At 43.8% G+C, this 117,066-nt stretch overlaps 3 long non-coding RNA genes and 1 other non-coding gene across 8 annotated transcripts in view; 2 read left to right on the forward strand and 2 right to left on the reverse strand.

Moving 5' to 3' along the window:
* The window catches only part of LOC128313190 (uncharacterized), a 38,504-nt gene extending 13,116 nt beyond the window's left edge, over positions 1–25,388 (forward strand). The window contains exons 2-7 of one of the 3 annotated variants that reach the window (XR_008293506.1): positions 16,116–16,254; positions 18,471–19,136; positions 19,676–20,241; positions 22,851–23,004; positions 24,483–24,589; positions 25,210–25,388. This is a non-coding gene — a long non-coding RNA (uncharacterized LOC128313190). Of the gene's footprint in view, positions 1–16,115; positions 16,255–18,470; positions 19,137–19,675; positions 20,242–22,850; positions 23,005–24,482; positions 24,590–25,209 lie in introns of those variants that run through there. The other 2 variants (XR_008293505.1, XR_008293507.1) reach the window with 2 other exon arrangements.
* LOC128313191 (uncharacterized) lies at positions 18,990–23,874 on the reverse strand. Of its 2 annotated transcripts, none has more exons than XR_008293508.1 (3): positions 21,661–22,628; positions 20,026–20,188; positions 18,990–19,124 (listed from the first exon to the last, which is right to left on the reverse strand). It is a non-coding gene; the product is annotated as an uncharacterized LOC128313191 (long non-coding RNA). The 2 variants fall into 2 exon arrangements; XR_008293509.1 differs by lacking the exon at positions 18,990–19,124 and adding an exon at positions 23,051–23,874 and having other exon boundaries at positions 20,051–20,188; positions 21,661–21,820.
* Positions 25,389–36,966: 11,578 nt separating the features above from the next.
* On the reverse strand, positions 36,967–88,061 carry LOC106985909 (uncharacterized). 2 transcript variants are annotated; one of them, XR_008293545.1, is made up of 3 exons: positions 85,320–86,570; positions 45,121–45,363; positions 36,967–37,712 (listed from the first exon to the last, which is right to left on the reverse strand). It is a non-coding gene; the product is annotated as an uncharacterized LOC106985909 (long non-coding RNA). The 2 variants fall into 2 exon arrangements; XR_008293546.1 differs by lacking the exon at positions 36,967–37,712 and adding an exon at positions 87,168–88,061 and having other exon boundaries at positions 44,229–45,363; positions 85,320–85,499.
* On the forward strand, positions 57,798–57,904 carry LOC113604449 (U6 spliceosomal RNA). The gene has a single exon (XR_003426391.1). It is a non-coding gene; the product is annotated as a U6 spliceosomal RNA (small nuclear RNA).
* Positions 88,062–117,066: the final 29,005 nt, after the last annotated feature.

Below are 117,066 nucleotides of genomic sequence, written 5' to 3' on the forward strand. Positions count from 1 at the left end.
GTTACGGTTAGGGTTACGTTTAGGGTTAGTGTTAGGTCCCAGGAGGCTCCAGGCACTGACCCCACAGCAGAGCCTTTGTCTCCCCAAAGGGCTGAGTGGAGGACACAAGGGAGGGTGCTGGTCAGGATTAGTCTTTGGGTTTCAAGGCCAGATGAATGTATGGGCCATCCTTCGGGTAGGCCTCAGGAATCCTCTTGTGCAGATGCAGTCGCGCTTTGGAAATGACATGGTGATGTTACACGCTCCATACCGAGTATTTCTGCACTGATTCTCGAACCCGTCTGCATGGTATTGTCAGACTTTGGAATTGGGACCCCATGGGAAGAGAGGCTTAGCTAGGTTTAGGATTCGGTCCAGGGAAGTTGCCAGGGCTGAAGCGACACCAGTGTTGTTAATTCCATGGAAGGTGAAGTGAGGGAAAATGTGTGGCTGTGAGTCCGCTGTAGAGTTAGTGTGCTAGATAGGGTTAGGTGTAGGGTGAGGGTTATGGTTTGGGTCATGGATAGGGTTTGGGTTAGGTCCCAGGAGACTCCAGGCACTGAACCCACAGTAGATCAGTTGTCTCCCTGAAGGGCTGAGCGCACTACACAAAGGAGGGTGCCGGTCAGCATTAGGCTTTGGGTTCCAAGGCCAGAAAAATGTATTGGCCACCCTACACGTAGGCCTCAGGAATCCTCTCATGCAGCTGCAGTCGCGCTTTGCAAATGACATGGTGAATTTCCATGTTCCATGCCGAGTATTTCTGCACTGATTGTCGATCTCATGTGTGTGCTGTTGTCAGACTTGAAATTTATTCCACATGGGGAGAGAGCCTTAGCTAGGGTTAGGGTTCGGTCCTGGGAAGTCACCAGGGCTGAAGCGACTCCAGTTTCATGATCTTCCTAGAGGGCTGATTGAGGGCCCATGCGAAGTTTCAGGTGAAGTACAGGGTTAGGGTTAGAGATAGGGTTAAGTGTAGATTGAGGGATATGGTTTGGGTTACGGTTTCGGTTAGGGTTAGGTCCCAGGAGGCTCCAAGCACTGATTCCACAACAGTGCCGTTGTCTCCCTGAGGGGCCGAGTGGTGTCCCCAGGGAGGGTGTCAGTCAGGATAAGTCTTTGGGTTCCAATTCCAGACAAATGTATGGGAGACACTTCGGATAGGCCTCAGGAATCCTCTCGTGCAGCTGCAGTCGCGCTTTGGAAATGACGTGGTGATGTTCTACATTCCGTGTAGAGTATTTCTACACTGATCTCGAAACCGTGTGTGTGCTGTTGTCAGTCTTTGGAATTGGTTCCCCACGGGGTTAGCGCCTTAACCAGGGTTAGGGTTAGGTCCAGGGAAGTCGGCAGGGCCGAAGCGACTCCAGGTTCGTGATCTCCCTCGCGGGCTGAATTGAGGGCCCAGCGATGATGCGGGTCAAGTGTAGGGTTAGAGTTCAAGATAGGATTAGGTTTCGGTTGAGGGTTCTGGTTAGGATTACGTTTAGGGTTAGGGTTAGAATTAGGTCCCAGGAGGCTCCAGGCACTGAAAGCACAGCAGTGCAGTTGTCTCCCCCTGGGCTGAGTGTACAAGGGAGGGTGCTAGTCAGGATTAGTCTTTTGGTTCCAAGGCCTGACAACTCTATGGGTCACTGGTGTAGTAGGCCTCAGGAATCCTATCAAGCAGCTGCAGCCAGGCCTTCGAAAGCACATGGGGACCTTCCAGGTTCTATCCCGAGTGATCCTGCACTGCTTCTGGAGCCCAGGCATGTGGTGTTGTCAGACTTTGGTATTGGGTCCACATGGGGAGAGAGCCTTAGCTAGGGTTAAGGTTCTGTCCCTGGACGTCGCCAGGTCCGAAGCGACTCCAGTCTCGTGATGTCCCTCCAGGGATGAAGTGAGAGCCCATGCGACGGTGATGGTCAAGTGGAGGGTTAGTGTTTGAGATAGGATTAGGTTTCGGTTGAGGGTTCTGGTTAGGCTTAGGTTTAGGGTAGTGTTAGGACCCAGGATGCTCCAGGCGCTGAACCCACAGCAGTGCAGTTGTCTTCCCGAAGGAATAAGGTGAGGGCACATGGTAGGGTGCTGGTCAGGATTAGTCTTGGGCTTCCAAGACCACACAACTCTTTGGGCCACTGGTCAGTGAGGCCTCTGGAATCCTCTCGGGATGCCGCAGCCGGGTCTTTGAAAGGACATGGTGTTGTTCCAGGTTCTATGCCGAGTGATCCTGCACCGCTTCTGGACCCCAGGTGCGTGGTGTTGTCACACTTGGTTTTGGGTCCCCATGGGGAGAGAGCCTTAGCTAGGGTTAGCTAGGGTTAGGGTTCGGTCCAGGGACATCGCCAGGGCTGAAGCGACTCCAGTCTCATGATCTCCCTCGAGGGCTGAAGTGAGGGCCCATGCGACGGTGCGGGTCAAGTGTAGGGTTAGGGTTACAGATAGGGTTAGGTGTAGGGTGAGGGTTATGTTTAAGGTTATGTTTAGGGTTAGGGTTAGGTCCCAGGAGTCTCTAGACACCCCACAGCAGAGCAATTGTCTCCCCGAAGGTCTGAGTGGAGTACACAAGGGAAGGTGCCAGTCAGGATTAGTTTTTGGGTTCCAAGGCCAGACAAATATATGGGCCACCCTTCGGTTAGGCCTAAGAAGTCCTCTAGTGCAGCTGCCATAGCTCTTTGGAAATGACGTTGTGATGTTACACGTTCCATGGCGAGTATTTCTGCACCGATTCTTGAACCCGTGTGTGTGCTGTTGTCAGACTTTGGAATTGGGTCCCCATGGGAAGAAAGCCTTACCTAGGGTTAGGGTTTGGTCCAGGGACATTGCCAGGGCCAAAGTGACACCAGTGTTGTGAATCCATGGAGGGTGACGTGAGGGCACATTCTTGGTTCTGGGTCTGTTTTAGAGTTAGTGTGATAGATAGGGTCAGGTGTAGGGTGAGGGTTAGGGTTAGGGTTAGGGTCAGGGTTATGTCCCAGGAGGCTCCAGGTACTGACCCCACAGCAGAGGAGTTGTCTCCCCGAAGGTTTCAGTGGAGTACACAAAGGTGGGTGCCGGTCAGGATTAGTCTTTGGGTTCCATGGCCAGTCAAATGTATGGGCCACCCTTCTGGTGGGGCTCAGGAATCCTCTCGTACAGCTGTCTCCCCGAAGTTGGCTCCCCAAAGGGCTGAGTGGAGTACACAAGGGAGGTTTCCAGTAAGGATTTGTCTTTGGGTACAAAGTCCAGACAAGTGTATGGAATGCTCTTCGTGTAGTACTCATAAATCCTCTGTTGTAGCTGCAGTCGTGCTTTGGATATGACATGGTGATGTTCCATGTTATGTTGAGTATTTCTGCACCGATTCTGGAACCCATGTACGTGCTGTTGTCAGACTTTGGAATTGGGTCTCCATGGGGAGAGAGCCTTAGCTAGGGTTAGGGTTCGGTACAGGGACGTCGCCAGGGCCGAAGCGATACCATTCTCGTGAATTCCATGGAGGGCTGAAATGTGGGCATATGGGCGGGTGTGGGTCTGGTTTAGAGTTAGTGTGAGAGTTCGTGTTAGGTTTAGGTGTAGCGTTAGGGTTACGTTTCTGTTTATGGTTGAGATTAGTTCCCAGGAGGTTCTAGACCCTGAACCTACAGCAGTGCAGTTGTCTCCCCGAAGGGCTGACTGGAGTGCAGAAGGAAGGGTACCAGTCAGCATTAGTCTTTGCATTCCACGGCCCCACACCTATATCCACACTCTTCGGTAGGCCTCAGGAATCCTCCTGTGCATCTGAAGCCCTGCTTTGGAAATGACATGGTGATGTTCCACGCTTCACACACAATTATCCTGCACCGCTTCTCAACCGATTGTGCCTGCTCTTGTCAGACTGTGGAAATTCGGTCTCCATATGCAGAAAGCCTTAGCTACAGTTAGGGTTTTGGCCAGGGAAATCTCCAGGGCTGAAGTGACACCAGTCCTGTGATCTCCCTGTATCGATGATATGAGGGCACATGCATGGTGCGAGTCAGGTGTAGGGTGAGTGTTAAAGATGAGGTGAGGTTTAGGTTCACGTGTATACTGTGGGTCACTGTTAAGATTAGGGCTTGGTCACAGGAGGCTCCTGGCACTATACCCCCAGTAGGGCCATTGTCACCCCACAAGGCTGAGTAGAGGGGTCTAAGGAGGGTCCCAGTCAGGCTGAGTTTTGGGTGCCAGTGCCACTCCTCGGTTAGACCTCAAGAAGTCCCCTGTGGAGCTCCTTCTGGTCTTTGGAAATGACATGGTGATGTTCCAGGTTCCATGCCACAGTAATCCTCCTCCGCTTCTGGGCCCCATGTCCGTCATGTCCTCAGACTTAGGAATTGGGTCCCCATTAGGAGAAAGCTTTTGCCAAGGTTAAGGTTCGTTCCATGGATGTTGCCAGGGCCAAAGCGACACCAGTGCCGTGATCACCCTGAGGGCTGAATGAGGGTCCATGCACGGGTGCAGGTCATGTGTAGGGTTAGGTTTAGAGTTGGGGTGAGGTTTAGTTTGAGCGGTATGTGAGTGTCACAGTTAAGGTTAGGGTTAGGTCCCAGGAAGCTCCAAGCACTGAACCTCCGCAGTGTAGTGGTCTCCCCAGAGGATTGTGTGTGGGCCTCATCAGAACGGGCTGTTCAGGCTTAGTCTTTGTGTTCCAGGACCAGCCTCATGTGTGTGCCATCTTCAGTTGGGCCTCATCAGCCCCCTTGTGCTGCTCCATGCGGGCATTGGAAACGTCATGATGATGTTCGATGTTCCATGTCGAGTAATTCTGTACCGCTTTGCGCCATTTGTTTGTGGTGTTCTCAGAGATAGGAATTGGGTCCCCATCTAGAAAGATCCTTAACTAGGGTTAATGTTCTGACCAGGGACTTCACCAGTGTGGATGTGACACCATTCCTGTGTGTCGTGTGCGTTGGGTTAGGGTTTGGGATTGGGTTTGGTGTTAGGGGTTAGGGTTACGGTTAGGGTTGGTGTTAGGGGTTAGAGTTAGGTTTATGCATTAGGGTTATGTTTAGGGTTATGGTTAGTGTTTAGTGTTATGGTTAAGGGTTAGGGTTTGGAGTTAGAGTTCGGTTTAGGCATTAGGTTTGGGCTTGGGTTAGACTTAGGTTTAGGGTTATGGTTTGGGTTTGAGAGTTAGGATAATGGTTAGATGGTGGGGTAGGGTAAGTTGATAGCATTAGTGTTAGGGTTGCGTTAGGTTTAGGGATAAGGTGAGGTCTAGGTCTAGGACTTGGGTTCGGGTTATGGGTGTGGAGAATCGATTAGCGGTTAGCGTTAGGGTTAGTGTTAGAGTTTTATGGTTAGGGTTAGGGTTAGTTTTAGGTGTTATAATTTTAGGGTTAGCGGGTAAAGTTAGAGCATTAGGGTTAGGGTTTTAGGGTTAGAGTTATAGGGTTAGGGTTAGAGGTTTAGGCTCAAGGTTAGGGTTAGTTCAGGGTTTGTTTACTTTCTCAGTTCGGTAGGGTTAGGTTTGGGTTTAGGCGTAGGGGTAGGGACAGGTTTTAGGTTTAGGGTTATGGTTAGGGTTAGCTGTTATGTTTAGGTGTTGGGATTTGGGTTAGTGTTAGGGTTAGGTCTAGGATAAGAAGTAAGTTATGTTTGCACTCCCACTTGGAGCCGGGAGTTGTTTATGCGTGGACACCGCCCTGCAGCTGGAAGGGAGTGTGTTCATTTTTTTTTTTTTTTTTTTTTTTTGCCCCTGTCTCTCTGCCCTGGAGGTTGTTTTTGTCTTGCCCCATTCTTGCTTGGCTCTGGACTGTTTCACACCATCATCCTGCCTCTCTTGGTATGATAGGATTTCACGTACTGCCTCATCCGTTTTTGATGCATCGGGTGCATAGTTTTAATCTCTATATCATTTATTTCTTTTTTGATTTTAATTATTTTCTTCATTCTGTCCTTTGTGAGTTTTGTTTGTTGTCCTTTGTCTGGTTTTTATTTTATAAAGTTATGGTGTTTCCTTCACTGTGTGTTTTTGTTTCTTTTTTTCCTGAGGCAGACTTGGATTGTTATAAACTTCCCTGTTAGAAGCAGTTTTCCTGCTTTACAGAATTTTGGATTGCTGTGTTTTCATTTTCATTTGTTTCCATGTTTTTTTGGATTTTCTCTTTGATTTGTTGGTTGAGCCATTGATTGTGTAGTAGCATGTTATTTAACTTCCATGATTTTGTGCCTTTTCCAGATGTTTTTTCTTGTTGTAGACTTCTAGTTTCATAGCATTGTGGTCTGAAAAGACACATGGTATGGTGTCAATCGGTTTGATTTTGTTTTGGCTTGTGTTATGACCTAATATTTTATCGAGTGTGGGGAATGTTCTATGTGCACGTGAAAAGAATGTGTATTGTGCTGTTTTAGGATGGAATGTCTAAAATATATCGGTTAAGTCCATCTGGTCTACTCTATCATTCAAAGTCTCTATTTCCTTGTTGATTTTCTGATGGAAATATCTCTCCATTGATGTCATTGGGGTGTTAAAGTGCCCTACTATTATTAGATGACTGTCAATTTTTTAGTTTTGGACTGCTTTGTGTATTTGGATGCTCTCAGGTTGAGCGCATATATGTTTACAATTGTTCTATCTTTTTGTTGGATTGTATCTTTTATTATTATAGTGTCCTTCTTTGTCTCTTGTTACAGTTTTATTTTTAAATCTATTTTGTCTGCTAAAGGTATTGCTACTGCAGATTTCTTTTGAAACCTTAGTTCTATAATTAGTCTCTTGTAGGTAGAAGATAGATGGGTCCTATATATTTACTCATTCTATCACCCAGTGCCTTTTATTATGAAGAGAGAGAGCACAGGCATGGGAGGGTGGGGTGGGGCGAATGAGGGAAGAGAGAGAGAGAGAGAGGGAGAGAGAGAATGACAATGAGAATGAATCCTCACCAAGTTCCATGCTCAGTGCAGAGCCCAGTTGGGGCTCAATCCCATGATCCTGCTATCATAGCCTGAACCGAAATCAAGAGTCGAAATCTCAAGCGATTGAGCCATCCAGTTGCTCCTATCTGTCACCCAGTGCCTTTGATTTGAGCATTTATTCTGTTTCTATTCAAAGTAATTGATAGACATGTACTTGTCCTATTATTACTTGATATTGGTTATTTCTGATTTTTTCTGATCCTTTGTTCTCTTTCTCTTTTTTTGATTTGCTGGGTTTCTTCACAATTTCACAGTTGAATTTTTTTGTCTTTATACTCTGCATATGTATTAGTAGTGTTTGATTTGTGGGTATTATTAGGTTTGTACCTAACCACTTCTGCATATAGGAGTCTATATTAAGTTGATAGTTGTTTAAGTTTGAACCAGTTGTTTACTCCTCTCTCCCCATGTTGTAGCTATGTAGTGTTCCTATTTCGAAACCTTTCATATTGTGAATACCTTGACTGATGTTTTACAGATATACTCATTTTTATTGCTTTTGCGTTTCACACTTTAATATTGTCACTTTAGGTGTTTCTTTTCCACTTAAAGAGTCCACTTTAACATTTCTTGCAGGGGTGGTTTGTTGATTGTGAACTCGCTTAGTATTTATTTGGGAACCTCTTGATCTCTCCTTCCATCTGAATGATAGTTTGCTGGATAGACTCTCTTTGGCTGCAGATGTTTTCCATTCGGCACCTTTACCAAACCGTGCTGCTTACTTACGGTTTCAAAGTTTCTTCTGAAATACATCCAGTGTTAACTTTATGGGGTTTCCCTTGTAGGTAACTGTCAACTTTTGTTTTCTTGCTGTGAAAATTTTTCTTTATCATGACATTTTGGGTTTTAATTACTATACGACTTGGTGTGGATCTGCTTCTGTTGAATATAATGGGGATTCTTTGTGCCTCCTGCTCTGGATCTGTTTCCTTTCCCGCATTAGGGAAGTTTTCATTTATTGTGTCTTCAAATAAATTTTCAGATTCTATTTCTCAGAGATCTGAGAATGAGAAATAGGACAGAAAAGACCTATTGAAGGTTCTCTGATGAGTCACTGGATTTGCATGCGTGGAGGATAGATTTGAGACTCAAATGAACAACCTACCTTTAACTTCTAAGAACTAGAAGAAAAAAACAATCTATGCCCAATGTTCTCAAAAGGGAGAAATTAATCCATATGAGAGTGGAAACCAATGAAACAGACCATGAAATCAATAGAAAATATGAAGAAGACCAACAGTGGGTTTTCAGAAGAGTGAAACAAAATTGTCAGGACTATACATAGACTATGCTAAGACATAAAGAGGACCAAATTCAAAAGAATTATGCATAAAAGAGAAGATATTATGCCTTTTACCAAAGAAACATAAAGCAGACAAAGTGGCGACTATGGCCGAATTAGATGACATAAAACTACCTACCTAGAAGAAATGGATAGGTTCTTAGAAACACACAACCTACCAGGACTGAATTGAGGGCCCATGCGACAGTTCGGGTCAAGTGTAGGATTTGGGTTAATGTTAGGGTTAGGTGTAGGGTGAGGGTTATGGTTAGGGTTATGTTACGGCTAGGGTTAGGTCCCAAGAGTCTCTAGGCACTGACCCCACCACAGAGCAGTTGTCTCCCTGATGGGCTGAGTGGAGTACACAAAGGAAGGTGCCAGTCAGGATTAGTCTTTGAGTTCCAATGCCAAACAAATATTGGGCAAGCTTCATATAGGCCTCAGGAATCCTCTCATTCAGCTGCAGTTCCGCTTTGAAAGTGACATAGTGATGTTCCACGTTCCATGTCGAGTATTTCTGCACCGATACTCAAACCCATGTGCATGCCTTGTCAGACTTTGGAATTGGGTCCCCATAGGGACAGAGCCTCAGTTAGTGTTAGGTTTCGGTCCAGGGGCCTCACCATGGCAGAAGCCATAGCAGTGTTGTGAATTCCATGGGGGGCTGAAGTGAGGATACGTGCGTGGCTATGGGTCTGGTGTAGCTTATTGAGGTTGATAGGGTTAGGTGTAGGGTAAGGATTATGTTTAGGATTAGGGTTAGTTTTAGGTCCCAGAAGACTCCAGACACTGATCCCACAGCAGAGCTGGTGTGTCCTGAGGGGCTGAGTGGAGTACACAAGGGAGGGTGCCGGTCAGGATTAGCCTTTGACTAACAAGGCCAGAGAAATGTATGTGTCACCCTTCGTGTAGGACTCAGGAAGCTTCTCGTGCAGCTGCATTCGTGCTTTGGAAATGACATGGTGATGTTCCATGCCAAGTATTTCTGCACTGATTCTCGAGCCCGTGTGCATACTGTTGTCAGACTTTGGAATTGGGTCTCCGAGCCTTAGCTAGCTTTGGGGTTTGGTTTAGGGAAGTCGCCAGTCCCGAAGCAACTCCAGTTTCGTGATCTCCCTCGAGGGCTGAATTGAGGGCACATGCAAGGGTGTCGTTCAATATAGGGTAGGGTTAGATATAGGGGTAGGTGTAGGGTGAGGGTAATTGTTAGGGGTATGGTTAGGGTTACAGTTTGGAAATAACATGATGATGATATATATTCCATGCCAAGTATTTCTACACCTGTTTTCGAAACCTTGTGTGTGCTATTGTCAGATTTTGGACTTGTTTCCCCATGGGAGAGACACTTAGATAGGTTTAGGGTTTGGTCCAGGAATGTCACCAGGGCCGAAGCAACTCCAGAACTCCAGTGTTGTGAATTCCATGGAGCTCTGAAGTCAGGGCACATGCGCAGTTGTGGGTCTGGTGTAGACTTAATGAGATAGATAGGGTTCAGTTAGGTTAGGGTTACTGTTAGGTTTAGGTTTAGGTCCCACGAGACTCCAGACACTGACCCCAAACAGAGCAGGTGTCAACCTGAAGAGCTGAGTGTAGTACACAAGGGAGGGTGCCCGTCAGTCTTCTTGTTTGGGTTCCAAGACCAAACAAATGTATGGGCCACCCTTTGGGTAGGCCTCAGGATTCCTCCCCTGCAGCTGCAGTCGCGCTTTGGAAGTGACATGGTGATGTTCCAAGTTCCATGCCACTATTTCTGGACCAATTTTTAAACCAGTGTGAGAGCTGTTGTCAGACATTGGAACTGGGTCCCAATGCATACAGAGCCATAGCTAGGGTTAGAGTTTGTTCCAGAGGTGTGGCCATGGCCGAAGAGACTCCAGTCTCGTGATCTCGCTGGAGGGCTGAATGGAGTGCCCATGCGAGTGTGCGGGTCAAGTGTAGTGTTTGGGTTAGAGATAGGGTTAGGTGTAGGTTGAAGTTTACGATTAGGGTTACGATTAGGTTTAGGGTTAGGTCCTAACCCAGCAAGCTCCAGGCACTGAACGCACAGCAGAACAATTGTCTCCCCGAAGGGCTGAGTGTAGGACACAAGGGAGGGTGCCTGTCAGGATTAGTCTTTGGGTTCCAAGGCCAGGCAAACGTATGGGCCACCCTTCGGGTAGGCCTCAGGAATCCTCTTGTGCAACTGCAGTCGTGCTTTTGAAATGACATGGTTATGTTCCACGTTCCATGCTGAGTATTTTTGCACCGATTCTCGAACCCTTCTGGGTGCTGTTGTCAGATTTTAGAATTGGGTCCCCATGGGGAGAAAGCCTTAGCTAGGGTTAGGCTTCAGTCCAAGGAAGTCGACAGGGCTGAAGCGACTCCAGTCTCATGATCCCCCTTGAGGGCTGTGTTGAGGGCCCTAGAGAAGGTGGGGTCAAGTATAGGGTTCAATTAGAGATAGGGTTAGATGTAAGTTGAGGGTTATGTTTAGGGTTACGGTTAGGGTTAGTTTTAGGTCCCAGGAGGCTCCAGGCATTGAACCTACAACAGTGCAGTTGTCTCCCCGAAGGGCTGAGTGGAGTACATAAGGGAGCATGCCGGTCAGTATCAGTTCATAGGATCCAAGGCCAGAAAGATGTTTGGGCCACGCTTGGAATAGTCCTCAGGAATCCTGTCGTGCAGCTGCAATCACATTTTGCAAAAGACATGGTGATGTTCCATGTTCCATGCCGAGTATTGTTGCACCGATTCTCGAACCCATGTCCGTGCTGTTGCCAGTCTTTGGAATTGGGTCCCTTTGGGGATAGACACTAGCTAGGGTAAGAGTTTGGTACAGGGAAGTTGCTAAGGCCAAAGCGACACCAATGTTGTTAATTCCATGGAGGGCTGAAGTGAGGGCTCATGTGCGGCTGTGGATCTGGTTTACTTTTCATGTGCTAGATAGGGTTAAGTGTAGGGTAAGGGTTATGGTTAGGGTTTGTTTACGGTTAGTGTTAGGTCCCAGGAGGCTCTCCATCCATGTAGTTTCAAATGGCAAGATTTTATTCTTTTTGATGGCGAAGTAATATTCCATGGTGTGTGTATGTATGTATGTGTATACAAACATGCACACACACACATATACATACTGTGTGTGTGTATGTGTGTGTGTGTATGTGTGTGTGTGTGTGTGTATACACACACACACACACACACACACCACATCTTTATCCATTCATCCATCAATGGACATTTTGGCTTTTTCAATACTTTAGCTATTGTTGATAGTACTGCTATAAACTTTGGGGTTCACATGTCCCTTCGAAGTAGCATATCTGTATCCCTTGCATAAATACCTACTAGTGCACCTGCTGGGTTGTAGAACAGTCTTCTTTTTCATTTTTTAAGGAACCTACATACTGTTTTCCAGAGTGGCTGCACCAGCAGTGCAAGCCAGTGCACCAGCAGTGCAAGCCAGTGCACCAGCAGTACAAGAGTTCCTCTTTCTCCATTTCCTCGCCAACATCTGTTGTTGCTTGCGTTGTTAATGTTAGCCATTCTCACAGGGGTGAGGGGTGTTTCATTGTGGTTTTCATTTGTATTTTCCTGATGATGAGTGATTTTGAGCATTTTTTCATGTGTCGGTTGGCCATCTGGATGTCTTCCTTGGAGGAGTGTTTGCTCGTGTCTTTGCCCATTTCTTCACTGGATTACTTGTTTTTTGGGTGTTGAGTTTGGTATGTTCTTTATAGATTTGAATACTAATCCTTTATCTCATATGTCGTTTGCAAATATCTTCTCCCATTCTGTTGGTTGCCTTTTAGTTTTGCTGATTGTTTCCTTCTCTGTGCAGAAGCTTTTTATTTTGATGAGGTCCTAATAGTTCAGTTTTGCTTTTGTTTCCCTTGCCTCTGGATATGTGTTGAGTAAGATGTGGACGCCAACATTAAGAGGTTTTTGCCTGCTTTCCCCTTGAGGATTTTGATGGCTGCCTATCTTACATTTAGGTCTTTCATCCATTTTGAGTGTCTTGTTGTGTGAGAAAGTGGTTCAGGCTCATTCTTCTGCATATCACTGTCCAGTTTTCCCAGCACACTTGCTGAGGAGACTCTTTATTCCATTGGATCTTCTTTCTTTTGGTCAAAGATTAGTTGGCCATACATCTGTGGGTCCAATTCTGTGTTCCTATTCTCTTCCATTGATCTGAGTGTCTGTTCTTGTGCCAGTACCGTACTGTCTTGATGATTACAGCTTTGTAATACAGCTGGAAGACCAGGATTGTGATACCTCCTGCTTAGGTTTTCTTTTTCAAGATTGCTTTGGCTATTCGGGGTCTTTTCTGGTTCCATACAAATTGAAGGATTGTTTGTTGTAACTCTGTGGAGAATGCTGGTGTTATTTCGATAGGCATTGCGTTGAATATGTAGATTGTTTTGGGTACTATTGACATTTTAACAATATTTGTTCTCCCTATCCAGGCGCATGGAATGTTTTTCGGTTTTGTGTGTTTGTCATCACAATTTCTTTCACAATCTTTCTATAGATTTCAGTGTATAGATTTTTCACCTCTTTGGTTAGATTTATTCCTAGGTATTTTATGGGTTTTGGTGCAACTGTAAATGGGATCAATTCTGTGATTTCTCTTTCTGTTGCTTCTTTGTGTACAAGAATGCAACTAGTTTCTGTGCATTAATTTTATACCCTGCCACTTTGCTGAATTCATGGATCATTTAACAGTTTTTTGGTGGAATCCTTTTATCAAGAAAGGATGCTGTATTTTTTCAAATGCTTTCTCTGCATCTATTGAGTGCATCGTGGTTCTTGTCCCTTCTTTTATTGATGTGATGAATCAAATTGATTATTTTGTGGATATCGATCCAGCCTTGCATTCCAGGTTAAATCCCACTTGGACGTGGTGAATAAAGTTTAAATGTATCGTTGGATCTGGTTGGCTAATATCTTGTGGAAGATTTTTGCATCCATGTTCATCATGAAAATTGGTCTATACTTCTACTTTTTAGTAGGATCTTTGTCTAGTTTTAAAATCCAGGTAATGCCAACTCATAGGAAGAGTTTGGATGTTTTCTTTCCATTTCTATTTTTGGGACAGCTTCAAGAGAATAGGTATTAACTCTTTCTTAAATGTTTGGTAGAATTCCCCTGGAGAGCCATCTGGCCCTGGGCTCTTTTTTGGGGGGAGATTTTTTATTACTAATTCAATTCTTTACTGGTTATGGGTCTGTTCAAATCTTTTATTTCTTCCTCTTTCAGTTTTCATAGTTTGTATATTTCTAGGAATTTGTCCATTTCTTCCAGATTGTCCATTTTATTGGTATATAATTGCTGATAATATTCTCTTATTCTTTTTTGTATTTCTGCTGTGTTGGCTGTGATCTCTCCTCTTTCATTCTTGATTTTATTTATTTGGGTCCTTTCCTTATTCTTTTTGATCCAACTGGCTGGTGGTTTATCAATTTTATTAATTATTTCAAAGAACTAGCTTCTGGTTACATTGATCTCTTCTGTTTGGGGGGGGGTTGTTGTTTGTTTTTGTTTTTGTTTTCAGTTTTGAAAGCATTGAGTTTTGCTGTAGTCTTTATCATTTCTTGTCTTCTGCTGGATTTGGTTTTTATTTGATGATCTTTTTTTCCATTACTTTAAGGTATAAGCTTAGGTGTGTATCTGAGACTTTTCTTCCCTCTTTAGGAAGGCCTGGATTGCTAAACTTCCTCTTATGACTACCTTTGCTGCATCCCAGAGGTTTTGGACTGTGGTGTTATCAGTTTTATTGGCTTCCGTGTACTTTTTAATTTTCCCTTTAACTTCTTGGTTCACCCATTCATTCTTTTTTTTTTAATTTTCGTTTTTATTATTTACAATTTACATCCAAATTAGTTACCGTATAGTGCAACAGTTATTTCATGAGTAGATTCCTTAGTGCCCCTTACCCATTTAGACCATCCCCCCCACAACCCCTCCAGTAACCCACTGTTTGTTCTCCATATTTATGTGTGCCCTTCTTTTGTACACCTCCCTGTTTTTATTTTTGTTTCCCTTCCATTATATGTTCATCTGTTTTGTGTCTCAAAGACCTCCTATGAGTGAAGTCATATGATATTTGTCTTTCTCTGACTACTAATTTCACTTAGCATAATACCCTCTAGTTCCACCCATGTATTTGCAAATGGCAAGATTTCATTCTTTTTGATTGCTGAGTAATACTCCATCACACACAGACACAGACACACACACACACACACCACATCTTCTTTATCCATTCATCCATCAATGGACATTTGGGCTTTTTCCATACTTTGGCTATTGGTGATAATGGTGCTATAATCATGGGGGTGCATGTGTCCCTTCGAAACAGCACACCTGTATCCCTTAGATAAATGCCTAGTATTGCAATTGCTGTGTCATAGGATAGTTCTCTTTTTAGCTTTTTAAGGAGCCTCCGTACTGTTTTCCAGAGTGGTTGCAGCAGCTTGCATTCCACTATTCATTGTTCAGTAGGATGTTCTTTAGTCTACAAGTACTTGTTATCTTTCCAGATTTTTTCTTGTGGTTGATTTCGAGTTTCATAGCATTGGGGTCTGAAACTGTGCACGGTATGATCTTTATCTTTTTGTACTTGTTGAGTACAAGTAAACATAAAATTATTTTTGTTTATTTATTTTAGAGAGAGAGAGACAGGGGCAGAGAGAGAGGGAGACACAGAATCCGAAGCAGGCCTCAGGCTCTGAGCTGTCAGCACAGAGTCCGACACAGGGCTCAAACTCACAAACCATGAGATGACCACCTGAGCTGAAGTCAGATGCTTAACTGAATGAGCCTCCCAGGAACCCACTTTAATGAAATTTTAAATGACACCGTTCAAAGTGCACTTGCTACCTTGCAAACTCAGAGAGAGAGAAAGAAATGTGAAGAATCAGGAAGTGGTTAAGAGTTGGCTGCTGAGTTTTACCATAATTTGGCTTTGGAGGGTTTTTGTTCATTGGGTGAAGTGAGCACAACATATTTGCCTGCCATTTACCACAGTAGACAGTGGGCCTCCGGGAGCCAAAACTCTTTCTGACCAATGAGCTGGAATTTTACTAGGACCGCCAAGATGAGATTTGCTATTTCAAGGACTAGGAGTTATCTTTTATTTTCACAACTCGGTAATTATCACATCATTCAACTCTGCCCTCCAAGATATGTAGAAAATACCCAAATATAGTTGAGAGAGAAAGGGTGATAGCCAAAGTGTACAATCCTTTCCCTTTAAAAAATATGTTTAAATTATGCTTTATGATTTTTTTTAATTTTAGTGAGGGGGCATGCAAGTGGGGGAGAGGGAAAGAGAGAGAATCTTAAGCAGGATTCACACTCAGTGTGGAGCCCAACTCAGGTCTGGATCACATGATCCTACAATCATGACCTGACCCAAAATCAAGAATCTGATGCTCAACTAACTGAGCCACCCAGGTGCTCAATAGTCTCTTTCTCTCTGAATGCTGAATAGTAAATTTCCAATGTGAACGGGGGATAAACAGGCATGCATGCATACATACATACATACATACATACATACATATGTATACCACTAAGAAAGCCATGAGTTGTTAGACAGGAACTATTTTCCATCATCTTTGTCTTCTAGTTATATTCATGCCTCAAGGTGTTTGTTGATTGCAATGCACAATCTTGCTGTGTGAGGTACAAATTGTAGTGTGATCAGTTTTCCGTGAAAGTCTTTCCTCATATCTGTCTTAACCACAAGATGCAAATGTTGAATTCGAGGATGTAGAGCTAAGAGCCTTGAGGTCCAATAACTGTCAACTAGGAGGTATATTTTCTGTTGGGGAGAAATCCCCATATGATGGCAATGACTTTGCATTGGTAAGGGAAAGAATACTTTCATGCCTTCATGGTTCTTGTGCTTTTTGTGTCTCACCAAAATCAAGACTCAGGTCATGTGCACGTTTATCAAGAAAACACCTCTTTTTTTTTCCAGAAAATAAAAACGCCCTGGAAGACAAGTGTAATGCATTGAGTTCTGTGAAAGCCACAAAGGAAGCAAAAGTCAAACAGCTGAAGGAGAAAGCACATAACCTGGAAGAATTCTATGAACAAAGAAAAGTGCCTACAAAAAAGTAAGATGGGGGCCCTTGGGTGGCTCATTCAGTTGAACGTCCAAATTCGGCTCAGGTCATGATCTCATGGTCCATGAGTTCAAGCCCCATGTCGGGCTCTGTGTTGACAGTTCAGAGCCTGGAGCTTGCTTTGGATTCTATATCTTCCTCTGGCCCTACCCAACTCGCACTCTGTCTCTATCAAAAAATGAATAAACGTTAAAAAAAATTTAGAAAAGTAAGATGTTCATGTGAGAACTGTCATAAGGACCGGATTATATGGGAGAACATGGCAGCCAGTAGAGATAATTGTATTTCTTTTAGAACTGGGTCCAGAGTATTTTTGCCCAATGCATTCAGTAGAATTGGACCTACCCTTCCTACCTTGCTTTCTGTAACGTAGCCTGCATTTTCTTTCTCCTAAGTGCTTGCCACACATTGTGTCATGTTTTGGGGGCAGAAGAGGGAAGGAACCATCATTAATAACTTTAATACCTGGATCAACCTACACTGTCCTATAGGTTTCAATCGCATCACAGTGTTCTGTCACCCAGCAATTAGGTCATTTTTGTTCAGGACCAGACATGGGTCAAAAATGTGTGGGGAAAAAAATGAATTCTCTTGCTGCAGAAACAATGGAAGTTGCTTTCTGGAAAGTGGGTAGGGGTACCAGCAGTACTGGATCCCTGCATCCATTCTGCCAGTGAGATTGCTCACTGCAGGCCCAATCCCTAAGAAAGTCAAGTTGTTTCCTGTCCCCTGATTTTTTAAGTGTAACTCTTCTGAGTCTTGGCCAAAGCCCGCAGCTTCACTAGGGCTCATCTTTGCTGGCCGCCCCTGAACTACACTTGTTTACTTCTAAGTCTGTGCCCATAAAGTTGTTCAGCTTCTTTGCCATTCAAATGTATGCCTCCCACATCAATGATGAGTCCTAGGGAGTTTGGGTCCAACTGCCAGGCTGGCTTTGTCCTGGGCTTCCTTCTCCGTCTTGGTCTTGTGTGTCTTTGTGGGGTTGTCAGATACTTGGTGCATTCAGTCACATGTTTCCTCCTTTGTACAGTATTTCCTTTTGTTCTCAGGAGGAGATGGGGGACTTTAGAGTCCCTCACTCATGTTAGAAAGTGAAGTCTTCTCTTCCCTGGAGACTCACCTTTATGTTCGTCCTTCCCACAGCTGGGGTTAGGGCTTGCTCTGTCTCACTGGCATCTTGTTTTTGTTAACTCGTAAGCTTTCTGTGAGTGGGTACAGCACCCTGACCACCTCTCTATCTTCAACACCTTACAACAGAGCCACTACATTACAACCACTCCAGCAAGCATTTGCTGAAGGACTGCCTGAGAGGCCAGAAGGAAATGCATGTGCCTTTCTCTGTCTAGTGCTTTTGTGTCATTTTCTAAGAGATTTTCAATTTTGCATGTGATTCTTGAGTACATCAAGTGTTAAGTTGAAACCATCTCAATCAACACCACAAAGAAAATAGTCTGAGGGCAACACAGCAACCCAGCCTTGCCAAGCATTGCCTTTTGCTGCCTTCACTATCAATGGAATGAGTCTTGTTAAAGTAGATTTGGCTCCATGAAGTTGAGAGTTTTCCACCTGAAATCTCTTTCCTGGAAGTAAACCCAGACTGTGTGACAGTTCATATCAGGTTGTACATCAGGAGATGATGTTGTTTTAAGATTGGCCTTTTGAAGGTGGAAGCAGTCCTGAACTCTAGCGATGTCTGGGAGTGAGCTGCAATGTTAGTGAAACCATATTCTGGAAGGTCGTCTTTCAGGTGATTGCCTGTGTCACGGTACAACTTTTGGACTGAGAATCAGGGCTCCCCATGGAGGTGTAAGACTAGTGATGATCCCCTGATTCATCCTAATGGGTACAGTTGGTCAGATACGGTTTTTCACTCACTGATGAAATGAGTCTTCGCCATATCAAACAAAAGACCAACTCTGGGAAGGGACAAAGTACAATGTTATTTGATGACTTTATGATAAAGGAGAGGAAACAGGAGAACTAGAAAGACAGTTCCAATAGTAGAGACGTGGCAGCAGACAGAAGTTAAATTTTCTTGAACTTAAATGAGGTGTTCACTTGATTTCTCTGATTGGGTTGTCAGTCTGTGCATTTATGGGAGAAGTGGGGGAAGGGATATTTGCATAGGACTTCAAGAGTGCTGGGAGGTAAAAAGGGAGAACTTCTGGACCTTGTTCCTGACTGTGTATGTATCTTTCCCATCTTAGGAAGCTGAAAATGACACTGTGAACTGGCGGCAAAGAAGAATAAGCTGGCAGCTGCAGATAAAATTTGAAAATAGCTACATAAGGGGAGCCTGGGTGGCTCAGTCGTTTAAGCGTCCAACTTCAGCTCAGGTCATAATTTCACAGTCCGGGAGTTCGAGCCCTGTGTCAGGCTCTGTGCTGACAGGTCAGAGCCTGGAGCCTGTTTCAGGTTCTTCTGTTACATCTCTCTCTGTCCCTCCCCTGCTCATGCATGTGCTCACTCTCTCTCTGTCTCAAAAATAAATAAACATTAGGAAAAAAAAGAAAATAGCTACAGAAGAAATAAACAAGTAAAAGTGAGTTCAGCTAGTAATTACCAGCAGCTCGTGAAACTGCTGTTCATTTTTTGGTTTTTAATCTTTTTGTAATGTTTACAGTCAACATATGCATAGAGTATTAACAGATAAAAAAGGTAAGTTTAGAAAGAATAAAACAATTAATTTCTAAACATTTGCAGATCTCAAGTAGTGGCCAGACTGTGTGGAAACTTTGTCCATGCTAACATTCCTCGGGGGTGGTGTCAATTGTCATAATCTGTAGGAAAGCAGTGTGTCGTACAATGAATCATACCCATCAATGTGGTAGTGCCATTTCATGGCCCTCGTCTTTGCAACCCTGGGAAACATGGTGAGGATATAAGTTATAGAAGAATAGATCTTTATGATAAAAGACATTTGTTACATGATGAGTTAGAGAAAGATTGAAAATGGGAAGGAATTCTATGAACTCTGAACCCTACAGGCATGGGATAATGAGTAAGGAAAGGATGTAACAATAGCTTTGATCCTACTGTACATTGATAATCATGTGCAAAGTGTTTCATGTGTAAGAATAAATTGTATCAGGGGACAGATATGAGGTTGTTGGGAACGTGGGCAGCTTATTTTAAAAAAAAATTTTAACATTTATTTTTGAGACAGAGAGAGACAGAGCATGAACAGGGGAGGGGCGGAGAGAGAGGGAGACACAGAATCGGAAGCAGGCTCCAGGCTCTGAGCCATCAGCCCAGAGCCCGACGCGGGGCTCGAACTCGCGGACCGCGAGATTGTGACCTGAGCTGAAGTCGGATGCTTAACCAACTGAGCCACCCAGGCGCCCCTGGGCAGCTTGTTTAAAATCATACCCAATATTGGGCCTTATCTGACAAGAGCAATTGTAACTCACAGGCAACAAATGGAACAAACACGGGAACAGCTGCAGCAGGCAGAGCTCACCTTTAGATACCAGGTAACCTGAGTTCTGCCTGACATACTGAACCCTTAGCACCTCACGCGGGTGAGTGTAGTGGCCCTTGGAATCCCTAACCATGGGCTTTTCATTGTTGGCTTTTTCAGCTTGCAATTCATGAGAAGAATGCTCAGGACAACGAGGTAAGTGTTTTCTTGTTTCTTCCTCTTTCTTTGGTGCACAGTCTGGCACCACCTTCTGACTGAAAGTGGATGTGTTTTTTCTCCCCCAGATCAAGACTCAGATTTGGGACAGGGAGATGGTGGAGCAGGGCAGGGAGGTCGCTTACTTGAAATACAGGTGTGGTCATTTGACTTGCGTTTTTATGGGTGTTTCCAGGGATGACGCCTGCACTGTTTGTTGTCTAGTAGACGACGTGGTGTTGCAACTCTTATAGAAGTCCATTATTTTTCTGTATCCAAGACTGGAAGGGATGGAAGCAAAGAGGCTGCCTGAGGGATACACGAGGCAGAAACCAATCACTGCAAGAACCCTCCAAGGAGAGGTAAGGAGCACGTTGTGATGTGCCGCAGTCTAATTTCTGCTGTGCAGCCTATTCCTGTGTGTGATCATCGTGTGGTCTGGAAAGAATCACATGCACTAAGGACGGCAGGTGGTCTGAAGGGGTAACAGAAGGGCATTCTCCTCTGGTGCCGCAGACAGCGAGGCACTTGCCCCTGTGACTGGTGGAGCTCATGCCCCTCCTCTGATGGTGACCCTCCCACCTCCTCTAGCATCCCCCTGTCTGAAGAGCCTGGAAACCTTCTTCCCACCCGGACACAATGTGAAGACTTTAGTTTATTTGAGGAGAAGGTCATTTATTCACTAGTTTTAACAGTCTTTCTTTTTGTTTTGGGAACTGTAGCCATACATCCCTCAATTCAAGTTCCATAAAGCTTAGCTTAGTCCTCTGATGGTATCAGTGCAACTCTGCAGCTTCACTGCTAACTTCTCGCAGTTTTCCTTTTCTCAATAGTGTCAAATTAGTCTTTCCTTATATACTAACTGCTCTCATGTGTAAGGCAGCTTGTAGATAAGCTGGGAGATTGAACAATTTGCCTGAAGCCTGAAGAAATGCACCCTTCTTGAGGACTCATTGAGGATATACACCAAACCAGTATTCTCAATGTTATTCTTTTTTGTTAAGTTTATTTATTTTGAGAGACGCATAGACAGAATGCCAAGCAGGCGTCACACTGTCAGTGAGGAACCCAACGCTGGGCTTGAATTCACAAGCTGTGAGATCGTGACCTGAGCCAAAATTAAGAGTCGGATGCTGAATCCAAGCATCCTCAGATTAATTCTTGATCTGTAATGGAATCGTGATTTCCCATGATGTATACTGAGAAAACTGTTTTACTGGTGAATTCTAAATTGCTAGTTGTGCCTGACCTGTCCACAGTTATGTGACTAATTATGAAACAACATGACCTAGGGCACCGTGAGGTCTTTATCAAGGTGAGGGGACGGTTCTCCCCCTTATCCTAGGGGGTCACCTGAGGCATTTGGGATACCCTCTGCCTCTGGTCAGGAACCTGACTGTAGGGAAAAGTTTAAGATATTTGAGGAATGAGTTGAGGGATTGTTTTCATTCCGCACAGTCCTCTCAAAGCAGAATAAACCTCTGTCCCTTCTAGGGTCTTTAGTAGATGGAGAAACTGCTGAAACCTCTGTGGGATACAGCGGCTCTGACTGTACCAAGAATGCACACAAGGACAAGGTAAATGCCAGGGCCATTCTCAGTTGTCACTCTTTTGGCAAACCCTCATGTTTATGTACAGTATGGTCTCCGGCCTTGTCTTGTTTTGCATGTTGTGTGATATGTCTGTTTGTTCTTTCTTTTCCAAATGCAGGCTTCTCCATTTTTAGTCTGTCAGCTTCCTGTGGTAAGTTTAGAAGCCAAAAGCGCTTAGAGACTGAGTACCTTAAGGTTTTTCTGTGAGTTTCAGGAAATAATGAGAGGAGGATGACTGCACACTCCAAACAGAGGTCTCCCGGCCTGGGTGATCCCTTCCAGACCTCACCTCTGTGGGAACAGTGTGGCTGCTGTGTCTTCCTTTCTTGATTCTGGCTAGGAGATGAACCTGTTAGAAACGACATCATGACTCCAACTTTCTATTATGTGCCCTGTGCCATTTAGAGTGGTCCTAGAGAAAGCCAACGTCATCACTCATCACCTTTCTGTCTTTGTTGGTAAATGACTTGTCTGGAATCCTCCAGCTATACCTTAGGTAAAAACAATTTGAACACTGTGTCCTTCAGTTGTGTTTCTATGAGCAGTTTCTGGTTGTGTCCCCAGTCACTGTTAGAGCTGATAGAGTCTCATGACACATACCAGTTTTATACCAAAACACTTGCATGAAATCTGTTATGGGAATTTCTCCCTCTTTTTTTCCATTGCACATAATGACTCTGTGCCCTGTAGTATGCTTAAAGTCAGAATTCCCTATGAATTAAGATGAACACATCTGAGCTTTGTAGACATTCACCACAAGTAACTCGTTCTTCACAGAAGACTCTCATTCCCCTGCAAGATTCCAGGCATCCTCCACTCCCCAGAGGTCTCCGAGGCCTTTGACAACACTTCAAGAGGGAAGACTCCTTTCTCAGGGAGAGGAGCAGAGGAGGCACAGTGAGGGTCTGGCTGCAGAATGTTTTGCCAGGAGTGGCTGTGATTCCAGGAGCAGAATATGAGCCGTGTATTCCCACTCATTTTTTTGTGTTCTTAATATACCAAAAGCAGAGCATCTGGAGTTGCTGTAGAGAAGGGATGCAGGGTGAACCTGGACATCGATGGCTGCCTGTCAGGAGAATGCTACTTCATTAATCTGTAATTACTTCTGTTAACCCTCTAGGACAGGACCCTTGCCATTTCACTTCCGCAGACCTGGGCAGTGGTGTGTGGTGGCAGTAAGTTAACCTCTTGCCTCTACTACCCCAAGCTGTAGGTGGTATCCAGTGGCAGGGACAGAGTTTTCAGGTACTGATGCTACTCTCTTGGATCCTGGTGGTAGAGAAGGTGGCAGGTGCTGACATATTCTCTGGGTTACAGCTGCTTTTGGTATTTGTTCTCTTGTCTGGCATATGGATGTAGCTGTCACTTCTGTTCTGCAGGGCAGTCTGGATCCTGGGGACCTCCTCCGTTAACTGGACGATTCTGCATGCCCTACCCTGGAGACGCCCCACCCCCAAGGACTATTAGGCACGTCCACCTCGTGAACCTTAGTGGCCCTGAGGCCACCCGGAACCCCTCCACCTGCAACACTTGGTAAGATGATCTGAGCACTAGGAGTTGACTTGTAAAACACACTCACCTTATTTTGTTGCTGTTAGGTCTTGGGCCAAGGTGCAGAGGCGGTACCACAGACCATTGTGATGCAAGAGGAATGTGTCCGCTGCCATTACCATATTCCTCAAGTTTCTCAGGATCTCGTCTTCGTCCTTTCCCCCACCATGGGTTGGTACAGGCGTCTCTTGTGGAAAAGGAATGGGGCTGTATGCCGAAAATCAGACATAGCACTTCAGCAGAAACGCCCTGTACACAGTCCACTTGCTGGGATCTGTGAGGCATGAGGCACAATGTAACGTATGTCCATCTAGTTGTGCCCCCAGCCATCCATAGTTGTTCGATGAGTGATGAATACATCTGAATCAGGGCTTTTAGGAGTCTTCATCAAGTTATAAGGGATGGTTCTTCAAGTTCTTTTGGGTATCACCGGAGGCATGTGGGACACCCTGTGCATGTCATTTGGGATCTCATTGGGGCAAAGAGTTTAAGTTGTCGGAAGTATAAGGGGAGGGTCTTTTGTTTTTGATCTCCAAACAGTCTACTCAAATCAGAATAAACCTCCATCCCTTCTAGGGCTTTTTGCAGGTCCAGAAGTAGGTGTCACAACCAAGAGTGACATCGACACTGGCTCTGCCAAAACTGCCAAGAAGCACAAAGTAAATGCTCTGGCCATTTTCAGTTCTAAGTCTTTACGGACAGCCACATCTTTCTGTACAGGACACTCTCCTGCCATTATCTCTGGTTTGTGTGTCTTATGGTATGTCTGCTGTTTTTGTTTTTTTTTTTCTTCCCAAATGCAAAACCTTTACCGCCGAGTATACAGGCTTCCCTGTTTCCCAGCTGGCATCTGTTTGTGGTAACTTGAGCAGCTAAGCGTGCCTAAAGGTGGGGACCATAGGGCTTTTCTAATGTGTTCCTGGAATAAATCAAGGAGGATGACACCACACTCCACTTGGAAGTCTCCTACCTTGCCTCCTTCTTTGTGGATCTCCTCAATGTGGAATCATTGCTCTTGCTGTTTCTTCCTCTCCTGTTTCCTTCTATTGAGGGTTTTAACGTGCTCAGAAAAATCTGTGGGTATCCTTACAATTTGAAAATGCGAACTGCCTTCACTCCAACTTATATTTTTGTATGTGTCCTTTAGAATGGTCTTAGACAAAGTAAATTTCATACCCATCAGCATTTTGGTATACATGCTGTTCAGAATCCCTTCAGGTGTGCCCTGGGCAGAAACACTCTGAACTATAAGAGGTGGCATATTTGTGATAGAAAACATGCACTGAAACTTAAGTTGTGAAGAGAAAAAATCCAAAATTACCTGTGTGGCAAGTCCCCACGGTGTCCTTCACTTGTGTTCACATGAGCACGTTCTCTCGTGCCCTGTGTCACAGGTACAGCTAAAACATGGAAACTTACACCAGACATCAAAGTGCATTTGTGTTAATTTTGTCTTTTAGAATTTCAGCTCACTTTTCCAGAGGACACAATTACCCTCCAAAGTGTACTGCACTTAAGCTGAGAAGTACCTCCGAAGTAAAATAAATTAGCCGAACCCAACTAACATGTATAGGCTACCTGTTTCTCTAAGAGCATGCTTTCCCAGGTCCTCTGCAGGCCCTCAGGATTCCCATCTCCCCATATGTCTCTGTGCCCATGGATAGCACTTCCAGAGAGGAGGAGACCCCATTGCCGGGATAGTAGTTTGGACACAGGCAGGGGCTTAGAGGCAGAACTTTGAGCCACGAGGGCTATGATTCCATGTGTGGACACTGGCTTTGTCATTCCTTCTCATTCTGTAGTTCTTCACAGACACAATAAACAGCCTCTGTGGTGGAGGGGATGAAGGGTGGAGTGTGATCCTGGACATAGTTGCCTTCCTATCTGGAATATGCTACTTTGTTTACTATTCAGCCTATAAATCTTCTAGGAAAAGGGCCCTTGCTGTTTCTACGTTTCCAGACACGTGGGGACACTAGTTTATCCCAATCACGTCCATTCCTCACCTCAAAGCTGTAAGTGGAACCTAAAGTATGGGTAGAGATTTTGGCGCTGATGCTGCCCTCTTGGAACCTGGTGGTGGGGAAGCTAGTAGGATATGAGCACTGCTTCTTTGGGTTTCTGCTTTTTGCTGGTGTTGGTGCTCTGTTCGGTCCTATGAACATACCTCTCATTTCTTTTCCTCAGGCTATTTTGTATGCAAGAGTCCTGGTCCTTTCCCAGGATTGCCTTGCAGGCTGTACCCCGTGGACCACCCTTCACCACCAGTCATGGGTTATAGGCCACATCCCCCTCTTCCACCTACTCTATTTGTTAAGATCACCTGAACTGGATGAGTGGCTGGTAAAGTATATTCATCTTCTTCATGATCTAGACCTAGATCTCACCTTATCCCTAAACCTAACTCAAACCCTAACACTAACGCTAACACCTAACCCTAACCCTACTATCTAACCATAACCCTAATCTCAAACCCAAACCATAACCCTAAACCTAAGCCTAATCCAAGTCCAAAGCTAACACCTAAGCCTAACTCTAACTCAAAACCCTAACCCCTAACCATAATCCTAAACACTAACCCTAACCCTAAACCCAGCCCTAAAGCATAAACCTAATTCTAGTCCCTAACACTAACACCTAACACCAACCCTAACCATAACCCTGACACCTAACACCAAACCCAATCCCAAACCCTAAGCCAACACACACGGCACACAGGAATGGTGTCACCTCGGCACTGGTGAAGTCCCTGGACAGAACATAAACCCTAGTTAAGGATCTCCCTGGATGGGGACCCAATTCCTATCTCTGAGAACACCACAAACAAATGGCGCAAAGCGGTGCAGACTTACTTGGCATGGAACATCAAACATCATCATGACATTTCCAATGCCCGCATGATGCTGAACAAGGGGGTTGATGAGGCCCAACTGAAGATGGCACACACAGCTGGCCCTGGCTCACAAACCCTAAGCCTGAACAGCCCACTCCAATGAGGCCTACACTCAATCCTTTGGGAAGATCACTACCCTGCAAGAGTTTCAGTGCTTGGAGCTTCCTGGGACCTAACCCTAACCTTAACTGTGACACTCACATACCATTCAAACTAAACCTCACCCCAACTCAAACCTAACCCTACACATGACCCGCACCTGCGCATGGGTCCTCATTCAGCCTTCCAGGGTGATCATGGCAATGGTGTTGCTTCGGCCCTGGCAACGTCCCTGGACCAAAACTTAACCTTGGCTAAAGCTTTCTCCTAATGGGGACCCAATTCCTAAGTCTGAGGACATGACGGACATGGGCCCTGAAGCAGAGAAGGATTACTCAGCATGGAACCTGGAATATCACAATTTCATTTCCAAAGACCAGAAGGAGCTCCACAGGGGACTTCTTGAGGTCTAACCAAGGAGTGACCCTGGCACCCAAAACTCAGCCTGACTCGGACCCTCCTTAGACGCCTCTATTCAGCCCTGCGGGGGGACAACTGCCCTACTGGAGGTATAGTGCCACGATCCTCCTGTGCCCAAGCCCTAATCTTAACGGTGACCCACAGTATATATGTGAACCTAAACCTCATCTTTAACACTCACCCTAAACCTGACTCGCAGCATGCATGTCCCCACACACCATCGATACAGGGAGATCACAGGACTGGTGTCACTTCAGCCCTGGAGATTTCCCTGGCACAAAACCCAAACAGAGCTAAGGCTATCTCCACATGGGGACCAAATACCACAGTATGACAAGAGCACACACACTGGGTTCAGAAGCGGTGCAAGATAATTCTGTGTGAAACATGGAACATCACCATGTCATTTCCAAAGCATGGCTTCTGATGCACAGGAGGAATCTTGAGGCCTACATCCTGAGTGCAGATATATGTGTCTGGCCTTGGAACGCAAAGACTAATGCTGATCGGGACCCTTCTGCACACCAGTCAGCCCTTGGGGGAGACAACTGCACTACTGTACATTAAGGGCTTGGAAATGCTTGGGAACTAACCTTACCCCTAAACAGAACTGTAAACTTAACCCTAAACCTAAACCTAATACGAACTCTCACACTAACTCTACACCAGACAGACAACCGCCCAAGTGCCCACATTTCAGCCCTCCATGGAACTTATGTGAATGGTGTCACTTTGGCCCTGGTGATGTACCTGGATTGACACAAACCCTAACTGAGGCTCTCTCCACATAGGGACCTAATACCAAAGTCTGACAACACTATGCGCCTGGGGTCCAGAAGCAGTGCAGGATGACTCGGCATAGAACCAGGAACCTCAGCATATCCTTTGACACAACAAGCAACATGTGCCGAGATGATTCCTGAGGCCTATCCGACCAGGGGCCCATAGAGTTGTGTGGCCTTGAAAGCCAAAGACTAGTCCTGACTGAGACCCTTCCGTCTGCAATCGAATCACCATTTGGGAGACAACTACCATACTGTGGGTTCAGCATCTGGAGCCGCATAGGACTTAACCCAAACACTAACCCTACAGAACCCTAACCAGGACCCTAAACCAAATATAACCCTATATCGAACACTAACCCTACATTTGGGCCCCCCCCCCCGTGACATGGGCCCAGAAATCAGCCCTCAAGGGAGATCACAAGACTGGAGTCGCTTCGGCCCTGGAAACATCCTTGGACCGAATCCTAACCCTAGCTAAGGCTCTCTGCCCATGGGGACCCAATACCAAAGTCTGACAATACCACGTGCCTGGGGTCCACAAGCAGTACAGAATAACTCGGCATGGAACCTGCAAACACAACATGTCCTTTGCCAGGGCCGGCTACAGCTGCCGGAGAGAATTCCTGAGGCCTCGCCAACCAGGGACCCATAGAGTTGTGTGTCCATGGAAGCCAGAGAATGATCCTGACTGGCACCCTCCCTTGTGCCCTCAACTCAGTCATTCAGGCACACAACTGCACTGCTGTGGGATAAGCACCTGGAGACTCCTGGGACCTAACCCTAACCATACCCCTAACCGGAACACTCCACTAAAACCTAAGCCGGCCTCAAACCCTAACCCTACACTTTAGCTGCAACTTCACATGGGCCCTCACTTCAGTCCTCGAGGGAGATCATGAGACTGGACTTGCTTCGGTCCTGGCGATGTCCCTGGACTGAACCCTAACCTTAGCTAACGCTCTCTCCCCATGGGGACTCAATACCAAAGACTGACAACACCACATGCCTGTGGTCCAGAAGTGGTGCAGTGTCACTCAGAATGGGACCTGGAAACTCACCATATCATTTCCAGGCCAGGCTGTAGTTGCCCGAGAAAATTCTATAGGCCACACCAAGCAGGGGACCATAGAGTAATCTGGCCTTGGAAGCCAAAGACAGACCCTGACCGGCTCCCTAAATTGTGGCCACAACTCAGCCTTCGGGGAGACCACTGCACTGCTGTAGATTCAGCGCCTGGAGCCTCCTGGGACATAACCCTAACCCTACCCCGAAACAGAACCCTCCAATGTAACCTAAGCCGGCCTTGAACCATAACCCTACAATTGAGCCGCACCGCCCCATGGGTCCTCATTTCAGCCCTCGAGGGAGATCACGAGACTGGACTCATCGGCCGTGGAGACATCCCTGGATTGAACACTAACGCTAGCTAAGGCTCTCTCACCATGGGGAACCAATACCAAACTCTGTCAACACCAAGCGCCTGGGGTCCAGAGGCGGTGCAGGCTCACTCGGCATGGAACCTGGAAGCTCAACATGATGTTTCACAGCCCCGGCTGAAGTTGCCCAAGAGGATTCCTAAGGCATCCCTGACCAAGGGCCCATAGAGTTGTGTTGCCTTGGAAGCCAAAGACTGACCATGAGCGGCATCCTCCCTTGTGCCCTCAAATCAGCCCTTCGGGGAGACCACTGCCATGCTGTGGGTTTGGCGCCTGGAGCCTCCTGGGACCTAACCCTAACTTTAACCCTACCCCAAACCAGGACCCTCCACCGAAACCTAAGCTGCCTCGAACCCTAACCCTCCACTTCAGACATACATCACATGGGCCCTAATTTCAGCCCTCGAGGGAGATCAAGAGACTGGAGTCGCTTCGGCCCTGGCAACATCCCTGGACCGAATCCTAACCCTAGCTAAGTCTGTTCCCATGGGGTCCCAATACCAAAGTCTGACAACATCACGTGCCTGGGGTCCAGATGCAGTGCTGTGTCACTCGGCATGGAACCTGGAAGCTCACCATGTCGTTTCCCAGGACCAGCTGCAGCTGCCCAAGAGGATACCTGAGGCCTCACCGACCAGGGGCCCATCGACTTGTGTGGCCTTGGCAGCCGAAGACTGATCCTGACCCGCACCCTCCCTTCTGCTCTCAACTCAGCATTTGGGGGAGACCACGGCACGGCAGTGGGTTCAGCGTCTGGAACCTCCTGTGACCAAAACTATCCCAAACCCAACACTAACCACAACCTTCCCCCGAAACCTAAGCTGGCCTCGAACCCTAGCCCAACACTTATGCTGCACTGTCACATGGGCCCTCACTTCAGCCCTCATGGGGGATCTCAAGACTGGAATCGCTTCGGCCCTGGCGACGTCCCTGGACCGAACCCTAACCCTAGCTAAGGCTCCCTCCCATCGGGACCCAATATCAAATTCTGACAACATCACGCACCTGGGGTCCAGAAGCGGTGCAGTCTCACTCAGCCTGGAGCCTGGAATCATACCTTGTCATTACCCTGGCCCGGCTACAACTGTCCGAGAGGATTCCTGAGGTATACCCGAACGAGGGCTGTTAGTGTTGTTTCGCCTTGGAAGCTATAGACTTATCCTGACCGGCACCATCCCTTGTGCCCTCAACCTAGCCCCTCAGTGAGACAACTGCACTGCTATGGTTTCAGCGCCTGTTGCCTCCTGGGACCTAATCATAACACTAACCTTTCCCCAAACAAGAACCCTCCAACAAAAACTAACCCTATCTCAACGCCTAACCCTACACTTGAGCCGCACCATCGCATGGGCCCTCACTTCAGACTTTAAGGGATATATCGAGACTGGAGTCGCTTTGGCCCTGGCGACATCCCTGCACCGACACCTAACCCTAGCTAAGGCTCTCTCCCCATGGGTACCCAATACCAAAGTCTGACAGTACCAAGAGCCTGTGGTCCATAATTGGTGCAGGGTCACTCGGCATGGAACCTGGAAGTTCACCATGTCATTTCCCAGGCCTGGCTGCAGCTGCCCCAGAGAATTCCTGAAGCCTACCCAACCTGTGGCCCATAGAATTGTGTGGCCTTTGAATCCAAATTCTTATACTGACCGGCACCCTCCTTTGTGCCCTCCACTCATCCCTTCGGGGATACAACTGCACTGCTTTGGCTTCAGTGCTTGGAGGCTCCTGGGGCCTTAACCTAACCGTAAATCTAACCACAAAGGTCAATGGAAGCCTAAACCTTTCAAAAACATAATCCTACACTTGAACCACACGGTCGCTTGTGGGCCCTCACTTCAATTCTTGACTGGTATCACGAGTCTGGATTCACTTTCCCCCTGGTGACATCTGTGGACTGAACTTCAAACATAGCTAAGACTCTTTCCCCATGGGGATCCAATACCAGAATCTGACAACACCACACGCCTGGGCTCAGAAGAGATGAAGGATCACTTGGACTGGATCCTGGTACATTAGCATGTCATTTCCAAGGCCGGGCTGCATCTGCCCGAGAGGTTTCCTGATGCCTACCCGACTAGTGGCCCATACAGTTGACTGTTCTTGGAAACCAAAGACTACTATTGACCAGCACCCTTCATTTTGCCTTCAACTCAGGACTTTGGGGAGACAATTGCACTGCTGTGGTATTAGCCCCTTGAGCCTCCTGGGAAACAAACCTAACCCTAACTCTAAGCTTATTCCTCAACCGAACCCTACCGTATAAACGAAGGTCATGAGACTCGAGTTGCTTCAGCCTTGGCAAAGTGCCTGGATCGAACCCTAACCAATGTTAAGGCTCTCTCCCAATCGGGACCCAATTCCAATGTCTGACAACAGCACGTACATGGGTTCGAGTATCAGTACAAAAATACTAGGCATGGAATGTGGAACATCACCATGTCATTTCCAAAGTGCACCTGCAGCTGCATGAGAGGATACCTGAGGTCTCCCTGAAGGGCTAACCTTATTTAGTCTGGTCTTGGAACCCAAGCCTAATCCTAACTGGCACACTCCCTGTGTACTCCACTCAGCCCTTCGGGCAGACAATTGCTCTCCTGGGGGGTCAGTGCCTGGAGCCTCCTCAGACAAACCCTAACCCTAACCTTAACCCTTACCGTAACCCTCAACCTACACCTAACCCTATCTGTCACAGTAACTCTACAGCAGACCCGCATCCGCACATGTGCCCTCACTTCAGCCCTCCATGTATTTCAGGACACTGGTGTCACTTTAGCCCTGGTGATGTCCCTGGATGAAATCTAACCCTAGCTATGGCTGTCTCCCAATGGGGACCCAATTTCAAAGTCTGACAACAGAACGCACACAGGTTCATAAATTCGTGCAGAAATACTCGGCATGGAATCTGAAACATCACCATGCCATTTCCAAAGCACGACTGCATCTACAAGAGAGTATTTCTGAGGCCTACTCAAAAGGCGTCCCTTAGAGTTGGCTGGTCTTGGTACCCAGAGACTAATCCTGACTGGACCCTCCATTGTGTACTCCACTCAGCCTTTCTTGGAAGCAAGTGCACTGTTGGGGTTTCAGTGCCTGCAGCCTCCTGGGACCTAACCCCAAACCTAGCCTTTACCCTAACCATAACCATCAACCTACCCCTAACCCTATCTTATTAAAAGGAACATCAGAATCATAGCGTCCGAGATGATAGAGAGAAAAGGGGTAGAAGTGTTAATTTAGCAAATCATAGGAGATAATTTTTCTTACCTGGGAAAAGGCACAGACATTAAAATCCAGGAAGCACAGAAGACTCTCATTAGATTCAACAAAAACCCACCAGTAAAAGGAATACTATATTCAAAGTCAGAAAATACTCAGGCAAGGAAAGAATCATGAAAGCAGCAATGGAAAAAAGTCCTTAACAAACAATGGAAGACAGATCAGGTTTGCAGCACACCTATCCATAGAGACTTGGCAGGGCAGAAAAGAGTGGCAAGATATACTCAATGTGCTGAATCAGAAAACTATGCAGCTAAGAATTCCTTATCCAGCAAGTCTGTCATTCAAAATAGGACAGATTAAAAGTTTCCCAGACAAACAAAACTTAAAGGAGTTCGTGACCACTAAACAAGACCTCAAGGAATTTTCAGGGGACTCTCTGAGGAAGAAAAGATGTAAAAAGGTAAAACACACACACACACACACACACACACACACACACACACACACAAAACACACAAAAAAAAAACACCAAAAGGACCAAACAGTGGATAGCACAAAAAACACCACCACAAAATCCAACTCTACAAGACACATAATGACAATAATCTCATATCTTTGAGTACTAGCTCTAAACGTCAATGGAATAAATGCTCCAATCAAAAGACACAGGGTAACAGAGTGGGGAAAAAAAGAAGATCCATCTATATGCTGTTTACAAGATACCCACATGAGACCTAAAGACACCTTCAGATTGAAAGTAAGGGGATGGAGAACCATCTATCATGCTAATGGTCGCCAAAGAAAGCCAGAGTAACCGTACTCATATGAGACAATGTAGACTTTTAAAAAAAGACTGTAACAAGAGATGAAGAAGGATGTTGCATCATAATTGAGGGGGCCTATCCACCAACAAGACTTAACAATTGTAAACATTTATGCTCCCAATGTGAGAGCACTCAAAAATATAAATCAATTAATCACAAATATAAAGAAGATCATTGATAATAAAACCATAATAGTATGGGACTTCAACACCCCATTATAACAACAGAAAGATCATTTAAACAGAAAATCAACAAACAATGGATTTGAGTGAGACAATGGACCACATGGACTTAACAGATATATTCAGAACATTTCATCCTAAAGCAGCAGAATATACATTCTTCTCCAGGGCACATGGAACGTCTGCAGAATAGATATCATACGGGAAACAAATCATCCCTCAAGAAGTACAAAAAGTTCGAGATCATTCCGTGATCTCCATATTATCAGACCACAATGCTATGAAACTCAAAATCAACCATAAGAAAAAATTTGGAAAGAAAACAAATACTTGGAGACTAAAGGACATACTACTAAAGAATGAATGGTGGAATGCAAGCTGGTGCAGCCACTCTGTAAAACAGTATGGAGGTTCCTCAAAAAACTAAAAACAGAACTACTCTATGACCCAACAATTGCACTGCTAGGCATTTATCCAAGGGATACAGGTGTGCTGATTCGAAGGGACACATGCACCACCCCCATGATCATAGCAGCACTATCAATAATATCCAAAGTATGGAAAGAGCCTAAATGTCCATCAATGGATAAATGGATAAAGAAGAGGTACATATATACAAAGGTGTGTTACCTGGCAATCAAAAAGACTGAAATCTTGCCATTTGCAACTATGTGGATTGAACTGCAGTATATTATGTTAAGTGAAATTAGTAGTCAGAGAAAGACAAAAATCATATGACTTCACTCACATGAGGACTTTAAGAGACAAAACATATGAACATAAGGGAAGGGAAACAAAAATAAAATAAAAACAGTGAGGGGTCAAAACAGAATTGACTCATAACTATGTAGAACAGACAGCGTGTTACTGGATGGGATGTGGGAGGGGGTTGGGCTCAATGGGTAAGGGGCATTAAGGAATCTACTCATGAAATCATTGTTGCACTATATGCTAACTAATTTGGACGTAAACCTTAAAAAATAAAAGATAAAATTCAAAGAACAGGGAATGAACGGGTGAACCAAGAAGTTAAAGAGAAAATTTAAAAGTACACGGAAGCCAACGAAACGGATAACACCACACACCAAAACCTCTGGGATCCAGCAAAGGTAGTCATAAGAGAAAGTTTATAGCAATCCAGGCCTTCCCAAAGAGGTAAGAAGGTCTCAGATACACAACCTAACCTTATATCTTGAAGAGCTGGAAAAAGAACAACAAATAAAACCAAAACCAGCAGAAGGCAAGAAATGATAAAGATTACAGCAAAAATCAATGCTATTGAAACTGAAAACTAAAACAAAAACACACACAGGAAAAACAACAACATATAACCCCACAAAAAACAAACAAACAGTAGAACAGATCAATGAAACCAGAAGCTGTTTCTTTGAAATAATTACTAACAGTGATAAACCACAGCCATGTGGATCAAAAAGAAAAAGGAAAGGACCCAAATAAAAAAAATCAAGAATGAAAGAGGAGAGATCACAACCAACACAGCAGAAATACAAACAATGATAAGAGAATATTATCAGCAAATATATGCCAATAAAATCGGCAATCTGGAAGAAACGGACAAATTTCTAGAAATATATTAACTACCAAAACAGAAACAGGAAGAAATAGAAAACTTGAACAGACACATAACCAGCAAAGACATTGAATTACTAATAAAACATATGCCGAAAAACAAGAGCCCAGGTCCAGATGGCTTTCCAGGAAAATTCTACCAAACATTTAAGGAAGAGTTAACACCTATGCTCTTGAAGCTGTCCCCAAAAAAGAAATGGAAGGAAAACTTCCAAACATTTTCTCTGAACCCAGCATTACCTTGATTCCAAAACCAGAAAAAGACCCACTAGAAAGGAGAAGTATACACAAATTTTCATGATGAACATGGACGCAAACATCTTCCACAAGATATGAACCAACCAGATCCAACAATACATTTAAACGTTACTCACCACGACCAAGTGGGATTTATACCTGGAATGCAAAGCTGGTTCAATATCCACAAAACAATCAATGTGACTTATCACATTGATAAAAGAAAGGACAAGAACCACATGATCCTCTCAATAGATGCAGAGAAAGCATTTGAAAAAATCCAGCATCCTTTCTTGATAAATACCCTCAAGAAAGTAGGGATAGAAGGATCATACCTCGAGATCATAAAAAGGCAAATGTGAAAGACCCGACACTAAGAGCATCCTCAATGGAGCAAAACTGAGAGCTTTTCTCCTAAGGTCAGGAACAAGACAAGGATGTCCACTCTCACCACTGATATTCAACATAATATGGGAAGTCTTAGCCTCAGCCATCAGACAACACAAAAAAATAAAAGGCATCCAAATCGTCCAGGAGGAGCTCAATCTTTCACTCTTCGTAGATGGCATGAAACTCTATGTGGAAATCTTAAAATAGTGCACCAAAAAAACTGCTAGAAATAATACATGAATTCAGCAAAGTGGCAGGATATAAAATCAATGCACAGAAATAAGTTGCATTCCCATGCACCAACAATGAAGCAACAGAAAGAGAAATCAAGGAATCGATCCCATTTAAAATTGCACCAAAAAATATAAAATACCTAGGAATAAGTCTAACCAAAGAGGTGAAAAATCTATACACTGAAAACTATAGAAAGCTTATGAAAGAAATTGCAGATGGCAAACACACAGAAAAGAAAAATATTGCATGCTCCTGGATAGGAAGAACAAATATTGTTAAAATGTCAATAGTATCCAGAGCAATATATATATTCAACACAATACCTATCAAAATAACACCAGCATTCTTCACAGACCTACAACAAAGAATTCTACAATTTGTATGGAACCAGAAAAGATCCTGAATAACCAAAGCAATCTTGAAAAAGAAAACCAAAGTAGGAGGCATCACAATCCTGGACTTCAAGCTGTATTACAAAGCAGTAATCACCAAGACAGTATGCTCTTGGCACAAGAACAGACACTCAGATGAGTGGAAGAGAATACAAACACAGAAATGTACCCAGAGATGTATGGCCAACTAATCTTTGACAAGGAAGGAAAGAATATCCAATGGAATAAATACAGTCTCCTCAGCAAGAGTGCTGGGAAAACTGGACAGCGACATACAGAAGAATGAGTCTGGACCACTTTCTCACACTCCAAATGGATGAAAGACACTCAAAATGGATGAAAGACCTAAATGTAACATAGGAAGCCATCAAAACCCTCGAGGAGAAAGCTGGCAGAAACCTCTTGGATGTTTGCTTCCACAACTTCTTAGTCAACAAGTCTCTGGAGGCAAGGGAAACAAAAGCAAAAATGAACTATGAGGACCTCATTAAAAGAAAACGATTCTGAACAGAGAAGGAAACAATCAGCATAACTAAAAGGCAACCAAAAGAAAGGGAGAAAATATTTGCAAACGACATATGAGATAAAGGATTAGTATTCAAAATCTATAAAGAACATATCGAACTCAACACCCAAAAAACAAGTAATCCAGTGAAGAAATGGGCAAAGACATGAGAAAACACTTCTCCAAGGATGACATCCAGATGGCCAAATGAGACATGAAAAAATGCTCAACATCAATCATCATCAGGGAAATACAAATCAAAACCACAATGAGATAACACCTCACCCCTGTGAGAATGGCTAACATTAACAACTCAGGCAACAACAGATGTTGGCGGGGAAGCGGTGAAAGAAGAACTCTTGTGCTGCTGGCGGGAATGCAAAATGGTGAAGCCACTCTGGAAAACAGTAGGTACGTTCCTCACAAAATGAAAAAGAGGTCTACCCTAACCCAGCAGTTGCACAACTAGGTATTTATCCAAGAGATACAGATATGCTATTTCGAAGGGACAAGTGAACCCCAAAGTTTATAGCAGCACTATCAACAACAGCTAAAGTATGGAAGAAGCCCAAACGTCCATTGATGGATGAATGGATAAAAGATGTGGTAAATATATGTATGTATATATACATAAACAATGGAGTATTAGCAACCCAAAAGAATAATTGTACAACTCACATGAATGCAAATATACTTTTTAAAAACAAAGCTCATTCTGAAATAGACAATCTATGCAGAAAAATCCTAAGTTCTATTTCCAACAACCAGCTGCACCCAAAGAAAGAACGATACTCTCTTAAGTATAAATAACTGACTTTCAAAGTCTACGATGGTTTTGAGCAATACAGCTCAGTCTTGTTACCAAGAACACATGGTAAACTCTTACAACAAAGGCAATGACCTTTTCTTCTATATTGTAGGAAAAAATAACATCTATTATCTTGACATTATGAATTCATTATATAATTCAGACCTGTTACAAAGGAAAGAAACTCTCTCAGTATTCCTGCTGGCTAAATTTTGCAAAGGGACGAATACATTTATATAATCATTAAGGATAACAGAAATTGCAGCAGTAAAAAAATAAAAGGATGTGAGATTGAAATTCAACCTGTGGGTATAATTACTCAGATACTAAACTTAATCCCATTTCCTGGAATGTGAGAGACGCTTTACACGTACCATTGCTTATATTATACCAGGCTGAAGTATCGCTTTTCCCCGTTCATCTTGGGGACAGTGTGGTAGATGAAAGAAAGTGGGCTTTGGAGCCCATGAGAACAAAGTTATCCAAAGGATAGCACTTACTAGTACTGTGATCTCAGAAACATGACCTACTCTCTCTTGAGCTTCAGATTGTGGATTTTCAAAACAAGCATAATCATACTTACCTCACCTGGAGGTTATGATGCCCATGCTAAGGATGTAACTCCAGTGCCAGCCAGGAACTTGGAGTATAGAGGTAGAGGAAAGATGCAAGCCTATACAGATAAATAAACAGAGTTATAACTTGGGCTAAGGGCAAACTGGGATTAGCACTGTGTGAGCAAATAATGGGGAAAAGGGCATAGAGAAAAAAAAACATGTAGGTAGTGACTAGGTACAACAGACAGAAACCTATTATGGAATGCATTTGCCCCCTAAGTCCATACATTAAAGTCCTAACTACCCATGGGACTGTACTTGGATGCCAGATCTTTAAAGGTAAAGTGGAGGTCGAATGAGCTCAATTTCGGGGAGGGACCCTAATCTGATAACTGGTGTCGTAAAGGAAGAGAGTAGGCACATACACACACAGAAGTCAGACCACGTGAAGACGTGGGAAGGATGTCGTCCACCAGTCATGGAGACAGGACACCCACCCTGGCCACACCTTGATCTAAAGTGTGAGAAAGTTGGGGGCGCCTGGGTCGCTCAGTCGGTTAAGCGCCGACTTTGGCCCAGGTCATGATATCGCAGTTCATGAGTTCAAGCCCCACGTCGGGCTCTGTGATGACAGCTCAGAGCCTAAAGCCTGTTTCAGATTCTGTGCCTCCCTCTCTCTCTCTGACCCTCCCCCATTAATGCTCTGTCTCTGTCTCAAAAATAAATAAACCTTAAAAAAATAAAGTGTGAGAAAATAAATAAATCAATTCTGTTCCTTAAGCCACCCAGTCTGTGGTACTTTGTGATGGTGGACCCAGCAAAGGAATGTGAAATCCCAATATTTACTTGCTCAGCAAATGGTGTTTGAGTCTTTGAAGTAGTTAGACACTGTTCTAGGGCCCTAAGGAAACAGCCCTAAACAAGCTAGTTTGGTCTTTGAACCCCATGGAGCAGACATTCTGGCAGGGACTGCAGTAGGAGACATCCAGCAAGCAAGAAAGAAAAACAGATGATGCCAAGGGCCGAGAAGAAAAAGAATGGTGGGAAGGGATATCAAGTGTTCAGGTCGGAGAAGGAGCAGTTTTCGGTTTTAGATAGAGAGCTAGCAGAGACTCCACTGAGCAGGGCATGTCAGAGCAAAGTTATGACGGAAATGATGGAGTATGTCTTGTTGGTCTGTGGGAGAACATTCCGGACAGAGAGAGGAAAAGTGAGTGCAAAGACCTGAAGCAGGAATATGTGCCTGACATGCTCAGGGAGCAGGGAGGGAGCAGGTGTGGCGCAGCCTAGTAAACAAGGGGAGGGGAATAGGAGAGGCCTTCAGGGAGGAAGCAGAGTCTGGGGAGGGTAGCACCTGTGTGGTATACGTTGGAGTCAGCAGTCTGGAGACTTGAAGAGCTGGGGGCAGGGCATAAGGACTTGGAGGCCTAGCTGCTGGTAGATAGAAGCCTGAGGCTGGCTGCCATCGCACCAGAGTAAGGGTGGACTGAAAGCAGATGGGGGGTGTGTGTGGGAAGAAGATGAGGACCAACCAACACAGACACTGGTGAGCAGCGGCCCAGATGGTGGGAGGAGGAAGGAAGGAATTTTTAAAGAAAGGGAGTAATCAAGTGAGTCTGTAAAATGGTACCACGTCGTCCACATACAGGGGGTTGAGACTTCACTGTGAGCTTTAGCAATATATGTCATTCATTAAAGAGATGAGAACCAAGGACGAGTGGGAGAGGAAGCCCATACAGACTCAGCTGACAGAGACAAGGGAAGGTCTGCAGGCACTGGCACGTGCAATGCTAGGCATAGGAAGACCAAACAGGTGATGCTGTATGGGAAGTGATTGCTCCCCGTGGGCTGGGAGAAATAGCTGCAGGTGCACAGGATTGCCAAGTCCTGAGAAAACCCACAGTGCAGGAGAGAGGGAAGCGGTATGGGAAGCGTGTTAGCAAGAGATGGATTTCTCCCTTAGGAATACGACCCAACTGTGTCAACGGGACACCAGCCAGGACCATGGGAATAGATGTAGCAATGTGGGCAGCTGTGAGGTTGTTGGGAATGTGTGTGATTGGGAAACATGATAAAGATGCCCTACGTTCTCTCTGCCTGTAGAATGGGATCATGGCCAGCATTTCAATACTGATGCACACGAGAAACAGAGCATTGAGCCCTCCATAGGGACTCCCAAGTTGTCCTCTTACAGCAGACATTTCCATCTCATTCCTGCACCCATCACCTCTGTGATGCCTGGCAATCCCTGATCTGCTAACCATTTTTATGATTTTGTTGCACCGAGAATATTATACAAATCGAATCAAAAAGCATGTGATCTTTTTAGGATTCGCTTTTCCACTCTGGGCATAATTCTCCAGAGATTCAGTCCTGCTACAGTGTCTGTAAGCAGTGCGTGCCCTGGCACTGCTCACAGGTGAGCGCCCACCACACGGGGATAGCATAGTTTGGCTGTCTGCCTATGGAAGGACACATTGTACTAGGTTGGGCAATGGCCCTCAAAGAAAGCAAGTCCTAATAGCTGGAATCTAACTCCCATCAATGGGATCTAGTTAAGGATCTTGAGGCCTGGGTTGCCTGAGTGAGCCCTAGATGGAATGACGAACATCCTTAGAGAGGCAAAGGGAGACTTGACAAAAGAGGAGGCACTGTGTCCATGGAGACAGACTGGGGTGATGTGGTCACAAGCCAAAGGAGGTTGGTGGCCACCGGCAACTACTAGACGGAAGGGGTACACTGTCCCCTGGAGCCCTGGAGTCTCCACCGGGAGTACAGCCCTGCTGACACCTTAGTCTGAGTAAAGGGATTTCGGGTTCCTGGCCTCCAGAACTCTGAGAGAACATAATTTTGTTCTCATAAGCCATTAAGTTTGTGGTAAAAGATCAGGTGTGTGCACAACAGGCCCCCATTCCCATCTCCCTTGGACTTTGGAGTCTTCCTTCCCTGAGAAAGTCAGGGAAGTTCTGGCATTTCAACCTAGTTGACTGCAAGCAGCCATTGAGTCATTATTATGACCATTCCCAGTTCTCCAGGCAACACATTAAATTACATTTCCTGCAGGAAGAACCATGTATCCATGTCTGGCCTATCTTACGTCACCCTCTTTGGTGTAATACTCTTTGAACCCACTCCCATACTCATCCCCCATCTACTACCAGTGCGAAGTGGTAATATCCTGCAACTCCCCTGCATGGACACCTGATCATGCGTGGACCTGATCCCACACCTCCGTTTGGAGTATAATAGAATCCCGCTATTTTCCAGGAAGTAAACACAGATGATAGGCGTGGAGCCTGAAGATCACTGTTCTCGGTCATGACAGTATTGTCTTAGGTGAAACCAGTGAAACCTTTTCTCTAGGGGCCCTGGGGTGGGATAGGACTATTTTCCTCAGACAGGGGGAGTTGCTTCTCTTGGCAACAAACACAAGATACTCACCTCATGAAGTCATATGTTTTCTGGTGTTTTTCCCTTGCTTTCAACCTCTCCTATTTCCTGCGTATACCCCAGACACCCAAAACTGACTCTGGACAGGCTCTGTAACTGCCCCCCATGGCCACAGTGACAACTCCACCAGTGATCCTCCAGCGTGCTGTCCTCCATCACTCCACACCAACACTAGTGGTAATGTGAGCAAATGTGAAATCACCTCTTACCACCAATGTCTAGCATCCACTTCTGCCATCAAGGAAGCTACTTGTATGTCTTCTCCTGGAAGAGCAGTCCAGTCCCAGAGTCCCAGTTCCAAGCGGTTTCCTGTGGCCACTCATGGTATAGATTACCACTGGTCCAGGACTGCGACAGAGGCAGACAGCACACCCAAAAGCAGTGAGTGAAGAACAGTGCAAAGGTAAGGGAACCTCCAGGAAATGGTGGAGAGGCCAAAGCAGCCATGCTAAGCAAAGACAAGATGTTTCCACCAAGAAGAAACTGCAACGAAAAGTGGTTCCTGATCCTGAATATTTATCCGGAGAGGAGAGTCTTGTGGGGAGGTGTAATGCAGAGGAGCACAACTACAGAAGCTCCCCGTTATCCATGGGGATATGTCCGGAGACCCCAGGTGGGTCCTGGAAACCATGACAGTACAAACACTATAGTGGCCATGAAGGGGTGCTGGCGCCACACCCCTACATAGACCATGAAGGGGCACAGGTGGCTTGCCCCTACATAGCCCAGGAAGGGACATAGGCATGACATATCTACATGGCCAATGAAGGGGCACAGAAGGGCTGCAAGGGTCAGACCCCTGTATTGCCGGTGTAGGGGTATCAAGGCTGTCCTTGAAGGTCAAAATATATGATTCACACACTGTAGGCGGCTGTTAGAGATATGGCCATGAGCATTCGTAGTAGAGCTCAGGCACTGGTATATGATCTTAAGATCTGAGTATCAAAAGTAGACAACCAACTCCTAAGTTAACACTGGGTGTATTTCACAATAGAAACAATAATGCTAGTATGTGCAACAAGAAATATTTGTACTTGCCTAAGCTCTATCAGAGCGGATAACCATGGATAGTTAACCATAAGATAAAAATAACCTAACTGTAAAGTCAATATCAAACCAATTGTTGATGCAACACAGATAGGCAATCAAGGAAAGATGAAAAGAAATAAAAGGAACTCAGTGAACACAAACCCACCTGTTTACCAGTAAAATCACCTCTAGCATTTCTAGTTTTAGAGGCCCTGCCTGCCCAGAGACATTAGTGAAATGGCCATGGTATCCTGACCATGCAAAGGTAGCATAATCACTTGTTCCCTAAATAGTGACTCATATGAATGGCCACATGAGGGTTTTACTGTCTTCCAATCGGTGAAATGGACCTTCCTGTGAAGAGGTGGGAATAGGGCAAGAAGACAAGTTGACCGATGGAGCTGCTTTCAAATGTTTTTACCTTCATTTTTTTTGAGAGATAGATAAAGAGAGGGAGAGAGAGATAAAGAACACACGTGGGGAAGGGGCAGACAGAGTGAGACACAGTATTTGAAGCAGGCTCCATGGTCAGAGGTGAAGCCAGGTTTCAAACCCACAAACCATGAGACCATGACCTGAACCAAAGTGGGACACTTAATCCACTGAATGGCTGAGGCAGTGCAAAATATGTGTGACCTAAAAGGAACATCAACGCTACATCGCCGATGAAGGGATGCAGAAGGGACACATGCATGATCCCCTCCCGTGCTGAGGTGGGGGAGAGCACATGAGTGACACCCCTCCATTCCAGAGACAATGGCGCAATGGTGACCACCCACCCTTGATGTGGGACGGTGCATGTTTCAACTCCCTCCTGTCCAAAGGCGGGGGGGGGGGGCGCTAATGCTTGAAAACCTTCCATACCCAGAGTGGAGGAAGTATGACCTAAGACATACCCTCCCGTTATGTCAGTGCCAACCCTAACCCTTACCATAAGAGATGCATGTTTCTTCAACTGTGAAAGTGAAAGAACCATTCGCGAATCATCACATATAATAGTGACATCACTAGTCTCTCCCTGAAGGATGGCACTGTGCATGCATGACCATCTCATACACCAACCAGGGGCAAGGCAGAATCCTGAACCACATCTGGCGTCAAGTGGGGTGCGGCGTATGTTTGAATGCCCTCCATCGCTGAGGAGGGTTCTGTGCATGTGCGAACACCCTTCACGCCGACGTGAGTTGGGCCAAGCGTGAACGCTCTCCCTTGCTGAGGGAGGGTTGTGTGCCTGCACAAATGGTCTACCTCACAGAGAGGGGGTTGTGGGCATGCCTGAACCCCCTTCGGACAGGAAGGGGGGGCTTTGCATATGCGTGAACACCATTCTGGCGAGGGGAGTGGGGAGCATATGTCAACAGCCTCCCTGGCGGCATAGTTGCATGGCACATGCACGAAAGCACCCCTCCCTCATAGAGAGGGGCTGGTTCCTATGCGTGAACACCCTGCCATGTCAAGGGGGCGTGGTGCATATGAGAACCTTCTCCCCATGGAGAGCGCTGGGCGCATGCGCGAACACCATTCCACAATGAGAGGGTTTGTGCACATGTGTGAACACCCTTCTGTCCCTAGGTGTGGCAGTGCCCGTGCGTGAATAGCCTCCTGCAATATGGGGGTGAGGCGCATATGCCAAACCCTGCTGTGCCAAAGTGGGGATGGGCACATGGGTGAACACGCTCCCATGCCAAAGGGGGACAGGCTAATGCCTGGAAATCCATGCGCAGGGGGAGGAAGTTTGATGAAACCCTTACCCTATCACTGATGGTAATGTTAACCCTAAACATAACCTTAAGAGATACGTGTTTCTTCAGCTGTGAGTGTGAAAAGAACCATTCATAAAACATTACATTCAATAGTGACATCAGTACTTCCTCCCTGATGGGTGGCGCTGTGCATGGGTGACTGACTCACATGCTGACAGGGGGCCAGGCGGAAGCCTGAAGCACCTCCTGTGCTAAGTGGGGCAGGGCGCATGCGCCAACGACTTCCCTGGCTGAGGTGGTGGTTCTGCGAATGTCTGAACACCCTTCCTTGCTCAAGGGAGGGGGGCGCATGTGCAAATGCCTCCCTCATTAAGGGGGGCTGTGTGCATGCGTGAACACCAGCCAGTGGGGCGGGGGGGAGCTGTGCGCATGCCTATATAGCCTACTGCTTCTTCAGCTCTGACAGTGATGAAAGCTATTCAGGAAATGTTAGACTTAGTAGTGGCATCACTACTCCCTTGCCGATGGGGGAGTGCTAGCATGACACCTGTCCATCGCCAATGAGGGGTTTGAGCATTACACCCCTGCATCGCCAAGTACGTGTATCAGGCTGTCCTAGAAGTGCAAAAGATATGATTCGTGTACTGTAGGCGGTTGTTAGCGCTGTGACGATGAACGTTCATAGTAGGGCTCAGGCACTGGTATATGATCTTAAGATCTGAATACCAAAAAAAAGACAACCAACCCCTAAGTGATGACCGGGTTAATTTCACAATAGAAGCAATAATGCTAGTATGTGCAACAAGAAATATTTTTCCTTGCATAAGCGTCTATCAGAGTAGATAACCATGGATAGTTAACCATAAGATAAAAATAACCTAACTGTAAAGTCAGTATCAAACCAATTGTTGATGCAACACAGATAGGCAATCAAGGAAAGATGAAAAGAAATAAAAGGAACTCAGTGAAACAAACCCTGCCTGTTTACCAATAAAATCACCTCTAGCATTTGTAGTTTTAGAGGCCCTGCCTGCCCAGGGACATTCGTGAAATGGCCGTGGTATTCTGACCGTGCAAAGGTAACATAATCATTTGTTCCCTAAATAGTGACTCATATGAATGGCCACATGAGGGTTTTACTGTCTCTTCCAATCAGTGAAATGGACCTTCCGGTGAAGAGGCTGGAATAGGACAAGACTCTATGGAGCTTTAATTCACTGGCCTACAGAGACAACATCAACACAACCAATAGTGACAACACATCTCTCCGTGGGCCAACAATTTAGGTTGGGGTCACCTCAGGGAATAATATCCCCTCTGAGGGATTTAGATGTACACTTACCAGTCAAAAGTACAACCTCACTTATTGATCCAAAATACATGACCAACACCTTAGGTTTGATACATGTACCCTGCTGGAGTTTCCTTTTGGGGGTAGGTGGTTATTGTCTCCACATTCAGTGCAGGGTTATGAAACGGTGGTGGTGGGTGTTTTCTCTTCATCCATCAAGAGTTCCAAGGCAACCATTTGTGGGAGCCAAGCAGTAACTGGTCTGCTCCTGAATCCCTCTCTGCTTCGGGTTCCCTATTGGGCGTGACCAAGTGGAAACATGAGAGAAGATGCCAGAAGACACTAAGGTAACCAAAGATGTGAATGAAGAACCTCCTGAAATACCATCCGAAGACTATGGGACAGTGCTACCATCCACAGTTACAGTCCAGTATCTGGGAGCATGTGGGATGCGCTAAAGGAATGCAGTGTTACAGTGGATGAGAGGTGTCCAGCTCGTAGAAGAAATGTTGCGCATCCCCGATGCCGGTTGGGGAAATGTCGTATATGTCGTCAGCTATGCCAAAGATAACAAAAGAACAATGGACGAGACAGACACCCTGCTACTTCAGGAATGAAAGTGAAAAGAGCCATCCAGGAAATATCGGATTGAAAATGCTTTTAGGTACATTAATTTTTTAAAGAGACAAAGAACACAAGTGGGGCATAGGCAGAGAGGGAGAGAGACAGACGGTATCTGAAGCAGGCTCCAGATTCAGAACCATCAGCACAGAAGCCACCCAGGGCTCAAAACCAGAAACCGAGAGACCATGACCCAAGACGAAGTGGGACACTTAACCCAATGAGACACCCAGGTGCCAAAGAAAACATCTGAATTAAAAGGACTATCACTGCTACATCGAGGATAAAGGGGAGCAGATGGGACACATTCGTGAAGCCCTCCCACACCAAGGGGGATTGTGACCATGACCTAAACCTTACACTGACACCTAATATTAATCCTAACCATAAACCTTACCTTATGAACCACCTGCTTTTTCAGCTGTGAAAGTGAAAAGAGATATTCAAGATTTAATACTAGCACCAGTATCAGATTTAATACTGGCATCAGTAATTCCAATCTAAGGAGTGGTGAGGCTCATGGGTGATACCATTGCACGCAGAGGGTGTGGAGTGTCACAAGTATGAACACAACCCATGCACCAAAAAAGGAATGGGCGACACGTGAAATCCTACCATACCGAGAGAGGGTGGGGTAACGGTGTGAAACACTCCAGAGCAAAGCTGGAATGGGGCGAGGGAAGAACAACCTGCAGTGCAGAGAGACTGGGGTGATAGCATGAACACAATTCCTTGAAATGGAGGTGGAGTCCACGCATGAACACCTTCCAGCTCAAAGTGGGGGTGCAAGCATGACCTACTCCTTGCCCAACTCCTAACCCTATCACTAAATGAAATGCCACCAACTAAACCTAACACGTAACCATAACCATAACCCTAATGCTAAATCCTGCCCCTACCCTTCCCCTAATGCTATCCCTAACTCTAACTAACAGTTAACGTAAACATAACCTGAACTTACCCTAACCTTAAACTTAAACCTCTAACACTAACCGTCTAACTCTAACCCTAAAACCCTAACCTTAATTCTCTAACTCTACCCGCTAACCATAAAACTATAAACCTAAGGCCCTCTCCCCATGGGAATCCATATCAAAAGACTGACAACAGCATGCACATGGGGACCAGAAACAGTTCATGAACACTCGGCATGGAACGTAGACATCACCATGTATTTCCAAGTGCAGCTGCAGCTGCACAAGAGGATTCCTGAGGCCTAATCGGTGGGTGACCCATACAGTTGTCTGGCCAAGGAAGCCAAAGAATAATCCTGACCAGCACCCTCTCTTGTATACTCCACTCAGCCCTTTGGGGATACAACTGCTCTGCTGTGGGTTCAGTGCCTGGAGCCTCCTGGGACCTAACCTGAATGCTAACCAGAACTATACGCTAACCCTCAACCTAAACCTAACCCTATCTCTCACACTAGACACACATATCTACACCAGACCGGATACAGTTGTCTGTCCTTGGGACCCAAAGACTCATCCTGACCCGCAGCCTCCATTGTGCACTCCACTCAGTCATTCCGGGAGGCAACTGCACTGTTGTGGATTCAGCGCTTGGAGCCTAGGGACCAATGTGAACCCTAACCATACCCCTATACATAACCCTCAATCTAATCATAACCCTGTTTCTAACCCTAACCCTACACTTGAGCCGCACCCTCGCATGGGATCTCAGGTCAGCCCTCAAGGAAAATCACGAGACTGGAGTTGTTTCGGCACTGGTGACTTCCCTGCACTGAACCCTAACCCTGGCTAAGGCTCCATCTCCATGGGGACCCAATTCAAAGTCTGACATCAGCACACACATGGTGTCGAAGCAGTGCAGGAATACTCGGTGTGGAATGTGGAACATCATCATGTCATTTCAAAGCCCGGCTGCCACTGCACATGAGGATTCAACAGGCTTACCTGAAGAGTGCCCAAAACATTTGTCTGGCCTTGGAAACCAAAGACTAATCCTGACTGGCAGCCACCATTGTGCACTCTGCTCAGCCCTTCGGGGAGACAAGTGCACTGCTGTGGGTTCCGCGCCTGGAGACTCCTGGGACCTAACTCTAAACCTAATCGTAACCCTAACTATAACCCTCAACCTAAACCTAACCCTATCTTTCACACTAACTGTATACCAGACCCGTACCCTCGCAAGGGTTCTCACTTCAGCCCTCCATGAAATTCACGAGACTGGAGTCCCTCTGCCCTGGTGATGTCCCGGCACTGAATCCTAACCCTAGCTGTGTCTCCTTCCTCATGGGGACCCAATTCCAATCACGGACAACAGCACGCACATGGTATAGAGAAGCGGTGCAGGATCACTCAGCGTGGAACCTGGAACATCACCATGTCATTTCCAAAGCCCAGAGGGAGATGCACAAAGGCGCTGCTGAGGCCCAACTAAGGAGTGTCCTACACCCAAGGAGGGCCTTGACACCCTAAGAATAAGAAGGAATGGCACCATCCCTTGCGCCCTCCACTCAACCCTCTAGGAGACCTCTGCACTACTTAGGTTTATGCACTTATGCACCTCGTGGAACCTACCCCTAACCCTCACTATGACCCTCGCTATATTCCTCAACCTAAACCTCACCACAACTCTAACACTAACCCTACACCTGACCTGCTACCACGCATGGCCCTCACCCAGACTCAATGGAGATAAAAGGAATGGTGTTGCTTCAGCCTTGCTTATGTCCCTGGATCACACTGTAACCCTAGCTATTTCTCTATTCCGATGGGGATCCAATTCCTAAGGCAGAGAATATCACACACATGGGGACCAGAAGCGGTGCAGGAATACTCCACATGGAACGTGGACCACCAGCATGTCATGTCCAAATACCAGAGGGAGGTGCAAAAGTGCTTGCTGAGGCCCAAACGAAGAGTGGCCCACATGCAAGGCTGGCACTGGTAACCAAAGACTAAGCCTGACCAGCACCCTCTCATGTGCCCTCCACTGAGCCCTCCTGGGAAACCACTGCACTGCATGGGGTTCATCACCTGGGGACTCCTTGGATCTATCCCTCACCCTAATCATGACCCAAACCATACTCCTCAATCGGAACCTCACCCCAAGTCTAACACTAACAAGAGGCTGGCCTTGGCACCCAAAGACTAAGCATGACTGGCACCCTCCCATGCGCCCTCCTTTGAGTCCCCCAGGGAAACAACTGCACTGCCTTGGATTCAGCACCTTGGGCCTTCTGGAACCTAGCCCTAACCGCAACTGTGACCCTCCCCGTACTCCTCAACCTATACCTCACCCCAACTCTAATGCTAACCCTACACCTGACCCTCACCCGCTCATTGGCCCTCATACAGGCCCCCATGGAGATAACAGGACTTGTGTCTCTTCAGCCCTGCTTATGTCCCTGAACAGAACCTCACCCTATCCATGGTTCTCTCCCAATGGGTATCCAGGTCCTAATTCTGAAACACCACGCATATAGGTCAAAACTCCTGCAGTATTATTCGGTATGGAATTGGAACATCATCATTTCGTTTCCACTGCCGGGATGGAGCTGCCCCAGGAGATTGCTGAGACCCAAATGAAGCGTGGCACACATGGGAGGCTGGCCTAGAAACACAAAGAATAAGTCTGAACTGAAGGCTCTCATGCAGCCACCATTCAGCCTTCCATGGAGACCACTGTGATGCTAGGGGTTCACTGCCTGGAATTTCTTGGGCCCTAATCCTAAAACTAACCATGACCCTCACCATACCCTGAACCTCAAACTCATTCCAACACTAACGCTAACCCTACAACTGACCCTCACCTGCACACTGGCCATCATTCTTCACCGCATAGAGGCAAGTGGAATAGGGTAGCTTCAGCCCCGCTTATGGCCCTGGTCTGAAACCCAACTCTATTTAAAGCTCTCTCCAGATGGTGACCCGATTCTTAAGTCTAAGCATACCTCACACATGGGGTCCAGAAGAAGAGGCGGAATACTCGGCATGGAATATGGAATATCACCATGTAATATCCAAAGCCCGGATGTTGTTTCAGAAACGGTTCCTGAGGCTCAACCAAAGTGTGGTCCACAAAGGAGGCTCGCCCTGGGTCTCAAAGACTAAGCATGACCCACACCCTCCCACGTGCTCATCAATGAGCCCTCTGGGAAGACCACTGCACTGCTGGTGCTTCAGCGCCTGGAGCCACCTGGGACAAAACCTAACCATTATATTTACCGGAGCCATACACATCATCCTCAACCTCACCCCAACTCTAAAGGTAACCCTACACCTGACCTGCACCCCTGCATGGGCGCTCATTCAGCCCTCCATGTAGACAATGGGACTGGTGTCGCTTCGACCCTGCTTATGTCCCTGGACCGAATCCTGACCCTAGCTATGGCTCTCCCCCATGGGGATCCAGTTCCTAACTCTGAGAACACCATGCACTTAGTGCCCAAACCCCTGCAGTATTCTTCAGGATGGAATTGGAACATCATCATTTCATTTGCACTGCTGGGATGGAGATGCACAAGAAGGTTGCTGAGGCCCAACTGAAGAGTGTCAAACATAGGATGCTGCCCTGGCACACAAAGACTTAGTCTGAACTGTAGGCTCCCGTGCAGCTTCCACTCAGCCCTCCGTGGAGACCACTGCACTTCTAGGAGTTCACCGCCTGGAACCTCCTGGGACCTAACCCTAACAGTAATGGTGACCCTCATCATACCCCTCAACCTAAATTTCACACCAACTCTAACCATAATCCTAAACCTTACACGCATCAGTGCATGGGCCCTCACTTCAGCCTTCCTGGGCGATCACAGGACTCCTATCCCTTCAGTCCTATCTATGTCCCTGGGCCAAACCCTAACACTAGCTAAGAGTCTCTCCCGATAAGGACCAAATTCCTAAGTCTGATATGACCACACACACGTGGGCACAGAAGCGGTGCAGTGTTACTTTCCATGGAAAGTGGAACGTCACCAGGTAATTTCCAAAGTCCAGAGGGAGGTGCACAGGGGGTTGCTGAGGCCCAACTGAAGAGTGGCCCACACCTGAGGCTGGCCCTGGCAACCAAAGACTAAGTTGAACGACACCCTCCCATGCACCCTCCACTCTGCCCTTGAGGGAGACCACTGCACAGCTAGGGGTTCAGCATCTGGGGATTCCTGGAACCCAACCCTAAACATAACCAGGATCCTCGCTGTCCTCCTCAACCTCAACCTCACCCCAACACTAATGCTAACCCTACACCTGAACCGCACCCGCTCATGGGCCCTCATTCAGCCCCCCATGGACACAACGGGACTGGTGTAGCTTCAGCCATGCTTATGGCCCTGGACCAAACCCTAACTCTATCTAAGGCTCTCTCCCAATGTGGATCCAGTTCCTAACTCTGAGAAAACCATGCACATAGGCCCCAAACCCCTGCAGTATTATTCAGGATGGTATTGGAACATTATGTCATTTCTACTGCCGGGATGGAGCTGCAAAAGGAGGTTGCTGAAGCCCAACTGTAGAGTGGTACACATGGGAGGCTGGCCCTGGCACACAAAGCATAAGTGTGAACTGAAGACTACCATGCAGCTTCCACACAGCTGTCCGTACAGACCACTGCCCTGCTTGTGTTTCAGAATCTGGGGCCTCCTTGGCCCTACCCCTAACCTTAACCATGACCCTCACCCTACTCCTCAACCTAACCTCACTCCAATTCTAAAAATAACCCTACACCTGACTAGCATTCACGCATGGGCCCCCATTTCAGCCCTGAAGGGCAAACACGGGACTAGTGTCACCTCGGCCCTATCAATGCTCCTGGCATGAACCTTCAACCTAGTTATGGCTCACTGCCGATAGTGATCCAATTCCGAAATCTGAGAGACCACACACGTGGGGTTCAGAAGAGCAACTGGACTCCTCGGCATGGAACGTGGAAAATGACCAGATAATTTCCAAAGCCCAGAAGGAGCTACACAAGGGGGTTGCTGAGGCCCAACCAAAGAGTGGCCCACAGCTGAGGCAGGCCCTAGGTCCCAAGACTAAGACTTACTGGCACACTAACATGCGTCCTCAACTCAGCCCTCCAGGGACACCACTGCACTGCTTGGGGTTCAAAATCTGGGGCCTTCTTAGACTTACTCCTACCCCTAATCATGACCCTCACTGTACTCCTCAACGTAAACCTTACCTCAACTCTAATGCTAAACCTACACCTGACCCTCACCCACTCACGGGCCATCATTTATCTTTCCATGAAAATAATGTGACTGGTGAGATTCCGCCCTGCTTTTGGCCCTGGAAAGAACCCTAAGTCTAACTAAGGCTCTCTCGCAATGATGACCCATTTCTTAACTCTGAAGATACCATACACATGGGGTCCAGAAGAGGAGATGAACTACTGGGCATGGAATGTGGAATATCACCATGTAATATGAAATGTCCAAATTGCAGAAGGGGTTTGCTGGCAGCAAAGCAAAGAGTGGCCCACAAAGGAGGCTCGCCCTGGCACTCAAAGACAAAGCATGAGAGATACCCTCCTATGTGCCCTCCTGAGCCCTTGGGGGAGACCATGCACTACTGGTGCTTCAATGCCTGGAGCCACCTGGGATATAAGCTCAACCCTAATAGTGACCAGAAACATACACATCAACCTCAACCTCAAACCACCTCTAACGTTTACCCTACACCTGGCCTGCACCGTGCATGGGTCCTCATTCAGCCCTACATGGAGATAACGGAACTGGTGTCTCTTCGGCCATGCGTATATCCCTGGATCAAACCCCCACCCTAGCTATGTCTCTTTCCAATGGGGATCCACTTCCTACCTGTGCGAGTACCACGCACATAGGGCACAAACACCTCCAGTACTCTTCATGTTGGAATTGGGACATAATGATGTCATTTCCACTGCCGGGATGGAGGTGCACAAGGAGGTTGCTAAGGCCCAACTAAAGAGTTGCACACAAGGGAGTTTGGCCCTGGCACAAAAAGACTAAGTCTGAACTGAAGGCTCCCATGCAGCTTCCACTCAGCCCTCCATGGAGACCACTGCACTGTTAGGGGTTCAGCATCTGGGGGCTCCTTGGACCTACCCCTAACCCTATCTGTGACCCTCATCATAGTCCTCAACCTAAACCTCACCCCAAATCTAACTCTAACTCTACACCTAACCCTCACACGCACATGGGCCCTCATTCAGCCCATCATGGAAATAACAGGACTGGTGTAGCTTCAGCCCTGCTTTCGGCCCTAGAATGAACCCTTAGTCTAACTAAGGCTCTCTTTCAATGAAGACCCATTTCTTAAGTCTGACAATACCACACATATGGGTTCCAGAAGATGAGGAAGATTACTCAGCATGGAACGTGGAATACCACCCATGTAATATCCAAAACCCAGATGCAGTTGCAGAAGGGGGTTTCTGAGGATCAACCAAGGAGTGGCCCACAAAGGAGGCTCACCCTAGCACACAAAGACTAAGCATGACTGACACCCTCCCATGTGCCCTCCGCTGAGCCCTCCAGGGAGACCACTGTACTTCTGTGCATCAGCAACTGGAGCCATCTGGGAAGTAATCCCAACCCTAATAGTGACCAGAAACATACACATCAACCTCAACCTCACTCCAGCTCTAATGCTAACCCTACACCTGACCCGCACCAATTCATGGGCCCTTATTCAGCCCTCCATGGAGACAACAGGACTGGTGTCGTTTCGGCCCTTCTTATATCTCTGGACCAAACCCTCATCCTATCTATGGCTCCCTCCCAATGGGGATCCGGTTCCTATCTCTGAGAACACCACCCACATAGGGCCCGATCCCTACAGTATTGTTCAGATTTGAATCAGAACATCATCATGTCAATTCCATTGCCGGCATGGAGTTGCACAAGAAGGTTGCTGAGGCCCAACTGAAGAGTGGCACACACGGGAGGCTGGTCCTGGCATGAAAAAAAAAAAATTAAGTCTGAACTGAAGACTCCCATGCAGCCCCCACTCAGCCCTCAGTGGAGAGAACTTCACTGCTAGGGGTTCACCGCCTGGAACCTCCTGGGTCCTACCCCTAACACTAACCGTGACCCTAAACATGCCCCAACTTAAACTTCATACCAACTCTAACCATAACCCTACAACCATAAACCTACACGACACAGGGCCTTGTACATAGTGAGTACTCAGCATACACATGTTGAATCAATGAATGCATGCTCTGAAGCCAGACCTCTCAGATAACCATTCCACCTCCACCTTTTAAGGGCTTTGTGATTGGGCATGTTATTTAATCTCTTTATGTTTCTTTGCTATTTAAAAAAAGGTACCAGAATCCTTAATGAATTAGGGTGTTGTGAGGAGGAAGTGAGCTTGCACATAGTAAGGGTTCATTCAGTAGGAGATTGGCAGCAGCAGCAGCAGCATTCACAAGCATCATTTTCTGTCACACAGAGTTAGGGCCACAATGCCCTCTGGTGACCACACAGTGTAAATGCACATGCACATGCGCTTTGCCCTCCCTCCACCCTAGGTTGGAGGCAGGGGAGATATGGCCTGGAAAATGTTTTTCCTGCACCTGCCTTCCAGAGCCCAAACATAGCCATGATGCCCTCTGTGTCCTAGTCCCTACCTCCCTTTGAATTGGGTCCAGCTGCTCACCACAGCTGATTCAGCTACTGCCAGATATTCCATCAGGGCATTCTCGACCTCACTGGCCCGATTCAGCACCTGGAGGATCAATGACTCCTTCTCGGTTTCTAAGCAGCTGGCAGGGCTGGGTGACCCAGGCCATCTAGTGTCATATTTTGGAGTGTCACATCTTACTTTTGTATGTAGGATAACTATGTCAGGGAGCCCAGATACCTGCGACCTGCCTCTGTCTTGGGCCCCATATATGAAGAATGCACACTCCATGTAATAAATATGACAGTCACGGGGCACCTGGGTGGCTGAGTGGGTGAAGCATCCGACTTCAGATCTGGTCATGATCTAGCAGGTTGTGAGTTTGAGCCCTGCATTGCGTTCTGTGTTGACGGCTCAGAGCCTGGAGCCTGCTTTAAATTCTGTGTCTCCCTGTCTTTCTGCATCTTCTCCTCTCACACTCTATCTGTGCCCTCTCAAAAATAAATAAGCATTATAAAAAAAGCATATAGTCACATGCTCCCCAAAGATTCTTACCTCACTGCCTCTGGCCAGGGAAGAGGACACATGTTTAGTCCTCCTGAGCTCTGGGGCTTCATCTGAAACCCTCAGGAAAGTTCTGCATGCTATTCCTCATTATATGAGCATGTTTTAGGAAAAAGAAGAAAAGACTCTCTATTTAATCTAAATAGAAATGGGGTGCTGTAGGATAATGTAAAATTTTTCCTAGAAAAATCACTTTATTTTACAAATATGACCCATTCCTCCTTCTGCCTTCTCTCCAAGACTGCCAATATTCATTCAACAAATGTTAAGTACCTGCTATGTGTCAGACATGATTCATGGTCTTGGGGATACCGTAGAGAACAAACAGACAGGGTCCCTGGTGTCAGTAAGTTACATTCTCAAATTGATAAGAAGGTTACCACAGATTAAGCTGTTACAGTATGCAAGCATGGTGTAGATTCATTTCCACAAATCATGACTCTTACACTTCATAAAGGATTAGAAAGTACATAGTTAATTTCCCAGCTTCTCTAAGGTAACACAGACTCAAATGGTGAAATAATGTGTCCCATGTCACCAGATAGTGTTTGGGCTCAGAGTCGAATTATCACCTGTTTCCTTCTTATGTTTAGGCTGCATGTTTTTGGGCACATGGACTGTAATTGTAACACAGTCAATAAGATTTTCTGATCTGAAGGTGAAGACTGCCTCGTACATGTTCTATTGCTATTGTATTACTACCTCAGCTTATGAGTTTTCAGGTTAATGAAAATGCCTGACTCTAGGGGCGCCTGGTGGCTCAGTCCATTAAACGTCCGACACTTGATTTCGGCTCAGGTCATGATCTTAACGTTCATAGGATCAAACCCCACATAAGGCACTATGCGGAGTGTGGAGCCTGCTAGGGATTCTCTCTCTCTTCCTCTCTCTGTGCCCCTCCCTCTCCATGCACTCTCAAAATAAACCAATAAACTTAAAAAAAATATGCCTCACTCCAACGTGTAGGCAGGTAACACACAGGTATGAACAAAGTCAACATTTCTTTTACTTTGAAGGATTTTGTAAAATAACGTGGAGATACTCTGAACTTGAGATCCAAGACCTAGTTTTCCCGTGTGCTAAGGAACAACTGACGGAACATGCAAAGGTTCCCCTCATCCTTGTCTGTATCCAAGCTTCTGATTCATTCAGTCATTCATTCATTAATTCCATGAATACTAACAGAAATCCTATTCTCTTCTAAGCAAAGTGCATCATGGTGAACCAGAACACGTGGCTCAGCCTCATGGGAATCAGATACAGCAGAGGAAAAAAATTAGCCTAATAACCATGTAGCAAGAAAATAGCCACAAACAAAAATAAGTGCTATTAAGGGAAGGACCAGATAAGGCCATGAAGATACATTTAGAAGGAAATTACCAATTTTAGGAGAAAAATGATACCTTCCCTAAAAAAGTCCTTCTTGCCCTGACATCTGAAGGATAAATGGGACTTTACCAGGTGAGATGGGGTGCCTGGAAGGGGGGCAGCTCGCACCAGAGGAACTCTCAGAAGGGTCATGCACACACTACTGAGTGTTGGGGGTTGGATGCCAGGGGTCACTGAGAGGTGGGCTTGGTCTAGACCTTCCAGGCCATTTAGAGCCAAGATGATAACTGTCACCCAACATCCATTCCCCATTCTCTGTCACAGTAAGACAACACTCTGAGTGGAGGATGAATAATCTGAAGCTCCAGAGAAGCTGAACAACTTGTAATGATCACAGAATCACTCCAGGTTGGATATTTTAATTGACATATTGACATACCATGGGATAATTCATTGAGCACTTTTATGTAGATATTTTGTACTTCAGTTAGTTCTTTTTAGAAAATGAGAGAAAAAGGTATTTCCTCACCATGAAATTTATCATGGTGGATTTTAGTATATTCATAAGGTTCTACAACCATCACTGCTAGATGCACTTGCTTTTAAGTATTCTTCATTCTTATCAAAATTGTTTTCAAAATACTATTTGAGTTTATAAAATACACAATTTAATTTGCACACATATTGTGACACAGCTCAACGAAATTTTTACATGTGCATTCATCTATGGAACCACCTACCACATCAAGATGCTTAGGACACCTCCAGCCACCTAGTTGGCTCCCCAGGTCTCCCACTTGGTATGTCCTCCCAGAATGACCACTAACCATTCTTAAAGCCCCTTATAGTAGAGAACAAGAAGGCAGGGACTTAGAAGGGTCAGGTGTTGATCCCACCTGTGATGCAGCAAAGAAGGGCTGATGAGATCTTCCCTTGCTCCCTCAAACAGGCTTCCTCCTGAGAAGTGAGTAGAAAAGTCCTGAGAGGCCTTGTCCATCTCAGAAGGGATGAAAGCAGCAACTATCATGGCCCTGGTGGTGTGGGCATTAGAAAATTTCACCTTAGCCCTTAAACAGTCAGTTGCTTCAGACTGAACCATGGGGAAGGGATCATCTGGATCCTCATTAGGATCCATGGATAGGATGATGCTGAGGGAACCAGCACTGGCCACTGACCCAATGATATATCCTATGGAACCTGTTGCATGTACCACTGATCACTGTGATGGCTTTGTCATGCATCAGCACAGCACCACACACATTTCCTAAACCCACATGTAACCTCCACACAAATGCAATGACAAAGTCATGCTTCCCCCAGGATCCAACTAAACCTTGTACAACTGAAAACACACTAAATTCTTTCCCTAGAAAGTTTTTTCCTTGGGTAATGTTCTCATGTATTCCTAATTCACTCAAGTGGCTATTCCTCACCCTCCTTGCAACATTCTTGATGCTGGCCTCAGCTGCCAATGGTCTATGAGGTGTAAGATTTCAGGATGCTAAGAGGACTGATGCTGGAAAGTACTGAAATCATTCATAAAGTGACAAAGGGGGTGTCATGGAGTTGGATCAGAAACATCTGAAGGAGAGAAAATGAACAGGAGAAATGATGTGACAAGTCCTTTAAGAAAAAAGAAAATGAGTGCTCACTTCGGCAGCACATATACTAAAATTGGAACGATACAGAGAAGATTAGCATGGCCCCTGTGCAAGGATGACATGCAAATTTGTGAAGCGTTCCATATTTTTGTACATGAAAAGATGCTCAACGTCGCTCCTCATCAGGAAAATACAAATCAAAACCACACTCAGATATCACCTCACACCAGTCAGAGTGGCCAAAATGAACAAATCAGGAGACTATAGATGCTGGAGAGGATGTGGAGAAACGGGAACCCTCTTGCACTGTTGGTGGGAATGCAAACTGGTACAGCCACTCTGGAAAACAGTGTGGAGGTTCCTCAAAAAATTAAAAATAGACCTACCCTATGACCCAGCAATAGCACTGCTAGGAATTTACCCAAGGGATACAGGAGTACTGATGCATAGGGGCACTTGTACCCCAATATTTATAGCAGCACTCTCAACAATAGCCAAATTATGGAAAGAGCCATTCAACTGATGAATGGATAAAGAAATTGTGGTCTATATACACAATGGAGTACTATGTGGCAATGAGAAAGAATGAACTATGGCCCTTTGTAGCAACGTGGATGGAACTGGAGAGTGTGATGCTAAGTGAAGTAAGCCATACAGAGAAAGACAGATACCATATGTTTTCACTCTTATGTGAATCCTGAGAAACTTAACAGAAACCCATGGGGGAGGGAAAGGAAAAAAAAAAGAGGTTAGAGTGGGAGAGAGCCAAAGCATAAGAGACTCTTAAAAACTGAGAACAAACTGAGGGTTGATGGGGGGTGGGAGGGAGGGGAGGGTGGGTGATGGGTATTGAGGAGGGCACCTTTTGGGATGAGCACTGGGTGTTGTATGGAAACCAATTTGACAATAAATTTCATATATTGGAAAAAAAAGAAAAAAGAAAAGGAGCAGATTCCATAACCTGAGAACATTTCTGAAGCCTCCAAATATTGTTCATTAAACAAGAACCATTTTTGGGTACTTGAGTGGCTCAGTTGGTTGAGCATCTGACTTCATTTTGGCTCACGTCATGATCCCAGGGTCATGGGATGGAGACCTGCGTTGGGCTCCACACTGAGCATGGAACTTGCTTGGGATTCTCTCTCTCTCCTTCTTTGCTCCTCCCCCTGTTCATGCACGCTGTCTCTCCAAAGAAAAATTTTAAAAAGAACCATTTTCATGACAGTATTGTACAATTAGGAATGGATTTCAAAACATTCAAGTATGGATGACACATAATTTTTGTCAGAAAATTTGCATCCAAACTCTCCTGCATCAACACTTGATTCAGTATGTCTTTATGCCAGGAATGAGCACATAGTTGCACCTATAGCTTCAACGTTATTACACAAAGTAAGCTAAAACACACAAGATGTTTTCAGGGCAAATTCTCAAACAGTTTTGCTTCCTTTTCTCAACCCTAGTATTAAGTTTTAGAATCCAGTGCTTCAAATAAGGAATTAAGGAGCAAAACCAAATAAGAAGTGAATCTTATCAAAGAACAAAAAGAGAATCCACAGACTGGTAGAAAATACTTGTAAAGCACACACCTGTAAAGGACTGTTTTCTAAAATATGCCAAGTACTCTTCAAACTCAACAGTAAGAAAACAAACAACCTGAGAGAAAAATGGGGCTATGACTTTAACAGATGCTTCAACAGAAAGATATACACATAATAAATAAGAATATGAAAACGTGCTCTACCTCATATGTCACAAGGTAGATGCAAATTAAAACAACCATGAGATACCACTACACCTGTTAGAATGGCCAGAATCTAGGGCACTGATGACACCAAAAGCTGTTGTGGATGTGGAGCCACAGAAACTCATATATTCCAGGAGGGAATGCAAAATGGTGGTATCGCCACTTTGGTGAGAGTTGGGTGGTTCCTACAAAACACTTACCCTATGATACAGTAATTGTGCTCCTCAGTTACTTATCCAAAAAGTTGAAAACTTTTACCCACACAAAACCCTGAACATGCATGATAAGAACGGTTTTAATAATTTCCAACAAGGGAAGTAACCAAGAAAACCATAGTACATCCATGGGGCACCTGGGTGGCTCAGTCGGTGAGGTGTCTGACTTCAGCTCAGGTCATGATTTTGTGGTCTGTGGGTTTGAGCCCCAAGTCGGGTTCTGTGCTGACAGTTCAGAGACTGGAGCCTGCTTCAGATTCTGTGTCTCCCTGTCTCTCTGACCCTCTCCCTCTCACGCTCTGTCTCTTTGTCTATCTCTCTCTTTCTCTCTGAAAAATAAACATTAAAAAAAAATAAGAAAAAAATAAAGAAAACCGAGGTACATCCAGACAATGGAATATTATTCAGGGCTATAAAGAAATAAGGTATCAAGTTGTGAAAAATCATGTAGGAAAACCTAAACAGATGTTATTAGGTGGAAGAAGCCAATCTGAAATGGCTTCATACACTATGATTCCAACTATATGACATTCTAGAAAAGGAATGATGATGGAGATAGTAAAAAGATCAGTGACACTCAAGGCTTAGGGCAGAGGGAGGTGGAGGGATGAATAGGTGCAGTACAGAGGGCGTTTAGGGCAGTGAAACTAGTGGGTATGATAGTATAATGGCAGATACATGTCATCAAAACTTGTCCAACCCAACAGAATGTACAATCCAAGAGTGAACCCAAATGAAAACTATGGTATGTCATACATAGTTTCCTAGTGTCAAAGACATACCCTGTGTGGAATTCCACCCAGGAGTTGGGGTGGTTGGGCGGGAGCGGGGGCGCGGATGGTGTGGATTTTTGGTAATGGACCTTCTCTAGCTGCTTCGTTGGTTCCCAAGTACTCTCCTTTGGTCTACCTTTCAACCCACTGGAACCAATTAGGATTGCAAGGTTTACAAAAGGACTGATATTCTGTAACACTGCTAGACCTCATTATTCCTTAGGACATGAGGGAAAATGGCCAGTTAATGGGATATTAAGCTTCAGTATAACCTTTCCGTTAGATCTCCTCTGCAGGAAACAGGGCACATGGACTGAGGTACCCTATGTCCAAGCCTGAGTGGCCCTAAATCAGGACCCCGATCTAAGGGCCTCTTGCAGAATGTGTTTGGCCACTAACCAGGCTGATAAATTACCTTCTGATATATTGGATGATTGTCTCAACCAGCCTCGTCTGAATAAACCCAGCTTGCTGGAGGAAACATAGGCCATCCCTAACAAAGGGGATGCTTACATTCTTTGTTCCTCCTTACAGACCCAGGTTCCTCTAGCCGTAAGTGGAAGTGTCTCCTTCATTCATTTCCCAGGTTAATGGCTATGATAATTGGAGCCAATTGTCTCTGGTAAGTCTACCTTGGGACAGGGAGTTTAAGGAATATTCTCAAGCAGCTGCCAAAACTCCTTTTGTTTCAGGGAAATTCCCTGTCTTCTCTGGCCAGATATTGACTGCCCATTTCCCCTTGTTGGTGGGGAAAAACATCTACATCTGGTCATCTGTCTGAGCTGACAGGCTTTAGGACCAGAAAAGCTCTTTCTCTGCCTTCTGGGCTTTGACTTGCCTCCAGCCTTCCTGGAAGCAGGAGGATGGTCTCCCATCCCTGCCTTCCCCTCCCCCTCCTCCTGTTACTGCACCACCTTGGGTACTGCCTGCCTAACTGGTTCCTATACCATCCTGGGTGTCTCTGGCACCATTGGCTCCTCCTGTTCCCTTCACTGTTAAAGAGCAAAGAGCACCCCCTTGGACTTTAAATGCTCACTTTAGATTCCCCCACCAATGTTCCAGGTACAAATTGACAATGGGGAACAAATTGGCTGACTTTTAAGTGGACATGGGTGGAATATACTCAATATTTAAACTAATTTAAGTTTGTTGGTTTAATTAAGATAGACATGTCTTTGGAGTTGTCACATGAAATGGGAAACTTTACCAACATTTGCTAAAGGTCAAATAAGCTCCTGTTATCTCTGTGGCCATTTGTTAACAAAGGATGACTTGAAATGATGGTTAATGTCGTCTGTCTCAAAGTTTTCATAAGTAATTGTTAAGATAGCTATCAAGAGCTTTGGTAACCTGAAACTTTGTAGTTTTGCTAAGTTAAATGATAAATTGGGTTGAATTCATTGGTATCTAAGTATTTTCCAAGTGAGATAAAATACGAAAGCAATGTTTACTGAAGGTACTTTTGTGCTTCCAGCTTCTTATTGCACAGAACCTGAGGATACTTGGGTTTGTTGGTAAATATGCTTTGTGCTTTATTGAAAGATTCTACCATGGGAAAACCTCTGTTTTAAAATTTCAGATCTAGAGGGGCGCCTGGGTGGCGCAGTCGGTTAAGCGTCCGACTTCAGCCAGGTCACGATCTTGCGGTCCGTGAGTTTGAGCCCCGCGTCAGGCTCTGGGCTGATGGCTCAGAGCCTGGAGCCTGTTTCCGATTCTGTGTCTCCCTCTCTCTCTGCCCCTCCCCCGTTCATGCTCTGTCTCTCTCTGTCCCAAAAATAAAAATAAACGTTGAAAAAAAAATTAAAAAAAAAATTTCAGATCTAGAAAAATTATGATGTAACAGTTCACAAATGGTCTCTACTTAGTTTTCACTGGAGACTAAGTTTTAAAAGAGTTAATACTGGGGCGCCTGGGTGGCGCAGTCGGTTAAGCATCCGACTTCAGCCAGGTCACAATCTCGCGGTCCGTGAGTTTGAGCCCCGCGTCAGGCTCTGGGCTGATGGCTCAGAGCCTGGAGCCTGTTTCCAATTCTGTGTCTCCCTCTCTCTCTGCCCCTCCCCCGTTCATGCTCTGTCTCTCTCTGTCCCAAAAATAAATAAACGTTGAAAAAAAATTTAAAAAAAATAAAAGAGTTAATACCCCTCTGCTAAATGTAATTGAGTTTGATGGAAATAAGGAAAGCAACTCTGATTTTTTTTTTTTTAAAAAGGGTTGTAAAAGTTTTATGAAGGGAAATCTTTGGAAAGGAATTTTATGTGCTGTTGGGAAAAGGTGGAAATAAATGGATTGTAACAAGTACACTGGTATAAGATTGAAATTCTGCTTCTCTCTCTGTTAAAAAAGACAAAGGTTTCTTGGATTGTTGGTCAGCTCTTAATGAAAAAAAATGTAAGCAAAGTTGTTGTTTTTTTCTTCTCTTTTGTCTCCCTAGATAACCAAAGTTTCCATGTTTTGTGTTTATCAGGTCTTTGGTTACTTAAAAAAGATTAAAACTTCTCAATATGTAAGGAGCTAAGTTTTACTCACAGCTATATAACCCTACATATCTGCCTTTAAAATCTTATTGTCACCTTGGTTAAATAAATAATTAAGTTTTAAGTTTTATATTGAACCGTAATCCTATTTAGACATGTACTTTAAAACTTTCTGAGGGTCGGGGTGCCTGAGTTGTTCAGCTGGTTAAGCATCCACCTTCACCTCAGTTCATGATCTCACGGTTTGTGAGTTTGAGGCCCACATCAGGCTCTGTGCTGAAAGCTCAGAGCCTGGAGCCTGCTTTGGATTCTGTCTCCTTCACTCCCTTCCCCTCCCCCACTTGTGTTCTCTCTCTCTCAAAAATAAATAAATGTAAAACTCTATGAGGGTTTTAACAAACTTCCTCAAGATGTGAATTGTAAATCAAGTCCTTTTGACTAATTAGGCTTTTTTATTTAGTATGTTAAATTACTTGGAAAGAACTCTCAAACAAATAATGATAAACCTTGGGTTGTATTGCTTGGGTAATTGCTGTAAGTGTTCAAATATATATATGAAATTCCAGAAGATTTAATATGCGTTGATAATAAGGTCATCACTTGATATTCTGATTATTGAATTGTTCTGTGTCACAGAAATAACTGAATTTTCTTGTCAAGGGCATTACAGTCATTTGTCATTTGCAAAATAAGTTTCATCTTCAAGGAGATTCATAAAAAGAACTTTAAAAAAAACAAATGCAGCTTTTTGTTATCTTAAAATCATAAAAGTGAAATGGGCAAGAATGTCTAGAACTAAAAGGCTACATTCAAACTAAACAAAAGATTAGCAACATGACACTAAATGAACTGAAAACAAATATGATTTTTATGACTTATGTTTGAAACATTATTTGTTCTCTAATGTTTGCTCTTCCAGATTAGGAAGAGCTCAATCAGGCTCCAGGCTGACCATGGAGTCTCCTTAGGGTTCTCTCTATCCCCCTCTCTCCCCTCTCCCTCTGCCTCTGCTCACTTCCCACAACTTGTGCTCACTCTTTTTAGAATAAAACAAACAAAAAAAATCCCAATGAAGCTCTGTCTGCCCATGGATCCTGCCCCTGTGCTATAAAATAATCACATTTTTGCAACAAAGATATCTCAAGAATTCTTTCTTAGCCGTTCACTCGCTCAAACCCAAACCTTCAAAAAATTTTTCATATTTCATCAAAAACATGTATGAAATTGTGAAAATTAGTAATGGGAAACCTGACAAAATGGACACAGGATGTTTTGGTAGGGGCAGATCTCCCCCCTACTATGGCAAATTAATTGTAGACACAACATGAAGAGAAGGCCTTGACATTACAAAGACTGGACCTTGCATGTGGATACTAATCTACTACTCCAGCCACAGCGAAGAAACTCTTTCCTCACAACCACCATCTATGCAAATGCTCAGACAATGAGAAGCTACCACATTGCAAACCCCCATTTTACTCCAATGGACTTTTCATAAGCCTTTCCTACTTACCTCTTTCCTCCCTAAAAAGAGCATTCCCCTCCTTTGTTTCCTGTACTTGCTTATGGTTTTGCCACAGCTGGTATGTCCCAGATTACAATTCTCTTTCATTCCTCAATAAAAACATCTTCTTCTGGTAAAATAACTGGCGGTTTGTGTTTTTAAGGCTGACAATTCTTGGTGATCAGAAGTGGGCTCCAGAGAAGACCCCAACTGCTCCAGAGCTGGCTAGCAAACGGGTGCAGTACCCATGGACATTTTTGAGCTGCTTTCATACCTACCCTGGGGTTTTAAGGACAAGTTTTATCCTGGAATACAAGTTCCACACCTCATGTCTCAGTTCTCCAGGATTTATTTGGGATCTATTTATGATTTTGAAAAAAATCATCTCGAAAGGTACTCATCTGGCCTTCAGTCTAAAGGCACTGTGCTAGCTTTTGGTCTAATTTCTGTTTTGAATGAGACTGCTCCTAATGGAACTGGGCTAGCCTTCAGTCTGCATCCTTTTCACAATCAGACCTTTCCAGTTCGAACAGTGCCAGTCAGAATTGTGAAGGCCTTTGTTCCTATTCCCCTTTGCAACTGGATTGTTCCCACTGGAACTCTGCTGCTTGGAACTGTTTTAGCTTTCAGTCTATGGCCTGTTTGGGGTCGACTGTTCTCTCTGGAACTGTGCTGGCCTTGGGTCTGATTCCTTCCGGAAACAGGCAATCCCTGAAAATTTTCTAAGGAATGGGATCCCAGACATCAAAATGCTTTGAGGGCATCCTGCCTACTGGGACTCTGTTTGGTTTTATGTTTAAAAACTATGGTCCCTCTCTGGATGCACATTTATAAATGAATAGACTGACTTAACCAGAAATAATTTAGAACTTCAATGGCCATGATGGGGAACTCTCGGTCATATCAAACTTAATTTTTTCAAAGTTAATTGAACAACTATGGTTCTAAAATTGACAAAACTGAGTGAGATGTCTATTGCAATAGGTGTTTTGAAGCTTCCAAATGCTATCAAGAATCAAAAATTACATCTCTCCAAATACAATTTACAACCTAAATGACGCAAGCATAGATTAAAAAGACAAAACGAGGCTTCTGAGTCCTCTTCTTCCCTTCCCCCACCTTTTCTGTCTACAGACAGGAGGCAACAACCTTGTGTTCAGGCCACAGCTCAGGCCCTGCCTCTTGTGTCCATCTTCCTCTGTGTGACAGAGTGTGTAAGGCCATGACTAAGGCCTCAGGTTTTTCTTAAGGCTCCTTTCCTGTTGTTTTGTTTTGATTCCTTTTTTTTTTAATTTTTTTAACGTTTATTTATTTTTGAGACAGAGAGAGACAGAGCATGAATGGGGAGGGTCAGAGAGAGAGGTAGACACAGAATCTGAAACAGGCTCCAGGCTCTGAGCTGTCACCACAGAGCTCGACATGGGGCTTGAACTCATGGACCGCGAGATCATGACTTGAGCCAAAGTCGGACGCTCAACTGACTGAGCCACCCAGGCGCCCCTGTTTTGATTTGTTTTTATCTCTGTTGTAATGTACCCAATTGGCAGCTCAAAGACCACCTCCAGCATCTCTTCCAGGCCAATAGCCAAGTTTTTCAGCTTCCTCTGAATATCTGGGGGCAATTGAATGACAAATTTGTCATTTAAAATCATCTCAGCTTAAAGGGTGCCAGGGGAAATAGCCATATATTTAAAGAGAGCCCACCAACCTCTCTAGGAAGGCCATCGGGCTCTATTTTGTGTTTGTAAAATAGTGGCTAATTTAACATAATTTAAGGGCTTAACCTTAGACCTCCTTAATGTGTCTAAAGCACAAGCTTGGAAGTGGTGGCAATACCATTTCTTAATGGTATGGTCACAGTCCCAGGTAGGATCTTGGGATGTAATTACCTGGGTCCCAAGGAAACTGAAAGTTCCCTATAGGGTCTTCAACCCCATGATAATTAATGGTTGTCTTTATCTTTTTCTTTCAAACTTTATGGATCAAAATCATCCCAACTTTTCAGAATGCATACCACAGGAGTATTAGCCTTGGTTGGGGAAATGCCCATCTATAGGGAAAGGAGGAAAAGGCATCTCTTAATTTTCCATGGCTGGCCAGGAGAAGCCACATGTCCTGACCCTTATAGTTGGACAGGAGAAGAAGCCTTATCTCCTGGCCCTGCATTTTGTCTGGCTATTCAACTGGCAGCCAAAAGCTTTGTCAGTCTCATGAGATGCTGGGAGTAGTCACTCTTATCCAGGCTTGACCCTACCTCCCAGAATTGACCTTGTCTTCCCTGATTTCTCTTATCCCTCCGTTTTCCACCAGCAGGACTTTGGGGGTATCCACTACGACCAAGAAAGAATACCCTGGTTGTAGAAGGATGCACTAATTTTATTTTGGCCCAAGAGTAATCGACTTTACAAATGTATTTTAAAAGGCTTGTGAAAACCATATTTTTTTAGGATAAAATCGGCTGCCAAGAGGGCTAAAAGGGCCAAAGTACAGGTCTATTTCCTTGCCTTTTTCAACAGTGCCCATAGATATATGTTCCAGCCATTTAGAGTATCTAGGTCCTACAAATTGGCAGACACTGGGCTAGTGTAGCAAAATGGCTCCTATGTATTCTAGTACAAGCCCTTTATATATATGGTGATCAAAAGGGCATGCTGTCCTGCCCTTTTGGTTAAAGTCACCTTTTTTTCCATCTTTTTGTGCAGACAAAAGTGGGGGAAAACTTTGCTTACCTTTCTTTTTTTTTTTTTCTCAAAGAAATAACGACAATCCAAGAAACCTTTGCTTTTGTAATAGAGACTAGGGCAGAATTTTAATCTTATACCACTGTACTTTTACAATCCATTTATTTGAACGTTAGTCCATCCTGGGCACATACAAAATTTATTTCCAAAGATTTACCTTCACAAACCTTCTACAACTTTCTTTTGCTTTCAGATTGTGACTTAAGCCCCTTTTCTCCAAACAACCTGTCTCATTTGGGACAAAATTACTTTCTTTTACCTTCAACAAAAATGTATTCCCATTCCTTATATCTTCCTTACGTATCTCCTACTTTTCTACATAATAACGTTCTTATCTTTATCCATCTTCATTACATTAAGCAGAATATTAACTCGTAGAAACCTTAGTCTCCAGTGAAAACTAAGTAGTAACCAAGTACAAACTGTTACAGCAGAATTCTGCAAATGGCAAATTTATCAATTAAGCAAAAGCATGTTTTCCGAAAGACCCAAATATCCTTTGTTTCTGTGCGATAAGAAGTCAAAAGCACAAACCTATGTTTAGCAATCAAAGCTTTAGCACCATGTCTTGTTTGGAAAAGACCTAGATGTCCAATGAATTCAATTTCAATTTATCATCCTCGCAAAACTTATACATTTCAGGTTACCAAAGACTTTCAAAGCTATCTTCACAATTACCCATGAAAACTTTGAGAATTAACCATCATTTTATGTTACCACCATTTTGCTAACAAATTGCAACATAGATAACATGAGCTTATTTGAACTTTAGTAAACCTAGATAGAATAAAGTTTTCTATTTAATGCTGACAACTCTACTTTTAATTAAGCCAACAAACTTAAATTCGTTTACATACCTAATAAATTTCTCTTGCATCCATTAAAAAGACACTCAATGTGTTCCCTATTGTCAGTTTTTACCTGGGACACTGGTGGGGAGATCTGAAGTGGGTGGCCCAAGGGAATGCTCTTGACTCCCTGACATTAGAGGGTGAGAGGGGAAACCAATGGTGCCTGAGGCATTGAGGATGGTATAGGAGCCAGTTATGCGGGCCTCACCCAAGGTGGTGCAGAAACAGGAAGTGGGGGAAGGCAGAAGAGGCAAGATTCTGCCTAAAACCCAAAGGCAGATAAAAGCCTAGAGGGCAGAAAGAGAGGTCTCCTGGTCCTAAAGTCTTTCAACTTGAACAGTTGAGCAGACACCAGGTTTTTTTCCACCAACAAGTGGAATTAGACAGTCGATTTCAGGCCAGAGAAGACAGGGAACTTCCACTGATTAAAAGGAGTTTTGGCAGTGGCTTGGGAATATTCCTGAAAGCCTCCATTCTGAGGGAGACCAACAAAAGACAGTTGGCTCTAATCACCATAATCATTGACCCAAGAAATGAATGAGGGAGTAAGCCCCATATGCAGTTACAGTAACCAGAATGTATTAGGAAAAACAGTAAAGGGGTGTTAGATTCCCCTTTGTTAGGGATGGCCTGTGTCTTTTTGTTTCCCCAGCACCCTGGGTTAGGTTTTGGAACACTTGTATATATTGCTCAGGGTTGTCTGCAACTTTGCTCCAGTCCTTTTATTTGCTTAGAATATTGCAACGAATATGGACCCTTATGGGACCAAATTCACCAAGAAGCATTTTAGTCAATAGATACATTGAATGTGCCTTCCTTTTGAGGGGAAGATATTTCATCTCTGACAATCCTGGATAAGGAGGGCATGAGGGTCTAACAGGTGGCTTTTCCTGAGAAGATCCCTCAGAGGGCAAGTCTGCAAGAACTTGCTTTTCTCGGTGCCTTTAAGGGCCAGAAGGTTGGCACCTAATTTACAAGTCTTACATAAGGAAATTTTGACCATTTACCCTCTCTCTTACAATATAGATCTAACTTTAAAATAGTACTGATTGAATGCCTCCCTCAGTAGACCAGGAATCTCTATTCTACAAAAGGATCCTTTGAAGGATTTTCTAAAATAATGTGCAGATACTGTGAACTTGAGATCCACGACCTATAATTTGATAACAGTAACCAAAATAGCAAAAAGGGGAAACAAATGATCCTTTGGCACCTTTTCTGTGCCGTGTCTGTGCTGGTCCTATAGCTGAGTCTGGAGGTATTGATCATTTATTCCTATTGGATCAGCTACCATCCTCTTTATGGGCAAAATCTTCAACTGATACTGGCAGAATCCAAAGTGTACCTCCCTTCAAGATTCAAGTTGATCTTGCAAAACTTCTCCCTAGAATTAATATCTTTTCAATTAAGAAGGCCTTCAAGGCATCAACATCATAATAGAATGTAACGAGGCTCATGCTCTCATGATCCTGTGCAGTAGTCCATATAACACCTCTATTATACCTGTGAGAAAACCCAACTGCTGAAGATAGTATTTTGTCCAGGACTTCCAAGAAATCAATAGCACTGTAATCCCTCGACATCCCCTTCTTCCCAAACCTCACACTCTACCAACATCAACTATTCCTGAAAGCAAAATTTTCACTCTACACGACCCATGTGGTGTAGTTTTTAGCATACTAGTTGATAAGGATAGCCAGTATCTTTTTACCTTCACATGCAGGAATGACAATACATCTGGACTGCAACCTCCCTGAGTTTCACAGAGTGATTCATGTTTCCCACAAACTTTAAAGGCTGATTTGGATGATGGAAAGTGTTCTGCAGGGTCTACTTTGTTACAATGTGTAGATGATTTGCTTCTCTGCTCCCCTGCTCATGGCTCTTCACAAAAAGACAACACCCCCCTGAGAAAACTTTTCGTTTTAAAATGCCCATAAAATCTCCAAAAAAAACTAAAGTTTGCTCTAACTCAGGTTAGGTATTTAGTTCACCTGTTCTCAGAACAAGGCCCACATCTAGATCCAGGCAGACTCAAGGCATCCACAATCTCTCACAACTTAAATCTAAGAGCCAATTAGAAGGCTTTCTTGGACTGGCTGTCTACTCTCAAAACTGAATTCAAAACTTCTGTCTTAAGGCTCAGCCCAATGCAGGCTTTCAGACACCTGGGCAATATCTGAAAACGTGTAAAAAAAAAAAAAAGTAGTCCTTACCTCAAAAAGCAGGGAGAAAACACATGATTTCATGGTGCTGTACCCATGGTCCTGTACCCTCATGTCTCATCAAATTATACCCTTTAACTTGAGGCTTTGTTATATGTAAATTATACCACATTAAAGAGAGTTTCAAAACATAAAATACTAGAAGCAAATGTTGCAAAGTTCCTTTCAAATCCTGAAGTGCATTGGTGATATGAGTCTGTCTGCCCATGTCTCAAAAATCCAAAATAATAAGACATTTAAAAAATTAATAATAGCAGAGTAAGTGGATCCTGAGCTCACCCTGTCCCATGTGTTCAACTACATAACATCCACATCCAAGTCCATGAACCAGAGAGCAATCCAAAGACTGGCAGAAGAAACTCCACATCTAAATAGAGAGAAGCTGCATCGGAAGGGTTACCAAGGTCAGAAAGGTGGAGGCTGGCTGCCTGCAGAATGGGCAGAGATAGTGAGCCCTCACACCAGGGAGCTCACACAGTGAAGACTAATCTCCATAACATTTGGCATTAAAACCCAAAGGGGCTGAATTTCCTTGAGTTTAGATCCTGGAGCTTTGAGGTCAGCTGACCCAGCACTGGGTGATCCAGGAAGATGAGTGATAGCCAGATCCCTGTCTGTGTAGAGAGGCAATGTAAACATGGCATTGTACACAATGCAGAGGCAACAGGAGACAGGTGTATTCATGCTGATTCCTGAGTGTGTTGGAGGACTTCTCCAACAATGAGGGAGCTCACAGGCACCATTCTTCTCCCCCAGCCTGCCAGAATAAGCATAGAAGCACCCACAAGAGGGTGAGGCTGCACAGACAGTTGCTACCTAACCCGTTAGCAGTGCGCCAGTCCCAAGGGTTCACTAGGGGCTCACCAAACCAAGCCTGCTGGTCTCAGGCCAAACATTTTTCAAACCACAAGGGCACCCTGTCTGACAAGCTGCATGCATAGCTGCCACAGCACGCTGTGCACATCTGCACCTCACCCAGCTGTGCATATCTAGGCATCCTCATCTGTCTCACCCAGCCACATGTCCCCAGGCACAGACATGCTCTGTGCATATCCTCACGCCCCTAGCTTCCACCGCTGGTCCACAGTCCCCAGCCACCAAAGGACATCAGAAAATCTGGCACAGGACTAGTAGCCCTGTGCAATTTTTTAGCAGTCCTGCACTGCTCCCAAGCTACTCAACGGGCATACCACCTCACAGCTGGCCTGCCTGGGTCCCACTGGCACAACCGAGTGTAAGCACAGCCCACAATAGGCACGCAATCAGTGTAGACATCTACACTGAAAGGAAAAGTAATACAGACACAGCAGGATGGAATGAGCAATACCCATACGATATTCTCCTGAAGGTCCAGGTCCTATAAATGGATAAGTGCACTACTGAGGACTCCAGGACCTCTTTTTCATACCGCCGTTAATTTCAAGATCAGAAGGCACAGCTGACTTTCTCAACACAGATAAATAGACCCAGAGAGACAGACAAAATCGACACACAGAGATGTTTATCCACAATGAAAGACCTAGTCAAAGTCACAGCCAGAGATCTAAGCCAAAGAGATATTAGTAACATACCTGATATGGAATTTAAAGCAATGATCATAAGGATACTCACTGGAGTTGTGAAATGAGTAGAAGAGTGAGACCCCTGACATAGAGATAAGAAATAACACAGTACACATTGAGGATACAATAAAGGAGAAACACGCTAGCTGGAATGAACAGAGGGATGGAAGAAGCAGCCGAACAAACTAGTGCCCTCGAAGACTGAGTGATGGAAATTAATCACACTGAACCAAAGAGAGAGCACAGAATTCTGCAACGTGAGATGAGACTAAGGGAACTCAGTGACTACAGGAAAGCTAATAATATTCATATTGTAGGACTCCCAGAAGGAAGAGAATTTGGGGCCGAAAATTTATTCGAGGAAATGATAGCTGAAAATGTCCCTAACTGGGGGAGGGAAACAAACATCCACATCCGGGAGACTAGAGAACTCCCATCAACATCAACAAAATCAGGCCAACACACAAACATATTGTAACCAAACTTGCAAATTACAGTGACAATTAAGAAAAACTCTTAAAAGCAGCAAGACAAAAGACCTTAACTTAGAAGGGAAGACCCATGAGGCTAGCTACATATTTCTGAACAGAAACTTGGCAAGCCTGAAGCGAGTGACATCACATATTCAAAGTGCTGAATGGAAAAATCAGCAGCCAACAATATTCTATCCAGCAAGGCTATCCTTCAGAATGGAAGGAGACACAGACTTTCCCAAACAAAAACTAAAGGAGTTTGTACCACTAAACCAGTCCTGCAAGAAATATTAAGAGGGATTCTTTGAGTGGAAAGGAGAGACCAACAGTGACAGTTTAGAGGTAGAAGACACAAATCAAGCAAAAAATGAATATTTCTGCAAAAAAAAAACAATCAGTTAAGGAACTCAGAGAAATGGATTTGAATTGTAATAACCTCTACCAAAAACCTAGGGAGGAGAAAATAATGGGTGCGAAGGTAAATGACCATGAACTTAATACAAACTGCTAAATGCAGAAGAAGTTACATAAACACCTAACAGTAACCATATACTAAAACCAATCATAAATATGCTAAGAATAAGGAAATCGAAATATATCACTAAAGAAAATAAGCAAAACATGAAAGAAAGGCAAGAAAGGATCAGAGAAAATCATTAGAAACCACAGCAAAACAGGCAATAAAATGGCAATACGTACATACATATCAATCATTACTTTGAAGGTAAATGGAGTGAATGCTCCAATCTAGAGACGTAGGGTGTAAGAATGGATGAAAAAACAAAACAGATTTATATGCCTATAAGTGACCCACTTTACACATCAAGAATGATAGTGAGAGGATAGAGAAACATTGCACACATTAATGTCAAATGAAACCTGGAGTAGCAATACTTGTATCAGAAAAAAATACACTTAAAAAAAGTACATAACAAGAGACAGAGGAGGACACTATATAACAGTAAAGGGTACAATCCAAAAAGAAGATATAACAAGTGTAAATATATCCAACAATTCAGTGGGATTTATTCCCAAGCTGCAAAGGTGGTTCAATATTTGCATATCAACCAATGTGACACAATACATCAACAGGAGAAAGGATAAGGACCATATGATCGGGGCACCTTGGTGGCTCAATCCTTTAACAGTCTGACATCAGCTCAGGTCATGACTTCATAATTCGTGAGTTCAAGTCCCGTGTCAGACTCTGTGTTGAAAGCTCAGAGCCAAGAGCCTCCTTCAAATTCTGTGTCTCCCTCTCTCTCTGCCCCTCCCCTGCTTACGTTCTGTCTCTCTCAAGATTAATAAACTTTAAAAGAAAAGAACCATACGGTCATTTCAATACATGCAGAAAGGAGCATTTGACAAAGTACAACATCCATTCAGGATTATAACCCCCTAAAGTAGGTTTACAGGAAACATACATCAACTTAATAAAAGATATCTATCAAAACCCTGCAGTTATAATCAAGCTTAATGGGGAAAATCTGAGAACTTTTCCTGTAAGGTCAGGAAAAAGACAGGATGTTTATTCTTACCACTTTTAATAAATTACTGGAAGTCCTAGCCACAGCCAGCAGACAAACGAAATGAAACTAAACTAAACTAAACTAAAAAGAAATCCAAATCTGGAGGAAGTGAAGCTTTCACACTTTGCAGATTACATGACACTTTATATAGAAAACCCTAAAGAGTCCACCCAATAACTGCTAGAACTGATAAATGAATTCAGCAATGTCACAGGATACAAATCACTGTACAGAAATCTGTTGCATTTCAAGAAAACCATACTGAAGCAGTAGAAATAGAAATTAAGAAAACAGTCCTATTTACACTTGTACACCAAATAATAAGATAACTATGAATAAATCTAACCAAAGTGGTGAGCAACCTATACTCTGAAAAGTATAAAACAGTGATTAAATTCAAGATGACACAAAGAAATGGAAGGACATTCCATACTCATGGGTCAAAAGTACAAATATAGTGAAAATGTCTATACTTCCCAAAGCAATTGACACAATTAATGCAATTTCCATCAAAATACCAACAACATTTTTCACAGAACTAGAACAGTCCTAAAATGTGTATGGAACCACAAAAGCCCAATCTTCAGAGTGAACAACCTTTATGTGAAGTGGTAATTATGGATGGCACTATGCCTCTGGACCTTCTGCTCCAAAACACGGTAACTCTGGCCTAAGCATTTGAACAAACGTTAGACATATCCCAACCAAGGATCATTCTACAAAATACACTCTACAAATGTGCCCTCAAAACTTTGCAGATTATGTAAAATATGGAAAAATCTAAAAATTCTCATGGCCAAGTGGAGCCTAAGGAGACAGGATGAGGGTAATGTGCCAGCTAGGATGAGTCTGGGACAGAAGTTAAAACCGAAGAAATCTGAATACAAATATAAACTTTAGTTAATACTACCATATCTCACAAGATATTGATTATGATTGTGTATCAACTCATATGATATCAATAGTCAGAAAACAGTCTGTTGTATGTAGAGACTCAATAATATCTTCCCAATTTTTCTGGTAACTAGAAACCCAACATGAATGAAAAAATTATTAGTAATCATGGTTTTATGTTTGCAACACATTATATTATATGACTAGTTCTAATATTAGTTACTAATGATGGACATGTACTTATTCTTGTTGTTCTTACTATTAATTTAAATAATAGCATTCATGGTAGAGAAAACTGAATGCATGATAAACACTTCATAGAAACATCTACTTTACATATTTTAAGATAATAACGCATGTGTATACCACTGTATTATGTGGTATGTAAATTAAGTGTTTTTCTGATCTTGAACGAGCATGTCATTGAAAGGCTTTCCATAAAGGTGGTTATCCTAGATAATGAATGATACTCAGATTTTACAGGATGTACATCACATCATGCCTGAACATTGTCAAAAATAAAAACATACACGCAGCCAGATGAAGCATTGTGACTGGCTCACTTATTGTAAAGAACCCTTGCTTTAATATTTTCACACATATTTTTTTATCAGGAATACAAGAGAAACAAATGGTTCCAAATCAAAGAGATATTCAAAGACTGGAAGAACAATAGGGATTTCAAGGGGTTTCAGAAGGATAAGATGTGACAATGAAGTGGCAGTCACAGGCAAGCAGCTTTTTCTGGTCCACTTTGACAGGTTTGCATGAGGATATATGACTTGCCAAAGGGTAAGTTCCGGAAGTACCAGAGGGAAAGACAACGCTTTATGGAGAGGTGACTTGGAAAATGTGCTTCTGTGCCTAAATGATCGCTCAGCAACCTTGCTGGGGGTCCCTGGGTGAAAGACATTGAAAGGCCAGCAGTAGCCTAGACTCACAAAGATCTTAGTAACATAGATCAAAGTAACTTAGAGCCACAAAGATCTTAGAGCCACAGAGTTGATCTTGCTCTATGATCAGGAGATAGTTACAGTTTCACAGGATATGATCATTGGGCCGGCAGTAGATGGCTAAAATATTATTTAGGGCTATACATTTAATTAAAATGTATACATACAATTTGGCTTTAGAATGTTAAGAAAAATCACAGGCCCATCATGGAGTTACTTACTTTAAGCACCCATGTAGCTAAACCTAATTTCATTCCTGTAGGAATGTAACCTCTAACCAGTCAGCAAAGAATTTCCTAGCCAGTGGTGGAAATAAAGCTCACAGATCCTTGCCATTCCCCTCAGAGAGGCAGTCTTGCCTAAATAAGGTATTCCATGCCACTAATTTTTTTTTAAGTTTATTAATTTTGAGAGAGAGAGAAAGAGAGCACACGCAAGGGAGGGGCAGGACAAGAGGGAAAGAGACAATCCCACGACCAAGAGGTCATGATCTGATCCAGGATCAAGAGTCAGACACTTAACCAAGCCATCCAGGCACCCCGAGAATGTGGAGTTTCAAAGGTTAGAAGCCTTGGCTGGGACACAGCCCTGAGGGCACTGGCCTACACCTGAAGAGAAAGCAGCAAACAACTTGCAGGCAGATGGCATGGAAACAGGGATCTGTAGAAAGCCTGGTGCACATAGTGGGGAGATTATACACTCATCGTGGACAGCATACTTGAGAAGCAGTGTTCACAATGAGGGGACAAAGAGCTAGGACAGAGGAGCTGCCTGGCACCATTTCCCTGCTCTGCCCTCGCCCCCTCTCCCCGCCCCCCCAGCGCCCCAGGATAAACACAGAGCTAAATGCTGGAAACAAGGCGATTCCCACACTGGCTGCCCAAGCTGTTTACACCAATCCCACCTTCCTGTGCTCTGCCAAGACTGGCCTTCTAGGTCATTCAAGGTTGCCTCAGTCCCAGTGGAGCTGGCCCCTTCACCAGAAGACCAGGTGAAGCCCATGACCACACCACCTCTCTTGACCAAAGAGCGGTGCAGGGCTTCACTTCTAGTAGCAGTCGTTTCAAGTCTCATTTAGCAAGCAGATCAGAGCAGACCTAGATCAGACTCACCACATTCTGGCCAAGGACCCTACCTTTCCCATACAACTGGCCTGAAGGATAGTGCAGCCAGAACACAAAACAGTGCATGCAACACACACCACAGACACTCCGTGATGTGCCAGGCCCTGGACATTGGATGACCTCCTCTTCATAAAACCATTCAACTCACAGGCAGGTAACGCAATGAGCTTTGGTAACACAAAGATGGCAAATACTCAACCAAAATTCCAAGACAAGAGGAAGGCATCCCAAATGAAAGAACAAGATAAGGTTATGGGCAGAAAAATGGAGGGAACACTTCCAAACTCCTTCTATGAGGCCAGCATGGCCTTGAGTCCAAACTGGACAAAGACCCCACTAAAAAGGAAAACTACAGAACAATTTCCCTGATGACCATGGATGCAAAAAATCTCAACAAAAAGTGGCAAACTGGATCCAACAATACATAAAAAGAATTGTTCAGCACTATGAGGTGGATTTTATTCCTGGGATGCACAACCGATTCAATATCTGCAAATCAACTGATGTGATATATCACATTGATAAAAGAAAAGATAACAACCACATGATCCTCTCAATAGATGCAGAATAAAAATTTGACAAAATGCAGCAGCATCCTTTCTTGATGAAAAAAAAAAAAAAAAACAACCTCATGAAAGGAGGGATAGAAGGATCAGGTCTCAATATGAGAATGTCCAGATACGAAAGTCCCACAGCTAATAACATCTTCAATGGGGAAAAACTGAGAGCTTTCCCCCTAAGGTCAGGAACACGACAGGGATGTCCATTCTCAGAACTGTTATTCACCATTCTGTTGGAAGTCCTAGCCTCAACAATCAGACAACAAAAAGAAATACAAGGTGTCCAAGTTGGCAAGGAGGGGTCAAACTTTCCCTCCTCACAGATATGATACTCTCCGTGGAAAATCCAAACGACTCCACCAAAAAACTCTAGGACTGATACAGGAATTCAGGAAAGTCTCAGAATATAAAATCAACATACAGAAGTTGATTGCATTTCTATACACCAATAATGAATCAACAGAAAGAAAATTAAGGAACTGATCTCATTTACAAGTGCACTGAAGAGCATAAAATACCCAGGGATAAATCTAACCAAAGAGGTAAAAGATCAGTACATTAAAACAATAGAGGGGCGCCTGGGTGGCTCAGTCGGTTAAGTGCTGACTTCGGTTCAAGACATGATCCCGCGTTTGTGGGTTTGAGTCTTGTGACGGGCTCTGTGCTGACACTTGGAGACTGGAGTCTGCTTCAGATTCTGTGTCTCCCTCTCCCTGCCTCTCCCCTGCTCACAGGCTCTTGCTCGCTCGCTCACTCTCTTAAAAATAAATAAACATTAAAAAATTAAAAGAACAAACGATACAACATCTATGAAAGTAGTTGAAGAAGACACAAGGAAATGGAAAAACATCCCATGCTCATGAATTAGAAGAACAAATATTGTTAAAATGTCAATACTACCCAAAGCAATGGACAAATTCAATGTAATTCCTATCAAAATAACACCAGCATTCTTCACAGAGCTAGAACAAACAACCCTAAAATTTGTATGGAACCAGAAAAGACCCCAAAGAGCCAAAGTAATGTTGAAAAAGAAAAAAACAAACCTGGAGACATTACAATTCTAGACTTTATGGTGCATCAGAAAGCCACAATCATCAAGACAGTATGGGACGGGCACAAAAACAGACACATAAATCAAAGGAACAGAAGAGGGAACCCAGAAACAGACCCTCAAAATTATGGCCGAGTAATCTTTGACAAAACAGGAAAGAATAAGCAAAGGAAAAAAAGAGTCTCTTCAGTACATGGTACTGGGAAAAATGGACAGTGAGAAGAATCAAACTGGACTATGTTCTTAAACCTCTGAGTCTCTCTTTGTCTCTCTCTCTCTGTCTCTCTCTCTCTCTCTCTCTGTCTCTCTCTCTCTCTCACACACACACCTCAAAATGGATGAAAGATCTAAATGTAAGACAGGAGACCATCAAAATCCTCGAGGAGAAAGGAGGCAACCTACCTCTTTGATCCTGACTGCAGCAACATGTTGCTTGTCAAGTCTCCAGAAACAAGGGCAATAAAAACCAAAATGAACTATTGGGACCTCAAGGTAAAAAGCTTCTGCACAGCAGAGGACACAATCAACAAAACTAAAGGAAACTGAATGGAATGGGAGAAGATATTTGCAGGTGACAGATAAAGGGTTAGTATCCAAAATCTATAAAGAACTTATCACACTCAACACCCAAAAACCAAATAACCCAGTGAAGAAATGGAAAAAAGACATGAAGAGACACTTTAAGAAAGATGACATCCAGATTGGTCACACATGAAAAGATGCTCAATCTCAATCATCATCACTGAAACACAAATCAAAACCACAATGAGATATCCCCTCACACCTATCAGAATGGCTAAAATTAACGTCTCAGGAAACGACAGATGTTGGCAAGGATGCAGAGAAAGGGAACGCTTTTGCAATGCTGGTGGGAATGCAAAGTGGTGTAGCCATTCTGGAAAATAGTATGGAGATTTGTTACAAAAAATCAATAAGAGAACTACACTACGACCCAGCAATTGCACTAATAGGCATTTATCCATAGGATACACTAACGCTAACTCGAAGAGGCACATGCACTCCAGTGTTTATAGCAGCATTATCAACAATAGCTAAATTATGCAAAGAGCCTGAATGACCATTGAGAGATGAATGGATAAAGAATATGTGGTATATTCATACAGTGGAATATTACTCGGCAATCAAAAAGAGTGAAATCTTGCTATTTGCAACAAGGTGGATGGAACCAGACTTTATTATGCTAAGCATAATATGTCAGAGAAAGACACACATCATATGATTTCTCTTATCTGTGGAATTTAATACACTGATGTACATAATGAAAGGAAAGCAAAAATAAGATACAAATAGAGAGGGAGTCAAACGATAAGGGACTGTTAAATAGAGGGAAGAAGCTCAGGACTCCAGGAGAGTTTCTGAATAAGGGTATGAGCTAAATAGGTGATGGGCACTTGGGGTGGGGGGGCCACTTGGGATGAGTACTGGATATATTTTGTAATTGATGGTCACTAAATTCTAATCCTGAAACTATATTCCACTATAAGGTAACTAACTTGGGCTTAAATTTTAACAAAAAAGAAATATTAAAAATAAGTTAAAAAAAATGTACTACCAGTCAAAAGAAAAGAATATTTAAATCAGACTCTTGGAGTGGAAATGAAAGACCAAAAGTGTTACAGACAAGAAAGGATCAGAGAAAACATGAAGAAACAATGGCAAAACAACTAGTAGAATGTCACTAAATATATACCTATCAATAATTACTCTGAATGTAAATCGACTAAATGCTCCAATCAAAAGACAAGGATAGGGTGTCAGAATGGACAAAAAAAACAAAAAAAACAAAACAAGACCTATCTAGATGATGACTACAAAGCCTTATTTTCACATATGTCACCTGAAGATTTAAAAGGAGGGAATGAAAAGCATTTATCATGCCAATAATGTCAAAAGAAAGCCAGTAGCAATACTTATATCAGGCAAAATAAACTTTAAAACCGAGACTCTATTTTGGTACCCTTTGGGTAAATACCTAATAGTGACATTGCATGCGCCCAATATTTATAGCAGAATTATCAACAGTTGCCAAATTATGGAGAAAGCCCAAGTATCCATCAACTGATGAAGGTACAAAGAACTTGTGGGGTGTGTTTGTGTGTGTGTGTGTGTGTGTGTGTGTGTGCATGTATACGCATATGTGCTCACGTGTATGCTCATATATACATACGTATATACATACGTATATACAATGAAATGTAACTCAGCTTCAAAAAGAATGAAATCCTGCCACTTGCAACGATGTGGATGGACCTAGAATTTATTATGCTAAGTGAAATATGTCAATCAGTGAAAGACACATATATGATTTCACTCATGTGGAATTTAAGAAACAAAACAGATGAAAACATGGGAAGGGGGCAGGAAAAGAGAAGAGTGGTAACAAACCACATTAGTCTCTTAACCATAGAGAAAAAAAGTGAGGTTTGATAGAGGGAGATGTGTCAGCACTGGGCTAGATGGCAGACGAGTATTAAGGAGAGCACTTGTTGTGATGAGTACTGGGTGTTGTATGTAAGGGATGAATCACTGGATTCTACTCCCAAAACAGAGAATACACTCTATGTCAACTAAGACTTAAATTAAAAAAAATAAATAAAGCTGTAACGAGAGGTGAAGATAGACACTATCTCATACTAGAAGGGACAACCAAACAAAAAGATCCCATGATTGTAAATTTTGATGCACCCCATATGCAATCACCAATATAAAAGAAATTAACAAAACCATAAAGGAATTTATAATAATATAACGATAATAGAGGACTTTAACACATCAGTCACATCAATGGACAAAACCTGTAAACAGAAAATCAACAAGGAAACAATGGCTTTGAATGACACACTGGACCAGATGTGTTTAACAGATATATTCAGAACACTCTATACTAAAATGGCAGAGTACACATTCTTTTCAAGTGCACATGGGGCATTCTCCAGAAATGATCACATTCTAGGTCACAAATCAGGCCTCAACAGGTACCCAAAGACAGAGATCAGACCAAGCATCTTTTCTGACCACAAAGCTAGGAAACTTGAAGTTAACCACACTCATACACACACACACACACACACACACACACACACACACACACACACACACACACACAAAGGGGGAAAGGCCAGAAATAAAGGGAGGTTAAATAACATGCTACCAAATGAATGGGTCAAACAGGAAATCAATCAGAAAATACACTGAAACAAATAAAAATGAAAATACACTGGTAAAAACCTTTGGAATGCGGCAAAAGCAATCTAAGATGGAAGTATACAGCAATACAAGCCTACCTTAAAGAGCAAGAAAAACCTCAAACACTCCTAACTTACCACTAAAGGAATGAGAAGAACAGCAGAAGGAAGGAAATAGAGATTAAGGCAGAAATAAGGGATATACAAACCAAAAAGACACTAGACCAAACCAGTGAAACCATGGGCTGGTTCCTTGATAACAGTAATCAACATGAAAACCTCCTAGGCAGAGTTTTCACAAAGAAGAGAGAAAGGACTCAAATAAATAAAATCACAAATAAGAAAGGAGAAACAACAGTCCACACCACAAAAATACAGTTAGAAGTTAATATTATGAACAACTATATGCAACAAATTGGACACTCTGAGAAAAATGGACAAATTCCTAGAAACACACAAACTACCAAAACTGAAACAGGAAGATACATAAATCTGAAAACAGAAAGAAATCAAATCAGTAAGAAAAAAATAATCTCCCCCCAAAGCAAGAGTTCGGGGCCAGATGGTTTAACTGATGAATTCTACCATCCATTTAAGGAAGAGGTAATATGTATTCTCCTCGAATTATTACAAAAGATAAAAAAGAAGGAAAACTTACAAATTCATCTTACGAGGCCATCATTACCCTGATACCAAAACCAGATAAAGCCTCCACTAAAACCGAAAACTGCCGGGGCGCCTGTGTGGCTTGGTCTGTTTACTGTCCAACTCTTAATTTTGGATTAGGACATTATCTTGCAGTGCATGGGTTCAAGTCCCACATTGGACCCTGCGTTGACAGTGTGGAGCATGACCAGGATTCTTTCTCTCTCTGTCTCTCTGCCCCTCCCTTACTTTTATGTACTCTATCTAAAGAAAGAAATAAACATTTAAAAAAATGTTTAAAAATTTTTAAATAAAACTGCAGAGCAATAGCCTGATGACTATGTATGCCGAAATTCTCATTAAAATACCTTCAAATTAAAGTCAACAATACATTAATAGAATCATTTACCATAATCAAGTGGGATATATTCCTGGCCTGCAAGGGTGGTTCCACATTCACAGATCAATCAACATGATGCACCACAGTAATAGAATAAAGGATAAGAACAATATGATGCTTTCCGCAGATGCAGGAAAACCATTTGACAAAATGTCACATCCATTGATGATAAAAAACCTCAGTAAAGTAGATTTGGACTCAACCTACCTACACATATAAAGGTCATCTAGGAAAAATCCACAGCTCATCTCATCCTCAATGGGGAAAAATTGAAAGTTTTTCCTCCAAGGTCAGGGACAAGACAAGGATGACCCCTCTCACCACTATTATTCCACATAGTACAGGAAGTCCTAGCCACAGCAATCAGAAAAAAAAAAAGAGATAAGAGGCATCCAAATTGGCAAGGAAGAAGTAGAACTTTCGCAGTTTGAAAATGACATGATGCTCTCTATAAAAAAAAACATGAAAGACTCCAATGAAAATTGCTAGGATTGATATATGAATTCGACAAGTCACAATATACAGAAATCAATGTACATCAATCTATTGCATTTCTATAGACGAGTAATCAATTCACAGAAAGAGAAAGTAAGGGATCAATTCCATTGACAGGTGCACCAAATACCCCAAGATACCTAGAATGAACCTAACCAAAGAGGTGAAAGACCTGTACTCTAAAGGCTATGAAATACTGATGAAAGAAATGGAAGAAGACACAAAGAAAAGGAAATATATTTCACCCTCATGGATGGGAAGCATAAAATACTGTTAAAATGTCCACACTCCTCAAAACAATCTACACATGTAATGAAATCCCTATCACACTAACAAAAACATTTGTCATTGAATAATCACAAATTTGTATGGAACGACAAAGACTCCAAACAGCAAAAACAAAATTGAAGAAGAAAACTAAAGCTGGAGGCATCACAATTCCAGACTTCAGGTTATATTAAAAAGCTGTACTGAACAGAACAGTATGGTACTGGCAAAAACAACATCAACATCAACAACAACAACACCACACAGACGCAGAGATCAATAGAACCGAAACCCAGAAATGAACTCAAACCTATATGGTTAATTAATTCTCAACAAAGCAGGAAAGTATATCCAATGGGAAAAAAAAAAAGATAGTCTTGGGACACATGGGTGGCTGCAAAGCGTGTGACTGTGGATTCAGCTCAGGTCATGATCTCAGGGCAGTGCAGAGCATGTGTGGGATTCTCTCTCCCCATTTCTCTCTGCCCCTCTTCTGCATTCTGTCTCTCAAAAATAGATACATAAACTTAAAAAAAATCTCCTCAACATACGGTTTTGGAAAAACTAGACAGCAACCTGCAAAACAAAACAAGACCAACAACGCCACCTTCTTACAACATACACAAAAATAAATCCAACATGGATAAAGACCTATGTGTGAAACCTGAAACCATAAAAATCCCAGAGGATAATTAACACAGGCAGTATCTTATTTGACATTGGCTGTACAAACATCTTTGTAGATATATCTCCTGAGTTAAGGGAAACTCAAGCAAAAATAATGGGACTTCGTAAAAATAAAAAGCTTCTGTCACCAAGGAAATAATCAACAAAACTAAAACACCTACAGAATACTATTTGCAAACGACATCTGATTAAGGGTTAGTGCCCAAAACATATAAAGTCATACAGCACCCAAAAAAGGAGAAATCCGATTTAAAATGGGCAGAAGACATGAATGGACATTTTCCCAAGGAAGACATACACATGGCCAAGAGACATATGAAAAGATGCTCAACAATACTGATCTTCAGGAAAATACAATTCAAAAGTACAATGAGATAACACATCACATCTGTCACAATGACTAAAATCAATGAAGGATGAAACAGCAAGTGTTGCCAAGGATGTGGGGAAAGAGAAACCCTCTTGCACTGTGGGTAGGAATGCAAACTGGTGCGGCCACACTGGAAAACATCATGGAGATTCATAAAAAAAAAAATGGAAATGGAACTACCTTACGATCCAACAATTTCACTACGAGGTATTTACACAAAGAATACAAAAATAATTCTTCAAAGGGATACATGCACCGTGATGTTTACAGCAGTATTTTCTACAACAGCTAAATTACAGAAACTTCCCAAGCATCCATCAACTGATAAATAAATTGAGATGTAGTATATGGAGTGTAATATTATTTAGCCGTAAAAACATGAAATCTTGTCATGTGCCACGAGGTGGAGAAGCGACAGAATGTTATGCTGGGTGAAAAAAGCCTGTCAGAGAAAGACAAATACCCAATGATTTCACTAACACATGGCAAGAAAACAAAACAAAGGTGGGGGGGAGGAGACAAACGGACTCTTAACTAGGAAACAAACGGAGGATTTCCACAGCGAGGTGAGGGAATGGGTGAAACAGCTGATGGGGATTAAGAAGTGCACCTGGGATGAGCACCTGGTGACGTGTGGAAGTGTTGCTCTATATTGGACCCCTGAAACTAATATTACACTGTGTCTTCACTCACTGGAATTTAAACTAAAAGATAACAAAAGGTTAATGACACCTACCTACCAGGTTTTCTGTAGTTTTCAATCACTTCACTAGGTTGGAAAACTAACCATGAAATTTTTTAAAAAGCATGTATGACATGGGGGCAGTTTGTGCCCTTACCTCGGTCTCTGGTTCCAGCAGGACTCAGAAACTGGGTCCCAGCTCATTCATCTAGAAGGTCGTGAGACGAGCATTTCATGTGTTCACGTCCTAACGGAATGCAGCTCCCGTTCTTCTGAATTTCTGTCAGGGTTTCTTCCTGGAAACAAGCCTGAATCTGGAACAAACCATCGGCTGCATCTATGAGGTGATGTCGTGGGACCCCGCAATCCATGAGTTCTTTTGTAAAATACGTCTTGTTCAAATACTGTCCGGGAAGGGGAGGAATGAAACACGGGAACAGCCCAGAAAATGCAAGTGCCTGTGCAGCTCAGCAACCAGCTTGACCAGGGAAGCCACCCAGCATCCCCTCCTCAGCACTCAGTACAACAAGGCAGATACTCTCTGGGACTCAGGAGATGCCAAGTTGCTGCAAAGCTCCCAAGGTCTCCCCTGGGGTGGGTGGCAGAACGCGCTGGAAAGGCAGCTCTGCTTTCTGTCCTGAGGCAGCAGCAGAGGCCCTGCATCCTCTGGGAGCAATAGAAGCCCTTCCTGCTCCTAGGTGCTCTGGGTCAAAAAGCCGATGGTGCGCCTCTGCTGGCCATCACTGCCTAGGCAGAGGAACCCTCCCCTCCGGGTCTGTGGTGCTCGAGCTCTCTCTGCTGGCCACCATGGGAATTCCTGCAATGTTGAAGACCCTGGTGGCTCAGCTGAGGGACCGAAGGTGCTCTGGGCAACTAAGCCTGTTCTCTACACTGGGAAGGGTCTTAGTGACAGGGCCTAGGGCACAAAGAAATCTCTTCCTTCTCCTTTCTTGTGAGTGAAGAATGAAACCAAATTTATTAACGTAATGACACCATTTGTAATGCTTTAAGCAATGTTCCCAGAAAAATAGACCACCAATTTACACATGCTGAACAAGAGGTAATGGTGTTTACCACCTAAGTGTTTAGGTTAGATAAAGAATGGACACCTTTGAGAGAGAGATACCAGCTTCCAGCTATGGAATGAATGAGTCCTAGGGATACAAGGAACAGCCAATGGAGGAGAGTCAATCCTGTAATAATACTGTTGCATGCTTTCACAAGATAGCTACACTTGTGCTTAAGTACAACATAATTTATAGACATATGGAAGGACTACAATGTATGCCTAAAACTAATACAACAAATGTGTGAAGAATATTTCAATTAAAAGTTGACATCCTTTACGCTATCTTTAATTTCTCTTTCTTTGTCAATAAACTATCATTCCTAGGGCGCTTGGGTGGCTTACTTGGTTAAGCGTCCGACTTCCACTCAGGTCATGATCTTGCCATCCTTCAGTTTGAGCCCTGCGTCAGGCTCTGTCCTGACACCTCAGAGCCTGGAACCTGCCTCAGATTCAGTATCTCCATCTCTCTCCCCCATCCCCAGCTCGGGCTCTCTCCAAAAAGGGAAAAAAGAAACATTAAAAATGAAAAATCATTCCTAATTTAGAATCTGTGAAATTCCATTTATACCAGATTCTCTAACATGACCATCTTGATGTTTGGAGCTTATCTGAAAAGTCACTAATAATATCTGATGACACATATGTGACAAGGTCAGAATGCAACTTACAAGGAGCTACACATCTGTTATGAATTTACGACATGTATCCGTGACTAATATTTCCAATGAAATGTGCTTTAGGGATATGGATGGATGAAATAATGTCCATCAGTCATGTAGGTCAATTTCCTACAGGACCATTATGCTTTCAATTAGTAATTGTCATCCCTTCAAAATTAAAAGAAAGCTGGGACATAAAGTGTCTTTCAATTTGATGTAAGAGAAGACTATGGTGTTTTGAAGGGTTCACCTACCTTCTGGAATCCTCAGATTGGTTGTGGACAGGAGGATAGCAACCCACGATTTGGATGCACACTGCTCGTTCCAGAGGGAGAATATGGACCTTACTGTCAATTTTTTTTTTTTTTTATCAATATCGACAGTCCACCTCTGCCAGGTCCAGACTGCAGAACCTGGGGCAACACAATGCCTGTTGCCTGGGTTCAGAACATGAGGAACGCCAGCTGGTGGGGGCAGGGGGGAAATCCAACAGGGCCTGGGGCAGTGAGGGAGATGACCCTGGGACACCTCCCCACAGGGCTGGCTCTGGAGTTTAACTGCCAAAGAGCAGCACACTCTCCCTGAAGACATCCTTCTCCATGACAGAACATAATGCTGAGCCCCACAATTCCAGGAGAAATGACAGATACCCATCTTTTCAATTGCAATGGCCTCTGCAGAGCTTGGCCTCAGGGATGTTGGAGACTTAGAGACATGAAACTATGATGCCCATGATACCAGCCTTTTCTGTCCCAGCACTCAGAGACACTTCATACATCCCCTCTCCCCTGGCCCATCTCACCCCGTCCACGTACCTGGACCAGGTCTCCACTTTTCTCCTTGTACTTCCTCTTTGTCTCTGTTTCTCTCTAACCACACCTCTCTGTGTTTCTTCCTTTCACTCTCTCGGTCTTGCCCAACTCCCCTATCACTCATCCAGTTTCTCTCTCCTTACCTGCCTCTTTGTCCACCTCTCTCCAGGCTTCAGGCTATCTGATCTGTGCATGCAGCCCTGTCCAGGAGCACAGGGAACTCCTGTCTCTCTCTCTCTCATCATGTTTTGTCCCAGGCCCTGGTCAAAATGGAGGAGAATCCCCCATTCAGCAGCTGCCCATATGGACATTTGCTAAAGCAATGCTGGCTGCATGTGGACATGTTGGAGGGTTGGCTGCTTCCCTAAGCTAAAAGGAAAAAAGGGCTCACAGGGTTCAGGGTCCCTGAAGTAGATTGGATTAGTTGATGTAGAAGGAGCTCTATGCTTACACCCAACTCTCCTGGGTGGTGTCAAAGGAACCTATCTCAGACCATGGACCTCTGCCCTCCCCATGCCTCAATATGGCATCAGGGGGAGCTTTATGGGACACCATGTGACTCGCCACAAAAATTGCACCATTTGCCCCCTTGGAGGCCACCTCGATTGGTGCTATTGGGGGCAGCTGGTAAGGTGCACAAGGGCGCAAGAGCTGAATTAATGCAGGGCCTCCTTACTGGTCTCCTAAATCCATTCCTCACCATCAGAAGAGACCCTTTCCTGGAGTCAGATACCTGCCCTGCTCATCAGCACAAACCTCATCAACTAGCACATGTGCCATGTGCTCATGAGCATCAATCTACAGATGAACAACCACCACCAGAGCTCCCTAAAGGATGTATCCAACCCCTCAGATGGAACTATTGGTCCCTTCCAGGCAATACAACCCAAAGAATGATCTGTCTTCTTCCACCAATACTATACATTCTACCTGTCGGTTAACTGCATATACAGGAACCCCAAAGTGTACACTTGATGGGAATGAGTGTCGATTTTCCTGGAGGCAGACGATGACACAGAAACACAACTATGACAAGTGTATTAGGGGATATTAGGAAGGACAACATGGAGGGGACGGGGTGGACAGGGAAAGCATTCAGACCAAGGGGCAGATTAGACACCATCTCTAAATATATAATAACCACAGCTGTTTTGTAATGGTTCAGTGTGCTCTTCAAATTTCACACTGATTGCCCTCTATGTCAAAGTGATTTTGAGTTATTGCACAACACTATCATTCAGATGGAAGGAGAGATCAAGAGGTTCCCAAACAAATACTCAGGGAGTTCACAACCAACAAACCACCCCTGCAAGAAATGTTAAAGGGGACTCTTTAAGTGGTAAAGAAACACCTAAAGTAACAGTTTTAAAGTGCAAAACGCAAAAGCAATAAAAATGAATATATCTGTAAAACATCAGCCAAGGCATTCATGATATGAAAGGTTTTGAAATATGACACTACATATCTACAACACGGGGAGGAGAGGAGTAAAGAACTGGTTCAAACTTAAACAACTATCAACTTAATATAGACTTCTATATGCACAAGTGGTTAGGTACAAACCTAATAATAACCATAAATCAAACACCACTAATACATATGCAGAGTATAAAGACAAGCAATTTCAACTGCACTACTAAATAAACCCAGAAAACCATAGAAAAGAAAAAGAGAAGAAAGGATCAGACAGATTCAGAAACAACCAACATCAAGTAATAAAAGGACAACTCTATGGCTATCAATTACTTTGAATGGTAACAGAATACATGCTCAAATCAAAGGCACTGGGTGACAGATGGGGCACCTGGATGGCTCCATCGTGTGAGATTTCGACTCTTGATTTGGGCTCAGGCTATGATCCCAGGATCATGGGATTGAGTCCCAAATGAGCTCTGCACTGACCTTGGAATTTGCTTAAGATACATTCTCACTCTCATTCTCTCTTGCTTTCCTTCTATCTTCCCCCATTCCCCCACCCTGCCATCCCATGCCTGTGCACTCTCTTCATAACAAAAGGCACTGAGTGATAGAATGAATAAAATATAGGACCCATCTATCTTCTACCTACAAGAGACTAACTATAGAACTAAAGTATCAAAAGAAAACTGCAGTAGCCATACCTAGATCAGAAAAAATAGATTTAAAAAGAAAACTGTAACAAGAGACAATGAAGGACACAATAATAATAAAAGGTACAATCCAAAAAAAAGAACAATTGTAAACATATATGCGCTCAACCTGAGAGCATCCAAATACACAAAACAGTCAAAACCTAAAGTAAAAAGTAAAGAACTGATAGTCATACAATCATAGTAGGGCACTTTAACACTCCAATGACATCAATGGAGAGATCATTCCATCAGAAAATCAACAAGGAAGTAGTGACTTTGAATGATAGAGTAGACCAGATGGACTTAACCGATATATTTAGGACATTCCATCCTAAAACAGCACAATACACTTTCTTTTCACGTGCACATGGAAAATTCCCCACACTCAATAAAATATTAGGTCATAAAACAAGTCAAAACAAAATCAAACCAATCGACGTCATACCATGTGTCTTTTCAGACCACAATGCTATGAAAGTAGAAGTCTCCAACAAGAAAAAAAATCTGCAAAAGGCACAAAAACATGGAAGTTAAACAGCATGCTCCTAAACAATCAATGGGTCAACCAAGAAATCAAAGATGAAACCAAAATAACACGGAAACAAATGAAAATGAAAACACAACAATCCAAACTTCTGTAAAGCAAGAAAACTGGTTCTAACAGGGAAGCTTATAGCAATACAGGTCTGCCTCAGGAAAAAACAAAAAACAAAAAACCCTGAAGTAAACTCCATAACCTTATAACTATAAAAGCCAGACAAAGGACAACAAACAAAACCCCCAAACAGCAGAATGAAGAAAATAATTAAAAACAGAGGAGAAATAAATGATATAGAAATTAAAACTACAGTAGAACAAGGTAAATGAAATTAGGAACTGCTTCAATGAAAAGAACATTGAAATTGATAAGCCCTAGCCATACTAATCAGAAAACAGAAATGATGCATATAAATAACAATGACAGAGAACAACCAACACCACAGAAATACAAACAATTGTAAGCGAATATTATGAGAAACTATATGCCAACAAGCTGGACAAACCGGATTATATGGATCAATGCCTAGAAACATGGAACCTACCAAAACTGAAGCAGAATGAAATCGAAAATTTGAACAGATGGTTTACTAGCAAGAAGACAGACTCAGTAATCAAATATCACCTAACAGACAACAGTCCAGGACCGGACGACTTCACAAGAACATTCTGTCAAACATCTGAAGAAAAGTTGATGCCTATACTTGTCAAACTATTCCAGAAAATAGAACAGGAAAGAAAATATCCAAATTAATTCAGCATTACCCTGATACCAAAACCAGATAAAGACACCACGAAAAAACAAAACTACGGGTCCATATCGTTCAAGCACATAGCTGTAAATGTCCTCAACCAAGATTTGGCAAACAGAATCTAACAATGTATTCAAAAAATAGTCCACCAGCATAAAGTGGGTGGTGAATGTAAAACTGAAGCAGGTCTACGAATCTCTGAATGAGAAAATGGGCAAAAAAAGAAACATTTAAAAAAAGTGAAAATGTATCAGACAGGGGATCTAAGCATCAATTTTCATAAAGACACACTATCCTCAGGCTTTTTCTTCTAAACTTGATTCACAATGCTTGCTTAGTACAATCTTTCCCACACTGAGAAGTGGCCTTGGTAAGTTCTTTGACCAGCAGCAGTCTCAGAGGGATGCCGTGAATCAGCTTTTAGTAAAAACTGCAGTCAATTTAAAAGTATTTCAGTTTTTCACGAGTTCATGAGAAATTAGAAACCATGCCAAATCTCAACTGAAAAAAGACATAAGGTAACTAGCGTTTTAAAGATATTATTGATGAGATTCCTTCCAACGAAGACAAGAAAGGATAACTGTAACAAATTCTGACGCAGGAATAATATTGAACATTCAAATAATGGGAGGTGCCTGACACAAGGTACCTGCCAGGTTTTCAGTTGTTTTCAGCGACTACAACATTGTTGGGGGAAAAGTACCCACTGAAAATTATAAAAGCATGTATGATGTGGAGGGCACATTGTGTTTTTACCTCTGGCTCTGGTTCCAGCAGGACTCGGAGAGTGGGTCCCAGCTGATTCTTCTAGAAGGTCCCGAGAGTCAACATTTGGTGTCTTTACTTCCAAACTGAAAGCGACTCCTGTTCCTCCGAATTTGTGACACAAATTCTCCGAATTTCTCCCACAAAACAGTCCTGAATCTGGAACAAAAAAAAACCCCAGCCTCTCTGACGTGGCATCGCGGGACCCCCTGAATCCACAGATCCTTGACTGAAATAAATCTTGTTCACATACGGCAGGGGAAATGAGGAAAAAACCACGGAACAGCCCTGAGAATGCAAGGGACTGTGCTGCTCACTGACCATCCAGCGCTTCCTGGAAGCTGCCCAGCACCCCTCCCCAGTACTCAGCCCCACCACTGAGGAGACACCAAGTGGCTGTGAAGCCTCCAGAGTCTCCCCCAGGCCTGGGGGCCGAGTCTGCTGGAAACCCAGCTCTGGCTCTTTGCCCACACTCAGAGGCACTGGGTCCTCAGGAGCAAGGAAGCCTTTCCAGCTCTGAGGCACCCTGGATCAGAAGAGCCTAATGGGCGCCTTCTCTGGCCATCGCTGAGCCTGCAGAGGACAGGCCCCTCCATGGGCGTGCTGTGTGCGCGCCCTCTGCTGGCCGCCGTGGGAATTCCTGCAATGTTCAAAGCCATGGCCGCTCAGCTGGAGATACTGAGGGTGTAGCTGGTCCAGTTAAAACTGTCCTCCAGATTGGGAAGGGTCTTAGTGACAGGACCTGGGACACAAAGAAATCTTTTCCTTCTCCTTTTTACTGAATGAGGAATGAAACCGAATTTACTGATATAGTGATGTAATTTGTAATGCTTTAAACAGCATTCCCAGAAATACAGACTGCAAATTGACACATGCTGAATGAACCACAGGCAGTGGTGTTTACCATGAAAATACTTGGGTTGAATAAAAAATTGACACCCTTGAGAAAGAGATACAGGCTTCCAGCCATGAAATGAATATGTCATTGGGATACAATGTACAGATTATGGAATGTAGTCAACCCTGTAAGAAAATATTGCATGCTTTCACATTATAGCAACGCTTGTCTAGGTATATGGAGAGCATATTGTATACACACGGAATCACTGTGATATTCGCCTGAAACTAATACATCATGGTGTGTCTACTATATGTCAATAAAATTTGACAATATTTAACTTTCTCCTCCACCATTAAAATTTATTTCTACTGAGAACACATGAAATTCCTTTTACACCATATCCTCTAATGTCACCATCTTGATGTTGAGAGCTTATTTTTCACGTTGTCAATAATGTGTTTGATGACACAAATGTGACAAGGTCAGAATGCATACCTAGAGGGAGCTACACATCTGTTATGAATTTCCTGCCTCTATATGGGTAATATTTTCTATGAAAAGTGCTTTAAGATGAAGATGTGTGAAATAATTTCCATCAGACTCATAGGTAGATAATTGTGCCTTCAAATAATAATTGCCATGTCTTCACAATCAGAGGAAGGCTAGGTGAAGACAGAGGCTTCTCTTTTCATGTAAGAGAAGGCGGTGGTGTTTTAAACTGCTCACTTACAATCCACAATCCAGAGATCAGCAGTAGATGTAAGAATAACAATGCACTATCATGTTGCACATAACTAGTTCTGTTGGAGAAGTGGAGAAAGTACACTAAAGGTGGCTGATTGGACTAAAACAAATTCTAGTCTCTAGCTTAGAGACCCCCTCATCCGGGTTCTTCTTCCTTTGTTTGCTGCACATTTGAAAACCACCCCCCCCACACACACACACAAATATGGAGGCTGATAACAAAAAATTACCCTTCCTGCACGCATTCGGGGCTCAGATCTTTGGAGACATATGGTCTCCTCTGAGCCCGCTGGTGTTAAATAAATCTCCAATCCTCCAAGATCTCTGAGTGCCACTTGGTTTTTCCGCCAGTGTTCCAGCCTGGTTCTGTAACAAATTTGGTCCCCTGAGCAGGAAACCCAACCATGCTGGCTCATTGTTCCCACCAGTTTCGGAGAACAGCGAGGTGGTGACGGAATGAGGGATCACAAGGTAGAGTGAGCAACCTGCCTAAATATCGGCAGTCTCCTTCTCTATCCCATTCAGGCCAGCACCTCGATGCCGTTCCCACCGGACTCGAGGAGACTTGGCTGGTGAGGTACTGGACCCGAGGGTCAGAACCGGTAAGGCTGGGGCCAATCTAGTCAGGGCCACTCACAAGAGTGGAAGGGGGACCTGTTTACTCCCCAAGACTTCAGAAGCCTCACAGGTAGGGATTCTCTGGTAGGGAATATAATAACATATGGTGTGCATGTGAATGTGAATGTGCGATTCTGTCTAGCTTGCCTACTAAGATTCTGTGGCTCCACAGACAGGTACCCTTGGGGTCCCTAGGGGCCCATGGAGACTGAGTGGGCCTGAGATTCCATAATGAATGGCACTCGGTCTGTGGTGATATCAGAGTGGTTTCTGATCATGTGTCACAAGGCTGGGACCTGTGGGGCTGAGCGTCACCTGGGTTCCTTCAGGACATGGCCAGGCAGGCATCTGGCTGGTCTCCTCATTGGAGAGGGCGACCCTGTCCCTCTGTCTTTGTGACTCCGCCTCACGGGAGAATTGTGGAGTCAGGATGGAGCAAGGAGAGCCAAGCAAAGGTTTTAGCTGCTTTATCCGGAGACTCACCCAGGGAGCCAAAGAAGCGACAGACTGCTCCCCTAATGTTCCCCTCTTCATGACACTTTAGGCTCCCCTCCCCTCCCCTGACCTTGAAACTCCTCCCCCAGCGGGCTGGCTGCTGCCACTGCTGCCACTGCTGCAGCCACCCAGCCAGGGCGCTGCCACTGCAGCCACCCATTTTCCTCCCCTCCATGCCAGACAACCCTCCCCCACAAGGCCCCATGGCTAGATTGCGCCCTCGGCCAGGTGCAGGTTCTCTCCAGATGCAGGTCCACATATGTTGATATCAGAGGGTCTCAGGGAGATCACAACAGGGGGCTTATAAGGCCATAAATATGCCCAGCAGCAACAGGGGAGGCCGAGAACCTCCTTAGCAAGGGGTCAATGATCCTACTGCAAGGGGAAAGGACATTAGAAAGAATAAGTGCCCCAACCAGGGAAAGCCCCAAAAACCCAGCAGATATCAGGCGGAACCTCCAGAAGAGGACCTTATTGGTCTAGCCGAGATAGAACCCGACTAAAAGGGGACACTGACTCTCTCTCCCTGTTCCTCTGCTTAATAGATGTGAGGGATTCTCCCTCATTTCCCAGGTTAACAGCTACAATTGGAGTGTGCCATGGGGCACACTCTGGACTTTACTTGCTAATGAGCTGCACACTCTGCCTCAAGCCATTTCTCTCCATGACTGATATGGAGACAGGGCCCCAACACGCCAGGCAAAATGAGGGGCACCCATCTTCTCAAGGGCAATGGCCTGTACAGAGGTTGCCGCTGTGAGGTTGGAGCTTTGCACTCAGGGAACTGTCATGCCCAGGGTTCCTACACTTTCTGCCTCCAACACTAAGAGCATCATCACAGAGCTCCTCCTGGATGGCCCATCGTCCCCTCCACACACTGTGACCAGCTCCATCCTTTCTTCCTTGCCTCCTCTTTGTCACTGCTTCTCTCTACTCCTGTCTCCCTGTGTTTCTTCCTCTCACTCCTTCAGACATGCCCAATTCCCCCATCACTGACTCAGTGTCTCTCTCCCTACCTGTCTCTTTCTCTGCCTTTCCCCAGGCCCTTGTCCTTCTGCTCTATGCAGCCCTGTCCATGCAGCATGGCACCACATGTCCTGTGTCCTCCTCTCTCCTGTCATCTTTTAGCCCAGGCCCTGATCGCAGTGTATGTGAATCCTGTTTACAGAAGCTGCTCATGCTGACCTGTACTGCAGCTTTGTTGTTCCAAGCCACTCCTGGGAAGCATCTGGACAACCAGACCTTGAACCCTTGGTGGCCCAGCCATGACCCCAAAGTTGCTGGAGGGCTGGTTGCATCCACAACCTGGGAGGAAGGAGGGCCCTGCAGGCATCAGTGGCTCAAGGGCAGAATGCATGGGCTTTAAGTCCAGGACAGAGCCCGATGCTTACAACAAACCCCGCCTTGGTGGTGAGGGAGGAAAGGGTTTCATGTCTTCGACCTCTGCCCTGCCCATCTGTCACTAAGAAAACAGTGGGATGAGGGGCACCTGGGTGTCTCAGTCGGGTAAGTGTCTGACTTCGGCTCAGGTCATGATCTCATGGGTTATGAGTTTGAGCCTCTCATCAGGTTCTGGGCTGACAGCTCAGAGCCTGGAGACTGCTTTGGATTCTGTGTCTCCCTCTCTCTCTCTCTGCCCCTCTCTCACTTGTGTTCTATCTCTCTTTCTCTCCTGCTCAATAAATAAACAGCCATTGCAAAAAAAAATAAAGAAAGAAAAGAAAAAATAAAGAAAACACTGGGAGGAATACGAGACATCATAAGTCTCACCCCAAAAACTACTACCATAAGTCTATCTCAACTCCCACCTGGATTGGTGCTACTGCGAGGTAGCTGGTAGTTGGGAAAAGACCACAACATCTGGATTAATGCAGGGTTTCCTCACTGCAAGCATTGCAGTGTTCTGCAAATATGTCTTCCCTGGGAATTCATAATATGTTTACTACATGAACAGCTGCAGCGACTCTGCAAAAGCACATTTCCCAGAGATGGGAAAACTGATGAATTATGAAATTTGGAAAAAATTAACCTTTGACTAAGAGCATTCAAAATTGCTAAGCACATCGCAGAAAGTAGGACTTTTCGTGTTTTTCAGTTAGTGAGTTTCACAACCAATGTTCTAACCAGGTTAATGACTAACTCTGTACAGAAAAGGAGTAAAATAACAACAATTAAACTGTTTCAGTGTTTAGGAATATTCCCATGAAAGGAGGTCTGGAAGAAGTGAGCCAGGCCAGGAGACGTAAGCGTGGAGTGCAATGTCATCCTCATGTTACTTCCACAAACACACAGTGGCTGCCCTGTGGTCCTCAGCCTCTGAACACTTATGGCTTCTGGAGGTACCACCAAAGATGACAAACAAGCTAAGAACAGAGAGGCCTGTCGGCTCTGGGGAAAGAGTTTTACTCTTTGTAAAGTAAATGACACCATAGATATATGTCAGAACACACAACCGAGAGACAACCCCAGGAGAGAGTGCTGTATAAAGAGACAAAAGATTCCAGAGAGAGAGTTACAACTGAAAATTGTCACATCATTCCCCTTGACCTTCTCTGTGGCCATAGTAGGGACTGAATTCTTGCTCCTCACAGAAGCTGCATCAGGTTCTGCATTTGATAGAGAGCAAAGAAGGGATGGAGGTTTATTCCGACTTGCATAGACTGGGTGGAAAAAACAAATACCTCCGTGCCTTCCTCCACCATCTTACACTGCTTGCTAAAATAAGGTCCCTTACCAGAAACAGGGTTTTCCACATGGCACAGGTGATGACCCATTGGGACTCAGGGGAGCCTTGAAGAAGGCACCATGAGGCCTTCGGCTATGTGATAATCAACCAACTATGGACAGGTCAGGGCTCAATTCATTGGAAATCAACACTAAAAGAAGGGTTTCCTAATACACATCATGGGAAATGGCAATTTATCACAGATTAAAAATGAAAATAAGAATGGCTTAGTTAGGATAATGTCAGTAAACGCCAGCATGAACAGCACACTGTCCTTTCCTACAAGGCATGGGTGGGATTTTTCAAGTGGTTTACTGTATATATCATCTGCCTGAATGATATAAAAATTAAGCCAGGGTTATGAAAACAAATTCTGCCTAACTCTTACCAAATAAAAGAGGTACTGTGGTGTTACTGCTGGAAACAGCAGTGAACAGCATGGAAGGTTGAGCGGCTCAATTCACCCAATGACCAAAAGGGCACAAACATCAAATTATGCTCACTCAGGAAGCCCCAATTCTTGACATTCTGATTTCTCTCAGATTGCAACGAAGCGTGTACACTTGGAATGATGTCATTAAAAAATTCATTAGTGCGCTCATTATAGTGTCTCACCATTACTCTTCAACAAAACACATAGTCATCAGGAACACTTACTCCTTACTTTTACTTCCATTTTTAAAGGACAAAGAAGCAATTTTAACACTTTTTTTTTAATTTATTTTTTGAGAGAGAGACAGAGCGAGTGAGCAGAGGAAGGGCAGAGAAAGACAGAGGGAGAGAATCCCAAACAGGCTCCCCACCATCAGCACGAAGCCTGATGCAGAGCTCAAACTCACGAACCATGAGACCATGACCTGAGCTGAAACCAAGAGTTGGATGTTTAAGCGACTGAGCCAACCAGGAGCCCAGGACAAAGAAGGGATTTTTATCTTACATCTTTGTGCTTCGTAAGAGGGAAGCTTATTTTGCCACATAGTTTCTTGAGCACATTTCTTTGCTCCACTGATCTATACAAATATGTAATAAAGGATTCAGAATTCAAAAATATTAATTACGCTGACATAAAAACCTATCTCTGGTGGGTAAGTCATTACAGAAATAAAGAATGTGGTATTTTGCATATGTGATAATTGCTTTGAATTTAGCCTGGTATAAAATGGAATGAAATGGGACATCAGGATGAAAGAGGAGATGGCAAAATCAGTGAACCAGGAGTGAACACAATTCCAGGTGAAATCATGAAAATGAAAAAAAGGGTGGGGGGATGGTTATACCTGCTGTTCACAAAAGGGTATTTTTTTTCTGCATGTTTTGCATTTTCTTTCATGTAGTACTTAATCTTCTCAGAAATTTGATCTAAATTAACCAAAAAGGTAAAACAGCAATCTCTTAAGATTAGTACCAAAACCAGTAAAATCAAATTACCCATTGTGTCAACAGCAAAGGTGCATGATCTGGCACTGTGGTCACATATAACATTTTGGCATTACTGTGGTCCCTGAAGAAAGCAAGTTTTAGTTAGTGGCATTTTATTTTTCTTTGTCTCAGTCTCTCCTTCTTCCTCTCTCTCTCTCTCTCTCTCTCTCTCTCTCTCTCTTTCTCTCCTCTTTCTTTTTTTTTTTAGAGAGAGAGAAAACAGAGTGGGTGAAGGGTAGGGAGAGAGAGAGAATCTTAAGCATATTCCAGGCTCAGTGCAGAGTCCGAGGCAGGACTCGATCCCATGACCCTGCTATCATTTCCTGAGCCAAAATCAAAAGTCAGATACACAACCGTCTGAACCACCCAGGGATCCCCTAATATCCCATCATTAAGCAACATTCTTCTTAGAATATATGAACAGTTCAAATTGCTCTGACATCACCAGAGGAGAAATGGAGAAAAATCAAGTATCCTACATACTTATATTCTGTCCTTCATGATCAAATAAACAAATCAGTACAATTACTTTAAAAGCAAAAGTCAAAAAGAAAAAATAACCTACCTAATTTCATCCAGGTTTTCCCCCACTTTCACTCACACTTTAAAAATAAAGAAAGGGACTCCTGGGTGGCTCAGTCAGTTGAGATCCAACTTCAGTACTGGTCATCATCTTACTGCTCACCAGTTCCAGCCCATATCAGGCTCACTGCTGTCAACACAGAGCCTGTTTCAGATCTTCTGTCCCCCTCTCCCTCTGCCCCCTCCTCACTTGCACTCTCACTCTCTCCCAAGAATAAACAAATCCTTCAAATAGATAAATAAATAAACAAATAAATAAATAAATAAATAACAATAACAATCAGAGGCGGGTGCCTAGGCGCCTCATCAGTTGATTTTGGCTCAGGTCATGATCTCACGGTTGGTGAGATTGAGCCCCATGTGAGGCTCTGTACTGAAAGCGTGGAGGCTGCTTGGGATTCTCTCTCTCCCTCTCTCTCTGCCCCTCCACCACTCATACACACACTCTCTCTCTCAAAATAAGTAAACATTTAAACAACTACTGAGAGAGAAATTATTCTAAATGTCACTTGTTTGGCACTCAGAGGCCTCCAATGTCTTTCTGCTGCTCCACAAGGTCCCGTCCATGAGAACCAGGGCGGGATGCTCACTCAGGTGGATATGGCCTTGGAATCAAACACACTTGGGTAAAATCTCAGCTTTATCCCTTCATAACTAGAACCCTGGATAACTCCCCAAATCACAAGATGGCAAAAGCCCAAGATACAAATGTTACCACCTGCATCACTGGTAAACACCATGCAGGAAACACTCAACTTACACGTAGCTAGCACATGGACAGCACCTAGAACAGGGCCCAGTACTCCGGAATCTTCTGACAGGCATTGAATTCTATTGCTCGGTCCTGAGCTGCAAGCTTACCTTCTATTTGTACAGTGTGAGAGCTCTGCTGCCCTGAGGTCACCTTTCTCTATACCAGCAGTGCTGTATTCCCCATAGCAACACCAGCATTTGAGGACCCACTATGTGCCAAGTCACTTAATCAGCACAGTCCGTGAAGCCCATACACAATCCATTAGCCCCATTTTGCATCTTGTTCACTTCAACTCAGTCTCCACTGGCATTAGAGGCTCTCTCCACCCAGGACTCCTAACACATGTTTTAAACCTCTCTAGTGACACACTCTTGGCCTGGCAATATCTGACCTCTTCTCTAAGGCTTGAGCTTCTTGACAGGCTCAGACAGTGCCTTAATCTGTACATTTCCCCCAGTAGTCAGGTCACACCAAAATACTCCTGCCACTGGATTCTTAAACATTTCTGACCAGAGTTAAACGCATCCACTTCTCTCTAATTGTCTAATTTTTTCCTCTACTTCATCACCTCAGTTGGTGGCAACTCAATCTGTGTTATCACATAGGATGCAAACAAGGAAAAGTCACTGTAAAGAGTTAAGGGGCTAACTAGACCTGATAAGTCAATGTCTTTACTTCTAGCTGAATGAGAAACCACAGTGAACAGCTGTATTAAGAAAATATTAAAGGGCACCTGGGTGGCTCAGCCAGTTGAACATCCAACTCTTGATTGTGGCTCAGGTCATGATCTCATGGTTTGTCAGATTGAGCCCCGCGTCAGTCTTTTGAATCTTTTAAAAAGATATTTAAAAAACAATAGATTACAAGGAAAATAGAAGCCTGAAATCTTACCTTCATATACTCAACTCTACCTAGAAGAGGGATAAAGAAAATTAAATTGATGTAGAAACATTTTTTTATAAAAGTATAGTTCGTGAAAAAAAAGTCAAAATCATAATCCAATGTATTATAATAAAGTTGTGGTTCAGCAAAATAAATTATTTTTTAAGTGTTGCAATTCTATTGTAGTTAATATACAGTGTTATGTTCAATTCGGGTGCACATATCGGGATTCAACAATGCTGTACATTACTCAGGGCTCATCATGGTAAGTGGACTCTTTAATCCCCATCACCGATTTCTCCCATCCCCCCACCCACTTCCCCTCTGGTAACCATCACTTTGTTCTCTAAAGTTAGGAATCTGTTTCTTGGTTCATCTCTTTTTTCCCCCTTTGATCATTTGTTCTGTTTCTTAAATTCCACACATGAGTGAAATCATATGGTATTTATCGTTCACTTAGCATTATATCCTCTATATCAATCCATGCTGTTGCACATGGCAAGAGTTCATTCCTTTTTATGGCTAATATTCTAGTGTGTGCATGTGTGTGTGTGTGTGAATGTATATACCTCTTCTTCATCCATTTATCTATGGATGGACACTTGGGCTGCTGCCACAATTTGGCTATTGTAAATAGCGCTGCAGTAAACGTAGGGGTGCGTCGTAGACTCTAAGTCTAAAGTTCTCTTTTGGCCAGCAAAAGAGCGGACGCAGGATTCAAACGAGAGATGGCTAATGTCCAGGAAAAAGACAAGAGCCCCAAATAAGGGTCCTTGACCCGTATTTATTCAGATCAGAAGGCTTGCAAACGTGATGGGAGTGTACAAAGAGACAAAGAAACAAGGAACATTAACTTGTGGATGTGAGGGGGAAAGGGGATTTTGAAGGTATACAGTGTTTGGGGTTTGGGTCAATATAAAACAAAATCCAGGTGCTGGGCAGATGGTTGTTAACAGCAGACAGGGGGCGCCATGCCTGTTTATCTTTGCCAGCCTAGGGGATGAGACAGATAGGGGGAATAACCTCGGGGTTAATAAGCCACCTTTTCTTTTGTTAACCATCTCTGCTCTGGCTGCTTTGCCTGCAGCGCAGTGGCCCAAAGTCCAATTCACCAATTTTTACCTAACCTGGCCCTATTCTCCTATGAAAGCAGCTTTCTGCTATATACTAAATTTGGGGTGTTTTCACTCTGACTATCTAATCTTGTTATTCCTGTGTATTGGGCACCTTTGCGCCATTCTATTTCAGGCCTTTGCCTTTCTCTATATATTTTTGGGGGATCAGCACCCCTTCCCTATTGTGGGGTGCCTTTGCACCTCCTTATTCCTGGCACCATTGTGCCTCCCTATTCTCAGGGTGTCCTTGCACAAACCCCTATTCTTGGAGTGCCAACCTGGTTTACCGAAACTCGGGTGTAAGCATTTTATTGACTTTGTATTTCTTTGTGCCTTGTTAACCCACTGGCATAAGCCCGGGGGATTCCTGAGCTTATCCCCCACAGTGCAGCATGGTGACAATGGTTAATGATACTGTGTACTTAAAAGTTGCCAATAGAGTTAAGTATTTTTACCACCCCACACCCCACATACACAAACAGGTAACAATGTGAGGTGTTGGATGTGTTGACCAAACTTACTATGGTAATTATTTCACAATATATATGTGTACCAAATCATCACATTGTACATCTTGAACTTACATAATGTTATTTTTCAATTATAGCTCAATAAAGCAAGAAAAAAATCAAGTCAAGCATCCACTTGCTTATACAGCGTTTCTGGGACACTTTTCCCATTCAGTGAGAGTTGACTCAGTTCTTCTGTTCCAACCATACTACGGAATATGTTCTAATAATAACACTAATCACATTTTATTACACCTATTTACCTATATGCCTATCACCCACTAAGAGATTATAAGCTCTTTGAGGACTATTTTATTCATCTTTACACCTTTTGTGACTAAAACACAACTTGACATAATTAGATTATAAAAGGGGAAAAAATAGGTTACAAATGGGAAATGAATAAATAAACTTTGCTTCTCCAATAAAAATTCAAACTGGAAAAAAAATTGATGTGGGAAATTTGGCTCAAACTTCTCAAGCATGCCTTAAAAATTCTATTTGAGGGGTGCCTGGGTGGCTCAGTCAGTTAGGCATCAGACTTCGGCTCAAGTCGTGATCTAGCGGTTCGTGGACCAAGCCCTGCGTCAGGCTCTGTGCTGACAGCTCGGAGCCTGGAGCCTGCTTCAGATTCTGTGTCTCCCTCTCTCTCCCTTCCCCTTCCCTGCTTGTGCTCTGTCTCTCAAAAATAAATAAACATTAAAAAACAATTAAAAATTCTATTTGAGCTGACAACAAGGTATAACTTTTTTAAAAACCAAGAGGGAGACAAGAGGTTGTAACATATCCTGAGGTCACTATGCCTACATACATAATGCTCTTAAAGTCTGAGGCAATGAACACAATAAAAAAATAAAAATCTGTTTATTCTCTCGGGAAAAATAACTTTTTACACAAATGACTGACATCTTTTACATAGGAATAACTCCTCACTTGTCAGGAATTTTCTATTTGGTAGGGTGCTTGTTAAAAACGCAGATTCCTAGGGCCCATGCCAAACAAGCTCTATTGGATCTGAGTCTCTGAGCAGGTGCAACTGTTGCAAGGTTCCCAGATGTTTCCCGACGTTTCAGCATGGCTTCTCTACCTCCGGTTTATTGTCCGAGTCCCAGTTCTACTCCTGGGGGCTGGGGTTGTTTTCCCCTCTTTCCTGACAGTTCTTAGAACTGGAGATTTTCTTGTCTGATGCAAACCTAATGGCCCAATTATACACGACTTTCTATCCCCAAATCGTATTATTGCAAAGCACGTATTTGCTTTGAAAATTACTTCCAAGTGAAAGATAACCCAAACATTCCCTGGTTTATCCGATTAAGACTCTAAGCCCTTCTGATTACATCACACCTGTCCTCTTCCCTCTGCACTAGCAGCATCCAATTTGCTTCAGGGCACAGGTCTATGGGCTTGAATCTGTTCAAACCTAACAGCAGAGCTGCAGAAAATATACATATATGTCATTATGTGGTCATTAATATCAGTAAGTGAATCAATATAAGATTTTGTGGTAGCAAATTATATGCAGTACCTATTGGACCTAAGTGGTAGACTTTTTCTTATCAATCAAAGCAATACTATTATGGTATTTTCAGCAAACTTATAACAATGTAGAGGTTAATTAACAAACAGTGATCCTCATAGATGTCAGTTCACCAAGATATTATTTTATTCTCTTAGCAATGGAGCTATAAAGCCCTCCAAATCAGACAATAGATTATGTTACAATTTCATTGCTGGTCTCATGGAACTTTTCCAACAATCTATAAGGTTTTCTGAAGGTGTTAGAATTACATCCATTTGAACAACAGGAAGCATATGGGTTTCTATTTATATCTATCATGAGTCAAATGTTAATACAATAGCTTTTTCTGAGATGAGTGCCACAACTGCAAAATAATCCATACCCAATGGAGCCTAACAGAGAGAATTCCTTACATTCTTTTCTTATCAGAGAAGTAATCTCTGCTTTGAGGGGGGCTGGGTGTTTTTATCTACCTTTTCACTAATTTTACTAGGAAGCAAATGCATAGATTACTTCCACATATATATTCACAAAGTTATAGAACAAAAGAGCCAGAAGGGACTTTAGAAGTCAACCTCCTTGTTCAAGGTCAGTGGCAAAAATGGGACTATAACCAGATCGGCTCTTTCTACTCTTCCATAAATTCAGTTCCCTTGGTTTAACATGTGTATATTAGATACCAGATTTGTATAAAGGAAACATCTTTTGAAGCATAATGTTTATAAAGAACAACAGTCCCAAAATATCTGCCACAAATCCTTCCTTCAATATGACACCATCTCTTGATAAAGTGTTTGTTAAAACAAAATGTATACCCAGTAGCAATAACATAATCTGAAAAGAGAAATTCTTTGTCCACCCATGACTCATTCATTTGTCCAGTCAATTATCAAGCGTATAGTAAGAGTCTTACCATGTCAGGCACAACTAAGTCTAAGGGTAAGTAGATCAACCAGAGATGGTTCCTACCCTTGAGGGATTTACTGACTAGTGGGGACAGACAGAGATATCAACTAATGACTAACAGCATACAAATTATGATCAAGACAAGGAAATGTTGAAACAGTGGTTTAACATTTGCCTGAAGGAAGTCAATAAGATAACATTTGTGATGGATTTGGAAGTACACTTGGTCATCTTTCTTTAAGGTTTAAGCGCAATTAATGGGACACTATCTCTGCTATGCTTGGAGTTACCAACTATCAGGTACTGTAACAGAAAGTTCACCCATTCGGAATCTCTCAGATTCTCTTCTCTTTCATACATCAAAACAGCAGTGGTTTCAGTTTTGCCCTAACCCAGTTTGATAACTGGAGATTTAAAACCTGGCATCAGCAGGCTGTGTTGGAAACATGGTACTGGAGGGTTCAGAAGTGATCTCAAGGAGTAAGGCAACATCTATTCACAGCCGTAAAGATTCTGAGGATGGAAGAACGCACTCCCCAGCATTATGCTCACAGAAGGGGCCAGGACTCTGAGGATCAATGCTCTGTCATTCCCTCGCCTATGCATATTCGTAAGGCATAAGGCAGCCCCAGAGTGGTGAGGTCAAGTCAGGTTTTTAGAGACTGCCTGTCACCTCAAGGGTTAGTGATTATGGAGTTCAGGCTGTGAGAGGAAACTTTTTAGGAATAATTGCAAGAACTGGACAGAAGACGTAGGTGGCTGTGTTCCTACAGAGAAAACTTTTCCCAAAGGCCCTATGAGAACAGCTATAGGGTTCAGTTGAGATGATGTCTTGCCCTAATGGGCCCACTTTTCAAGGCTTCCCTGAGTCCGTTTTTCAGTTCACCAGCCCACTTGCTTACAGGAGAGCTAGCTGGCTGGGTTAGGACTAGTTCCAGGGTTTGCCGCATCATAGAAACAGAGCACTCTCTTTGCTTCTTGCCACAACTCAGAACTATTTGTGATCCCATGTCTCACCATGAAGATAAGAGTTTTCAACTTCCCCGACACTGCTATGCACCAGAAATGAAATCATAACTCAACCTTTCTTCCTGAAATATCCACAGACTCCTTTATGCAAATTTATCCATCCTTTTTGAGAATACTTGGACGCCATCACTAAGAGGAACTGGCTTCCATAAGTCAAATGGAAGTCTCTATTCACCTTTTCTGCAGACCTCCTTAACACAACCTCTATCTCTAAGCAGCATAACACAATGGTTGAAAGCACAGCCTTTACAGCCATATTCCTTGAGTTTAAAATATCCTAGCTCCACCACTTACTACCTGTGTGAATTTAAATATCCTTTGTCAACTCATCTGTAAAATAGATGTTACAATAGCTCTTACTTCATGGGGTTGTTATGGTACCTATAAAATAGATAAAGCATTTAGATCAGAGTCAGCATAATATAACTGCTAGTGATTATTATTATTTTAGTAAAAGCAACTAGGAGCTGTTTTCATAAGAGAGGATCTCTGACAGGATGCTGTATTACAAAAAGATTTAAAAATTGCAAAACAAACAGCATTCAGGACAGCTCAGAGGAAAGAGTTAATATAAAGATATGAAGGTATTCAATCTTCAAACATATATTTATTGAAGCCCTGTTCAAAGCAATAGGGATACAGGCATTCACAAAACAGACCACAGTCTCTGTTCCCTTGGAGCTAATACTCAATAGGGGAATTGGGGAACAGATAATTTACCAAAAACATAAGCAAAATGATATAATGTATGAGCTCAGGATGAGTATTGTAGAAGAAAATAAATGGGCATGAGAATTCAAAGTTGGGAAAGAAGGTGTGATTTAGTTAGGGTGGTTAAGAAAGCTTTATTGACAAGATAGCATTTGCTCCAGGGCCAGAAAGAGGGAAGGCTGCAATCCATGTGTATAGTTGAGGAAATACTTTCCAAGTTTCTTGCAAAGTTTCTGAGATAAAAATTTGGTGCTGTTTGAAAAACAGCAAAGAGGTCAATATAGGTGGAGCAGAGTAAGGGAAGGAGAGACTGGTAGAAGATAAGGTCAAAGACTAGCAAGCATGGGGGCAGATAATATAAGATCTCGTTAGCCACAGGGTAATGACTTCGGGTTTTACTCCAAGAGAGCTGAAAGACAATGCAGAATTGTGAGTGGAAGAGTCACATAGTCATACTTCAGTTTTTAAAGGACCATTTTGGCTTTTGTGTTATAATAATAATAATAATAATAATAATAATAATATTATTATTATTATTATTATGTGTCAAAGAGGGAGAAAGCAGGATACCAATGAGAAGGTGGCTATAATGTTCTAGATGAAGAACAATGGTAGCTTGGACCAGGGTGGTAATTTCAGAGAGGATGAAAAGGAGTCTGATTTAGATATATTTTAAAGGTAAGGCCAACAGTACCTGATGACAGAATGGATATGAAGGTAGGGTATAAAACAAAGTGGGGAGTCAAAAAAAACTCCAAGATATTAAAACCCAACACCTGGAAAAATAGAATTTATATTTACTATGGGAAGAGAACTGTGGAATAAGAAGGTTGTAAGAGGATCACGATTTGGGTTTTGAATGTAATGTGTTTGAGATGTTTGTCAGACATACAAGCAAGGACATCAAGTAGAGAAATAGGAGACAGGAGTTCATGGGGAGGTCTGGGCTGGTGATTTAAATTTGAGGATCATCAGGGGGAAAGGCATTTAGGAGAGTGAAAACAGTGAAAAAAAGGGATGTAAGGATTGAGACATGCAGCCTCCAATATTTAGGGTTTGGGGTGACAACAGGAACCAGCAAAGAGAACACTGAGGAAGAAGAGACTTGATCGATATGGTATACTGCAAGCTAAGTGATGAAGCTGTATCAAGGAGAGTGTCTTAGTCAGTTATGATTAATATAATAGAATACCACACATGGGTGGCTTAAAAACAGTACAAATTTATTTCTCAAAGTTCTGGAGTCTAGAAGTCCAAGATCAAGGAGCATCATTGTCAGGTTCTGGTGAGACCTCTCTTCTGGGGTGTAGATTTCTCTTTTATCCTCATGTGGCAGAAGCAGAGAAAGGAGGCAGGCTCTCTCATGACTCATTACAAGGGCACTAATCCCATCCCTAAGGACATCATCCTCATGACCCCATCTAATCCTAATTACTTCCCAAATGTCCCACCTCCTAATACCATCATGTTGGGGAGTAGAGTTTAACATATAAATTTTGGGTAGGACATAAACATTCAGTCCCTAATAGTGAACATTTGCATGGATCTAATATTATTGATAGGTCAAGTAAGATGAAGACTAAGAATAAAGAAAGAAGTCTAGTACTGCCCAAGGGACTTAGCAATATGGAGGTCTTTGGTGACCTTGAAAAAAAGAAGCCTGATTTGAGTAGCTTCTAGAGGTCATGGATGAGAGAAACTGGAAAAAATGAATGTATCTCCAGTTTCGACCAAGGGGAACAGAAACATGGAATGGTATCTAAAAATGACCAATGGGATCAGGAGAGGAATATTTTTCTTAGGGGAAAAGCAATAACATGTTTATATGCTTTGGGGGATGATGCAGTCAAGAGGGGGAAATTGACATGCCAAGGAGGTGAGATTGCCAACATCCTAAGGAAGGGGGAACAAATTGAATGTAGTGAATCTAATGGGATCTAATGTAAGGCTAGAGGGGCTGGCCTCGGGCAGGAGCATGGACAATTCCTCTCTAGGAGCAGCAAGATATATCTCCTAACTAATTCTGCTTTTTCAGTGGAATAGAGTACAAAGAAATCAGCTGAGATGAACGATCAAGACTGATGTATTAGAGGGGCGCCTGTGTGGCTCAATCGGTTAAGCATCCGACTTCACCTCAGGTCATGCTCTCATGGTCTGTGGGTTCGAGCCCTGTGTCAGGTTCTGTGCTGACAGCTCAGAGCCTGGAGCCTGCTTCAAATTCTGTGTCTTCCTCTCTCTCTGCCCCTCTCCTGCTTGTGCTCTCTCTCTCTCTCTCTCTCTCTCCCTCAAAAATAATGAATAAACATTAAAATTTTTTAATGATGATTAATGATGTATTAGAGATTGGAGGAGTGAAGGAAAGCTATGGAACAGTCATGTAGGTGAGTGGACCAGAGAAATGCAGTAGGGCAGGGTGGCACCACCACCCAATTAATATTAGCACTTAGGAATTTCAATGAAACCAAGCAGCTGGAAAAAGCAGGGACGGAAGAGGCAAGACTGAAGAGTTGGAGGTTTCATGAACAGTATAAAAACTAACACAGTAGGGGAGGAGCCAAGATGGCGAAACAGCATGGAAGTTTTTTTTGCATCTTGCATCCATGAAATACAGCCAGATCAACAATGAACCATCCTGCACACCTAGAAAACTTATTTGAAGATTAACACAACAATCTGCACAACCTGAACCACAGAACTCAGCAGGTACACAGTGTGGAGAGGTGAATGGGGGAGAGACAAGCCACAGAGGGCTGGGAGCTGTTGTGGCTTGCAGAGAGAGGATGGAGACAGGGGCAGAGAGAATACGGGAAAAACACCCCCTCAACAGTAGCTGGAGAGAAGATGGAAAAGTGGAAACAGCTACAGGGACTGAACTAAAAAGGGAGAAAGGAGAAAGGAGAGGGTTTAAATTCCATTAACACTCTATAAACAGGGGGAGTGCAGAGTCTAAAACTCCACATCTCAATACCTGGCGGTGCTCTGGTGGGAAAGGAGAATCCCAGAGCAGAGTGGGGTCTGAGAGGTCCTCAGACCACCCAGGGAGAAGCAGTTCCACTGCTGGAAGGACATTTGGTAGAGGCTGTGTGGCCACCTCGTCGCAGCAGACCCCAGGAAACAACCACATCTTCTGGTACTGGAACAGGGTCATTGAGGGTGAAGTACGGTGCCAGATGTGTGTTGTGATATGCCATAATCCCTGAAATGCTGCTGCTACAGGATTGCATGAACTTTTTCTGGGGCGGGCTGGCACCCGGCCACAGTCTCTGGGCATCAGAAGCAACACGATCCTCGGTGCAGCTGGCACCTGGCCATTGCTCAGTAAGATCCTCCTCCAGAGGATCTGAGCAGGTCAAAGCCACAGTCCCTCAGAAGTGAGAGGTCAGATTAGAGAATCAGTGACTCATTAAAAAGGAACATCAGAATCATGGGGGTTCCCAGAAGATGAAGAGAGAGAGAAAGGGGTAGAAGGGTTGTATGAGCAAATCATAGTGGATAACTTTCCTAACCTGGGGAAAGACACAGACATCAAAATCCAGGAAGCACAGAGGACTCCCATAAGATTCAACAAAAACTGACCGTCAACAAGGCATATCATAGTCAAATTCACAAAATACTTAGGCAAGGAAAGAATCATGAAAGCAGCAAGGGAAGAAAAAGTCCTTAACCTACAAGGGAAGACATATCAGGTTTGCAGCAGACCTATCCACAGAAATTTGACAGGCCAGAAAGGAGTGGCAAGATATATTCAATGTGCTGAATCAAAAAATATGCAGCCAAGAATTCCTTATCCAGCAAGGCTGTCATTCAAAATAGAAGAAAAGAGTAAAAGTTTCCCAAACAAAACTTAAAGGAGTTCATGACCACTAAATGAGCCCTCAAGAAATTTTCAGGGGGACTCTCTGAGGGGATAAAATATGAAAAAAAGAAAAAACAAAAGATCAAAAGCAACAAAGACTAGAAAGCACCAGAAAACACCACCAGAAACTCCAACTCTACAAGAAACATCCTATCTTTTGTTTGTTTGGCAACAAACAACTCCTATCTTTCAGTACTCACTCTAAACGTCAATGGACTAAATGTTCCAATCAAAAGACATAGGGTAATAAAATGGAAAAGAAAACAAGATCCATCTATATGCTGTTTACCAGAGACCCACATTAGACCTAAACACACCTTCAGATTGAAAGTTAGAGGACGGAGAACCATCTATCATACTAACGATCGCCAAAAGAAAGCCAGAGTACCCATACTCATATCAGACAATCTAGATTTTAAAATAAAGACTGTAACAAGAGATGAAGAAGAATGTTATATCATAATTAAGGGGGTCTATCCACCAAGAAGAGATATCACAATGAGATATCACCCCACACCTGTCAGAATGGCTAACATTAACAACTCAGGCAATAATAGATGTTGGCAAGGATGTGGAGAAAGAGGATCTCTTTTGCACTGTTGGTGGGAATGCAAGCTGGTGCAGCCACTCTGGAAAACAGTATGGAGATTCCTCAAAAAATTAAAATAGAACTACCCTATAACCCAGCAATTACACTACTAGGTATTTATCCAAGGGATATAGGTTGCCGTTTCGAAGGCACATATGCACTCCAATGTTTATAGCAGCACTATTGACAACAGCCAAAGTATGGAAAGAGCCCAAATGTCCATCGATGGATAAATGGATAAAGAAGATGTGGTATATATATACAATGGAGTATTACTCAGCAATCAAAAAGAATGAAATCTTGCCATGTGCAACTACATGGATGGATCTGGAGGGTATTATGCTAAGTGAAATTAGTCACTCAGAGAAAGACAAATACCATATGACCTCACTCATATGAGGACTTTAAGAGACAAAACAGATGAACATAAGGGAAGGGAAACAAAAATAATATAAAAACAGAGGGGGGGGGAACATAAGAAACTCATAAATATGGAGAACAAACAGAGAGTTACTAGAGGGGTTGTGGGAGGGGGGATGGGCTAAATGGGTAAGGAGCATTAAGAATAAATGTTTTTAGCTTCATTTTTTGAGAGAGAGAGAGAGAGGGAACACAAGTGGGAAGGGTGCAGAGAGAGAGAGACACAGTATCTGAAGGAGGCTCCACGTTCAGAGCCTTCAGCACAAAGGCTGACCCAGGGTTCATACCCACAAACCGTGAGACCATGACCTGAGCCGAAGTGGGACACTTAACCCACTGAGTGACCGAGGCACCGCAAAAAACGTCTGACCTAAAAGGAACATCATTGCTACATAGCCAATGAAGAGACGCAGAAGGGGCACATGCGTGACCCCCTCCTGCCATGAGGTGGGGCAGAGCACATGAGTGACACGCTTCTTTGCCATGGCGACCACGCAACAGTGACCCCCCCCCCATGACCCTCTCCCCCCCCCCCCGCCCCACCGCTCCTCGGGTAGGGGAGCAAGGCACAGGCGAGATCCCCTCTTTCACCAAACGGGGGGTGCCTAACACTTACCCTAACACTTACCTTAACAGTTGCCTGCTCCTTTAGCTATGAAAGTGAAAAGAGCCATTCAGGAAACATCATATTTAATAGTGGCATCATCACTCCCTCGCCGATAGCGGGAGGGGGGGGAGGTGCAAGCATGACACCCTTCCCTTGCTGATGTATGTGTATCGAGGCTGTCCTAGAAGGACAGAAAATATGATGTGTGTACTATAGGCAGCTGTTAGGGATGTGGCAATGAGCATTCATAGTAGGACTCAGGCATTGGTATATGATCTTAAGATCTGAATACCAAAAATAAACAACCAACTCCTAAGCTAAGACTGGGTAAATTTCACAATAGAAGCAATAATGCTAGTATGTGCAACAAGAAATATTTGTCCTTGCATCAGCTTATATCAGAGTGAATAACCACGGATAGTTAACAATGAGATAAAAATAACCTAACTGTAAGTCAATATCAAACCAATTGTTGGCCCAACATAGATAGGCAATCAAGGAAAGATGAAAAGAAGTAAAAGTAACTCAGCAAACACAAACGCCGCCTGTTTACCAATAAAATCACCTCTAGCATTTCTAGTTTTAGAGGCCCTGCCTGCCCAGGGACATTCGTGAAATGGCCGTGGTATCCTGACCGTGCAAAGGCAGCATAATCACTTCTTCCCTAAACAGTGACTCATATGAATGGCCACAGGAGGGTTTTACAGTCTGTTCAAATCGGTGAAATGGACCTTCCCGTGAAGAGGCAGGAATAGGACAAGAAACAAGAAGACTACGGACCTGATTTAAAATGTTTTCAGCTTCAATTTTTTTTTTTTCAGAGAGAGAGAGAGAGACAGAAACAGAACAAAAGTGGGGAGGGGGAAGAGAGAAAAGGAGACAGAGTATCTGAAGAAGGCTACAAGGTCAGAGCTGTCAGCACAGAGGCTGATCCAGAGATCAAACCCACAAACTCTGAGACCATGACCTGAGCCGAAGTAGGACGCTTAACCCAATGAGCGACTGAGACACCACAAAAACGTCTGACTTAAAAGGAACATCACTGCTATATTACCAATGAAGGGACACAGGAGGAGTACCTGAGTGATCCCCTACTACGTGACGTGTGACAGAGCACGTGAGTAACACCGTTCCCTCCCAAGGCAATGGCGAAATCATGACCCCCTACCTTGGCGGGGTGGGGGGGGCACACGCCGAACCCACTCCTGTGCACTTGGAGGCGGGTGGAGGGAGCACCAATACCTGGAAACATTCCGTTCAGAGGGGGGAGGAAGAATGACCCAAGTCTCACCCTTCCCCTGATGGTAATGATCACCCTAAACCTTCACTTTAATCCCTAATTATAAACACTACACCAAAACCTAAATTAGACCCTTAACCACTAACCCTAACCCTAACTCTAACCCTAACCCCTAACCGCCTAACCCTAACCCCTAACACTAAAACCTAACCCCAACCCTCTAATCCCAACCCTAAGCCCCTACCCCTAATGCCCTAACCCTCTAATGCTAACCCTAACCCCCTAACCCTAACCCAATAACCCTAAAACCTAACCCTGACCCTGACCACTAACCACTAACCCTAACCCTACCCCTAACCCCTAGCCCCAACCCTAACCCTAACCCCCAACCCTAACCCCTAGCCCTAACCCCTAACCTGAACCCCAAACCCTGAACCCTAACCCCAACCCCCCATCATTAAATCCAACCTTCCCTAACCCTAACCCTAAACCCTAACCCTTAAACGCTCACCCTGATCCTGACCCTTTACCCTGACTTTATACCCCGACTTTCACCTTGATTCTCAATTTACTCACCTCTTCTTAAGCCTGATTCTGACCCTTAACCCCTACCTTTATCTTTTACTTTGACCATAACCCTGAAAGTCACTGTAAGCTTTACCCATCCTCATCCCACCCCCATAACTTATTCTGGACACAGCCATAGTTCTTTAAACCCTAATACCTTTCCCGGTCATATAACATCAATACAACACAAAACCAGAAAAAAAAAAAAAAAACATATTTGTGTCCTTTTAAATACAGATATAACAATCCTCCAGAGAATACAGTGATATAAAAAACCAAAGCACATAAAAGAATCATGCACCATAAGCAAGTCTACCCCAGACACTTAAGGGTTATTCAGCACACTGAAACCAAGCATTGTTATGAATTGTTAATTGGTTGTTAATCAATTGTTAATTGATACAGAAAAAGCTCTAAACAAAATCCAATGCTAGTTCATGACATAGACACAAAAAAGTCAGAATAAAGAGTAATTTGTTTAAAAACATATAGCAAACATCATTCTCAATTTTGAAGACTGTAAGGTTTCCTCTGATACCGGGAACAAGGCCAAGATGCAGGCTTTTCACTCATTACTCAATACTGTACTGAAAGTTCTACCCAGAGCGATGAGGAAAGAAAAAAGGCATCCACATGTGAAAGGAAAAGGTAGAACTACATCTATTCAGAAACCAGAGAGGACATCATCTTATATCAAGAACTTCCCCAAAAATCAACAAAAATTATTGGAGTTAGTCACCTAATTCAGGAAAGTTACATGGCAAAATTTTGATGCACAAATATCTCACTTATTTGTATACACTAACAATGAATCTTATGAAGAAGAATTTAAGAAAACAATTCCATTTTAGGTAACATCAACATCAATAAAATACTTGGGAATAGATGTAAAAAACACTACTGAAAGAAATTAAAGACAATCTGAAATGTACTATTGCTAAATGGCGATAGTACACAATGCAACGTGTAGATTCAATGTGATTCCAAGGAAAATTTACAAAGGCCTCTGGGAAGAAATGCACAAGCTAATCCTGACAGTCATATGGAAAATCAAGGGACTACAAAACAAACAAAACAATCGAGAAAATCAAAGGTAGAAGCTCATACTTCCCAATTTCAAATCTTCAAACAAAGCAACAGTAAATAAACATTGTGATACTCTCATAAAGATATACATACAGATCAGTGGGATTTAATTGAAAACCCAGAAATACACCCTTTCATCTATGGCCAACTGAATTTTGACAAGGGTGGACAACATACGATTGTGGAAACAATGGTCTTTTCAACAAATGGTGCTTGACCACTGGCTATCACACACACAGAGGAATGAAACTGGACCCTTACCCTCACACCACATACAAACATTAACTCAAAGTGGATCAAAAGCTTGAATGTAAGAGGCAAACTTATAAACTCTAGAAGAAATAAATGGAGATAAATCGTCATGAGCATTGAGTTTAACAATGCTCTTAGAGCTGATACCAAAGTGCAAGCAAGGGGAAAAAATAGATAAATTTAGTTTCCTCAACATTAAAAACCTTTGTAGATCAAATGGTGCTATCCCAAAAGAGAAAAGGCAATGCCTAGAATGGAAGAAAATATCTGCACATTATTTGTCTTGTTATACATTATTCTGTTATACAGAATATATAAAGAGCTTGTACAACTCATCATCATCAACAACAACAAACACGTTTTAAAATGGAGAAGGACTCGGATACACCTTTCCCCGGGGAGATCATACCAATGGTGAATAGACGTGTAAAAATGTTAAACGTCATTAGTCCTTATGGAAATGAAGCTGTAAACCACAGTTAGATACCCTTTTACACACACTAAAATTGCTGTCAAAAAGAAAACTACAAAACAACAAATGTTGGCAAAGATGTTGACAAATTGGAACCCTTAAACGTGCTTGTGGAAATGTAAAATGGTGGCGCCTAGGTGTAAAATAGTTTGGCATTTCCTCAAAAAGATAAAAACACAGAATTGCCATATGGCTCAGCAACTCTACTCCGAGATGGGTATCCGGACGAATTGAAAACAGTAGTTGAAAAAAAGAGCATGTGCACAAACATACACAGCAGCACTCTTCATGATAGCAGAAAGGGAGAAACTGTGCAAATGCTCCCGGGTGGGGGGGGTGAATGTTGAAACAAACTGGGGCAGATCCGCGAAAGGCAATAGTATTCCGTCCCGTAAAGGAATGAAGTAACACGGCGCCGCCGCAGGGAACAGTACGTGGCTCTTCAGGAAGCTGACACAGACGCCACCTCTGCACACACGCCCGGAAACTGAAAGCGAAGCCTTGAGCCCACATTTCCTGTTCCCGGGTTCATAGCAGCCTCTTCCCAGGAGCCCAAACACGGAAGCAACCCGAGTGACCGCGGCCAGACGAATAGATAAACAGGATGCGCTCTCTACGCGACGGAATGGGCTCGGCCTCACCAAGGGCGGGACTTCTGACACCTGCCACGACACGGGCTGAAGCTTGCAGTCGTCGTGCGGGGGGAAATACGCCAGTCACGGGGGACGAATACTCTCTTCCTGCCAAACACACCCGTTTTTGCTGGTGAGAACCGGCGGCGCTCTATTTAAGGTAAACAGAACTAATAAGTAAGCGCACCCGCAGGCTACGAGATCGACACACAAACACCACGTGCACATCTACACACTCCCGACCACCCGCCGGAAAGAGACTGCCCCACGTACAGCCGCAACGACGTGCCCGGGAGGAAATCTAAGCCAGGAGGCGACAGGCCTGCTCTCTGAGGACAGGACACTGGGGACAGAAACGGAGGAAGTCGCTCAGGGATGCAAAGCCACCACTCTGTGCCCCTGGACGCGGAGGAACCGACCCCAGTGACCACGTCCGTCCTTCCTGGGGCGACCTGCAGATGCGGGGCCGTCGCACCCAATTCCCCACGACGCCGTCGCAGACACGGGACGGACACCCCGACCCGCGCGCGGAGGCGGGAGGGACCGCGCGCGACCAGAGCGTTGGGAGCGCGAGCCCCGCCCGGGCACCTGCTCCCGGACCGCGAA

Source organism: Acinonyx jubatus, chromosome E2, assembly GCF_027475565.1.
Source record: "Acinonyx jubatus isolate Ajub_Pintada_27869175 chromosome E2, VMU_Ajub_asm_v1.0, whole genome shotgun sequence".
Classification (NCBI taxonomy): Eukaryota; Metazoa; Chordata; class Mammalia; order Carnivora; family Felidae; genus Acinonyx; species Acinonyx jubatus.